Source organism: Phodopus roborovskii, unplaced genomic scaffold (assembly GCF_943737965.1).
Source record: "Phodopus roborovskii unplaced genomic scaffold, PHOROB, whole genome shotgun sequence".
Taxonomy (NCBI): domain Eukaryota; kingdom Metazoa; phylum Chordata; class Mammalia; order Rodentia; family Cricetidae; genus Phodopus; species Phodopus roborovskii.
In genome coordinates, this window is record NW_026126547.1 from 375,111 (window position 1) to 514,525 (window position 139,415).

General features: G+C 47.4%; 7 protein-coding genes across 19 annotated transcripts; 3 read left to right on the forward strand and 4 right to left on the reverse strand.

Moving 5' to 3' along the window:
- Positions 1–713: 713 nt before the first annotated feature.
- Positions 714–40,460, reverse strand: Urgcp (upregulator of cell proliferation). 4 transcript variants are annotated; one of them, XM_051200558.1, is made up of 6 exons: positions 40,386–40,460; positions 11,127–11,148; positions 10,688–10,758; positions 7,985–8,035; positions 7,696–7,734; positions 714–3,993 (listed from the first exon to the last, which is right to left on the reverse strand). In XM_051200558.1, exons 4-6 carry the CDS (start codon positions 8,016–8,018, stop codon positions 1,409–1,411), a joined length of 2,658 nt encoding a protein of 885 aa, XP_051056515.1. In that variant the 5' UTR covers positions 8,019–8,035; positions 10,688–10,758; positions 11,127–11,148; positions 40,386–40,460; the 3' UTR covers positions 714–1,408. The 4 variants fall into 4 exon arrangements, with proteins under 4 accessions (XP_051056515.1, XP_051056514.1, XP_051056516.1 ...); XM_051200557.1 differs by having other exon boundaries at positions 11,127–11,153; XM_051200559.1 differs by lacking the exon at positions 40,386–40,460 and adding an exon at positions 26,399–26,525.
- Positions 40,461–40,624: 164 nt separating this feature from the next.
- On the forward strand, positions 40,625–56,175 carry Ube2d4 (ubiquitin conjugating enzyme E2 D4 (putative)). 6 transcript variants are annotated; one of them, XR_007835530.1, is made up of 7 exons: positions 40,625–40,745; positions 46,887–46,950; positions 50,152–50,183; positions 50,277–50,354; positions 51,345–51,450; positions 53,132–53,616; positions 55,300–56,175. XR_007835530.1 is itself a non-coding variant. In XM_051200560.1 (7 exons), the coding sequence occupies exons 1-7, from the start codon at positions 40,722–40,724 to the stop codon at positions 55,411–55,413; spliced, it is 591 nt and encodes a 196-aa protein (XP_051056517.1). In that variant the 5' UTR covers positions 40,625–40,721; the 3' UTR covers positions 55,414–56,175. The 6 variants fall into 6 exon arrangements, 4 of the variants coding, with proteins under 4 accessions (XP_051056517.1, XP_051056519.1, XP_051056518.1 ...); XR_007835531.1 differs by having other exon boundaries at positions 53,132–53,598; XM_051200560.1 differs by having other exon boundaries at positions 53,132–53,304.
- A 3,565-nt stretch (positions 56,176–59,740) lies between these two features.
- On the forward strand, positions 59,741–73,230 carry Dbnl (drebrin like). Of its 4 annotated transcripts, none has more exons than XM_051200648.1 (13): positions 59,741–59,875; positions 64,451–64,506; positions 66,328–66,440; positions 67,027–67,101; positions 67,963–68,109; positions 69,282–69,359; positions 69,576–69,727; positions 69,844–69,895; positions 70,249–70,342; positions 70,667–70,762; positions 70,849–70,958; positions 71,848–71,953; positions 72,478–73,230. In XM_051200648.1, the coding sequence occupies exons 1-13, from the start codon at positions 59,793–59,795 to the stop codon at positions 72,615–72,617; spliced, it is 1,302 nt and encodes a 433-aa protein (XP_051056605.1). In that variant the 5' UTR covers positions 59,741–59,792; the 3' UTR covers positions 72,618–73,230. The 4 variants fall into 4 exon arrangements, with proteins under 4 accessions (XP_051056605.1, XP_051056607.1, XP_051056608.1 ...); XM_051200650.1 differs by having other exon boundaries at positions 69,847–69,895; XM_051200651.1 differs by lacking the exon at positions 66,328–66,440.
- A 994-nt stretch (positions 73,231–74,224) lies between these two features.
- On the reverse strand, positions 74,225–76,342 carry Pgam2 (phosphoglycerate mutase 2). Its single transcript, XM_051200653.1, has 3 exons — positions 75,867–76,342; positions 75,592–75,772; positions 74,225–74,428 (listed from the first exon to the last, which is right to left on the reverse strand). Exons 1-3 carry the CDS (start codon positions 76,278–76,280, stop codon positions 74,262–74,264), a joined length of 762 nt encoding a protein of 253 aa, XP_051056610.1. The 5' UTR covers positions 76,281–76,342; the 3' UTR covers positions 74,225–74,261.
- An 18,924-nt stretch (positions 76,343–95,266) lies between these two features.
- Polm (DNA polymerase mu) lies at positions 95,267–103,946 on the reverse strand. 2 transcript variants are annotated; one of them, XM_051200585.1, is made up of 11 exons: positions 103,645–103,946; positions 102,418–102,598; positions 101,924–102,022; positions 101,626–101,796; positions 100,927–100,998; positions 98,074–98,194; positions 96,355–96,487; positions 96,104–96,206; positions 95,760–96,002; positions 95,593–95,676; positions 95,267–95,400 (listed from the first exon to the last, which is right to left on the reverse strand). In XM_051200585.1, exons 1-11 carry the CDS (start codon positions 103,836–103,838, stop codon positions 95,314–95,316), a joined length of 1,488 nt encoding a protein of 495 aa, XP_051056542.1. In that variant the 5' UTR covers positions 103,839–103,946; the 3' UTR covers positions 95,267–95,313. The 2 variants fall into 2 exon arrangements, with proteins under 2 accessions (XP_051056542.1, XP_051056543.1); XM_051200586.1 differs by having other exon boundaries at positions 102,418–102,593; positions 103,645–103,756.
- A 19,580-nt stretch (positions 103,947–123,526) lies between these two features.
- Aebp1 (AE binding protein 1) lies at positions 123,527–133,049 on the forward strand. Its single transcript, XM_051200625.1, has 21 exons — positions 123,527–123,972; positions 125,453–125,791; positions 126,223–126,294; positions 126,416–126,487; positions 126,597–126,707; positions 126,782–126,850; positions 127,498–127,575; positions 127,866–127,946; positions 128,029–128,082; positions 128,668–128,777; positions 128,850–128,989; positions 129,313–129,397; positions 129,492–129,636; positions 129,739–129,824; positions 130,023–130,146; positions 130,389–130,585; positions 130,663–130,842; positions 131,047–131,398; positions 131,479–131,618; positions 131,711–131,810; positions 132,233–133,049. Exons 1-21 carry the CDS (start codon positions 123,726–123,728, stop codon positions 132,826–132,828), a joined length of 3,378 nt encoding a protein of 1,125 aa, XP_051056582.1. The 5' UTR covers positions 123,527–123,725; the 3' UTR covers positions 132,829–133,049.
- Positions 133,050–133,139: 90 nt separating this feature from the next.
- Positions 133,140–137,629, reverse strand: Pold2 (DNA polymerase delta 2, accessory subunit). The gene is made up of 10 exons (XM_051200624.1): positions 137,370–137,629; positions 135,792–135,913; positions 135,495–135,618; positions 135,084–135,198; positions 134,794–134,992; positions 134,489–134,569; positions 134,201–134,358; positions 133,851–133,978; positions 133,496–133,597; positions 133,140–133,369 (listed from the first exon to the last, which is right to left on the reverse strand). The coding sequence occupies exons 1-10, from the start codon at positions 137,587–137,589 to the stop codon at positions 133,209–133,211; spliced, it is 1,410 nt and encodes a 469-aa protein (XP_051056581.1). The 5' UTR covers positions 137,590–137,629; the 3' UTR covers positions 133,140–133,208.
- Positions 137,630–139,415: the final 1,786 nt, after the last annotated feature.

Consider the following 139,415-nt stretch of genomic DNA (forward strand, 5'->3'; position numbering starts at 1 on the left):
TTGTGACTTCCAACTGAATCAGCATTTTAATGCTCTAGGCAGATCAGAGTTTCTAGGTCTGAGAGTCAGATCCCCCTTCTCTTAACCTAGTCTAACAGCAGGTTTGCGATGCCAAGGGGTCATCCTGGGACACCCAGGGAGCCAGGCCAGCAGAAGAGCGAGTATAGGGCCTTTGCTTCAAACAAAGCTTCCAGACCAGAGGGTAGGTGAGTCCTCTGGAACCAAGGGCACCTTTGCTGAATCTAGTAAAGGGACAAGACACAGGGGAGGCTCTCAGGCCACTGCCTGACTTCTCTGAAGACAAGAAACAGACAAAAGCAAACCCCAGAGCTTCAGCAGCAAGGCACAGTGAAGCAGAAACCCTAGGTGGAGTGGAGCTCTGAAACTTAATGAAGTGATGGTTGATTCCAGCTGAAGAATCTGCAGTGTCTGCTTCACACGGTGGCTACTTTGCTGTGAGAGACAGCAGCATGCTGGGAAGACTTCAGAGTGCACAGCACAGCAGGTCCTCTCCCCTCATGTCTGCCACGCAGGGACTGCGGTCTGGGGTAGGGACTAAAGTGCTGCAGTTACTGCACCAGCATTGTTTCCCAGTCAACAGCCTGTTCCCAGACCCCTCCCCAGGCAGAGGCTGTTGTCCTAGGCACAGGACAATGAAGGCACAGAGAGGCAAAACCTATACATTACTATCATTTGAACATTCATTCAACTCATTAATTCAACAAACATTTATTAAGCGCCTATGTGTGCCGGGTCCTAGGGACCCAGAGCTGTATGGTGCTTAGGCCCTGCCCTCAAGCAGCTCACAGTCTAGGGGCAGACAGTAAACACACAAGTGATAATGTGCCATGAAGTGTTGAGAAAGTATGACAAAGTGCTGGAGCACGAAAGGGTGACTGATGAACACTTCCTGGCAAGGGTCAGGGAGCGCTCCATACACCTGTATATAAGCTCAGTGCCACGGCAGTGCCTTGTGCTTCAGTGCCACATCACTGAAACCTTGAAGGCTGGACCACAAGGGACCTGTGGACCGGACGGAAGCAAAGCCTCTTTTGCTTCCTCAGAACAACTCGCAACATCCCTGTCTGCCAGCACCTGCGGTGACTAAGGGAGCTGTTCCCTAATTCCAGGGGCCAGTGAAGGAGCAGCTACCCAGAAGGCCAACTTGCAGGAGCCTTGACATGGGTTAGGAACAGAGAACTCACTGCTTGTATCACCCCACCCTGGGCCTCTGTCCTCAATATTTCTGAGCCAGTCTGAGACTGCTTCTTACCACTGTGTCGAGGCCCTCAACTCCTGTCTGTCACTAGGCTTCCTTCTCAGGTGCAGTAAGCACCCAGGTGCCAGATGCTGCCTCGCTGGCGGCTGTTACCACAGGCCACCGCAGGAGGCACCACCCTCAAAACATTCACAGCCTCCGCACCAGCTCAATGAGCTGCTGAATGTTTTTGTTTTGGTTGGACAAGCCATTCCTGATGTTTTCTAGCAGGCATCTCTTCAATTCAAAAATAGCCTCACTGTAGCCCAGGCTCACAGCGGCCATGGGTGGCGCTCCATGCCACAGGGCTGGGATGTGCCAGACATGCTGCCTCTCTGCCAGGCCTGCCAGTGTCCGGAAACTGCCACCCTGTTTCTCCATGTGGGCAGCAGCCCTGCTCAGGTCGCTGGGCGGATCCAGGAGCTGCCTCCTGTCTCTCGGCTTGGGACTGGGGACAGAGAGGTCATGAAGGTTCTGGTATACAAACTGATAGTTGGGCATGTGCCCTGTTTTTTCTAACCTTAGGAAAGCATGAAGAATAGCTGGTGGAATGTCCTTCGTTTCAGCTAAACTGACCACAGTGACATTGCTTAGCCCCATTAGCAGGGTGGCCAAGGAAGCCTCCAGTTCAAACCTGTCTCCAGCAGAGGCTACGGCCCCACTGATCAAACCCCCAGAGTCTATCACCAGGATTTGGTCACAGCCTAGGTCCTGGCTGAAACCCTCAGCTACAGGGAGGAGCTGCATGAAGGAGCCCTGGGGACTACAGCTCCTCCCTGTAGCAAACCGCAGGCCAAACATGGTGTTAAGGAGTGTAGATTTCCCTGTGCCCGGCACCCCCAGAGCTGAGAGAACCACTAGTCGGGATCTCCTGTCTAGGCGGACATGCAGCTCCTTGAGAAGCCCGGTGACCCAGCGGACAGGGATGCTCAGGGTAGCCCCATCGACTAGCTCCAGCGGCAGCCCACCCAGCAGCAGTTCCACAGCCAGGCCTGGGAAGTGGGCGAAGCGCCTCTGGCCAGCAGGCAGCCTCCCTGCCTCCACTAGGCAGCTCTCGGCCTCATAGAACTGCCCCATCTCCCGCAGGAAGTGCTCCACTCCCAAGGGCTCAGGCCAGAGCGGCTCATTCAAGCCTGAGGCTCCGCCAGGTTTCGGTCTCAGGGTGAGAAGGGTCTCTGGAGGCTGTCTTGGCCGTGGAGAGCCTAGTCGAGCTAGCCCCCACTCCATCCACCTCAGGAAGTACTGCCTCTCACCCAGGGAGGGGCTGCTTATCCCCAGAATGAACTCCTGCACCCCTGAGGTGGGCTCCTGGCCATTCTGCTGCACCCGGAGCTCCAGGACCCTCCGTCTCAGCTCCGCCCGGTGCTTCTCTGGGGGCTCCGAAACCCACTGGAGCTGGCAGAACTCCCTTTCCACTTGGGCTGCCTTCCTTGCAGGGTCTCCCTGCAGCCTCAGCTCATCTCTCTTGTAGGCATCCACATCCTTGATCTTTCTGATGATCTTCTCCATCCGGTCCTTGGCCTTCTGACACTCCTCCAAGTCCTCATCAATTCTGAGGCCTAACTTCCGAGCCACATGTGCCATGTCCTCCACAGACACCCTCCTGCAAGGGGAGCGAGCCACACTGCAGATAATCGCTCGGATCCGCCTCACAAAGCTCGCGCTGTCGGTGCTGCTGACCTTCACGAGCACATGAGAGTGGTCTATCTTCAACACGGGGATCAGCCTGTTGAGGAAGCGCAGGTTTGTGTTCCGTTTTCCCCGGTAGGGGCTCAGGATGAAGTAGTACTTTGTGGTTGACTCCTTCATGGAGTAGAGCAGTTTGTATTCCTTCTTACTGATGTTGTCAGTCAAAATAAACACAGCGGAAGAGACTTCTGTCAAGAGCTTGAACTGCAGCCAGTGAGACCCAATGTCACCTCTCAAGTTCAGAAAGGCCACAGGCTCCGGGAAAACATCCAGGTCCTCCTTACCACTGGGGAAAAACCAGGAGATTTCTACTAACCCGTCCGCAATCTCTCGGGGGTTGGTGCCTAGATTGAGGTCCCGATGCCAGAAGCAATCCCACTGCCGGCGAGCTGGGCTGAGGATGGCATTGAGCAGCTGGGACTTGGAGTTGCTGCTGACATCCATGCGCACAAAGGCAAAGGTGGGCACCCTGGGCAGGACCACACTGTCTTCTCGAAAGCTCCCGAGGCCCCGTGGGGCCTGGAAACAGCACGTCCGCATGACACCCCGCAGGGCCCAGAGCAGAAAAGTGTGGTAGTGGTTTTCTGAGTCAGGCAACACAAGCGGGAGTGCAAACTGACAGAGGGACATCTTCAGCAGGACCTCCTGCTGCAGGAAGGGGTCTGAAGACAGCAGGAGGGCACAGAGAAGGTCCAGTGGGTTCACAGGCGTGTCGGGCACGGGCAGCTCAGAGAAGGAGTAGATATCATCAGTGGCGATGTCCTCAGCCGGGTCCCAGTAAATCATCTCCTCCTCCATCTGGCTCTCTTTCTCTGCAGGCCAGGCATCTGGGGGCATGTCCAGCACCATGGTGGTGTTCCTGGCTTCAGCATTAAGGGCCTGCAGCTTCCTGAGGAAATGCCAGGGAAGGTCCTTGGGAACCTGAGGAGCCCAGTTCTTCATGCTGTCAAAACTGATCTGCAGGGAGTCCTGGAGGGTGAGCTTCTGTACCTGGTATGTCTCCAGTCCCAACAGGGACAGCATTTCCTGAAGTCTGCTTCTCTCCACTGTAGGGAAAAACAAAAAACAAAAAAACAAGACAAAAACAAAAAAAAAATAAGGAGACATAAATATTTAGCCCTCATTCTCAAGGCCAAGAGAGAGAGAGAGAGTTAGAGAAAAGCCTAGCAGGGAGGGGTTGGAGAGGACATCCCTCAGAATAGGATGCAGGTCCAAGGGGCCCAGGGTATGCTGGGCTGACCTAAGATCAAATGCACCACCTAACTGACACATATAAGACATCAACTATAGGAAGATAGTTAAATGGACATCCTGCTCTTCTAAAAAACCAGGGTTCATTTCTCAGCACCTTCGTCAGCTAGCTCACACTACTTATAACTCCAACTCCTGGGGTCCTGCAGATTTTCAGACACTGGCATTCACACACACAAACTGACACAGAGACAGACATCCAGACATGTAACTAAAACTCATCTACACCCAGGCATGGCAAGTCATGCCTTTAATTCCAGTACTACAAAAGCAAAAGCAGGTGGATCTCTTACAAATTCAAGGCTAGCCTGGTCTTCACAGAGCATTCCAGGGCAGCCAGGATCACACACTAAGACCTTATCTGAGAAAGAGAGGGAAGGGAGAGGGAGAGAGGGAGGGAGGGGAGAGGGAGAGGCAGAGGAAGGGAGGGAAGGAGGGAGGAGGGAGGAGGGAGGGGAAAAACAGGGAAACCGAGGAGTTACACTTGAGACTCCAGAGAATTCATGTGAATGCAGTGGGTTTTAGTTTTTCTAGCTATCTGCAACATCTAACTCTGAGCTCAAACCTAAGTATCAGAATGAACAGCACATTGGTTGGGTGCTGAACTCCGCTTCTCAGCCCTCAAACTGGCCGCAAGGTTATTTACCCCTCATGTTCTAGCCCAGTCAGGAATCTGGGGGGCACAATGGAACATGCCCACAACTCTAGCACTCAAGAAGTTGAAACAGGAGGACTGATGCAAATTCAAGACCAGCATGGGATACACAGCAAAACCTGCCTCAAAACCTGGAGGAAAAAATGTCACCAGGAAATTCCCACGAGGGTACAATCTCTATTCACACTCTGGGTTATCTGGTAAGTTCATTTTGTTTTGAAGTTTTTTTTTTTAATCTTTGTTAATAAACTAGAGACTATTTTTTAAAGGAAAACAGCAACCATTGTTCAGCACCCTTTTGCAAATCCAAGACCAGCAATGCAGGGCTATGGTTTGTGTTGTGATTTGGGATTTTTGTGGTGCTGAAGATGGGGAGCCTTCTGTATTCCAGGCAAATGTTCTATCATTAATCTACATCTCCAGCTTTATTCATATATAAAGATATATAAGCATATATATGTTTAATTTCTAATTCTTAAAGTTTAAAGTCTTATTTTTGTCCGTTTGTCTTGAGACAGGCTCTCCATCATCTATGTAGACCAGGATGGCCTCAAAATTATAGATGCATCGGAGCACTGGCGTTAAAGGTGTACACCACAACATACATTGAGTTCTTGATATTTTAAGACAGTCTCATTGTGTAGTTCATGCTTACCTCAAAATTGTTAGTAGTATATGTACAAACTATCACTCCCTTGGATTTTATTGACTGTGAAGGATATTCTTGGTTGTCAGCTTGACTACATCTGGAATTAACTAAAAACAAAAATTGGAGGAGGTACACTTGAAGGAATATTTGCTTAATCTGAAGTGGGAGGATCTACTTCTAATCTGGATCTTTGAGGTGGTAAAACACACCTCCAATCTGGACCACTTCTGCTGAAAGCCATGTAAGGACATGGAAAAAGGAAGTTTTTGCTGTTTGCCTGCTTGCTTTTACCCTGCTAGTAAGTCCATTCCTTCACTTGCATTGGAGCCTACTTCTTCAGGGTTCTGGTATATACTGAAGACCAGCTAAGACATCCAGCCTCACTGACTGACCAACTACTGGATCCTTTGGATCTTCTGTTCATAAGCATCCATTGTTGGATTAGCTGGACCACAGCCTGTAAGCCATTCTAATAAATCCCCTTTCTCTCTACAGAGATACATTCTCTAAGTTCTGTTACTCCATAGAACCCCAACAGTGACAATAAACCATCTGGTGTTGGCTGATGCCTGGTAGACACTGAATATTTTAGATATTCAAATGTCACCCTATATAATGCAAACTTTACAAGTTAACACTCAAAAAAGTTCTACCTATACCCGGATCTTGGACTGGCATCTTACCAATGTTCATAACCAACATAAATAAGTGGTTCACTTCTTATTTAGTTATTTATCAGTGCTGAAGTGGAATCTGCATCTGGGCTATATCCCTAGTCCTTTTTTATTATTATTCTTTAAAGATGGGGATGGGGTGGGGTAAGGGAGTTCCCCAGTCTTGTCTCAACCCTATGAGTAGATTCAATCTTTCTGCCTCTACCTTGAACTACAGGCATACAACACCACAAGTGTCCCATAGCATTAATTTTAGGGCTCAGAATTCTAAACTTATTTGCATACATTAGCTATGTCACGCATCTAGAGGTGAGAAAAAAACCTGTAGGAGTCCTGAGATTTGATTTCAGTCATCAGGTTTGGCAGCTAGTGCTTTTCCCTCTGAGCCATCTTGTCAGCTCAAGGCTCTAAGTTCTATAGCAATGTAGCTGAAGGACCACTTGAGAAGTTACTGGGAGCCTGTGAATTTGTTTAAAAAACAGAAAAACTAGCCTGGTAATATGGCCCATCAGGTAAACCTCTTGCCTCCAAACCTGACACCCACATTGCAGAAGGAGAAAACATATCCTCACATTGTTATCTGACCTCTATACACCCGCACATGTACACACAAATACATAAATAGGTAAAAACATTAATTTAAAATAAATTATTTTTATTTTATGTGTATGGGTATTTTGCTTCTCTCTCTCTCTCTCTCTCTCTCTCTCTCTCTCTCTCTCTGTGTGTGTGTATGTGTGTGTGTGTGTGTGTGTGTGTGTGTGTGTTTATCATGTGCATACAGTGCCAGAAGAGGACATTAGATCCTTCTGGAACTGGAGTAACATAGAGCTATTAGCCACCAAGAGAGTGCTGGAAGCCAAACCAAGGTCCTCTACAATAGCAACAGGTGCTCTTAACCGCTGAGTCATCTTTCTAGCCCCAAATAAATATAACTATAAAAATAAATAAAAACAGAAAAACTACACAGGAAGATATGGCAGAAATTTTACATAGCTATTACTCAAGTCTCTCTGCTATGCCCACATGGATTCAGGGATACACAATAACCACTGCTGCTTAAGTAGCATGATCACCAAAGCAACTTGGGAAAAACCACAAAAGTAACCTGATTCTACATATGTGCCCATACCTGGCATTCAGTCCTTAGGAGACCATTCAGCAACTCTGGGTCCAAATTTGCCAATACACAAACAAAGCTATTGCTAGAGTTTCTAAATCTAGATAGCTGGGCATTAGAATCACTTCAGGAACTTGTTAAAAATAAGATACACGGGAAAATCTCCACTCATGAAGACAGTAACTCACAGTGGCCGTGTAGTTAAGTTATAGGAACTAAGTTCCTGAGTGGTTTGGTTTTTAGCAACATTACTAATAGTTCATAAAGGGGTGATAGACAAGAAGGGTCTAGAGTCCAATACCCATGTGACTTGATACAGTTAAGTTTAAGAACTAGTCACTTATAGAGTATTCTCCTCCAACAGAATGGAAAGCTGAAGAAGAAAGAGAAAATGTATACCTGTTGGAAAGTCATTGTCCTGAGCCTCATTTGGGCCATCTATGAGAAAAAGCAAAAGAAAATAAGGGGGAATTAATCTAATAATGTGATAATAATGACAAATAGACTGACAAAAAGTAAATTAAGTGAAACAAACCTAAGTCCTCTTTTTTTAAAAACCAAAATTGCAATACCTTGAAATTTAATAATATAAAAATATGTAAAACCATCCAGTCCTAGTTATTTTTCACTTTGCATTTATACCCTCACCTTCCCCAACCCAGTTTGTCCTAAGTCCCATAGTCTCTACCTCCATAATGGAACCCGCAGTCATCTCCTTCCATTTCTCTCCATTCCAAATCTAGAAAAAAAGAATATAGACATTTCACCTCATTAGCCAGTTAGAGTCTTTCTACAAACAAGTCTGGAGTGGCTTTTGTTGACTGTTGGTACTACAGGTTGAGCATTCCTGAAATACTCAGGACCAGAAGATTTTTGGAATAACCCCAGTTTAAACAAAAACAAACACTCAAAAGATAGCTACAGCTCTAAAATCTTTCTTATCAACCTTATGATCCCCCCATAATCAACAGATAAACCTTTTTGTTTTTTTGTTAGAGACAGGGTTTCTCTACATATCTGGCTGTCCTGGAAGACCAGGCTGCCCTCGAACTCACAGAGATCTACACGCCTTACCTCCCAAGTGCTGGGATAAATCTAACAATTTAAACTGTCTTTTTTGATGGATGGATATAGAGAAAATGGGGTTGGAGTAGGTGACTTTTGGAAGCAGGATGATTTGAGTGAAAACACAAAAGGACTCAAGAATCAAAGCACAATACTTACTCAAAATGAAAGTAAGATACTAGAAAGAAAAATATTTTCCCAAACAATTCAAAATGTGGTATGGTATGAAAAGGAAAAAAATAAGTAGAGTAGGAAATAATAGCCAAGTTTGGGGCTAGAAAGATGGTTCAGAGGTTAAGAGCACTTGATGCTCTTACAGAGAGGACCTGAGTTCAATTCCCAGCACCTACCAGGTGGCCTATAACCCCAGTTCCATGGATAAGATGCCCTCCTCTGGTCACTGTGGATACTGCATACATGTGGTATAAACATAGGCAAAACATACATTATTTTGGTTTTGATGTTTTTGTTTGTTGTTTTAAGGGTTTGGGGTTTTACTGCTGTTGTTTTTGAGACAGGGTCTCTATGTAGTTCTAGCTGTCCTAGAACTTGCTATGTAGGCAAGGTTGGCCTTGAGCTCACAGAGACTTCTCTGCCTCCTGAATGCTAGGATTACAGGCAAGCACTACCACCGCCATCCAGCTTTGAGTTTCATGATTTTTAATTCTTACAATTAGTTTGTTTATCCATTTAAAGTTAATTTGTTGTGTATGGTGTGAGATGGGGGGACCGCCTATGAGCTTTACTCTACCCAGTACTAACAGCCTGGATATGTCACATGGTAGACGTTCATTCACTGCTCAGTAACATATATCCTACATCCTGATGGAAAGCCATCGAGTATGTGCTGGGTACTGTGATAATCAGGAGGGAAAGCTTACTTGGTTTCAGTGAAACTGCTTCAATGCTCCAGTTTTGAATCCCCTGCCTGGGCTTGGCACAGTTCTTACAGGATTCGATTTCCAAGGAAGAACCTGGACCTTACTCTACCCTCGTGCCCATTAAGACCTGATACGTAGGGCCTGTCACTCAGTCACATTCATACCACCCCTTGCCTTTTCATTTTAAGACATTTTGTAAAGTTATGCATATTGGTCTGAAATTCTGTAGTCCAGGCCATTCTTTACCTTCCTGATGGGCAGCCTAGGATTACAGGCATGTGCCAACATGACAGCCTCCTAAAAAAATTATCAGCCAAGCTGGGCATTGGTGACGCACTATAGATGTTTTATAAATACTGACCAAGTAGACTCATAGGAACCTGCACCCAATAGGTGCTTTATAAACAGTGGCTTAGCCTTTAATCCCAGCACTTGGGGGAGAGAGGCAGGTGAATCGCTGAGTTCAAGGCCAGCCTGGTCTACAGAGCAAATTCCTGAATGGTCAGGGCTACACAGAAAAACCCTGTCTCAACCTGGCCCCCACCAAAGAAACCATGAAACTCTTCTAAGAGTTTCATGTGAGCAAATCTTCCTAACTTTTGACATCCTGCTGGATTCTTAGATGTGATACTAAAGACACAGTTGACAAAAGCAAAACTAAGTAAAAACATTATACATCTAAGGAAGATATCAAAGTGAAAACAGGCACGGTGGCCATGTCTTTAGTTCCATATTCAGAAGCAAAAGAAGGTAGATCTCTATATGAGTCTGAACCAGCCTGGTCTACATAGTGAATTCTAAGCCAGCCAGAGCTTTTAGTCAGAGCCTATCTTTAATAACAACAAAAACAACAACGTAAAAAAAAAAAAAGTGTAAGCAAGGCGGTGGGGTAGTGCATGCCTTTACTCCCATTGGGATTAAACTTGGGAGGTAGAAGCAAGAGGATCTCTGTGAGTTTGAGACCAGTCTGACCTACAGAGTGAGTTCCAGGACAGCCAGGGCTACACAGTGAAACCTTGTCTCAAAAAAAGTAAAAGCAGAACTGGGAATGTAGCTCAGTAGTATAGTACTTTATACTCTGAGGCCCTGGGTTTGAGTCCCAGCAACAACAACAAAATACACACACACACACACACACACACACACACACACACACACACACAGTGGGTAGTAAACACAACGGGACAAAAAAGTCACATATCTGTGTCTCTAGTAAGGTCTAGTATTTGTACAATTTATACCTTTATAACAAAGGAAACAGTAATGTCAATAAAAAGTACACAAAGATTTGAACATCTTGGGATGGAATCTTCTAATAGAGAGAAAAAGAAAGCCTTAAGCTTGTTTTAGGTCCACAATCCCAGCCCAGTTAGAGTGCAGACTCCAGAATCCCAATAGACAAAAGAAACCTATCTATTTCAAAATGGGTCCAAGTCTGATTTTACCTGCAATTGCCACGGGTGTCTGACTGTCTGAAGGTTTTACTTCTGGGGCCACTTCTCCCAGAGCTGAATGCCTGAAAAATTTTTCAGAAGAAAATTATCACCAAAATAATTTACTACCACTTTCACCTAATCAAATTGGATGCATATAAAACTCTCCTGGCAGCTTTTAAAACCTATAAACTCAGGCTGTTGGAATGGCTCAGTGGTAAAGAGCACATACTGCTCTTCTACAGGATCTGAATTCAGTTCCCACCACCCACACATATACATAAACTTATAAGAATAAAATCTTTTAAAATTATAAACTCTGGGTACATCCCAGATCCATGAAATCAGACTTCTGGGAGCTGGTCCTGGGCATCTCTATGACTCCAATGTACTAGCCTGGAAATACCACCATAGCTGTTGGCCACTCTGAAAGTCATAAAAACATACATACCCTTTGACCAGTAATTCCACTTCTACCCTAAGGGAAAAATGAAGACTTAGTTACAAGTGTGAGCTTGACACTCAATAGCAAATCTGTCAAAGTCCAGTGACAGGAAATTACAGCTCTCTCTGCAAGCAGAACGCAATGTTCTCTGGGCTTCTTTTTGTGAGCAGAGCAATTTTAGGTGAACTATTATGGAAAGACACTAAAGGCATGCAAATTAGTAGGGAGTAAGTTACAGAATAATGTAATAATATATGATTAAATTATGTACATTTAGAGAGAGATCTAGAAATGCATTCATCAAAGGCTAGGGGGCACAGAACAAAAATGTCTATAATGTAGAATGATGTGTGGTAGCACACACCTGTAACCCCAGCACTGAAGAGACTGAGGCAGGAGTAGCTCAATTTCAAGGCCAACCTGGTCAACATAGCAAGATCCTGTCTCAAACAAACCAACAGTGTAGACAAGAAGGGGTGATCTTGTTTGTTTGTTTTAATTTTGTGTGTGGGTGCACTGCTGAGGTACAAATCCAGGGCCACCCACATGGTTAATGCTCTACCACTAATCTATAACACCCCAATCCAACACCTCAAGCTAAGATAACAGAATTACAAGTTCCAAGCCCAAACAAAGCTACAAAGATAGACCCTGTATATAAAATAAAATATTTTTTAATTATTTTAGGTGTCTCATAGAAACAACAAACATGAGCCAGAGAGATGGTTCTGCAGGTAAAACCTGATACTTGAGTTCCATCCTCACAACCCATGTAAGAAGCCAGATGCAGGGGCATTCCTATACCCCAGAATTCCTATGGCAAGATGGGAGAATAGGCCAGCCAGTCTATGAGGACCACAACAGGAGAGGAGAGACCCCATCTCAAAAGCAAAATGGAATAAGAAAGCAGACTCCTGAAAAGCTGTCCTCTGACCTCCATGTGGGTACAAGCATTAGAGTGTCTATACATGCATAACGCATACACACACACACACACACACACACACACACACACACACACGTACTCATGCATGCCCACCCACATGAGCACACATGCAAATATTTTGACATGCACACGTACACATAAACACAAGTGCATATATGCAAGCACACACAACTTTTTAAAAATGAGAGCAAGCAGAGAGTGGTGGTGATACACACCTTTCATCCTAGCACCCATGGGGGGCCCGGGGGGGGGGGCGGGGATGGACACAGAAGCAAGTGGGTCTCTGAGTTTGAGGCCAGCCTGGTCTACAGAGTGAGTTTCAGGACAGCCAGAGCTACACAGAGAAACCTAGAAAAGAGGAAGGGAGGGAGGGAGGGAGGGAGAGAGGGAGGGAGGGAGGGGAAAAAAAAGTGGGAACAAGCAAACCCTAGGGTGAAGATTTTGACTGAAGATAAACTCACAAATAGTAGACAGAATCTATAAAACTTGCAAGGATGCTGGGTTGAACTGTGACCTCTACATTCATATTCATGTGTGTGCACATGCCTATGTCCATATACATCTGTTTATACATGTCTATTTCCTAACTGTGTCTGCTCAAACAGCCATCAAGCAAAGACAGAGCAGAGAAATTGACCATGTCACCCTTTAATGTCATTTTACACAAGAGAAGTAAGAACTCCTTGGAGATCTTGGCTATCATCTTAACTTAGAAACAAAACAGAAACTCTGCAAAGTTTGAGGGATGTCTCTGGATTCATGCAGCAGCTCAAGGGACTCCCACTGGCCAAAGCTAGAATAACATGAGCAGAAAAAGAATGAAATATGGTAATTAAAATGACAAGGCTGAAGAGATGGCTCAGTGTCTAGGAGCACTTGTAGAGGACTTTGGCTGCTCTTGTGGAGGACCTGGTTTGGTTCTATTCCCAGCACCAACATGGTAGTTTACAACCACCCACAGCACTAGCTCCAGGGCCTCTTCTAACAGCTAACAGGCATATGGTGCACATAATACACATATGCAGGAAAAACATTCATATGTACAAATAAATCTAAAATAGGAAACACTGAAAACCAATTCAGTAGTGGTGATGCATGACTTTAATCCCAGCACACAGGAAGACAGAGGCAGGTGGATCTCTGTGAGTTCACCTAGGGTTTCAAAGTAAGACCCTATCTCAAAACAAACAAGGAAGAAAAAACATTGAAAAATAAATGAATTTGTCCTATAAGCAATAAATAGCTCAAGCACTCTTGCTCACAACAGAATGGTAAAAGCAGAGGAATTTCAAAATGAACTGTGCCATTAAGTCCACTGGTGCCAGTGGTGGCACATCCCTTTAATCCCAGCACTCGAGAGGCAGAGTTAGACAGATCTCTGTAAGTTTGAGGCCAGCCTGGTGTACAGAGTGAGTTCCAGGACAGCCAGGACTACACAGAGAAAAGCCTGTCTCTAAAACAAACAAACAAACAAATAAACAAAGAATAGCGCCATCCTTGTTGAAATCAGAGTGGATTCAAGTCAAAGTGAATGGTCAACAGGGCTAACAAGGAGTAAGCTGCTCGCTCAGTCTTAGTGTCCCTAAGAAGTACAGGGAGGAAAAGCCAACAGTAATTATAACAGAGCTCAAGTGACACTTCCTGAGTTGATCCAAACTAATCTTAATAATTAAGTCAGGCCTTAGCGTGTATCACTGTGGCCTCCAAAGGAAGGACTAATACCCTTGCAGTGTTCTGTCCAAGAAGACAAAACCAGGCCATCATAACAAACTGAAAACAAATGATATTATACCAGAGGGTGAGACATAAAGTATCTCAGATGTGCATGTCAAAAGACAAAGGAAACATTCTAGAAGACCAAGCACAACAGCTGATCCTAGATTATACCCTGAAGAAGAAACTCTGGGGTGAAATAAAAATGAAACACGCGTCCAATCAATGTGAACTATGCTGTGGTTATATAATAGAGTATCTTTCTTCTTAGGAAACAGTCAAACTGAAGGGCTTAGGAGGAAAGCACCATGAAGAAAGCAACTGACTGACTCTACAGACTGAATGTACTTGGGACCTCGAAGTTCATTATGCCGAAAGCCTAAAGCCAATGTGATAATATTTGGAGTTGGGGTTTTAGAAGGTGAATAGAAAAGCTCTCCTGAATGGGATTATTAAATTACAAAAGAGGCCCTCAACTAGGAGGAGAGTCTGGCTAGGGATGTAGGTCAGTGGTAGAGCACTTGAATAACATGTACAAGGCCCTGGTTTGAGGTCCTGCCTCAAAGACAAAGAGGAATAGAGTAAAATGATGCTGTAAGTAGGTCAGTGAGATGCTCAGCAGGTTAAAGTACCTGCTGCCAGGCCTTGAAGACTTGAGTTCAATCACTTCAATCTACATGATGGAAGGGGAGAACAAGTCGTTCCCTGACCTCTACATGCTTGCATGCACACAGGTGTACACACAGGTATACATGCACTCATTCACGTGCACACACACACCCCCTAAATAACTAAAACATAAAGAAGTGTATCTGGTTAAACACAGTTCCTCAGAACCGAAGCTGCAGGCCTGGCTCAGAGGTCCAAAGACACTGCCAGAGGATCCCAGGGAGGGTTAAGCCAGACAGCAGGTTTCCATAGCACAGGACTTTGATCCAGCCATGTTCCAAGGCCAGACACTTATCCCTAGGACATATATTCTGGCCAGTACTCAGGACAGAATTTGACTTCATCTCTTTCTGTTCCACACAAGAAAACAGACAGCAGGTAGCAGACAAGGCTGACCTTGCAACCATGCTCATAGAAAAGTGTATGTGTGGGCTTCATTTTTACTGGCAAACCATGTCACAAATGAGCTGTGCAAACCATGACTTGAGGGTCCATCACTGCTCCCCGAATATCAGGTTTAACTGGAGGCAAAGCCAGGCTTGTGGCTAATGCCTTTTAATCTACAGCTTCACTAACACATGATGCCTTCTAACAGTGTAACAGACTGATTGTGTCATTCAAAATTCTTATATTGAAGTCTTTACCCAATGTGATTATATTTAGACTTGAGATCTTACTTAAAATCAAAGAAGGCTACAAGGTGAGGCCTTCCTGTGATGACACTAGTGACCTCTAAGAGAAGGGCCACTCTTTCCCGCAGACACTGACTAGAAACCAAACCTCATGAACCTAATCTGCTATCTCAAGATCTTGGAGAAAAGTTAACAGCTGTGATTGATGCCTACAGTTTATGCTATCTTACAGCATCTCGAAAATTCACACTAATGTGACTCCCAAATTCACACTAATGTGGCTCCCAAATTCACACTACAAGGTGGAAGCTGGGCTCCGAGCAATGTGGCAAAGGCTGCCCATATCATCAAATATGGCTGGGACCCAAACATGAGCTGGTTCCTTTCTAGTACACTCTTTGTTATTGGTGATTTTGCAAAGTTTTTCAGATATTCTTTTTTCATCTTTTTTTTCTTCCCTGTACGGTGCTGAGTTGACAAGCATATGTAAGCACAGGCACACCACTCAACCTACAGTGAGCATATATACCAATCAGCCTACAGTGAGAACAAATGAACAAAGTAGCTTTACTTAGAGTAAGCACAGGTAACCATTCATAAACTGTAAACATCAACAGGTACTACCTGCTTTGGATAATAAAGAACCTCTATTGTTGAAGTTCCCTTCCCCTCATGCCCTACATTTCCAGAAAGTGGCAAGTCACTTTTGGTGTTAATTAGGGACCCCATCCTAAACCAAAACAATATCCCAAGACATTCGTTCTGCCTCCAAAGCCTCACTTTTATGAGACATAAATGTTTAAAACCCCTCTGGATGTGTGTTGCGAGTTGAACTATGTATGACCCTAGTAGGAAACAGGATCCTTGCAAGCCTAATTAGCTAAATTAAAATAAGGTCACCGTCAGGTAAGGTGGTTCGTGCCTGTAATCTAAGATCTTAGAACACTGAGGCAGGAGGTTTATGGCTAGTTTGATGCCAGCCTGAACTATCTAGTGAGTTCAAGTCCAGTCTGAGCTATAGAGTATAATCCTGACATGAAAAACAAAAGAAGAGTAAGTCATGATGGGGTAGGATGGGCCCTTAATACAATGAGCAGTTAGTTCTCTATGAAAAGAAGGAAACTTGGACACACATGAAGGACAACATATGTCAAGAGGGTAGAGACCGCAGTGACACATGTACAATTCAAGAAAAGCCAAGCACTGTCTGCAGCCATCATAACTTTGGGGTTTGAAGGCCTCCAGCTTGGTGAGAGAATAAACATGTTGTCAGGACCTCTTCAGTGTATATAGATTGAGACCTCCCATCTTGGAGGGAAACTTCTTAAGACATGGTTGTAAAGGTGAAGTGAAAGGAGAATATTCTGGAACTAAGTGGAACACCCCATACTTCAGAGAAGCTCCATTAAGACAGTAAGTAAACAACTCAAAATAGATTCAGGAAGTCTCTGAAACTGACCAGAATCACTTGGCCCCTGCCTCCTAAGAATAAACAGTAAAGACTGATAAGAACTACTCTCTGAGGAGCCAAGCTGCACAGAATACTCTGAGACAAACCAGGCTGCCTGGAAGAAGCAGGGAGCAAACCCAGATTCCTGGAAGAGGGTCAGATCAGCTAAGCCACCTTGGAAAGGAAACTCCTATCTGCTGAGCCTCCTACAGCTGTGCAGTGTGCTCAGGTTCCAAGCTTTGTGAGCTGTCACTCAGGCTGGGATAGGCTTTGGTAATGCAGCTGCTGTCTTTGAGTCGTTTCTGCTCTTGTAAATGAACCCAATAAAACGGATTGGTTCATCAATTTGGCTTCCATGGTATCAGTACTTGGTCTGTCATGGGTTGCATGATCTGGTATGAGTAGATGTGTGTTGCATCTCCACAGGAAAAGTCTATCACACCACAATAGTACCTTGTGACACCAGCCACAAGGAACTAGCATAGTGTATGTGTGACTCAACAGCTGTGTCACCTCAATCCTCATAGCTTTCATTCTCAGTGCTTGATTCTTCTCTGCTTCATATAAAAACAATGGTCATACTATCCAGAGTCCACCCTAATCCTGTATAAGCCTCATCTTAACTAATCACATCTACAAGGATCCAGTTTCCAAAGTCACATTCACAGGGGCTCTAGCTTCAGCATGACTCAGCATACAATAGCACCTACACTGGGTCTGGGGTGAAGCCATCTGTTGTGTGTATTTCCTCCAAACTGAAACAGGCATTCCCCCATCACAGTCCCTCCTAGAGGGAAGGGCCACTAACAAGGCTCAGGAAGTCCAGATAGTTACAAGCTACAAAAGCAATAAATAAACTGCAGCCCCAAGATGGTTCAGCAAGTAAAGTGCCTGCCACATAAGCACAGCAGTGCACATCTGTAACCCCTGTGCTATGAGGGCACAAGACAGGCACATCCCTAGGGGGCTTATTGGCCAACCAGCCTAGCTGAATCATTGTGCTCCAGCTCAGTTTGAGATCCTGACTTAATAAAATAAAATGTAAAGTGATTAAGAAGGCTAGAAAGATGGCTCAGAGGTTAAAGGCACATACTGCTCTTCCAGAAGACCTGGGTTAGGTTCCCAGTGCCACATGGGATGGCTCACAACTATCTTTAACTTCAGAACCAGGGGACCCTGGTTTTCTAGCACTTATGTACAAACCCACACCCTGCCATCCATATATACACAATTAAAAATTAAAATAAAATTTAATTTATTGGGTGCTGGAGAGATGGCTCCGTGGTTAAGAGCACTGACTGCTCTTTCAGAGGAAACTGAGTTCAATTCTCAGCACCCACATGGTAGCTCACAACTGTTTGTTATTCCAGTTCCAGGGGATCTGACACCCATGGCAAAGCACCAATGCATATAAAATAAAATTTAATACATTTTAAAAAATTAATTATCACTAATTAATTTTTAACATGCACCTTTAGTCTCCACATACATGTGTATACACCACACAAACATGTATACCGTGTGTGGTGTGTGTGTGTGTGTGTGTGTGTGTGTGTGTGTGTGTGTAATAATAAGGGACAATTAAAATAGATGATGCAGCAAGCATGGTGACCTGAGTTGATCCCTGGGACTCACACAGTGGAAGGAGAGAGGCAACTTCCACAAGTTGTCCTCTGACCTCTACATGTGCCCTGAGGCATGCCCCCCACTACCACCATACACATACATGCAAAACATACACATACAAAACAAAATACAAAATAAAGAATAAAGCAGTGACTAGGAGACTGCCAGGTGGTGCTGCCTGCAAACTCCAGGGGTGCAGCTTCATGAGTCACCACCCATGCTGCGTTTGAATCACCCTGTTCCTCTAAGTAAACTCCCAACCATGTTCCTATAATTAACCCAATAAACCTGAATGGATCGTCTCTTTGGTCTGTCCAACAGGCACAAGCCAATAACTCCAGCCTTGGAAGGAAATAGGGGGCTGAGATAGGCAGATCCCTGAAGTCCACTGGCGAGCCAGCCTAGATGAATGCATGAATTTCAGGTTCAGTGAGACTCTTTCTCAAAACATAAAAGTAAAAAGCAACTGAAGAAAGGCATTCAACATCAACCACGGGTCTGCACAGAACACAGGCACATACGCGCACGCGCAGATTAATATTGGATCAAGTTTTATCTTAAAGCTTTGTTAGGCTTGATTTCCCTGTCTGTAGGAAGGGGTGACAGTAATAGCACACTGCACAGGCTTGCTATGAAGATGAAACAGTCAAGAGTCAGAACAGGGCCTGACAGCACACTTGCTAGAAGTGGGCAGGATCTAGATGGAGGAGCACTCTCTGGCCTGGAAAGTCCCTGACTCAGAGATTCCGGTTTGTTTCTAGGCACAAAGAGGTCAACAGCAGGGCTGATGATGAAGAGCTACCCCACAGAGCCAGAACACTCCAGCCTACACTACTTCTGTTAGATTGCCTGGTGCACCCATATGAGGATCCCGGGTTCATGGAGCCACTGCATAGCCTGAATGCTCACCCATCCATGTCCCTTATGCAGAGGTCGTGGCAGCATCTATGCAACAAAAGCGTTCCTGTTAGATTTTCCCTCAAAGCGTGACAGTGTGGCAAGTCAGTCTCCCTCCTCTTTCCCCACCCACCAATATCTAGTCCACTCAGTCCAGACAAGCCCTTCCACTCTCACAGATGTGTATGAAGTATCTTCAGGAAGTGCAAGAGACTAAATGTTAATGGAATTGTTTTTAACCACTCCAAGGAGCAGTGGGATGTCCTGGGGTGGGGGGGTTAGTGAGCAAAGTGGACACAAGGTCTGAAGCTGAGATTACAAAGACCAAGGGAGTAAGATCAGAAACCGAGAAGACGGTAAAGTAAGGATGAGAGAGAGAGGGAGACGAGAGAGGAAGAAGGAAGAGATAAAAGGAGGCAGAGAGAAAGAGCTGGAGAGACGGCTCAGTGATTAAAAGTACCCACATGGCAGCTTGCAACCATTTAACTCCAGTTCCAGGGAACCTAACACCCTCATCTGACCCATGGTGCGCATGCAGACAAACATATAGTTAAGTAAGTAAACATATATAAAGAAATAAGTAAATAAATTTTTTTTTAAAAAATAGGCAGAGAGCTGGGCAGTGGTGGCACACACCTTTAGTTCCAGCGCTCAAGAGGCAGAGGCAGGTGGATCTCTGTGAGTTTGAGGACAGCCTGGTCTACAAGAGCTGGAAGTTCCAGGACAGCTAGAGCTACACTGGGAAACCAAGTCTCAACAAACAAAACAAATAGGCAGAGAGAAAAGACTGAAAGGAAAGGAAGAAAGGAGGAGGGGCTGAAGGAGGAAGCCCTACTTGGGCTCCTTCCTGCTCAGGCACCAGCCTTGGGTTCCTGTCCACTGCTCAGTTCCCTCACCCTGAGCATCACACTCCTGCCTTCGCTAAGTTTCCTCACCACAGCCCCACTCAGCCTCCTGTCTGAGTCCTCCTGCCAAACTTGGCACTCCTGACGTCTACACCCTCTTCTTTTTCCTCAGCCTGAACATCTTCCTTTCTGTGTGTGTGATGATCTCAGCCCAAACCAAACACTGAGGAGTATAAGTTCACTTTCATACAAATCAAGTGTTACTTGTGGAATGTGAGTGTTTAGAATTCAATGTTGCCAATCAAGTGTTACTTGTGGAATGTGAGTGTTTAGAATTCAATGTTGCCAATCAGGTCAAATAAACTGGGATTGAATATTACCGAGGAAATACAAGGGGCCAAGGAGGAAGCTCTCTACTTCTTAGAAGGCTATTACATGTGCAGAGGTCTAAAGAACTCTTAAAATCAATAGCAAAGAGCAAAATAGTGCCATTTATAGGAAACTTAATGGCCAAGATCTCCAGCCAGGAAAACCAACTCTTTTTTGAGGGGTGAGGTAGGGATGAAGATGTGAGATGAAGTCTCAATATGTAGCCCTGGCTGCCCTAGAACTCACTATGTAGACCAAGCTGGCCTCAGATATCTGCCTGCCTCTGCATCCAGAGCGCAGGGGTTAAGGATGTTGTGTTACCACAGTTGGGCAGAACTTGCATCTGTGTTTAAATTGTCTAAGGGTTCAGATGGGCAGCATTACCTCAGAAAAAAATTAATCATTCTTCACAGAATAGTATAACCATGCCACAGACTAGTATACAACTGTCAAATTGTAGGTATCTGTTTCTTTTGTCACAGAAAAAATTCCAAGACGTATTGTTAGCCGGGTGTGGTGGGTCATGCCTTTAATCCCAGCAGAGGCAAAGACGACTCTCTGAGATTGAGGCTAGCCTGGTCTACAGAGAGAGTTCCAGGATAGCCAGAGGCACACAGAGAAAACCCTGTCTTTAAAAAAAACAAAAACAAAACAAAAGATATTGCTGGCCAAATAAAATGAACACAGAACAATATGACAATATGACCACTCTCTTTCGCTCTCATGTACAGACAGATTAAAAGGCAGGCCTTGACAGCATAAATTTATAATCCCAGCTATTCCAGAGTTGATATAGGAGGCTCACAAATTCAAGGCCTGCCTAAGCTACAGAGTGAGTTCAAGGCTAGTCTGAACATGTAGCAAGATCCTGTCTCAAAATAAAAAGTAAAAAGAGACCAAAGTAAGATGTAGTTCAGACACAGAAGGATTTCTTAGTTTGCATGTGTTCAGTTCTCCAGAACCTCTCTCAAAAAACAAACAAAAGCAATGAATGGAAAAGAAAATTTGGAGGGTACTTCCCCAACTCAGATGTTGTACAGGGAGATGTCTACTTTCATCTGCAAGGCTGTGTAACTGTAACAGACTATATAAACTAACACACACACACACACACACACACACACACACACACCCTGTAGTTTCACTTTCCAGAGTTTTAGTTACTAGAGGCCAACTGTAGGCTAGAAATATACTAAACTGAAAAATAAAGAGATAAAGAATTCCTAATTTTCAAAGCTCATACTGTTCTGAATAGCATGAATAGCCTCCAGCCCTGTCACACCCAGGACATGAATCATCCCTTTTGCCAGCATATCTTGATATATGTCATCAACCTGTTAGTCACTTAAAAATCTTCCTGATTACCAGGTCAACTGTCACTGCTTGTGTTCAAGTGACTCTTATTTTATTTACTAATGGCTCTAATTGCAAATTGTTATTATAGTTTATTGTTATGAATGTTCTATTTTTATTACTAGTTATTAATTTACAAATTAAACTTTCATAGGGATGTTTGTGTATAAGAAGAACTGGCATACAAAAAATTTTCTAGGAGCAGGGGAGATGGTTCAGGGGTTAAGAGCATTTATTGCTCTTGCAGAAGACCTGGGTTCAAGTCCCAGCCCCCACACAGTGACTCACACCACCCATGACTCCAGTTCCAAGGGATCTCTCTTCTGACTTCCTTAGGTGCCAGGCATGCATGTGGTGTACATAATATATGCAGGCAAAACATTTATAGACATAAATAAATCTAAAAAGATTTAAAGATTTGCTATATCAGCTGGGTGTGGTAGTGCATGTCTGTGATCCTAGTATTTGGGAGGCTAGAGGCAAGAGAATCAGGACATCAAGGCCATCCTCAGGTATACAGTGACTTTGAAGCATGAGACTCTGTCATCTCAAATAGTTTCATATTAGTCACAGTTTCAGAGATTTGCTGGGTATCTTCGAAGAAATCCTCTCAAGATAATGGGGAAACTGACACTAGTATTTTATAATTTATTTCTATTTTATGTGCATTGGTGTTCTGCCTTCAGTGTATGTCTGTGTCAGGGTGTCAGATCTTGGAGTTACAGACAGCTGTGAGCTGCCATGTGGGTGCTGAGAATTGAACCCAGGTCCTCTGGAAGAACAGCAACCAGTGCTCCTAACCACTGGGCAGTCTCTCTAACCCCTACATTATTATTTTAAGAGAGACAGTCTTACAAAAAATTGAAAGGGTGCTCGTGTGCAAACTTGGCACCCTGAGTTCAATTCCAGAACTTATGCAAAGGTGGAGAGAAAGAATAGACTCTAAAAAATTCTCCTCTGACTCCTATGAAAACCATGACATAGACACCTCACACACAAATAAAAAGAAATTATTAAGAACCAGGGAATTCAGGATGGATGGCTGTAACACTGTTAAGAGTAAGATGCTTTTAAAAACAGGGTGGGTAGAGCACAGGGTGAAGACTGGTGGTCCCAGCACCAGAGACTGCCTGGGCTACACAGTCATACCTTGTTTGAACCCCACAACAGCCAGATTTTGATCCCAGTAAAATACACACCACACCAATAGTGCACACAATTTCAAGGAACATGGAGACTCCTAGAAACTTACCTGTGAATTGTGAATCAACAGTTAAACCCACAGAAACAGACATGACAATGCAGAATGTGTGTTGAGATTAGCAGAGATGACTACAAAGCCTGAGGACACCCCAACCATCAAAGGGAAGACACCCCTGACTAGACAGCAAGACGGAGGTAGGTGGAAAATCCACACGAGATGGAAAGAGTGTGACTGGCAGAGATCCAGCTACCTTTCCTTTGGGCAGTGGACAAATGCAAGCTCTGTTAAGATCACTACTAATATTCTAAAGCTCATTTTTATTTTAAGACAGGTTCCCATGGATTCCAGGCTCTCTTCTAATTAGGATGGCCTTGAAATTTTGATCCTCCTGTCTCTACTTCCAGGGTGCTAGAATTACAGGCATGAGCCACCAGGCCCAGTTTATGCAGTGCTGAGGACTGAACCCAGGACTTTGTACATGTCAGGGAAGCTTTCTACCAACCAAACTGTATCTCTAGCCCTAATCAAAAGCACTTAAAGTTCGTGTAAACACACCTTCATTTTCAAGGACATAAAGACATTGGGAGATGGGGAAATGTGATTCTTTAAGTAGTAGTTTCTAGTCTCTTCCTTAAGCAGGCTACTCAGGCTCACTTAGTGGTCAGAGACACTCTCCAGTGCTGCCTCCCTGCTTTTGTGACATTAAGCTCAATAAAATGTTTCTCTTGAGTAGTTTTCTTTTCTTACTCACTTTCAATGGTCAGAGAAATGGAAACATGGACAGTGTAACAACAGCAGGGATAGAGACACCTCAACAGTCAGCAGGGCACTAGGAGAGCAAGGCAGCAGGCTGCCCAGCAGACAAAAGAGCAGGTTGAGCAGGAAGAAGGGTGGTGGGGGTAAAGAAGAAAGCACAGAACGAAGGCTCAGCAAAAAGGCTTAAGAAGACAGGAGAGAAACAGCAGGCTCTGGGTACCAGCAGAGGTCCAGGGAGCTGTCTTTAGCAGCAATGATATCAGAACCTAGGCCTAAGTGGTTCTAAGCACAAGAACCCTAATTTCTGAAGCCTACATATCATAACCTTGTGGGGACAATGGCCCCTACACTTAAAGCTTGCCCAGGTACGTCCTGCAGCTGCTCCCCTGTCATAACCACTGTCATGTGCTCTGACCAAGCAGAGAGAAATCAAAGTTGCCAAAGACTAGCCTTTGAAGAGATTCTAGTCACTGCCTGTGATTTTTATTCCCGTAGAGCAAAAGACCCCTAGCCAGATGATTAGAAATAGGAGTGAGACCAGTCCAGAAATGGGCAAGATGGCAGCAGACGGGTGAGCTCTGTGTCGTGTCTCCTGCCCCTCTTCCCCTCTACATTGCTGTTTCAATGATTCTCCCAGAGCTGCGATGATGCTGACTAGGCATGCCTTTCAGTGGCAGGCAGAGAGCCCATGGTCCCCCACCTTTTCTACTGCTCTGGAGTCTACTTAATTCAAGACACAGTGGGTTATAGGTCATTTCTCAAACACATCTTCTCTTTTAACACCACACCTAGCACATATGTAAGGTCCTCAAAACAGGTTTAGATTTTTTTTTTCTTTCCTCAATAGCTCTATCATGTTATCACTGAGATTGCCACTTATCAAAGTACAACCGATTTAGAACCACCCCACCCCCATGACTAGCTCCTTCCATCTCTGCCATGTATTGCTCTGCATTTGCTGTCTAAAACAGCCAATGTAGTAAGGAGGTTTAACGGTAACAGTCAGAGACAGGGAAATCTCTGTGAGCTTGAGGCCCTAGACTAGCCATGGCTACATTAGCCAGATCCCAGTTTAAAAAAAAAAAAAAAAAAATTACAGGCAGCTAGCCCAGGAGACATTCTCTCACCTACCAGAGATGCCTATTAAAGAGGATACTTGGATGTAAAATCTAGAGATATGAACTGTAGTCAATAAGTGTATGCATATCAAACTAAGCAGTTTTTAAGTCTATTAAAAGTTTTGTGACCTGTTTTAATAGACACCCCTTAGGGAATTACAAATTACTATACACCCCAAATACACTGGGTCACTCACAATAACTAGAACCACAAACATTAAATATCGCCCACTATACAGGCAGTCCATGGTTCAGGCATAACTGGTCCATAGAATTATTGATCCAACAGTAGATCCTCCTCTGACTCATGTCTACAAAGCAGAGTGCTTAAACACAAAATGTTCTGTGACTTCTTACAAGCCTTACCCCCCAAAAGGCTCAAACATTTTCATGCTGCTTCTAAGAGGCCCGTCTTACACTTTCCTAACAGGCAGGGCAAGAATGCAGAGGGACCTTGAACCTCTGGGTCCTTCAGCCTTGCCTTCCCAGGATGGGTCACTGTTACTCTTCTTATGAGCTCAAAGTACTAGCCTTCCCAGGATGGGTCACTGTTATTCTTCTTATGAGCTCAAAGTACTAGATACTCAGCTGGCAATGAAAAGGCCGGCTCCCAGAATCTGTTGGCCCTCAAGCCTAGAAAGGCATTAGGCAGGTGGAAATTGCCCATGATCTGGCTGGCGCCTGCAGGCCTGGATCAAGTTCAGATTGCTTCATTCACCTTCATTCAGACCACTGTGCTGAGCCAAATAACTCCACTGCACAGCGCAGACCTCTTTTGTAGAGGTTTAACTTCTACATGCTCCACCCCAAAAGTCCTCTGCACCTGTAAGCCCTCTGAACTGCAAAGATACACTGCTTGAATTACTACCAGTACTACTGGGTCTAAGATCCTCCGAATGATGGGGTAAAGTCAAAAAGATGTTTACCATCTTTAGCAATGTTTACCACATTTAGTTATCAACTAAAGCTATGACCTTGAGTCCCATTTTCCTTTCTGTGACATAAAAGCATTAGTCTAATTATGTCATTTCTGATCTCATAACTAGTAAAACGGTTCAGATAGTTTTTCACCAAATAAATACGAACTATGTGTTACTGAATTTCCTAAGAACGAACATTATTTTAAAAAGAAGGAAGAAAAAGCACTAGAAAAGAGGTAATACCAGAACAAGTGTAGCCATCCCATAGAAGCCCCCACCCCCACTCAAACACAGGCAGGGCCTTAGATCCCAGATCCGCTTTCCGACTCTGCACAAGGGTCCAGCTGGGAACCCCTTATCCTGACATTGACAGTGAACCCAAGCATCAACTTCGAACGCAAGCAAGTACAAACGCCAGAAACACACGTCAGGCCTGCTAAGCCTCTCTGCGGCCTCAACCGAGACCTAGGACCCCGAGTCCCCTCCCTCAGCCTCCCCGCTGCGCTGATCCAGGATCCGTCTCTCGGACTCCCGGGCCCTGACCGGCGCTGTCCTGACTGGTCCCGACCGCGATCCTGCAGGGAGACCCTGGCCCGGGCCGCGACCGCCCAAGGTCGGCGGGGGAGGCCGCGGGTCGCGCGGACAGGCACCTGACGGGACAGGGTCACCTGGGGTCCGGCCGAGGCTGAGGCAGAGTGGGCGCCGGGTCGCGGGCACGCACCGCTCGGCCCGCCCCTCGCCCAAGAAGCGCCCCCTGCGCAGCCGGAGCGCCTCACTCACCCCGGCGACGCCATGAGCGCAGCGGCCTGGGCGCTCCCGCCTCCTCCGCTGCTTGCGCGGCTGCCGCTGGGCGCCGGGGAGGGGCCTGCAGGCTGCCCCCGCCCGCTCCGCTAGGGCGTCGGGCGCCGTGGGCCGAGCTCCGGGTGGAGGGCAGGCCGGCGCCTGGGGCGAAGGCGAGGACGCCCAGGGCCCGAAGAACTTGCGACAGCAGCGTCTAGCCCAGCCCGCTGCCCGGAGGCCGGGATTCACCTGCAGATCCAGCCCTGCCCCGGGGCCACTGACTGGCTGCCAGACAGAGGGACGTCACCCCCCCCCCAACCCCCACATTCTGATGTTAATTTCTGTAAGAAAAGCACTTTCTCTAGCTCTGGGGTGTAAAGTGTTATTACTATTATTAAGGAAAACACTGCTACTAGTTGGCAGTGGTGTTTTGGTGTACAGGCTGGCTTCTGAACCCGCTACCCCTTTTAAAAACTGTTTACTCAGGACCAGAATGAATGTTAAGTTTTATATAGTATAGAATTTGGAACTAGAGTAGTGGGATTTCCTAGCGTCACCTACAAGCTATGAATACTTGGGCACTTAAAATTTTGAGCCTTCGTTCCAGTCCCTGCCAAATTAGTTTCCGAAACTAGTATCTACGAGAAAATACCTAATAATAATTAAAAAAAAAAAAAAAAAAAAAAAAAAAAAAGAGCTTTGGACCATACAGTGCAAACCATTGCTGGTGGCATTTTTGTGTTATCGCATTAAGCTTTTTAATTAAAAAATTTTTCAGACAATATATTTTGGTCATATTCTTTCTCCTCCCAGATCCTCCCCACCTTCCTAATTTCATGTTCTTTCTCTCCTTTTATTGAGACAGGTTCTCACCGTGTATCATCGACCTGCCAAGAACTCTGTGTGTAGACCAGGAGACCAGGAGTTCCATCTGCTTGCTTCTACCTCCAGACTGTTGAGATTAAAAGTGTAGTGAAGGGCCCAAAATTAATGTTCTTTTCGCCACTAAGAATGTCAGACACTAAAGAGATCAACCCTTTGTTCAGCTGTCAGAATGTCTAGGCTGAAAATGGGCTCCACCAACTCAACTAGTTGCCCAAGTAAAAGGGAACCTGTCCAGGGCCACGGTTCCTTATTCCCTTATTCTCTGTGAATATTCTCTAAATGAATATTCAATTGCTACAGAGCCTCTTTCCATCCTAGAAGAACCCATGCAGTGCTTTGGAGCCTTGTCCTCTTCAGGAAAATGAAGCCCACAATTACTGCCTGAGTTCAGAAGATCTACAAAGGAAAGCTAATAATTCTCCCTTCCTAGATTCTTTAGCAAGGATGGTCAAAACAAGACTTCAGTTATGTTTACTTAGGACCAGAATGTATGTTATCTTGGGTTTAGCCAAATAGCACTCCTCCCTCAACTGTGCTAGGACTAAAGGAATGTACCACCACTCCCAGTTTTTGTTTTAAGATTTTCTTTTTTAAAACTGCTTTTAATTAAGTGTATGTGTATCTGTATGTGGGCACATGATTGCAGGTGGCTGTGGAGGCAAGACATACGTGCCCCCCATGACCTAGAGTCATGGGCAACTGGTTGAGAGCTGCTGAGCATGGATGCTGGGAACACAACTGGGATGCTCTGCAAGTAGAGTATATGTTTTTAACTGCTAGGTCATCTCATCTTTCAAGCCCTTTTGTTGAATTCCTTTTTTTTTTTTTTTTTTTTTCTGATTTATTTTTCTGGGCATATGAATGTTTTGTCTGCACATATGTCTGTGTTACCATTTGTGTGCAGTGACCACAGAGGCCAAAAGAAAGTATAGATTCCCCTGGAACTAGAGTTAGAACTGCAAGACATCCTGAAGGTGCTGGGAACCTAACCCAAGTCCTCTGGGAAAGCAGCCAGTGCTCTAAATTGCTGAGCTAGCTCTCCAGTTTCCAGTGTTTGTTGCATTCTTAAAGGTGACAGAGCTAAAGTATCCCGTTTTATACATTTCATGTAGAATAAAATGAAAAAAATGCCTTGTTATTTGGTAAAGTGTAATATTCATTTTAATTGACAAATAGTATTATTTACAAATATATTAGTTATCTATTCCCAGTCTCATATTCACATGATTTCTTTTTTGACATTTCATTTCACTTGAAGTCTTCATATATGAATTGTGTTAAATTACAATAAGTAATTTCTGAGTAAGTATAACATCTTAAGTGAGTATACATAATCTGTAATTAAATCAATTAAAAAATACTTTTACCCACTCCTTACCATGCTAACCCAAGTGTGCTATGAAATAAATTAACATAATTAACTATCACCATTTTCATTTTTAGAACTTTTTTTACCATCTGGAACAGAAACTTACTCTTTAGAAAAATAACTCTACATTCCCACTTTCCCTACCTTACAAGCTCTATTCCGATGTGGCTATTTGAATGTTCTCTCTCTAGGAATCTGTTTAATAGGATCATATCTGTGCTTCATGACTAGGTAATTTCACTTAGCACAATGTATTCAAGGTTCATTTTGTTTGTTTGTCTGCTCAAACTATCAAAACTATCAACAGACTGGGTGCCTGAAACAACAGGAATTTTTTTCCTTGAGGTTAGGATGGTGATTGTTTTCTGGTTAGACAGTTGATCCTTGTGTCTGTAGAGCCTCCTCTCTGCGCATGCATGAAAGGATGAGAACAGGCATCCTGTATGGTGTCTTCTTGTCTTTTTGTTTGGTTTTGTTTTTTTAGCCTCTCACATCATTAAATTTTCTTATGCGTATGGATGTTTTACCTATACATATGTAATTGTATCACATGTGTGAAGTACCTGTGGAAGCCAGACGAGGCATCAGATTCCCTGGAACTGGAGTCATACCATTGTGATATGCCATAGAATGCTGGGGAACAAACCCTGATCCTCTACAAGAGCAATGTCAGTCTCCAAAATTTGCTGTTACTTTTTAGGAGCAAAAAAAAAAAAAAAAAAAAAAAAAAAAAAAAAGAAAGAAAGAAAGAAAGAAGAAAATCCTCAGGCATTTTCACAAGTTTCAAGCTTAGTTGGGTAGGGTCTTGCCCTATGGGCACCACTCCTAACCATTTCACAGCAGGCCTTTCTTTAAACCTCATCTCTTTCAGGACAAGCCTTGGCTCCAACATTAAATTTCCAAGCATTCCTTTTTACTTATACTGTACATTTTGTATGTCTTTTTGTCCCATTTGTTCTTTTTCACTGTATTCCTGTATAAGAACAATTGCAAATAACTACAAGACAAAATCAGTATTAGGCTGTCTAGAAATCTCTACCAAAAAAGAAAAAAAAAAAATTGAGTTCATTACTTTCAATTTAGTCTAAGGCAGATTCTTAGGACATAGGCAAAAATGAGCCATATTCTTTGCCAAAATAGCATAAGAATGATCTCTAGAAGATGCTAATTGTTCCCCCTCTGAAATATTGTTAGTGGGTCTCCATAATCCACATGGCTCTTAACTGTTGCCTTCTAAACTTCTACGAGGCCTGTTAAGCCCTGTTACAGCTCCAGCCACTCTCCCAGTACAATATCTTCCATGTTCCTCCAAAAAAATTGCATGGTCAGGCCTGTCACGTTAATAGCCCACCCCTGGTAGTAGCTTCTGTCTTCATTTCCTATTGTTGTGATAAAACACCATAACCAACACAAATTATAGGAAAAAAATGTTTCTTTGAGGCTTATAGCTTCAAAGGGTTAGAGTATATGACCCTCCTAGCAGGGGACATGGCACTGGAGCAGTAGCTGACAGCTCACATCTTGAGGGATAACCATGGGCAGAGAAGGACTGGGAATGGTCTATTGAACCCCTCTTTTAACACGGCCAACAAGTTCTAATAACTGGAGACCAGGCACTAAAACATGAGAGCCTATGGGGCCATTCTCATTCAAACCACAAGTGCTTTTAACTATCTCCAGCTATCTTCTTTTCTCATAAGGTCATCTATCCTATAAGACTAGATAGAATCTTACTCTTACAGTCTTATTTAATACTTGTTTCTTCTCTAAAGGGAAGTCATAGAGGCCTGTTTAAAGTTAGGAATCTAGTCTAGAACATTTTAGGGTTTCCTCTCTGCCTCTGCCTCTGCCTTCGCCTCCCAGAGTGCTGGGACTAAAGGTGTGCTGGGAATTGAACTCAGGACCTCTGGAAGAAGTCAGTGCTCTTAACCTCTGAGCCATCTCTCCAGCCCCACCTCTTTTCTTTTTTAACCCAAGCCGGACTATTCAAACTCATTATCTTCCTGCCTCAACCGCCAAGAATGCATAAGGAAGAAAAAAAGAAAATGTTTTTGGTGTTTTCAGACAGGGTCATTTATAACCTAGGTTAAACTCACTAAATGAAACTCGCCCCTACCTCCCAAGTACTAGAATCACAGAGTGTTGTGCCACCATGCTTGACTAAAAGAATATTTATTGACATCACTCTGAATAAAAAATAAAATACTGACAGTAACATTTATTCCCAGAAAACAATAACTTGTCAAACACATGACAATTCACAGTGTAGTAGACGCGTTAAATTTATGGTAAGACTGAACTGGGCACACATATATAATCCCAGCACCTCTTGGGAGATAGAGGCAGGAGAATTGGGGATTCAAGGCCAGCTTCTGCTATATAAGGAGTCTGATGTTAGCATGAAGTACATGATAACCAGATTCTCTCAAAAAATAGCTGGTGAGATGGTTCAGTGGGTAAAAAGGCACCTGCTGCCACGCCTAACAACCAGAGTTTAATCCCTAGGACCCATGTGATAGTATAAGAGAACATACTGCTACAAGATGTCCTCTGACACATGGACCCTGACACACATGGTTCCTGCTCCAACCCCAACTAAACAACAAAAAGCAAAACCTTACAATGAGAAATAATTTCAGATAACTTGAATTACTATTTTAAAAGCCAACAAAGTTTATTTATTTAATTTGTATAGCTAAAATTGAACTCAAGACCTTCCATATGCTAAGCAAATAGTCTGCTACTGTACAACTCAATGCTTTATTAAACCTTTTAAAAAGATTATTTTATGTGTATGAGTGTTTTACCTGCATGTATGTCTGTACACCACATGGATACCTTGGGACTGGAATTACAAGCAGTTGTGAGCTGCTATGTGGATGCTGGGAATTGGACCTGAGTCCTCTGCAAATGCAAAAGAGCTCTTAACCACAGAGCCAACCCTTTAAACCCTATTTTTTTTTTAGTTTTTCAAGGCAGGGTTTCTCTTTGTAATAGCCCTAGCTTAGCTGTCCTAGAACTTGCTCTGTAGACCAGGCTGGCCTTGAACTCACAGATCCATCTGCCTCTGCCTCCAGAGTGCTGTGATTAAAGGTGTGCACCACCACTGCCCAACTATTAGGCCTTTCCCCCCCCCCCAAATAATCTGGCTCAAGGAAGACTTTGAACTTCTGATTCTCGTGCCTCCACCTCTCCAGTGGGGTTACAAGCAAGTGCCACCACACAGATGTAGTGTTACTAGGGATTGAAGCTAGGGCCTTATGTGTCCCAGGTCAAGATTCTACCAATTGAACTGCATCACCAGCCCCCAAAGTTGTTTCTCGTGGCTACAGATGACTCAGATAAGTGCATATACTGCTCTTCCAGAGGACCCAAGTCCAATTCCCAACACCAATGTCAGGTAGCTTACAGCAGCCTGAAACAACTCTAGCTCTTAGAAGAGCTAATGCCTCTGGCTTCTTTGGGCACCCAAATGTATGTGCATATAGCCTCCTTCCCCCACACATATACACACACACAATTAAAAAACAGGGTTTGTTTCTTGAAGAAAAAAGTTGATATTTCGCTAAACTAACAAAGGGGGGACATATACAACTAAATTCAAAAATATTAATAGAGACAATGCTATTAATCTTATGAAAAAAAGAATCAAAAGAAGAATTGAACACCAACAAATAGATAATCAAGATGAAATGAACAAATTCCTAGACATAAAGTGAGTTCCAGGATAGCCAGGAATGTTACACAGAGAAACGTGTCTTGAAAAACCAACAACAAAAAAATTTTTTGTGTGTAATAATCAATAGATATGCCTTTGCACAATTGTTCGGGGTTCAGTTCATAGAAACTGTCCCTCCCTGCTGTCAAAAAGCTTTAACTACTTTCTGGAGTGACCCTCTTTCTTCAACCAATCCTCAAAAGACAGAACACCAACACTGCCTGCCTGGGTTAGGTCTCTAGAACTAAATGGTGGTTCACATCAGTAATCCCAGCACTCAGGGGGTTGAAGCAGGAGAACTGTGAGTTCACAGCCAGCCAAGGCAATACTTAGTGAGTTTGAGGCAAATCTGGACTTCCTAGTGAGACCCTGTCACAAAAAAAGAAAAGGAAGGGAAATATGGGGAGGAAGGAAAAGGGGAAGAGGAAAGAAGGAAGAGAGAAGGGGGGATAAAGAAGGAAGGAGAGAGGGGTAAGAAAAACCTATTTTAATCACTTCTATAGGAGTTTAGTACTATAGGACTAAAAATTCTATCAAGGCAATTAGACACACATATAAAAACCATTTACAGAAAAATAAAAAGCTTACAAATGGGGAAAACTGGATGTGGTAGCAAAGCCATGTAATCATAACACTCAGAGGTAGGAGCAGGAGAATAAAAAGTTCATGGTCATCCTAAACTACACAGTGTGTGCCGTAAGCATACTATGCCAGAGACAGAAAATCATGTATCTTTCTATGATGTCAGAATTGATCAAGTATCGGCAAATTCACAAGATTCAACAGTTTCACAGACGGCCAGTAAACAGCAAAATCCTGTTTACTTTGGTAATCTGTTAAAGGCAAATGCAGGTCCTTTCATTACAATGCCTTTTTTTTTTTTTTTTTTTTTTCTTATGTGAGATGGATGAGGAGGTGTGGCCTTGTTAGAGGAAGTGTGTTACAAGGGGTGGATTTGGGGGTTTCAAAAGACCAAGCCAAACCCAATCAGTATGTCTTTCTTCCTGCTGCCAGCAGATCAGGACACAGACTTCCCAGCCACTTATTCAGAACCACATCTGCCTTCCTGCCACCATGCTCCCTACCATGATAATGGATTAAATGTCTGAAATTGTAAGCAAGTCCCAATTAAATGCTCTTTCTCTTATAAGAGTTGCTTTGGTCATGATGTCTCTCTACAGCAGTAGAACACTGACTTAAGACATTGGAAGAAGCTGTTGTTGACAGGGCTGAAAGTAAAGCTGCGGAGTTCCAGCTCTAAGGTCAAAGGCAGAGAACTAGTCTAAAAACAAGAAACGCCAAGTTCAGGTACACACAAAGAAAGCAGCTGGCTGGATGCCTGGCAAGCAGATAGACCATGACAACAGAAGTGGACGGAGACTGAGGCCCCAGGGATAGTCCAGCGTTCTCTATCTGCCATACCCCAAGGATCAGATGATAGGGCAGGTGGGGCCATTGCTACTAGGGTATCCACCACTTTTTGAGGTCCACGTTGAGGGAATTACACTCTTTCCCCAGGCTAGCATGTCAGATAAGTCAGATAAATCTTGGGTCTGATTTGTTTGATATGATTTTAATCTGCCCACATACCCCAATATCTCCACTCACCCCAGTAAATTTACAGGATCACTCTGTCTCTTTTTCCAGGAGTAAGTCGTTAACCAGTCTGTGCTGCATGGGTGGTACCCACCCCTGTTGTTGGCAGCTGGTGGTGTTTATTTGTACATCCAGAGCAAGATCCTCCAACTTCAAAATTGAGTCAAAAGCTGCTTATAAAATGCTCTCAGGGCAACCCCCAGGCCGCCACTGTTTCACATTATATGGAGTGACTGAAGCCATCTCTCTAGCCTCTAGAATGTGTTTCTTGAGGGAATGAGTTAGCTACCATGGGAGTTTAGCACCTTTGTCATTTTTGTACTACTGCCTGCCTTCCCAGCTTTTCACCATGGAGCACTGTGGGGCAGAACTTGAGCAGTTACAGCTGTCCAACCTCATGTGTCTAACTGCCAGAATTGTGAATTAAAGGAAAGCTACACTGAAAAACAAAAACTGTGCTGGGCATTGGTGGTGCACATCTTTAATCCCAGAGACAAAGTCAGGCAGATCTCTGAGTTTCAAGCCAGCGTGGTCTACAGAGTAACTTCCAGGGCTACACAGAGAAACCCTGTCTCAACAAAACAAAACAAAAACTGGGTCTCATATAGTCTAAGCTGAACTCATATTTAAGATCCCTATACTTCACTTCCTAAACACAAGGATTCCAAGCATTGCTGTAATTTCATTTCTATGATAAAACACTCAGACCAAAAGCAATTAAAGAAAAGGTTCACTGACTTAAAATTCCAGGTCATAGTTTATCACTGAAGGAAGTCAAGGCAGATCTTGAAGGCAGGCCTGCTTGCTCTTCTACACAACATTATCTCCAACTCACTTCATAAAGAAATAAGGCAGGGACCAAGGAGGTTGCTGCTTGTTGGTTGCCACACTTAAACTTTCTTACATACTTGAAGATCACCTGGATAGAGAATGGAGCTGCCCACAGTGGACTGGGCCCTCCTATAACAATTATCAGGACAATATCCACAGGCCAAATTGATCTACGTAACTTCTCAACTGAAGCTCTTCTCAAGTGAATGTAGCTGGCATCAAGTTGATAGTCAAAACCACCCAGGATAAGCATGCCCAACACCCTACCTCTTTCAGCATCTTCAGCTCTTCAGCTGCTGTGGTATCTTATGCACACATATTTTTCTTTCATTTTTCCATGTTATCTATCAATTCTCCGAACATCTAAGAATTTATCTTTGAGAGGGCTAATGAGATGGCTCCATAGGTAAAGGAACTTGTCACCAACCAAATTCAAGCCTGATGACCCAAATTCAATCAGTGAGATGGAAGGAGAGAACTGACTCACATACCTACCCATATACCCATCCACAAATAAATAAATGTAACTTTTAAAATGTATCTTTTTAGCAGCTAGGAGATGGCTCAGCAGTTAATAGCACTGGCTACTCCAGCAGAGGAGCTGGGTTATACTCCCAGCACCCATACAGTAACTCACAACCATCTATAATCCAGTTCCAGGAAATCCAGCATCCTCTTCTGGTTTCCTCAGGCACCAGGCACACACGTGGTACACAAATATAATATACACACAATTAACTGTTAATCATGTGTCTTAGGTTGCTGTGAAGAGACACCATGACCATGGCAACAACTGTCAAGGAAAACACCTTTTGTTTGTTTGTTTATATTTAATTGAAGTGGATCACTTACAGTTTCAAAGGTTCAGACCATTATCATCATGGCAGGAAGCATGGTGTTGTGAAAACAGACATGGTGCTAGCTACATCTTGAACAGAAAGCAACAGGAAATTGACTGTGATACTGAGTGTGACTTGGGCATATATGAAACCTCAAAGCCCACCCTCACAGTGGCTCACTTCCTCCAACAAAGCCACACCTCCTAGCAGCGCCACTCCCTATGAGTTTGTGGGAGGCCAATTACCCCCAAACAAACTACCACATCATGTATTTTTCAAAAAAACGTAATGGGTGCACGTTTGCCTGCATGTATGTATGTGCATGCCTGATGCCCGTGGAAGCCAGAAGAAAGCATAGGGATCCCCTGGAACTGGAGATGAGTATGGTTGTAAGCCTCTGTATAGGTGCTGAGAACCAAACCTGGGTCCTCTGCAAGAGTAACAAGTGCCCTTAATTACTAAACCATCTTTCTAGCCACCAAAACTATATATCTTTGAGCTTGTTACTGTTTGAGACGTGGTCTCATATGGCCTTGACTAACTTGTCATACAGCAAAGAGTGACCTTGGGGTTTCTGCTTCTCCTGCCTCCACTTCCCTCCTCAGTGCTGAGGTTTCAACTGTGCACAATGCCAGTTTTTGCTTCAAGTTATGTTATGCAGAGCTGCCATGGGGCTTTTTTCAGGAATATACTTTTTTTCCCCTTTTTGAACAGCCATATTTTTCTCTTTGTATGCGTTCTGATTTCTTTATATGGGTATATTAAATCTAATAAAGTAGTAACTCTCCCCTTCCCACAGATGTTTTGCTGTTGTTACTGGATTTTGTTTGAAATAGAGTCTCATATAGCCCAGGCTGGCCTTGAATTTGCTATGTAGCCAAGAATGATCTTGAATAGCCCAGGCTGGCCTTGAATTTGCTATGTAGCCAAGAATGATCTTGAATAGCCCAGGCTGGCCTTGAATTTGCTATGTAGCCAAGAATGATCTTGAACTTCCAATGCTTACCTCTACCTCCTAAGTGCTAGGACTACTGGTGTGAGCCCTCATGCCTGGCTTCTCATTTATCTGTTTATTTATTTTTGCATTATTTTATGTGTTTTGCCTGCATGCAGGTATGTGCACTATGTGTATGTCTGGTGCCAGGAGGACAGAAAGAGGGCATGGATCCCCTGGAACCGGAGTTACATATGGTTGTGAGCCACATGAGAGTCCTGGGAATGAACCTAGGTCCTCTGCAAGGGCAACTAGTGCTCTTAACCACTGATTCATCTCTCTAGGCCCATGCCTAGACTTTTGCATTATTTCTGCAATCCATACCTAATATTATTTCAGAGGGCAAAACATCAAATAATAAAAGGGTTAGAATGCTATGGGCTAAGTCACCAACAGAAAGTAAAAAATCTAAGTTTTCCTTTTTTATTCTGTGGGGGTCTGGTTTAGGGTTTTCTCCTTGGATTATGAAAATAATCAAATTCACTGTAGAAGATTTTGAAAATCAATTAATAAAGCCATTACCCAGGAATAACTATCATTACCATTTGGGTTCACTAGGCTTCTATTCTTAGACAAATACATCAACTGTTACAAAAATTTGGGGTCAGTTGTTCCCAGGTGTGTGCAGGGGTTTAAATGATATGGGATAGGCAGCCCCTGAACTAATATTTCCTTATTTATTTTTATTCCAGGGTTTTGTTTTATTAGGTAGGGTCTTACTATGTAGCTGTTTTTGGCCTCTGCCTCCCACGTACTTAAGATTACAAAACATGAGCTGATATGTTTATCTTTTATTTAATGATTTTTAGTTATCTTTTTGAGAATTTCATACACTGTATTTTGATCATATCTTCCCCCTCCCCTAACTCCCCACCTCCCTACATATCCAACTTCACAGTCTTTTTTCCTAAAGATTTATTTATGTATATGAGTGATCTGTCTTCCTATACTTCTGCATGACAGAAGGCATCAGACCCCATCATCCCATTATACATGATTCTGAGCCACCACATGGTTGCTGGGAATTGAACTTAGAACCTCTGGAAGAGCAACCAATGCTCTGAACCACCGAGCCATCTCTTTAGCCTTTTTTCTTAAAACAAACAAACAAACAAAAAACTCACAAATACATGAAGTCCAAAATTGTGATGACTGACTGGAATGTGACTGATATACCAATTTCACTCCATTGAAGGGAATTGATTTTTCCTCTCCCAGCAGCTAACACTTGCAAAAAGCTTCTTGTCTAGGTGTGGGTGGGATTTGTGTCCACTTCCCCTCTAGGTGCTGGGATTTTGTCTGATTTGAGCTTGTGGCAAGTCTTCTCCTCTATTCAAGACAAGATTTTTCTATGTAGCTGTGGCTAGCCTGGAACTCAGAAATCTCCCTGCCCCTGACTCCTTGTGCAAGTCTTATGCATGCTGCCAATATGTGAATTCATTTATGCACCTGCCCTGATGTGTCTGGAAAAAGCTCTTTCCTTAATGTTATCCAACACTTCTGGCTTTGACCATCTTTCTGCCCCCTTATACACACAGATCTCTGAGCTTTGAGGATATGACACTGATGTCCTATTTAGGGCTGAGTGTCCCAAAGTCTCTTATTCTCTGCAAGGTAACTTACCTTGGGGGAAGGGTTGTTTTATTGTTTTTGATTGCTTGCTTGCTTTTTTTGGGAGACAAAAATCTCACTATGTAGCCCTGGTTGATGCTATATAGACCTGGCTGGCCTCAAACTCAGAGAGACTTGCTTCTGCCTCCTAAATGCTAGGACTAAAGAAAGATGTGTGCCATGCCTGGTTCTTTTTTGTTTTTTGAGACAAGATCTTACTTTGTAGCCTAGTCTCACCTTGAACTAAGAGCAACCCTCTTGTCTCAGCCTCCCAAGTGCTGGGATTACAGTCACAAGATACCAGCCACAGTTATATTTCTTTACATTTTTTTAAATGGTAGACTCTTACATATCGCCCACATTGGCCCCCAACTCACAATATTCCTGTCTCAGCTTCCAAAGATGCTAGAGTACAAGTGAGAGCCACTGCACCCAGCTGGAAATGTGTGCTGTGAAAATACATCTCCAAAAGGAAGGCTTTTTAGCCAAGCAGTGGTGGCACACACTTTAATCCCAGCACCTGGGAGGCAGAGGCTGGCAGATCTCAGTGAGTTCTAGGCCAGCCTGTCTCAAACACACACACACACACACACACACACACACACACACACACACAGAAGACCTTTTACCTAAGCCATTTGAGTGATGCTCAAATTGGCTATGGAAGATTATTCAAGAAAATCAAAGGGAGCTTTCCAGATGAAAGCAGGCCAAGGTGCTAAGAAGATGGTTTGGTAGTTTAGAGTATTTTGTTCTTGCAAAGGACCCAGGACCACATGGTGGCTCACAACCATCTTTAACTCCAGTTCTAGAAATCCAACCCTTCTTCTGCCCTCTTTGAACCTCTGTGAACAAATACATACAAGCATACGGGCAAAACATTCACATATATAAAATAAATCTTAAAAAAAAAAAAAAAGAAACTAAGCCAAGATTTAAAATGCAGAACATGGTGGCACATGCCTTTAATTCCAGAACTCAAGCCACAGGTGGGTGGATGTCTGTGAGTGAGGTCAGTATGGTCTATATAACAAGTTACAGGATAGCCAGGGATATATAGAGACCCTGTCTCCAAATAAATAAGTAAAGCAAAAGAAGTACCCACCATCTGGCTGGCTGTCCTGGAATTCCTCTGTAGATCAGAAGTTTGGAAGAGGGTGAAGTTTGGTAAGGCTTACATTTGGAGGACAGTTCATGACAGGTGTGTTTAGGACAGCTTAGGGGAATAGAAGAACGAAATACAGAAGAACTGGCTGGGAAAGCATGTACCAAGGAATTGCTTTTTTGGGGGGCAGAGTTCGTATGTGGTACAGGAACAAGACAGGAGGCCAGAGTGGAATGTCGGATGTCTCTGTATTCTCTATGTCACTGGAAGTTCACTGTGTAGATTAAGATAGTTCTGGGGAACTGCCTGTCACCACCACCTCCAATGCTGGGGTCAAAGGCATGAACAGCCATGCTCCACTTTTTATGTGGGTGCTCATGAACTCAGGTCTTCATGACTGCACAGCAAGCACTCTTATTCACTAAGCCATCTCAACTCCTCCAATGTGTTTTAAACATTCCTTTTGGGATTTTTCCCCCTTTATGGTTTTTGAGACAGGGTTTCTTCTGTGTAGCCTTGGCTGTCCTGGGATTCACTCTGTAGACCAGGTTGGCCTCGAACTGGGATTAAGTGCTGGGATTAAGGCATGGGCTTTCCCTCCCCCCTTTTTAAAAACATACTCTTACTCTGCAACCTAGACTGGCCTAAAAATCACTATGTTGCCCAGGCTGACCTTGGAATACCTTTGATCCTGGAGTTACTCTATTGGCACACCCTATAAGTATATGTGGATAGATAAATGTTATTTATAGATGCCCTCTTTACTGATAGTGTATTTTATTGTATCCGTATCCTACCGATTTTATGACAAATTGATTAGTTCGTAACTAATGTTACAGATGTCTTGGGGAAAGGAAAGCAGAGTTTTTGGGGTGTGCGCTTTCAGTCTCGACTTCAGCAGTGCATCAAAACTACCTGAGTACTACTGGAAAATGCAGCTCTCCAGACATGTTTATGTTTCTGTACTCAGCACCTACGCGTATTCGGAAATATCTAACACTTCTGCCCAGAAAGCATATAAAAGCGAATGAATACTTACAGAGCTGAGAACCACTAAGCTCAGGAGTTATGTGACAGCCTGGGGAGGAGCCCAGGAGGGGGCAGAGAGCATTGCGCGTGTGTCAGACACGTCCCGGTGCCTGGGCCCTCGCCTAGCAGAAACCAGCGCCACACAGCCTGGCGACAGTGGCCAACTAACTGACTTTGCGCGACCCGGTTCGCAGGCGCGGGCCCGCGGCGCGTACGACAAACGCCCCACAGTGCCCCGCGGCGCGCACGCGCACGCGCAGACCGCCGCTCTCGGCGTGCAGCGCTGCGGCCCAGCCGGCCGCCTCAGGCAGCCCCGCGGGGCCTGCTGGGCCTGAGCAGCTGGAGCATGGCGCTGAAACGGATCCAGAAGGTAAGAGTGGTGGAAACGGGGTCCTCCCGCCCGCTCCCTCCGCAGGCTGCCCCAGCGACTAGAAACCCGAGCTGAGGCGCGGCGGGGCGCGCTGACACCTGCCCCGCGCGAGGCGTTGCCGCTGCCCGCGCGGATTCAGGAGGTGGGTGCGCGCGCCCCGCGGGAGGCTCGCGGGGGCGGGGTCACGCGACCGTGTCACGTGCACGCGCAGCTGCGGGAATGGGAATGGCGAACGGGGTAACTAGCAAGATAGGATGAGCCAGCCGCTCGAGTATTTCCTCCTATAGGCAACAGCCTTGTATTGATCCATTAACCTAGAATTTGGGAAGTGCATCGGAGAAAAACAAAATAAAACCCACCCGGTACCATCTTGTAAACATTTTAGCATATTGTAAACATTTTAGCATATCTACTTTTCGTTCTTTTCCTGTTCCTGAAAAAAATGCTTGCTGTAAAGAATTTTGGTTTGTTTTTCTTTGTTTCATGAGTCAGGGTCTCTTTGCAGCTTAACTGACTTGGAACTCGCTGTATTGATCAGGCCAACCTTGAACTCACAATAACGGGGAATAAAGGCGTGCCCCGAATTATGCTGTACTTTGTGATCTACATTTTCACATAGCATTAAAAGTTCAAATTTTCTCTGCTGAAGAATAATATTTATAACCTTTTAAAACATACTTATTTACTTTGCCTGGCGGTGGTGGTGCAAGTATTTAATCCCAGCACTCAAGAGGCAAAACTGAGTTCGAGGTCAGCCTGGTCTACAGAGGGAGTTCCAGAACAGCCAGGGCTACACAGAAACCCGGTCCCGAAAAACAGCAATAACAACAAAAAACCCCAAAACTTTAAAAAGAGATATATATGTATGTATGTATGTTTGTATTTGTATCTGGGGGCTGGAGAGATGGCTTGGAGGTTAAGAGCACTGACTGCTTTTCCAGAGGTCCTGAGTTCAATTCCCAGCAACCATTTCTAATGAGAGCTGGTGCCCTCTTCTGGTATGCAGACAGAACACTGTATACATAGTAAATAAGTAAATCTTTTTTTTAAACGTTATAATACATAAATAAATCTTTTTTTAAAATATGTATTTATTTTTATTTAAGTATATGGGTGTTTTGCTTGCATAGATGAAAGTGCCCTCAAAAGCCAGAAGAGGGCATCTGTTTCTCAGGACAGATTACTTGTGTTTGTAAGGCACTTGTGGGTGCTGGAACTCTGGAAGAGCAGTATATGCTTTAACCACTTAGCCATCTCTCCAACCCTACAATCCTAGCATTTAACATTACTGTCACACAGGGATTCTTTCCACCAAGTGGATCCAGGGGATGTGTCTTAGTCAGATTTCTGTTGCTGTGATAAACACAGTAACCGAAAGCAACTTGGGGAGGACAGGGTTTGTGTGACTTACAGGTTACATGGTTCATCGTCACAGGAAACCAGGGCAGGAATTTTGAGGCTGGTGGAACAGTGCTGCTTACTGGTGTGTGCCTTCTGGCTTGCTCAGTTTGCTTGATAACACACCCCAGGACCATGTGCCCAGATACAGCACCACTCACAATGGGCTGGCCTCTCCTACATCAATCATCAGTCAAGTAGATGACCCACGGGTTTGTCTACAGGACAGTCTGATGGAGGAATTTTGCTTTATTGAGGTTCCCTCTTCTGAAATGGCCCTATCTTGTATCAACTTGACAAAAAACTAACCAAAACAGTTGATCCCTTGTCAGCTTAATACACTAATACATTACCATTCAACCATAATCTTTTCTTTTTTATCTCCAAGATCTCATATTTCTATATTCTATATCACAACATGCCAACTTGTTTTTGTTTTTTTTTTTTTTTTGTTTTGGTTTTAGTGTTTTGTTTTTTCGAGACAGGGTTTCTCTGTGTAGCTTTGAAGCCTGTCCTAGAGCTCACTCACTCTGTAGACCAGGATGGCCTTGAACTTGCAGGGATCCATTCGTCTCTGCTTTCCGAGTACTGGAATTAAAGGTGTGCACCACCACTGCCCAGCTCCAACTTGTTTTTTGTTTGTTTGTTTGTTTGTTTTGTCTTGTTTTATGTTTTATTTGTTTTGTGTGTATGGGTTGTGTCTGCATGTACGTCTGTGCATCACATACATGTGTGGTACTCTTGTGGAGACCAGAAGAAAGTATCAGATCCCCTGGAACTGAAGTTACAGATGTTTGTGAGTGATCATGTGGGTGCTGGGAATCAAACCCCTGTTCTCTGCAAGAGCAGCAAGTGCTCTTAATTGCTAAGCCAACTCTTCAGCTCCTATACCAAGTTTTAAAAAAAGTCCCACAGTCATTAAAAATTCAAACACTTTAAAAGTTCACAGGCTAAAAATTTGGCTTAGCAATTAAGAACACTTTTTACTCTTACAGAGTACACAAGTTTGAATCCCAGCACCCATTTGATGGTTCATAATTGCTTCTGGAGATCAGATGCCTTTTTTTTTTTTTTTTAAGATTCTGCCTGCATGTATGTCTGCATGCCTGAAGAGGGCACCAGATTTCATTATAGATGATTGTGAGCTACCATGTAGTTGCTAAGAATTGAACAGCCTGTGCTCTTAACCTCTGAGCCATCTCTCCAACTCCCAAATGCTCTCTTCTGAGCTTCATGGTCACCTGGCACACATGTGATGCACATACATACATGGAGGCAAAACATTTATTTATAAAATATAATGAAAAAATCTAATTTTAAAAAGTTTTAAAATATCCAAAATCAAAGCCACATGGTGGCATATGACTTTAATGGCAGCTCTCAAGAGGCAAAGACAGGAGGATCCCTGAGTTCAAGGGTGGTGTGATCTACAGAGGGAGCTTGAGGACAGCTAGGGCTATACAGGGAAACTTTGTCCCAAAAAAAACAAAATAAATAACTATCTAAATTCTCTTAACTGTAAGTTCCTATAAAATCAAAATGTTACAAAGATTCTATTCCAAAGGGAAGAAACAAGACACAGTTACAATCAAATCCAAATGAAAACCAAATCCTCTCTGAAGTGTAAGTAGCTCAGTGTGTGGCTTCTGGGGCTCATGGGGTTCCAAAGGGCTTGGGTAGCTGGTCTCTGCCTTTCACAGCACACATAGTTAGTCTCATAGGCTGATGCCAGGAGAAAGGAGATGGAGAATCATACCTTTGAGTTAGGCTTGGAGCTCAGCCAGCAAGCAGCTATGTGGCAGACAAGATGCTTCATGGAGTAGGGGATAGAGCTTCAGAGAAAGAGTGAGGGTACCCAGAGTGTTAGGAGAGCATGCCCAGACTTAGGCCCATATAGGGGCTACTTATTACCCCTTCTCTTTAGCATGGCCTTTGGTTAATCCTCTTCCTAAAATATGGTCTGAGCCAGGTGATTGACCACCCAGCTGGATTAACTATTATGTTTTGGGTAACTTGTAATGTCAGGTTTCCATCCAAACCTAAAATTGATTCCACTGTCTTGATCAGGAGATAGCTTTCCCTTAATGGGACTCCAATGCACTCATACCTCTGGAGAGGTAATCCTAAAGCCATTTAAGAGATGAGCTAAGTAAGATTGAGGACTAAATAAAACCTATAACTATTGTGCACATCCAGAGATACAGTTCCACAGTTGTTCACTAGAAGGGATTAATGTCTGGACTGAAGTCTCACTGTGTCCAACGGGGATGCTCAATCAGGAAGAGTTAGGAAGAAACCACAGCTCCTTACTGGCATTCTTAGCCAAGGAACCAAGGCCATTCCTACAACTGGTGCTTTTGCCATCCCTGCCCCTGTCGAGCCAGTCTTACCTCCTGTTCTCTCATTCTCCTCCTGAAAACTAACCCCAACTACCATTAGGGAATTAGGATGACAGTCTATCTGCTGCTTTCAGCTGATTGGGGTTATCAGGCATAGCAGTTACCTTACCCACTGGGAAAGTAACCCTTCCCTATTTAAGGGACCCTGAAAGTCAATGGTCCCATTTGTACAACAGCCAGATGTAGTGAGGAAAGGAAGTTCTTGACTGATACCTGGAAAGAAACACCAGGGAGAGGTAAAACAGGAGCCCTTTGAGCTGAAAAGTTGATTCCATTCCCCATATGAACTATAATAAAATCTTAGGATTATACACTCTAGACAGACAACCAAGAAGACAAACAGATCATTTTAAAATGTTCAAAGTCTATTAGAATCCCTTGGTAGGCTCACAAGAACTTGTATTCATTAGGCTCCTCCTTGGCTGTTTTTTTTGTTTGTTTGTTTGTTTGTTTGTTTTTGTTTTTTTCTCTCTGGTCTCTAAGGCTTTGCTCTACAGTGATGATACCAGGATGTATTATTAGGCAGTTTGATAGCTGTTGAACTGGCTAGGCTCATAGTGCAAAGTCCCTTTCAGATGGTGTAATAGCCTGGGTTTTATAGATGCATGGTTCCTTGTCCTGACCATCCAGTCCCAAATAAATACACAGAAGATTATATTAATTACAAATGTTTACCCCATAGCTCAGGCTTATTACTAGCTAACTCTTATATTTAAACAAACCCATTTCTATTAATCTATGTATTGCCAAGTGGCTCCTGTCTTTACCTGTCCTCTAGCATGTCTTACTTCCTTGGTGGCAGCTGGCTGACAACTCCCCTGACTCTGTCCTTCATTCTATTTGGCTTCATTCTATTTGGCTGTCACACCTAACTTCCTGTCCAGCTACTAGCCTTGTCAGTTTTTTATTAACCAATGAGAGTAATACATATTCACAATGTACTGAAGGATTATTCCACAACATTTTCCTCTTTTTTGGCTAATTAAAAAGGAAGAAGAAAGGCTTTAACATAGCCATATAATCATAGTAAGATTATATACAACAAAAATAGTTAGTTACTAAGAATTACAGTTAATGCCAGGTGGTGGTGGCACACACCTTTAATCCCAGCACTCATGAGGCCGAAGCAGATGGATCTCTAAGTTTGAGGCGAGCCTGGTCTACAGAGCCAAGACAGGCTACACAGAGAAACTCTGTCTGGAAAAAAAAAAAAAAAAAAGAGTTACAGTTACAATATCCACTCTATTTGTATTTGACCAAACTAGAGAATATACTCAGTTATCTATCCTATCTTGATGAGTCTAAAATTTCACATCTAATTTATCTTTTATCATAACTAAGAAAAACTGTAGCTATGACTATCTAGTCTTCAACTCTTGTCAAAGACCCCAGAAGGGCAAAATGTTACCTAATGGTTTTCTAGAGAAAAAGAACTGATAGAATTAGAATGGGAAAATATATACTGGACTTGGTAAAGTAGACAGGCAGTCTGGCTAGTCTAACAGTGACTGTCTCTATGTGGAAAAGTGCGGAATTTGGTGGTTGTTTTGATCACCAGGCTGGATGTCTCAGTTGGTCTTCAGTCTCTTGGAATCCCAAAGAAGTAGGTTTTACCACCAGCAAAAGATTGCAGGGTAGATGAACTTGCCAGTAAGAGTGAGGGCAAGCAGGCAAACAGCAAAAGCCTCCTTTTCCCGTGTCCTTTTATATGGCTGCCACCAGATGGTGTGGCACAGGGTTAGCATGGGTCTTCCCACCTCACATCATCTAATCAAGATAATCTCTCACAGGTGTGCCCAGCTTCTTGCATTTTAATTGATTCCAGATATAGTCAAGTTGACAACCAAGATTAGCGTCATAGGACGCTTTACAAGTTGTAACCAGGAGCCCAGAAAGATGCCATCTGGGTCTCATTTTGAACTTCCTTTGGTTCCTAGATACAAACTATTGCTCACCTTGAACTCTCTATTTTTATTTTGTCCATACTCCTGTGTGTCTTTGTGTATGTCTGTGTCACATGTGTAAAAATGCCCTTGGAGGCCAGAAGAGGGTGTTGAATCCCCTGGAGCTGGAGTTAAGGTAGTTATAAGCCCTATGAAATGGGTGCTGGGTCTGAACTCAGGTCCTCTGGAAGAGCAGCAAATGCTCGTTTAACTGCTGAGCTATCTCTCTAGTCTGTTGTCATGACCATTTTGTATTCACCTCTGTAAGTAGCTTCCTGTCTGGCCTTCTCTCTAACCATCTCCAAAGGTCTTTTGCCAGAAGACTTAGTCATGGCTATATGACAGTATATAAAGGCAGCTCCCTAGGCATATAGCAACCTAACTCCTGTCTTGTATTCTAGGAACTGACTGACTTACAGAGGGATCCTCCTGCTCAGTGTTCTGCAGGACCTGTAGGTGATGACTGTAAGTATTTCCCCAGAAGATTTCAGAGGGTTTGCAACCAAGACCTCCAGTGTTATCAGGGACCAGACCTCATTCCTACTCTCCTCAGTTGAGAAGATCTAATTGTTTTCTTTCACATACTTATAAATTGCTTTTTATGTGTTTGTTTTTGCTTTGTTTTGAGACAGCTGAGGCTGGCCTGGTATAATTAGTTGTACCCCGGTTGACCTCAAATTCTTTATTTTCCTGTCTTATCTTCTGGATTGCTGGAATTATAAGTGTGTTCCACCTGGTCCAGTGTGGATTGCTTTTTCTCCCCCTCCCCTTTTTTTTTGTTTGTTTTGTTGTTTTTGAAGCTCAACAACACTTTCCATTGTATTAGAATTTTAGAACAATAACGATAGGACAGGTGAGCTGTAAATACCATCAATTGCCAAGAGGATGGAGATGGAGAAGAGGAGAAATAGTTGCCTGTTAGGTTAGAGTTCATGAAAGCTGTGTTCAGCAATGGAGTCCAGCTTCTGTGTGAAGTTGAGAACTGGCTTCTTCAGAGGCATAGAGAAGAGGCAGTTCCAGCATGTTTAAGTTTTTGGCCAATATCCAAAAGGATAGAAGGGAGGAAGGGGAAAGTTTTAGAACTCAGCAAGTGGGCAGGCTAAACACTGAAGATCTGTGACTGGTCAGGTCACATTCCAAAAGGAGCCTGCACTGTCAGAAATCATTCTTTCTCTACTGAGTCATAAGGAAAACAGGTTATCCCAGATCAGACATGGGATACTAGTACAAATGGTACAGCTAGTTGAGGAGGACTGTGCCTGTGAGCCACGCTGGCAGGAGGACTGACAAGGGTGTGGTGGCAGCTAGATGCCTCTACCAAGAGGAGAAGATAGCATGAGTAACTGTTCTCCCACCTCTGCTCTTCTCCACGGGGAGACTAGAAAAACAGCTCTGCTAGATCCCTGGCTGCCACTCTCACAGCAGACTGGTTGGAAGCTGAGTCACCTACCACTAGGGCTTACCAGGTCCTTGTCCTGCTCACCATCTCCCTTCAACTTGTGGACTGTTGGGCTCTGGACAGTCCTCTTCACTGCACAGCGACTATACAATGACAGGAAAACTGCAAGAAAGGGTGGAATCTTCCACACGACAAAGAATTGAAGAGTGCGGTCTAATCCAATGGAAACAACCTCTGATAACTAATCTGGATTGAATCACTATAGAAACAAACCTCAGCCTTGCCTGTAAGAAATTCTAGTTTAGGTTGAGGTGAGAAGATCTACCCTAAACATACATGGTACCATTCCATGGGTGGGAGTCCCAGAATAAATTCGAAGAGAGCTAAGCATCAGCATTTGTCTCTCTGTGCTTCCTGTCTGTGAAGGCTGTGGTAAGCTGTCTGGAGTTCCTGCTGCTGTGACTTCTCCGCCATGATGGACTGTGAGCTAGAGTAAACCCCTCCCTCTTTAGGTTGCTTTTGTCAAGGGTTCTGTTGTAGCTAGTACAGTCACAGGGCCTGTCAGGTGAATGGATAGCTAAAACGTGGACACAGATTGATTCCCAGCACTCACACGATGGCTCATAACCCTACCTAACTCCAAGGCCAGTCCTTCGGGACTCTGCAGGCACCAGGCATGCATATGGTACTTATACATTCATGTAGGCAAAACATTCACACAGAAAATAAATCTTACAAAAAGAATATTAATACATATAATGCCACTAGATTTTTATTTACTTATTTATTTTTGTTTTGTTTTGTATTTCGAGACAGGTTTCTGTATAGCCTTGGAGCCTGTCCAGGAACTCACTCTGTAGACCAGGCTGGCCTTGAACTCACAGAAATCCACCTGATTCTGCCTCCCAAGTGCTGGGATTCAAGGTGTGCATTACCACCACCCAGCTGGATTGTACACTTAAAAGCTGTATATATGGTCAGGCATAGTGATATATACCAGTAATTCCAGCACTTGGAGGTTGACTAAGAGCTTCACAAATTCAAGACCAGCCTGGGTTATATAGTAGACTTTGTTTCAAAACATAAAACACAAAGCTGGGTAGTGGTGGCGCCCACCTTTAATCCCAGCACTCAGGAGGCAGATCTCTGAGTTTAAGATGAAGACCTCTAGAAACTCAGAAGCCCACCGCATGAGTGAAAAGACAGCTTAAACAGAGGCTCTAGAGTCCATTGCTCTGAGGTACTCTGGAGCCTTGGTTAATGTAGCTATTTGGAGCATTCAGAGCAGCCTTGATAAACACACAGGAGCTGCTTTGGGCACAGGCAGAGCAGTAAAGACAGCCCAAGACTCTGAAGAGAACAGGTTAGATGAGAAAGTCTGGCTGCCAAAGGGCAGGAAGTTGAGAAGAACAGGAAGACTTCATCATGCTCAGAACACTGCCTGGGTCGCTGGGTGAGATGATGTGAGTGGCGGAGAGGCCTCACAGCCCGAGACAGACTATGAAAAGGGCTTCAAATGAAATCAAGGGGATAACTGGGAAACAGAAAACGCTTGTCAACAGCAACATGTAAAGTGGCAGAAGACTAGCTAAGGTGCAATTTTATGCAAAGAGAACGCTAGATTATAGTTATGCCTTTGCAGTAAATTTGTTATGAAGCTGAAGAAAAGTCTCCTCGGGTAAGAGCGCTTGCTGCTCTTTCAGAGAGCCTGATTTCAGTTCCCAGCACCCATGTGGCATGTACAACTGTCTTCAACTCCAGTTCCAGGGGATCCAACACTGTCCTAGCCTTCTCAGTACCAGGCACATATGTGGTACACATACATACAGGCAAAATACTCATACACATCAAATAAAAATAAATGTTGAAAAAATCAAGAGAGTTGGCCTTAACCAAAAAAGATGTGAGAGATCTCTGAGAGATGCTCATCGGTCACTGCACAGTGGAGTCTTGCTAACTAACATCTCAACACTGCTGCATAGGTGAGCATTGCTGATGGGCAGAGCTGTGTCTAGGAAATATAATTTGGATCTGTGTCACTCTAATAACTATAACCCTGGTTGCTGTAGTTTCCCAGGACCCCTGGGAGTCCTGGTGAGTTATGGAGCTTGAGAGTGCTTTTCAAAGCCCCAAGCTTGTAGTCAGTTGTCAGAAATGAGGCAGTTCTGTGTGGACCTAGTGCCCAGAGCTTAGTGGCGCCTTCTCAGCAGAACAGACACCCTTCACTGAGGAGCCCCTCACATACCCATCTTTCTTTTGTCTTGCAGTGTTCCACTGGCAGGCCACCATCATGGGCCCGGTAGGTAGTGCTACTGCATCCTCAGCTCTGGTTTGTTTCTCGTACTTCATGCTTCCTTCAAGCTTGGTTTCTTCCTCTGTCTTGTCCTTCCAGAATGACAGTCCTTACCAAGGAGGTGTTTTCTTCCTGACCATCCACTTCCCAACAGATTATCCTTTCAAACCCCCAAAGGTGAGGCTGCCCCCTACTCCCATAATGTTTTGATAAAAGGCATACGATGACCTTCTATGTCACGAGTAAAGTGCTGTGTATGTACCTTCTCCCAGTGTTCTGCCATTCCAGATCAATGGTTGCAACCTGCTGGGACCTTAAACTGCAGATACTCATAATTAGTCCTTGTCTTATGCTTCTCTTGCTGTGATAAAATGTCATGACTAATCACCTTGGAGAAAAAAGGGTTTATTTCATCTTATGACTCTTAGGTAACACTCCATCTCTCGGGCTGTCAGGGTAGCAACTCATACAGGAACTTGGAGACAGCACATGTGCAGAGACTATGGAGGGGAGCTGCTTACTGGCCTGGATTCTCATGGCTTGCTCAGACTGCTTTCTTATACAACCCAGAATGGCACCACCCACAGTGAGCTGGGTCTTCCTACACCAATCATTGATCAAGAAAATGCCCTACAGCCAGGTGGTGATGCATAGTCTTTAATTCTAGCACAAAGACAGGCAGATCTTCGAGTTCAAGGCCAGCCTGATCTACAGAGTGAATTCCAGGACAGCCAGAGATACATAGTAACACCCTTTCTTGATTTAAAAAGAAAAAAATTCTTTTTCATCCCAGCCACCCAGACTAAAGCAGCTAAGCAAAGAGTGAGGGTGAACTTTCTCTGACTGTTTCCTATGGTGACTCTGCTTACTCATTTAACCATATTTAGAATTGGTTTTTGCAGATATTGGCCTTTGAGGTTTTTTTCTACCACCCTGCATGTTATTCTTTACAGCACAGTGCATAGGGAAGTTGGCTTCAGTCCCCCATATTCAAAATGAGAATCCAGCAAGAAATGGGTCTGGTTACTTCTCTTAGTTACCTGCCTGTGTCCTCTGGAGCTGGGGTGGGTGTGTCTGCCAACACAGCTCAGCAGAAACTGCTTCTTCACTGGGATTCTTTTCCAGATTTCCTTGTGGCTTACCTGACTTGATGTCTTGTTTTTACAGGTTGCTTTCACTACCAAAATCTATCACCCTAATATCAACAACAATGGCAGCATCTGCCTGGACATCCTGAGGTCCCAGTGGTCCCCAGCATTAACTGTGTCCAAAGGTAGAAACCCTGACATGTACTCAGCACGCCTGTCTCATGTACTTTTACCTCTTTGCTGGCTAGTGTTAATGAAAGCTCAGGAAGAGCAGGCGACTTCTCCAGATCACAGAGCCCTGCCCTGCCACCTCATTCTCCACACTGTGAGAAGATGGCATGTAAAGCTCAATCCCTATGCCCTAATACTTCTCAGCAGCCAGTTGCTGTGTGATGCTCAAAACTACCAATTGGGTACAAGAAGACAGTGTCAACTCTACTTCTTCACCTAAAAGTCAAAAGGTACAAGCTGGGCACTGGTGGCTCACGCCTTCAATCCCAGCACTCAGGAGGCAGAGGCAGGCAGTTCAAGCCAGCCTGATCTACAGGACAGCTGGGACTACACAGTGAAACCCTGTCTCAAAAACAACAGAATCCAGCGTAAAGCATGCTATAGAACTATAGGTGCTCCTGAACTAAGACTGAGCATAGGTGTGTGGGGGGGGGGGTAGAATAACAAAAGCTACCCCTGCTCCAAATAAGTGGGGCATGAGGCAAGCAAATGGCAGAGTGTCGGGCATTGGGAGAGGCTGGCAAGACAGGCTTTGGAATGCTAGAAAAGGCCTGCAGAAGTAGGTATGGAGAGTTCAGGACAAAGCCACTACCTCTGTACTGTGCAAGGTACTGTGCATTCTTAGGTCGACGTTCTGCCAAAATGACTCTTCTCTGAGGTGTACCTCAGCTAGGCAGCCTTATTCCACTGCCCAGGAAAGTCAGGGGCAGCCACCAGAGTCTGCCAGCTCTCAGGGCCAATGGTGTCTTAGGTAAGCAGTCAGAGAAGAGGGAGGTCTTAGGTAAGCAGTCAGGGAAGAGGGAGGTCTTAGGTAAGCAGTCAGGGAAGAGGGAGGTCTTAGGTAAGCAGTCAGGGAAGAGGGAGGTCTTAGGTAAGCAGTCAGGGAAGAGGGAGGTCTTAGGTAAGCAGTCAGGGAAGAGGGAGGAAGGGAGAGTAGTGGCGAGGGCGCTTGAGAAAGGACAGGCAATCCTGAGTGGTGGGGAAGCAAGGGGCAGGCTTCCGGAACCTTAGCAGAATTTAGTCTCTTCACTCAAAGAGACCCACCCTTCCCATAGGCAGCTTTAACTGTTGTCAGGACTTTGGACTTACTGAAGTTTGATAGATTTAGGGCAAAGCACAAATACAGTTTTCAAAGTTTCATCTGCTCCTTAGCAAGCCCTGGTAAATGACTTTATTTGTTCAAGGTCTTTGGCACTGTCCCCCACACAGGAGAACACAAAAGGAGGAAGATGCATTGGTTTGCAGTCCTGGTTCAGAGTCTCACTCTAACTTTAGTATTCTGAATTCCCGTTTTCTTATCAGTAAACAAAGACTTGTGGGGCACTAGAGATGTGTGGTGTGGGCACAGACTGGGGGTTATGGACGAGTGTGAGAGCTAAGATGTCAGAGGCCTCCGTGAAGTAGGAAGGTAAATGCCCAGACCACACAGAGGAGGGAGGTGCCCTACAACAGTGTGCTAGAACTGCACTGTGATGTGCATCTTGCTGGTATTTTATCAGCAAATACCGTGACTTGAACAGAATCATTAAATTGCAGTGTTGAGGGAAGCAGACGATACACTTCAGGAGGTTCGCTGGACACAAGTAATGCACAGGCTCATGGTCTCCGCTGACTGACTCTTTCTTTTCTTCCTAGTTCTCTTATCCATCTGCTCTCTGCTCTGCGACCCCAACCCTGATGACCCACTGGTGCCAGAAATAGCCCACACCTACAAGGCCGACAGAGAGAAGTATGCGTCCTCTTTGGGTTGGCTTTGTGTGCAGCTGCCCAGGTTCCCACGGACATCTTCCTGCCCAAGCCAAGCCCATGTATGCAGTGGGTGTGCCCTGGGCTTAGCCTCCTGTTTCTTCCTAACACGTCCTTTGACTCAGAGGAGGGAAAAAGGATAAAAGTACTTTGCCCTCCTGGATAGCTCACCAACTACCACTGCTGAATCCTAAAATATTGTCAAGCCCTGACCTGAGGACAGCTAAGTCAGTGGTCAGCCAACAAAGGACTCAGAAGAATATGACAAGAAAATTCTGGATTAAATTAGAAGGTTTATGACAAAATAAGGGGGTAATCTGCTTGGACATCCCCAGAATGAGGCTGAAACCAGCAAGGTGGGCAGCACTGCCAAGGTTAGTTTGCTGGTAAAAGTTAGAAGTCCAAAGTGTGTGGCTGTATGATCAGCACACCCAGCCCTCACTGCCAGCTGTTTACACCCTAGTTTCCAGACCCAGAATTGTAGAACTCCCTCCCTTGGCCAGATGTAACCTGATTCTGAAGCTTGGCTGCTAAAGCACACGCAGGAGTCACTAGCATGTGTCAGTTTCTGAGCAGGGTCCAGTGTGGCAGAGCCTGAGCAGCAGACTTACTGATTGCACAGTCCACTTTTTTCCCTTGTAGATTTTTAATTTTATGTGTGTAGGTGTTTTGTTTGTATGCATGTCTGTGTACCATGTGCATATATGGTACCCACAGAGGTAAGAAGGGGCCATTGGCTCCCCTGGAACTAGAGTTATAGAAAGTTGATAGCTCCCATGTAGGTGCTGGGGATTGAACCCAGATTCTCTAGAAAGAGCAGCTGGTGCTCTTTGTTGTTGTCATTTGGTTGGTTTTGGTAATTCCAAAAACACGGACATTCGGCAAAACATCAACACATAAATTAATTTTTAAAAATAGCAAAAAGAAAAATCTAGTCAATGGTGGCACACACCTTTGATTTCAGCACTCTGCAGGCAGAGGCAGGCGGATCTCTTGTGTTCAAGGCCAGCCTGGTCTACAGAGCTGGTCTAGTACAACCTGGTCTAGTACAGCTACGGCTACATAGGGAAACCCTCAAAAAAACAAAACAAACAAAAGATTGGTGTTTTAGTTCATCGGTTACTTTTGTCTGATGAGATTAGGAAAGAATTTTTTTTTTTTATTATTTTAAGCTTCTTTTAGCCTTTATAAATCTGATTTCCTTGATGAAGCTTCTTAGTACCAGTTGAAGTGAGTTTGAACTGACAGGAATTTAAGATTTTTGCTTGTTTGTTTTGGTGGTGGTAGTATTTGAGACAGGGTCTCACTGAGTAACTTGAACTCACAGAGATCAACCTACTTCTGCCTCTTGAGTGCTGGGACTGTAATGTACCACCATGCCCACCTTAATCTGTAATTAATATTTAGAGTGAGTTGTTTTAGGTAGAACAAAATTATTTTTTCAGTGTCCTCTAATTATACATTTTAAATTTACTATTATGTGTATGCCATCAGTTCTCATTACAGTATGAAGCTAAAGGCACATACGTACAGAATCACCAGCAGGTGTCAGGTGTGGCCCATGAGTTTTACAGAAGCTCGTCCAGTCCTCCCCACAGCCCCAACAAAGCAGATGGTGTTTCATGTTTCACGGTAAACAGTCAATGTGATAAGCCATTCACAGAGAGGTGACCCAGCTACAGAGGATCACGTGGATTCACAGACTATGCCAGTGTTCTAGAGTTTGTGTGCCAGACAGCCTGGAATATTCCAAGCTGAACTCCTTCCACATCTTGCGTTTATACTGAAGGGCATGGGCGAGAAAAGATGAGGTTTGCATTATTGCATTAATGCATGTTCTACCACAGGCAGTTATGGAGGAGCAACAGGAAACACCAAGCTAATGGGCTACACCCATGATTGAAGTGCTTCCATTCCAAAGAAAGCCTCTATTTCACTTACCCATCAGTCCCAGATGCCTGACAAGCAGCAGCCTGACCCCCTCATGTTCTCTACTCCACATTGAAAGAATAGCATTTCAAGTGAGGGTGTCGCTCCCTCTGCTTTTTTTCTTCCAGATACAACAGACTAGCAAGAGAATGGACACAGAAATATGCTATGTAAGTGCCTCGAAGGTTCCATGGGAGACACTGTCCAAGAGACGCTTGCCAGGCAGAGTGGCCTTCCTGTGAAGCTCTGAGCCATTGGCTAAGGCACTCACAGAACATCCTACGTTCACACACGTGTTGACCACTCACTTTCTCTGGCTGCAGCACGTTGGTGCCACTTTCAGCCATTGTGGCCTTGACAGTGTCACACCTTTGATGCCAAATCAGCAACCATCATTATGATCTGCAGTCTTCCTGGTTACACTAGAATTGGTCTCTGCCCCAGCTTGTCTGCTTGTCTCTGGAGAATCAAGCCATGCATGCCTCCCCTACTTGTCCTCAAATGATGCCACTAGTCACCATGGCACTATACAGGGGCCCAGTCTGCTCCCTAGCCACATGCCCTTTGCCTTTAGAACACAGTGCTATCCTGAGGGCCCAGGGCAGAGTGGGCTCTCTCCATACTCTTGTCTGCCACAGAACCGTGTCCTCAGGAGTCCAAGTGCATCCTGGGGCTCCTGGAGTTAGAACAGCATCAAGTGAAAGTGCTTCCGCTGTCTTCTGCCACCGTCCTCTGCAGTGCTATGTGCTGCATTTCTCTCCTCATACCAAACAGCAAGTGGGAACCATCAAGATATAACAAGCATGTAACCCCCCAAGAAAGAGGATGGCATTATCAGACATGAAGGGATCAGGGTTATGCTTTTGTGTGTGGTGAGACTTTTCCCCCACTCTTCTCCCACTGGGAACTTAACATGGAGTTCAAGCATAAGCCATTCACAGACTGGAACACAGTGAGGGAGAGGGACTTTAAATGCAAATAAAAATGAAATTCCCTCAAAACTATGAGTGACAATTGACATTCTTTTCTCCTTTCAGACAGTATAAACTTAACAGGTTCTCCAGAGATTTGAGTAAGCCTTGAGTGCTTGGCTTCCTCTGTAGGCTTTCTCATGGAGCAAGGTTTGCTGTCAAGAGTTCAGAGCTTTTAAGACTCATTACCTAGGAAAAAGCAAGAGTGAGTGTATCTGTGTGGGGGAAATGTGTTTTCTGAAGACAGTTTTGTTATGTAGCCCAAGCTGGCCTTGAATTCTGTTCCTTCTGTCTCAGTCTTCTGAAAGTTGGGCTGACTAGCATGTGCCACCACATTTGGCTAGGAAAGAAAGTTCTAGAAAGGACTGCAAAGAATGAGGAGAGCTGAGGAGTTTCTCTAGAGCTCATGTTTTTGTTTTTTTAGATAAGCTTTTTCAATATAATCCAGACATCTGAGAGATAACAGGTGTATCCATGACACCTAGCCTTAATTAACTTAGTCTTCTGAATTGGTTATAAAGCCAGTCTATTCCCAGGGATTAATGGTTGGTGAATCAGAACCAGGAGAGGAGAAAAAAACTGCCACCCAAAGACTGGGTGAGGCCTTTGAGGGCAAGGAAGAAGATATGTACTGATCTAACACTTGAGAACCAGCCAAAGGAGATTGGTTTGCTCTGAAAACAAGCAGCCAGGCATGGTTGTGCACATGTATAATCCCAGCATACAGGGAAAATGGAGGAAAGATTCAAGACCAGCCTCAGACACATAAGACTAAAACAGAAAAGTTAGCCAGTGTCAGTGAGAATACAGTTCTGAGCCCATTCACACCACTTTGGCAAAGTCCTGTGTTTGCCCTCATTTAGGGTCTCATTACACAGTCTTTAAGGCTCTTATTAGTCTTTGTTCCTTGTTCCTCACCCTGTGGAGAGTTGCTCTTTAAATTTCTGTGAAATGTCCTGCAAGACTGTTATGCATTCTCTCCCAAGCTGCAACACCATGTGCTGTATGAAGTTGTGCACTTCAGCTTAGCATAATACAACATTTTGTAGATGATAACCCAGTCAGGAAAGGGACATAGTTTCACATCAGAGGCAAGCAGACAGGAAAGTCCTGGCCCAACATGGTGTTAGGACTATGAGCATGTATGTTTTAGTCTTTCAAGCTTAGTAGTTTATAACTCCAAGCACCATCCCCTTTCTAGTTCTAGAGTATCCCCAAGCCAGTTCTCTCTGCTAGAGAATGAGTAGTAGAAAAAGTAAAAATAGCCCTTTGATGTTCCTAGCGCAAATTACGAATGGATTGCAAACCTAAAATGAGCTTCATACCTACCTGCCAGAGCACTTGAACAGTCTTGTGCTCAGGCAAATCCCTTGGATACTCTGCTGCTGAGAAGGGGGCCCACTTTTTCTCATGCTCCCAGGGATATAGGCTCTTGGGTCAAAAGCCTTATTTTGAAGATGACCATAGTGTGGTTGGTCCTGTGTTATATCTGTAATTACTATACTCCCCCCTCCCCAGAAAGGATTTCTCTGTGTAACAGTCCTGGCTGCTCTGGAACTCAACTCTGTAGACCAGGCTGGCCTCAAACTCACAGAGATCAGCCTGCCTCTGCCTCTCGAGTACTGGGATTAAAGGTGTGCTCTACCACCACCCAGCTAATACTATACTTCTAAATACAGTCCTAGATCAGTAACTGAACAGCAGATCTGTAAAGTCGACTGTAATGTGATCTGCCCCTGGGGACCATAGAGATCAGAGAGATGCATGGGTTTAAGTCAGTGGTTCTCAGCTTGTGAGTGGAGACCCCTTTGGGGGTTGCATATCAGATGTTTACATTACCATTCATAAAAGTAGCAAAATTACAGACATGAAGTAACAACAAAATAATTTCATGGTTGGGAGGGGGGTCACCACAACATAAGGGCTGCCGCATTAGGAAGGTTGAGAACCACTGGTTTAAGTGATCTGTGAAAAATAAATGACTACTGGACCTGAGGGGCTGGCCTAGTGGGAAAGAGCACTTTTTCACAAATTGGAAGACCTGTGCTCAGACACCCAGTACCTGCTTAAGAAGCTGGGTTTGACTCTATATCTAACCAGTAGTATGGGGAGGCAGAGACAGGAAGATCACTTATAACTTACTGGCCACCAGTTTGGCTCCAAGTTCAGGAAGAGACCTCCCTCTAACGAGTGCATGCCCACTCCCCACCACCACACAACCATGTGCATGTTACCTCTCTTGGAAGATTTGGATTTGCTGAATGGAGCTGGTTGTGTTTTTTGTTGTTGTTGTGTTTTTTGTTTGCATTTTGTTGTTATTGTTTGTTTGTTTGTTTGTTTTGGGGGGATTGAGACAGGTCTCACTTGTAGCCAGGATCTCACTGTGTAGACCTGGCTGGCCTCAAACTCATAGAGATCTCTACCTACCTCTTGCCTCCCAGGTTCAGGGATTAAAGTCATGTGCCATTGTGCCCATCTTTTATATATTTGTGTGATAGTTTAAGTGCACCATGTCCATGCCTGGTGTCAGCAGGTGTCAGAAGAGGGCATTAGGTGCCCTAGGATTGGAGTTATAGAGGGAACCTTGGCCCCTGAAAAAGTAGCCAGTGCTCCTAACTGCCAAGCTATTGCAGCAGCAACAGCTCTTTTGTTTATTGTTGTTGTTTTGTCTTTGAGGCAGGGTGTCTTTGTAGCTCTGACTGTCCCGTAACTCATTATGACAGCCTAACTCTGCCTTCCCAGTGCTGGGGTTAAAGGCATGCACCACTACACCTGGCTTTCCAGACCCATTCTTACAGCATTTTAAACGTGGTAACTTCTAGTATCATTTCTCTTGCTGTAATAAAGTACCCTGACAAAAGGTAATTTATAGAAGAAAGGTTTATTTTAGTTTATTGTGGTCCATCATAAGGAAATCCAATTGTTTTTGAAGTAGAGGTGAAGTGCAAAGCAGGTTCTCTTCATTATCGAGCCTTTTATTTTATTTTTTAAAAATCATCTAGATGATGCCCAGAACGACCAGAACTCAAACTTCTGCCTCTATCTCCTGAGTGCTAAGATCACAGGTGCGTACCACCACGCAGGATACCACTGATTTAATTTCTTTTTATTTTTTCTTTCTCTTTCTTTTTTCCCCCAGTCAGGGTTTCTCAATGTACACTTGGCTGTTCTGGAACTTGCTCTGTATAGACACCAAGCTAGCCTTAATTTAGAGATCCGCCTGCCTCTGCTTCCCAAGTGCTGGGAAGCACCGCGCCCAACTATCAGATTAAATTTCTGAATTCAGATTAATTCGGATCTTCTGTGCATACACAGCAGAGTACTCGGCTGGAAAGAGATTTGGGCATCTAAGCTTGCTCTCAAACAAAATAACTAAGACAAGAACAAGAACAGAACGCTCAAGATGTTCTGACTGCAGGCCACGCCCTAAGGGTTGCAAACCAGCACACAATGCCCCTCTGCTTCTCTCGGATTCCAATTCACCCACACCTCAATTCTACCCGCAAATTCTCTACTTCCGCTTCCGACTTCGTGGGCGCGGCTTCCCCACCTCCAGGCGAGCTTCCGGTCTCTGGGGCGGAGCTTCCGGTCGCCAGTGGAGGCCGGCGGATAGCTGAGGCTGCGGTATTGCTGGGACCGTGGGGCGTGCCATGGCGGTGAACCTGAGCCGGAATGGGCCGGCGCTGCAGGAGGCCTACGTTCGCGTGGTCAACGAGAAATCCCCGACTGACTGGTAAGCAGCGGGGCGGGTCCAGGGGGGCGCTGGAGCTGGAAGGTGTGGCCGAGGTGTTGCTGGACCACCTGCCCCCTTCCCTGCACCCTAACGAAGTGCTACCCCGCCCTCGCCGCCGCTGTCCCCAGCGGGACCCAGCGAGTTCCCCCAGACCTTTTCCCAGCCTCCTAGTGGTCGGTTCTGCCCTGGGGGTCTCTTGAAGGTTTCTGCCTGGTTGGAATTGCTGTCCATCAAGCTCTTGTCTTTTCTGGGACTTTGCTGGACAAAAGGGTCCCTCCCGCGCAGCTCCCTAATTCCTTAGAAGGCGGAAGCCGCGCCTTGGTCCTTTAAGCCCTGATTCAGGAATAGGCCTTGTCAGTGGTGTGACGGTGGGGTTGAGGTCATGAGCTCACACTGAAGGTGTAGCCAGGAATGTCAGTGATCTGGGTCCCTGGTGCTCTGCGATCACATTTCTGAATTATAGGAAGGGGACTGGAAACGGGATGCTGTCACCTGTTTGGGAAAAGCTCCGTCTTTCCTCCACCACCCTAGGACATCCTCTGCTGGGCTATCAGTGTTTAGGTTTCGTTCTGCAATTTATTCGGGCTTTACAGTACTGTGATCTTGGATCTGAAGTTTCAGGAGTGACCCTGCTGAGCCCCTCCGCTTCAGCTTTGTGCATTCCTGTATATAGTCATTCTCTTTCACTTTCCCATGTACTTACGTTGTTTCCATTAGCCCGTTTTTATAGCGCTTCTATTTCTGAGAAACATGTTGTATGGCAGGTTAAGGTGAACAAATTCTGGGGAGTACAAACTGCACTTGATGGGTCACCAGTGCCCTGTGGTCATCACTGAGGGGCCTCATACTGATTCTGGCCATGTTGAGTCTTCCATGCAGACTTCCCCTCTTGCATCGTCCTGTGATCTCTTCTACAGCTTTGTATTCTCAGTCTTTATAGGAACCATCACCGGGACTGATACCCCACAGCCTAGCGAGCAGTGCCCCTCCCCCGTGCTTCGTTGAGCTAGCTGTATACTTGCTTTTGAGACAATGCCTCACTCTGTAGCTCTGGCTCGCCTGGAACTCACCTGCCTCTGTCTCCCAAGTGCTCGTTGAGCCCTTCCTGGAATCATCTGCTCTACTTTGGTTTGACATTGTCCTGCCTCATTCATTCCTTGTCCCTTCTGAAGATGTGGAGCCTTCCTTTGCCTCATACAGTATTCATCTGCCCAGGCAGCCATGTTACTACCCAGGTTCCTGCAGCACTGCAGACTGCCACTCCAGTTGAACGAGGCCTCCACCCTCACTGCCATAGCCATTTTAGTAGTTACTCAGCAAGATTGTGTGGCAGGTCCCCACTCGCTAGCTGAGAAAATATCTGAGCCATCTCACTTCCCTGCCCATAGCTGCAGTAGCTTCCTGTTGCACTTTGCAGGAAGCCCAGGCTCTTGGCCTGCCTGACCTGGTTCCTCTTGTTCCTCCTGCTCACTACACTGGCCACACCTGTTGACCACCCTTGTACCAAAGCCTTTCTCTTCCTCAAAATCTCAAGCTACTTCCTCATCACAGCCTTCGTTCCATCTTGCTGCTTCCCCTGCATGGAACATACTTGTACATCATCTCGTCCTTCACACCTCTACACTGAGGTTGTCTTCTCAGAGAGGCCCCCAGGACTCCTAATATGTGGACCATGTGTATGCCTGGTGCCTTCAGAATCTGGAAGTTATAGTCACCTTTCCATCTCCCCCAGTTTCACTTCACCTCCTTGTGATATAAATAACACACATGCTAGAAACCTTCATGGAGGGAAGGTGTCCTCTCTCTCTCTCTCTCTCTCTCTCTCTCTCTCTCTGTGTGTGTGTGTGTGTGTGTGTGTGTGTGTGTGTGTGTGTGTCTGTGTTCTTTATCTCTTCCCCTAAAGTGATGGGGTAGGCCTTTTTCTGTCCCTAGTGCCTGGTTGTTAAATTTTTGATGGATGCTTGAAGCCATGTAGAAAGAAATAGACTGTCAAAAAGAGGCGGTCCTCAATTTAGTGGTCACGCAGACTACACGAGGGCTGGTCGGCCAGAGCCTTGGCTTTGGTTCCCTAGTGTCGTCTAGCTTCACCTCCCCCCAAAGAGCTTGGTGTGGCCTGTGCTCATTTGTCTCCTATTGCACACTGTGCACGCTTCACTCCCTGGCAGTACATTAGCTTTAGGGATGTGTTAGTCTCTGTTAGGGGTTTGTCCCGGGGGAGCAGCTTTCAGGGATCGTTCATAGCTGCCGCCTGCCAGCGTTTCACATACTCAAAAAGTGACTGGATGCTAAGGTGCTTTCTTGCTGTTCAAAGCCCAGTGTACCGTGCTTTCTTCACACTGATTTCAGAAAAGGGTGGAACATTGTTGTTGGTGAGAAAAGGCCTCTGAACTAGAGAATTTATTTTGGGCTGTGTGTGTGCGTGTGTGTGTGTGTGTGCGTGTGTGTGTGTGTGTGTGTGCGTGTGTGTGTGTGTGTGTGTGTGTGTGCGTGAGCAGATGCATTCACAGGTACAGATGGATGTGAATATGTGTGGAGGCCAGAGATCAATGTCAGTCTTCTTCAGTTACTCTCTGCCTTGCCTTAATTTTTTTAAGATTTCTTTTGTGTGTACATAAATATTTGTCTGCATGTATGTGTACTTGTGCCTGCGGAAGCCATAATAGGGCATGGGTCCCCAAAACTGAATTTACAGATAGTTGTGAGTCACATGTAGGTGATGCGAACCAAACCTGGTACTCTGCAAGAGCAGAAAGGGCTCATAGCCACTAAGCCATTTCTCCATCTCTACTTTTTTTTTGGGGGGGGGGATGAGAGAGAGGGTCTTTCAACCTTATTCTCACTTATTTTGCTAGACTGGGTTGCCAGGAAGCTCCAGGTTCCTTCTATCTGCCTCTCCAGCACAGGGGTTATAAGCACTGTGCCTGGCTTTTTCATGGGGCCTAGGAATGAACCTCGGGTTACTTGCTCAGTCTTGATAGGGTTTTGTTTTGTTTTATTTGAGCCACAATCCAGGCTGGCCTTGAACCTGTGATCTACCTGCCTCTGCCTCCATCCCTGCCTTCTGGTGCTGGGACCACTAAGCATATGCCACTATGCCTAGCTTGAACTGAAAAACATTCCTGAAGGTAGTTTGGATAGAACACAAGAGAAAGTGAGGTGAGATTGGAGGTCTAGAGCCCAGACACCAAGCAGGTTTGCTTTGCTGCTAGATCCCTTCTGTCTTCTGCTGCTTGTAGTGCAGTCCTCCTGCCCTGACAGCCAAGGCTCATCACTAAGAAGGGACTTGTTGCTTCCAGTTCAGGCTAAATAGCAAATGTGCCTCCCAAGTCATTGTCCTTGTTGGCTGGGGCCTTTGCTCTGGGGAGTCCTCTGTTCTAGGAAGCAGCACCTCCTTCCTGGTAACCTCTGTCTGCAGCCCTGCCTCCTGGGTCTGTCTCACTGACTTCCAGGACATGCGCTTGTGGCACTGACAACCTCTTAGAACTTAGCCTGGAGCTTCTGTCTACCTGCCTCTCTGGCTGAGTGACAACATACAGATTTGCTGTCACTGGATTAGTTCCTGTACCTCATGACTGTTGCCTTGGCTGCGGTTGTTAGTGTTGGTGCAAGATTTGTGCTAATGGGAGGGCCCCATGTTGTGACCCTCAGGTTGCCTGTGGGAGACCACCTCTTCGGGATTGTTCTCCTTCAGTAACCTTCATTCTGGTCAATTGACTTCCATAGTCCAGACTAAACACACTTAACATATTTCCTCACAGCTTCTAGAGAGCAAGTTTATAAGTTAAAATAATCTACAGAGTCTTATGCATAGTTCTACACACCCATCTTGGTCAACTTCAGGCTCTGCTAGATGGAAAACATGCCTACGGGCAACTGTTCATTAGATGCCTTTTGTTTGTTTTTGAGACTGTTCTCTGTGTACTGGAACTGTCCTGGAACTCACTCTGTAGACCAGACTAGCTTTGAACTCACAGAGATCCATCTGTCCCTACCTCCTGATTGCTGGGATTAAAGGTGTGTGCTACCATCACCCAGCTTTGATTGGTGGTCTTAACTGGGACTCATTATTTCATTGTCTATTTTCTGTTGCTGTATATGCCTGGGAAAGTGCATATTTGCCAGGAGAGTCTCAAGACAGAAGACTTTCTGCCCCACCCACAGGCTATAGAAGCAGGTCTGATACACTCGGGAGTACCCAATGCATCTTCCTCCTTCCTGCTTCTCCTTTAGATGTTTGGATTCAGGAATATTTAGACATATTTTGCCTTTTGCAATTTATGTGCCTACAAGCCAGCTAGATGTTTCATGAGTATGTAGAAAGAGCACACAACTCTGCAGCTTCTGTCTTCCTCTAACTAGATGGATAATATATATATGTATGTACGTGTGTATGTCCTTCCCCAATCTCCATGGCTCTCTCTCATAGTGAGTGCCATGGCTAGCTTGCCTCAGAGTAGCCTGTTGAGCTCCTACCAGGTATGGCAGAGCAGGAGCCTGTGCCTGCCATGGTAGGCACAATAAAGGCACCTAGAGCCCTGGCTTCTGGCCACTTAGCCTCCTTGTGTTTCCTTTCAGGGCTCTTTTTACCTATGAAGGCAACAGCAATGATATCCGTGTGGCTGGCACAGGGGGTGAGTATGAACCCAAACCGTCTTTCAGCACCAGAATAGAATAGAGTGTGATACACAAAGGGGAGAGGATGTGACTAGCCCTGGGCCACCGTCACCGGAGCAGAAAGGGGACCCAAGCACACAGGCTTCTCCTTTCTCCAGCTCAGCTACGATGGCTCTTCTAGTTGAGCTTTCCTGCAGACCTTTTACCAAGTTAGCTCCATTAAGGGCTATTTCTGATCTGATTGTGGACCAGCATCGGTAGGACCAGGGCCAGAGTCATGTCAGCCATGACACACTGATGCATTCCATATGTTTGTTAATGAAAACACTCTTCTTTGGCTGTCCTTGGCTGGGCCAGGACAGTGCTGCTGTCTTAAGAAGCAGCCCGCCCTCCAGCTCATGGGCAGCACTTGCCAGGGCTCTGTCAATCTTCAGCCTGGTGCAGGTGAAGACCCACCTATATGCTCTCTGATTCTGTCCTGCCCTGCTCTTGGGCAACTACATGCAAGGGCCTTAGGGAATGGCAGTGTTGCAGAAAGTGGCCACGAGGACCTTGATTTGATTTGGTGTCCAATTGTCTGCAGAAATAGCAGCTTTTGGCCACTGCTGGGAGAACCAGACAAGTCAGCTGAGCCAGAGATGCCTGAGGTGTAAGACAGACCTGTCAGCTGAAACCCTTGACTCTCCCACACTTGAGGCTAGCATGACTGTCCTTGGGGCCTAGCTGGCCACTCTCTACTCCCAGCTCTGCTCTGACAAATGGGAGTGTGGTTCTAGTCGCTATTGATAGAAAAGTCCCTTTCCACTGTGAGCTGTTCTTGCTGATGCACCCTCTTTCTAGAATGGCCACTGATTGGTCGTCTCACGTGACGCTGTAGGTGCTGAGAGTTGCAGATGTCAGCAGTCGGAGCTTCCTGATGGCACAAAGCAGGACTCTGTTGTCCATCAGGATGCTTACTGCCCTAGCTTCTGTGGAGCTCTGTAGCTGAAATGCCTGTACCAGCTCCTGTGAGCTGGGGAGTTTAGAGGTTGAAGCACCATGTCAGGGAGAATGGCTTGGGGCAGCTCATCTTGTCGCCAAGCAAGACTGTGAGAGTTTTAACTAATTGTTTATCTTTGGAATGCTCCAAAAGGTCTGAATCTGATGGCCCTGAAGTCTGAGTGGACATGTAGTTTATGACAAGGGAACATTAGCAGGCCTATTGCCCCAGGCCTTCCTTGGTAAAATTGTCATAGAGATCTTCCATTCAGAAGTCTGGTGATGTGCAGGCATGTGACACACACCTATAACCCCAGCACTCAGGAGACAGGCAGGCGGGTGGATCTCTGTGAGTATGAGGTCCAGCCTGGTCTCCAGTTCCAGGACAACAGGGCCTATATAGAGACCTGTCTCAAAAACAAAAAAGAAGAAAAGGTAAATATGGTAAAAAAAAAAAAAAAAAAAAAAAAAAAGGCTTTTTAAAAATTTCTAATTTCCTTCTCAGTTTTAGAGAAGTTGTTTTTTAAAAATCAAAAAAAAAAAAAAAAAAAAAAAAAACCCAAAAACAAAAAAACTATTGTGGATTTAAAGGGGGGAGGGAGGTGAAGGGCACCTAACATACCTGTTAGAAATGCACTTTCTTGGGTTCACCAGCTCCTCTACGTCAGCTGAGTGGGTTTGGGGCCCAAGAACTTGATTATTTGTTGGTTTACTTACTTGCTTATTGTTTTGTGGTGCTGGAGGTTGAACCCAGGACCTGATATATGCTAGCTAGGCAGGTGGGCATTCTGATGTGGATGTGGACTGTGCACTGCTGGGCAGGGTGTAGGCTACCTCTGAGCCTTCCTGTGACTCTGCAGAGGGAGGCCTGGAGGAGCTGGTGGAGGAGCTCAACAGCGGGAAGGTGATGTATGCCTTCTGCAGGGTGAAGGATCCCAACTCTGGCCTGCCCAAGTTTGTCCTCATCAATTGGGTATGTGGATCGATCTCCCTAATTTCATTGGAGAAGTCTTTTGTCCCCTTTCCATTGACTTAACCTTGGCAACAGAGTATTTTACCACACCACTCATTAGCTCAACAGACCCTTAGTTTAAAATGGATGAATAACCAAAGTAGACCATGGAATAAATGGCTTTGCTTGGGAACTCCCCAACCCCCTAGTGATTCCTGCAGAGTGGAGTAGAAATTATTACATGAAAATCCCTGCCCTGTGATGGCTCTGATGGAGCAGAGGGCCTGCAGTAGTGTTCAGGAGCCTTGGGAGTATAGAGATAGGAGCACCAACAGAATAGGTTCTCCTAGTCGGGAACCAGGGATGTTTGAGAATGCCCCCTCTCGGGAAGCCAGCATCCATGCTTCTCAAAGAATATCCTGAGCTTCCTGGAAAGTATGAGGACTGAGCTCATCTGTGTGACTCATTGGGAGAATGGCTTTGGCTGGGAGGGGGGAGGAGGCAGTGTCTTTTAGGAGAGATAGGGAAACTGTTGGGTTCCTGAGAATTGTGGGCCAGGAAGTGGCTTTGGAAGAGGCCTGGGTCATGCTATCTGCTTGTGTTTCAGACAGGCGAGGGTGTGAATGATGTGCGGAAGGGAGCATGCGCCAACCATGTCAGCACCATGGCCAACTTCCTGAAGGTGAGGCTGAGCCAAGTCTTGCAAGATCCAGTACTCTAGATTCCTGAGCCCAGGTGAACTGAAAGGGAGCTGGAATTTGGAGCACGACCGTGACTAATATTTTGGCTGCCTACAGGATGTGGGCAGAGTGGCCTCTGCCTGTCTTCAGTGGGGTACGATAAGGACCACTCCAGCACTGATCCAGTGGGCAGGGCTGAGCCCTGGTATAATGATTCCCAGCACTCAGGAGGCTGAGCCAGGCATCTAGGGCTACGAAGTGAGACCTTGTCTTATAAAACTAAAAAAGAGGGAAAAATTAAGCAGCAGCCCCATGTATCTCTCTGATGCATTCCATTCCTGCCCATTTATACAAGTAACCGTATCACTCATCCTACCTCCATAGTTTTTCTCTAGTTTCAGAGACCTTTCTATCATAATATGTAATTCAGTTGCCAGCTGACTTTTGCATGTCCTTGGTTCCTGGCAAGGATTTGTTTCTGCCAGCATGTATTTAGACATACCTTAGTTCTTCCATCTGGTGTGAAATCTTTTAATTGAATTTTAAAAAAAGTTTGCAGTGCTGAGATCAAACCCAGACTCTCACATGCTAGGTGCATACTCTGCTCCCCAGTACTCTGTGAGCTCCCAGGCTTATCAGTGAGTTTTCATTGAATAGATGGAAGGTGCCTGAGCATCTATTCAACTGCAATGGGAACTGTGTAGCATCCATGGCTTAGGGTGAGCTGGGCCTTGGTGTCTCCTGACATTAGTCTCGTGTGCAGTGGTGGCCTTTGCTACATTGGGCAAATAGGAGTTTGGCCTGTCCTCTTCTACTCTCCTAAGCTTGCAAAGCTTATATTTGAAGTGCTGTTTCTGTTCTAGGGTGCTCATGTGACCATCAATGCACGGGCTGAGGAGGATGTGGAACCTGAGTGCATCATGGAGAAGGTTGCCAAGGCCTCTGGGGCCAACTACAGCTTCCATAGGGAAAGCAGCTGCTTCCAGGATACCGGACCTCAGGCCCCAGTGGTGAGTGCTGTTCTGATGTGGACCTTTTTCCATGCGTGAGAGCAGGGGACCAGAAACGTAGTTTCTAATGTCTGGGTAACTAATTCCTTCTGCTTGGCATCTTTAGATGGTAATCCTAAGCCCTGATATACACCAACTCCACTGGTTTGGCTAGTCTAGAGCCAGCTTATGGCAGAGGCTCTTTAGCAACTGTCTACAGCTGTGATAGTCTAATAACCCCAAGAGCTACAGTGTCAGTGTGACTTAGATGGTCCCTGATAGTAGCCATTGTGGAGAACTTCTGGTGGCTGTATTGCTGAGCCTGAAACCACACAGGCCTGTGGCTCTGGCATCATGTGGAGCTCATGGCTGTATACCACTTATTAGTCATACAATTGGGATCCATGGTAATTCTTTGGGATGCTCTTAGCAGTCCATCATCTGAGGAGCAGCTTACTTTAGAACTGCCAGGAGTCTGGGATAAAAATCCTTTCCCATCCCCATCAGTGAGGACCAGTTGCTACCATAGACACGCATGTACATGGACATATACCCTGTGTTCTCAGAATGCCATATCCTTGCTGGGGTGGTCTCCCTGGGCTTTTGTTGTTCTTTTGTTTTAAAGATATATTTTATCCTTTTTTTTTTTTTTAATGTGTAATGTGTGTGGGTGTTTTGCCTGTATTTATGTCTGTGTACTATGTGTATACTGTGCCTGCAGAGGCCAGAAAGGGGCACCAAATCCTCTGGAACTTGAGTTACAGAACAAGCTGTTCCATGTAGATGCTGGTCCTCTGCAAGAGCAGTAAGTGCTCTTAGCAGCTGAGCTGTCTTTCTAGCCCTTATGTTTTGTTTCGTTTTTAAGACAGGGCCTAGCTTTGTAGGCCAAGCTGGCCTGGAACTCAAGATCCTTCTGCCTCAGCCTCCAGGGTCCTGGGATTAGAGGTGTATACTACCACACCCAGCTCCTAGATTTTTTGTTTGTTTGTTTGTTTGTTTTTTGGGTTTTTTTTGTTTGTTTGTTTGTTTTAACATCTTGGTTTATCTCCTTGTGGGTGTTAGGCCAGGCTCCCCTGAGCCTATCAGGTGCAGTCCTCGTAGGTTTCACCTGCTTTCTAGAGCTGGCACATTCCCTTTGCCCTGCCCCATGCCACATGGGGCCAGACCTCTACTGTGTGCTATGTCCTCTCTAGGGCTCTGTGTACCAGAAGACCAACGCCATATCTGAGATCAAGAGGGTTGGCAAAGATAGCTTCTGGGCCAAAGCTGAGGTGAGTGCTGTGGTAATAGTTATGGACACACTGACAGGTCCCTTCTGGGCGTTATCCTTTACGGCTAGTTGAACTGAAGACAAATGTGAGTTAAGTCACAGTGCATGATGGGCTGTAGTGTCCCTTCTTTGACCATGGCTCTTTAAGGACCCAGCCCTTAGAAGGGTTTGAGGCCAACGGGGCTGTACATGGCTGAGTGCACAGCTCCCTCTGCAGAAGGAAGAGGAGAACCGCAGACTGGAAGAGAAGCGACGGGCTGAAGAGGAGCGGCAGCGGCTGGAGGAGGAGCGGCGTGAGCGAGAGCTGCAGGAGGCTGCCCGCCGAGAGCAGCTCTACCAGGAGCAGCACAGACCATCCGGACCCCCAAGGTTAGCCCACCATGCACTGTCCGCAAATGCTCACCTCTTCTGAGAGGCAGAGACCCTGAGGGAACAGCTTGAGGAGCTGCTAACGAGCCTCAGCTCTCCAATCTTGGCCCTTCCAGCAGAACGTGTGAACAGGAGCAAGAAGTGGTTTCGAGGAGCAGACAGGAATGGGTGAGTTTTGGGAATCGATTCACCGAACTGGGAACTTGCTGGATTGGCTCTGTCTTGGCCACTTGGTGAAATCCTTGTTCCAGGATTGAGGCTTAGCCCAGACCTCTACAGTCGACCTGAGGTGCACCCATGCCATTAGAGGACCAGTGGGGGGAAAGCCAGGGCAGCAGCATTTGGCATGGCTCGAAGCCCTATCTTGGGGGAGGCCCTGTCAGCTCTTAACGCATCCCACGCCCCTTTACCACTTCTTTGAGACCCTGCCTCTGAAGCGGGCGTAGACAGGTGAGAAGCCTTTGGGTTCTCAGTCACCACTGGGGTCAAAGGGTCAAAGCATGCTTCTGTGCTTCTCCCAGGAGTCTGCTGGGCAGCAGGCCCCACACCCACGAGAGATTTTCAAGCAGAAGGAAAGGGCTATGTCCACCACCTCTGTCTCCAGCTCTCAGCCAGGTGAGACCTCCTCTGGGCCTGGCCACAAGACAGGGTGGACTAAGGGGAATCCTAGAGTCCCATGCAGGAGCCTCCAAGGCATGTATTAAAGGGTGAGTAAGGAGAGCCACCCAGAATCCAGGTGACCCTTTTGTCCTATACCATTGTGGTCCTTAAAGGACGACAGGATTCTACTGCCCACAGATTTACCACACAGCCCAAAACTCTGGAGTCTTTACCTGTGCTAGCCACAGATCTACTTCAGATATCCCTAGGCAGGTCTGTAGACGGCAGGTGTTTTATCTGAAGTAATATAACTCACATGGTATTTTCTGGGTTGTTCAGGCAAGCTGAGGAGCCCCTTCCTGCAGAAGCAACTCACTCAACCAGAAGTCTCCTATGGCAGAGAGCCAACTCCCACTGTCTCAAGACCAGGAGCAGGCAAGACCCTTGTAACGTATAGCCCTGGAAGGGAAAGGGGACTCCTGTAGGAAGAATGTCACATCCTGTTGTGTCCTTTGCTGCAGGTGTGTGTGATGAGCCAGCACCTAGCACTCTGTCATCAGCCCAGACAGAAGAAGAACCCACATATGAAGAACCCCCAGAGCAGGACACCCTCTACGAGGAACCTCCACTGGTGGGTTCCTGATGGAGGGGTTGTTCATAGGCCTAAGTTTTCTGTGGCACATTTTAGCTACTGGGGGTATTTTATTTTTTTCTGTTTGTTTTTATTTTATGTTTATAAAATAAATGTGTGTGTAATGCCCGTGGAGGCCATAAGAAAGCATCAGGTCCCTCTGGGGCTGGAGTTACAGTTGTAAGCTGCCATGTGGGTTCTGAGAGCCCAAACCTGGGTCCTCTGCAAGAGCAGCCAGTACTCTTAACCACTGAACCATCTCTCCAGCGTCCCTTCCCTTTTTGGGGGTGGGGGGTGGCAGGGTTTGAGACTGGGTTCCTCTGTGTAGCTTTGGCTGTCCTGGAACTAGCTCTATAGACCAGGCTGACTTCAAACTCACAGAAATCTGCCTGCCTCTGCCTCCCAAGGGCTGGGATTAAAGGTGTGCATCACCACTGCCTGGCTTCCCATTGCTGCTTTTCAAAAACAGGATCTCACTGTGTGTAGCCTTCAACCGGAGATCTCTTGACAAGGCCTTCCTAAGTACAGGGATTGCCACCATGCACAGCATAGCTTTGTTTTCTAGTGTGAATAATAAACTCCAAGGCCTTGAGCATGGTAGGCAAGAAGCCTACTAGTGATTATACTCGTTTGCCTTGGAACCATGCTGTGCTTTAGGTTGTGTGGACCAGTGCTCCTGTGTGATTGATGGTAGATGCTGAGAGCTCCTTGTAATCCAAGGCTGGAGGGATTTGTGTGCTCCCTTTGAAATGAGAGTCATGCTGCAAGTGTACCAGGCAGCAGTAGCCCCTGTCGCCAAAAGGCCTTCCTGTATTCTGTGCTCCCAGCTTAATCTGAGCCTCGGGTGAAGGCTGAGTCTGGGGTAATGCCATCTTTCTCCTTCTTACAGGTACAGCAGCAAGGGGCTGGCTCTGTTCACATTGACAACTACATGCAGGGCCAGGGCCTCAGTGGGCAAGGGCTGTGTGCCCGGGCCTTGTATGACTACCAGGCAGGTAAGATTTCCCCCCGCTGACTGAAACCGTTCTCACATCCTGAGATTAGGGAACAAGAATGTGATAGGGGCCCTCTGGGGGTTAGCCCCAGAGGGTGTCTGAAAGATGTGAGAAGGAAGGCCCTCTGGAGTGGGAATGCCCATGGCCTTGGACTGTCTGTCCTAAGGAGCATGTGCCTCCAGTTAGCTGCCCACCATCCACTGGCAGGAACCCTTGTAGCCGTCCTTACTGTAGACCTCCCCAGTCTGAGCTGAGAAGTGAGGCCTGGATATTGGCTCCCAGCCTTTGGGGTGGGGGTGGGGGTTGGGAGCTACCTTTTACCAGAGTGCTCTGTAAGAGGCTGTTCCTTGACAGGTAGCCACTGAAGTTACAGTCACTGGTGCCATCAGTCTGGATGGCAGTGGCTGTTTTTGAGGAGGAAGCAGGCCTCTGAGCTTTAGAGCAGGAAAGGCTAGGCTCCCTGGGGACAGGTGAGGGGTGCAACAGGCAACCAAGATGTCATCCCTCGGCTTCCCTTCCTGCAGCTGACGACACAGAGATCTCCTTTGACCCTGAGAACCTAATCACGGGCATCGAGGTGATCGATGAAGGCTGGTGGCGTGGCTATGGGCCTGATGGCCATTTTGGCATGTTTCCTGCCAACTACGTGGAGCTCATAGAGTGAGACTGAGGCCTGACTTCCTTCTCCACTGAAGTGTCTTCCTTGTTCCAAACAGAGGCCTAAGAGTTAAATTTTGGCACTCTTCCGGGAATGTAACTTCAATGAGGACAAGGCCCCCTCTGCCTTGAGTACTCTGTTACCCCTGATGTAGCAGAAACCCATTGCTCCCCCAAATGCTTACCACAGCCTCCAGAACCTCCTACCAGACTCACACTTGACCCCAGTGGGAATGGCGTATTGAGCCAAGCTTAATCTGTGGCCAGCTTCCGGGTGACCTCTGTCCAAGGACAGCAGCCCTGAGAGAAGCTAAGGTCAAAGCAGGGGCCAGAGTCTTGTCTTTCTTTCTCTGTGTGGCTCCTATGGGGTGCTTGCTGCATCTATTTAGAAAGGCCCTTGGGAATCATGAACTTTAGAGAATTGCTTTTAGCGAAATCTTGACCAAAGTCAGAATAGACCATGATGGTTTTGACAGCAGGGAGGTTTTCTTACTAGGGGCTTCCCTACCTCACTCCGTTTCTGTCCCCATGTCTGTGCTGTGGGAAGAAGGATGGGATGGCCAAGCTCCCATCTCTGGGAATGTGAAAAATCAAAGACATGACCTGAATGGTGTGACTAACTCAGTGTCTGCTGCCTCCACCCATCTGTGTGTGATAAACAGTGTAGGAATTGCAATGAGGTTCACAGCTCACCTCCCTACTTCTGATCTGAACGCTCGCTCCCATGTGGGAGAAACCCCAACCAGGGAGGGGTCTCTATCTTCATTATACCTGAGAATGAACATGAGTGTTTACACATATGTGCCTTCAGACAGACTCTGGCTGTTTAGCCTCCTATAGGAAGTATAAATGATCCAGGCATGGTGGTGTATGCACTCAGGCAGGGGCAGGCGGATCTCCATGAGTTGAAGGCCATAAGGCCAGCCTGGTCTTTACAGTTCTTGGACAGCCAGAGCTACAGAGACTTGGTCTCAAAAAAGAGGGGACATGGTGTATAAATGGTAAGATGTAACTGATGTTGGAGCCTTCCTGCATTTCAGTTCAAGAAGAGTCCATTCCTGCACAGTTGCCTCCAGTAGTCTCTGCAACATTGCCCGGAGATGCTGGGTGGACATACTTGATGCCCAGACTTGCCCACTGGCAGCCTGGAGCGGAAGTGCACAGGGGAAACCACTAACCTCAGGCTGTGGTCAAGCCTACTTCCTCCCCGTTTCTGCCTGTCCTTTCAGCTCTGTGGAGTCCCTGTGAGCTTAAGCTCTTGCAGGCTTAGTTTGGTAGGCTTGTCCCAGCTGGGAGAAGGTCACAAGGATAGCAGAAAGCCACTCTGAAGGAAGCTGGTCAAGAGTCACACTTTCTGTTTCTCACGGAGACCAGGTCACATGCTGTTCTCCCTAATATAACCAAGTGACTCTAGAGCTGCAGGACCACTACAGGGGATTGGTCACACTACAGAGGTTGTGCACAGTCCTGGTTTAGCCCCCAATAGCCAGAAATTGGTACTGGATTTGTACCTGCATCCCTGTTGGCTTAGGGATAGCTGCAACCCTGAACCTAGGAGCGCTCATGACAGATGAGTTGAGTTGGGCAGACCAAGCCTGGCCATGCTAAAAATGGTACTGTGCAGAAGTAACTTTATTGCTGTTGTCCACCCTTACTTTGCCTTGCCCTGGGCAGCAACAGCTTCCATGGCCTTCCGAACTGTCTCTTCATCTCCCAGGAACCTCATGGGCTTGGTAGGCTTCAGCGCCTGGTCCAGCTCATACACGATGGGAATTCCTGTGGGCAGGTTCAGGTCCATGATGGCTTGATCTGACATTCCTGGAGGAGAGGAACAATGTTCTTAGCCCCTTCCACTCAATTCATACAGTGTGCCCTTTGGTACTGTGGTGCTTCCAGTTAAGCCATCCGTGAGAGCAAGGCCACAGAAGTGTGCCTAAAGGTCAAGGCACACCTGCTTACAGAAATAGTCCAGCAACAAGACAAGAACATCCCCTATGGCTAGCTGATCTGGGTGGTGCCTCCCATGCTCAACCCTGGGTAGTTAGCCAGACTAAAGAAGGTTGGGAAGAGTGTCATTTGGTTTCTGGAGGTTCTAAATTGTGAGCAGGGGAGGAACAGGAAACCTGACCCTGTCTGCTCCTGCAGGCCTGGAATAGCAGTTCAACCTTTACTGTTGCCATCACCCCAACCCCAGCAAGCAGGACTTGGGAATGTTCCCTGGGGCTTCCCCATGTACCTCTTCCCCAGAACCCAGCCCAGAGGAGGGGCATGGATGTCACCCTCACGTTGCACATATGTCCATTAGTACCCAGGAGCTGGAGAAATGGGCCACACCCCACTGCCTTTTTAGGATCCCAGCAAACCTAAAGGTCATCCATAATCTTAATATAGACTGCTGGGACCTCCCTATGCCCACATGGCCCCCCAAGGCCTCTTTGTCAGCCCTTGCTCTCGAATAGGAGCCCCCTGCAAGCCAGCCCTGTCAAGGACCTCCATAGCTCTGTGCTCGGCTGCTTTTTGCCTAAAGCTGTTGGGAGACAACAGTGGTTCAGCTTTGTGAAGGTGGGTGGGCTGCTCATTGTAGCCTACGTCTGAAGCCAAAGGACCTCAAATTCCAGGCTTTGTGAAAAGACTGTTGAGAAGAAAAGGAAGGAAGGGAGAGTGAGCGGAGAGAAAGGGAAGGCAGGCAGGCAGCACTAGGAGAGTTGCCAGCAAGAGTTCTGTAGCAACCTAAGTGGCTTGTCCAGGGTCCAGCAGCAAGCCAGCATTTGGGGCTGAATGCACAGAGCTCTGGCCTTTGTCTCCTGTGGGGCAGCTCAGCTCACCACCTTCACCATAGCCCAGTGCATGCTGGAAATGGGAAAACAAAGTATTTCTCAATCTACTTTTGAAACCCTCGCCTATGTAAAATACCTGAAGCAAGTCATGACTGTCACCCTTACTAGTTTTTGTCTCATGTCTTTCCTTAGGGTGGGCCTCACCTTCTAGATGCTTCACAATGCCTCGAAGACTGTTTCCATGGGCAGCAATAAGCACTCTTTTGCCAGACTTAATGTTAGGTGCAATCTCCTCATTCCAGAAGGGCAGGGCCCGGGCAATGGTGTCCTTGAGGCTCTCACAAGCAGGCAGCTCTCCAGGCTTTAAGTCTGCATAACGCCGGTCCTGGGGACAGAGGCATGGGGACACTTGTGAGTGTTCGCTGGGGAGCCCTCCCACCCAGGCTCCCAGCCTTACAGTTTCTTAGCATCTGGCCCACCTTGCTGATGGAAGTGTAGTGAGGGTGTTTCTCATCCATAGGGGGTGGCGGGGTGTCAAAGGAACGCCTCCAGATCTTCACCTGCTCCTCCCCATGCTTTGCAGCTGTCTCAGCCTTGTTGAGGCCTGTGAGGCCCCCATAGTGCCTCTCATTGAGGCGCCAGGTACGCACCACAGGCAGCCACATTTGGTCCGTAACATCCAGGATGGTCCAAAGGGTGCGGATAGCCCGCTTCAGCACCGATGTATAGCAGATGTCAAACTCCATTTTGGCGTCTTTGATGGCAGTGCCCCCACGCTTGGCCTCCCCAATCCCTTTCTCACTCAGTTCTGCATCAAACCAGCCACAGAAACGGTTCTCTTGGTTCCATGCGCTCTCCCCATGGCGGACTATTACTAGACGGTGGGTGGCCATGGTGGCAGGGGACACAGGCGCTCCAGGTGACAGCTGCTAGCTTAGCTTTTGCAGCTTTATAACAGTTTCCCCAGCCCCCACCCCAGCCCTAACTGCCAATCAGCATTCCAAGAGGAGCAGGCAGAGGCAGACAACCAGTAGTGGAGCAGGGGGTGGGGTACAGTCCAAAGAGCTGGACTTAAAAATAGCCCCTAAAGCCATCGCCTATGCCTGGGCTCAGATGACAAGTCCGTAACCAGCGGGCACCTGGGGCCGGCTGGGTGGGGCTGCTGACCTGGGCCAGGGTGAAGGGTAGAAGTCAAACCTGGGGTGGTTCTCCATGAAAATATTCTTTGACACCAGAGGTTTCCAGTGTCTCTACCAGCCCTCTCCTGCTCAGGCAGAAACAAAACTGTTCTGGGTCCACTTCTGATATTTAAGATAGGGTTTAGCTATGTGGCCCAAGCTGCAACTGTCCCACCGTAGCCTCTTAACACAATAAGGCAAGCCCAAGCCTGTCTCAGGAAGGAATCTAGCCTAGAGTCAAAGTAAGTCAAGCAGTATGTGTGTAGTCATCCACCTGAAGAGGTCAGTGCATGCATTAATGTGTGTGTGCAGCAGACGACTTTTCTTTGCCCAGGCGCCTGTCTTAGCACACATGCTTTGCCCGTGTTGGTGTGTCGCAGGCACATGCTTGTTGCAAGGAGAACACACACACACACACACACACACTCCACCCTTATGGCTTTGCCGCACTCAGCTTAGTAGAGAATTACTTGGGCTGGAGGCCTTCCTCGGGCTCCTGATCACCTCTCCCTGGCAGGGTCCTCTTCTGCCTTCCACAGGCACCCAAGCTGGGAGGACCCTTTGGTAGACGGAGGAGGAGGAAATGTCATAGAAACAGCAGGCACAAGCCATTGCTCTAGGGAGGTCCAGCCTTGTAGAGGGCAACAGCAGACAGCAGCACGGGCTGAGAACCCCCCTTGATTTGGTTTCCAGAACAATCAGAGGAAAAGGACTCTGCTCTCTGGGTTCCCTTGTTGAGTCTGAGTTGCCATCCAAGCCAGGCTTACCCCTCCAAGCTGAGACCAACTTGGAAAAGAAAATAGGATTCATGGCACCTGCAAGCCCACACCTAGGGACAGGACTACACGGAGTTCTAGGGGGGTTAGTTGTGGGATATGTTCATCCGTTCTCAGGGCAGGGCACCCAGGGATAAGCTGAGACAGGGAATGGGCAGCACAGAGTCTAGAACATCTGGAAATTTGCATTTGAGCATGGAGAACACAGTCCCCACATCTCATCCTATCTCTCCCATCTGGAAATGAGGACAGGGAGCCTAGGCCTTGTATTCAGGTCCCAATCCACACAGAGGCCATGCAGACCAAAGCTGACCCAGGAATCCTGACAGCTATAGTTAGGAGAACTGCAGATCTCAGGGCTTGCAGGTGGGCCCTGTTCCTCCTTGTGACAGCACACTTAGGTCTCTCTTTAGCTTTCCTAACCCAAGTCTGGTCTCGCTATCCTTGGCCACACTAGGAAACCCACTGGATTATCTAACTATGACTGTGGCCCTGAAGGGCAGCAGGATACCACAGCTTGACAAGCCTCTACTGTGACTAGTGCTGGGTACTAAGAAGGAAGGGGTATGATGGGATCGGGAAGGAAGGGAGGAATGGCTGTTTTGAGGGGTGCATCAGGAAGAAGCTCTCAGATAATACTCAGATGAACCCAAAGGACTCAGCTGTGAGCTCTACAGGGAAAGTATACTAGGCCGAAGTGCCGATAAAAACCAGAAAGTCCTAGGGGCCTGGAGAGACGACTCTGCAGTTAAAGAGTGCTTCCAGAGGACCTAGGTTCAATCTCCAGCACCCACTTCACAGCTCACAACTACGTGTAGCTCCAGTGGAGTCCAACAGGTCTGGTCTCCGTGGGTACGTGCACTAGTGTGCACATCTCACACACACACAGACACACAATTAAAAATAACAAAAATAAAAACATTTTAGAACTGGGTGTAGTTGTGCCGCCTTTACTCCTGGAACAGGTAAGGCTGTTCCACCAAGACTAGATGAAGGAATGGTAGAGCCATTTGTTTTCCTTTCTTTAATGTGGGGTCTCACTATGTAGCCCTGGCTGTCCTGAAATTCACTCTGTAAACCAGGCTGGCCTAGAACTCACAGAGATCTGCCTGCCTCTGCCTCCCATGTGCTGGGATTATACTGTCTGGCCCACACAAAGCTGCTTGAAACCTCTGGAGCAAATGGAAAGGACTCCGAAAGAATCTGCATCTAGTGAGAAATAGAGTCTTACAGGTCAGAGTTCAGAGAATGCCCCCCACTCTGTCTCTCCCACGGAGTGGCTGCCTGCAGTGGCAGCGATGATACCATCTGAAACCTGAGATAGGAACTAAGGCCTTGAGAGCACCAAGATGCTGACTGCTGTGTACCTTCCCCCTACACTGAGCCTCAGGCTGTGGGGAAAGCCTACTATAAGCTTGGAAATTAAAACCTCATGTTAATATTAGTAGGGTTTCTGCCCGCCCCCAACACACATACCCACCATGATACGTTTCTCCACCAGCTCAGTAAGCCAGATCAAACACCGAAAAAGCATAACAGCTTTATTTGAGCAAATCATCTCCCGGATGGGTTCTCCAGTCCCAGAGATCCAGGCTGAAGAAGCCACATGCCCCAATTAAAACAGGGAGCTTATATAGGTTGTAGGTGAGAGGCGATAATGTGTCCACCACACGCTGGGTTTGTGCCCAGATATGGTCAAAAGCTGAACACTGTAGACAGGGACTTGGGTGGCTGGCACCTTCAGGAGAGGAAGCTGCAGCAGCCAAGAATGCAGAACTGGGCTTTTTGGTGTCCTCCCTTTGTCCGGAGACTCAAGTGGGTGGGGCCTGAAGAGACAAGGATGGGGTTTTCCAGATCACGGAGGGGTGAGCTGGAGGTTCCAAACAAACAAACAACCTTACCAAACCTCCAAGTTTAATATTCCCCCCCCCACTTTCATCTACCCCTGTGCCTGGCCTGTAGACTTGAAGCTTTGTTTATATTTTTCAGTTAAAACATGTGCTCACTCATTTTTGGTTGTTGCTGTTTTTGGTTTGTTGTTTTTTTGGTTTTTTTTTTTTGTTGTTGTTGTTTTTTTTTTTTTTTTTTTTTTTTGAGACAGGGTTTCTCTGTGAAAACATCCTTAGCTGTCCTGGAACTAGTTCTGTAGATCAGGTTAGCTTCAAACTCACAGATATCTGCCTGCCTCTGCCTCCGGAGTGCTGGGATTAAAGGTGAACTACCCAGCTTTAAAAAAAAAAGAGTGTTCACTCTTATAGCTTGCTTCTTACCTGGCAATTTTTATCTTTCCATCCATTTTAAGACTATTTACCTCTTTTTTTTTTCTTTTCCTGACAGAGCTTAACTATGTAGCCCAGGCTGGCCTGAAACTCTCTATGTAGACCAGAGTGCCCTCAGACTCTTCCTCCTGCCTCTCTGGTGTTAATATTAAAAATATGCACCACCGTGCCAACACTAATGTAATTTTTAAGGACAGGACCTCATGTAATCCGCACTGGTCTAGGGTTTACCTTTAGCCTAGTATAACCATGAACTTTGTTTTGTTTTGTCGTTTTGTTTGAGACAGAATCTCATAGCCCAGGCTGGCCTGGAACTTGCTATATAGATCAGGCTGACATGGTACTCACAGAGAATCATCTTACCAGTGTATTTTGAAGGCTGGTTAAAAACGGTGGCTAAAGCAAGGCTTGGTGGTTAAGAGCCTATACTGCTTTTGCAGAGAACTCAAGTTCAATTCCTACCACCCAGGCCAGACAGCTCACAACTACTTATAAATAAGTTCTCATGCCTTCTTTTGGTCTCCGTGGCCACTGCACTCATGTGCACAGACCCACACTCACACACACACACATACACATAATTTAAAAATTCAAAACCACAGCATCTATTAAAACCTTTGTTATTTAACAGAAAAATAGATAATATAGGCAGAAAATATATTTTACAGATCTAACAATTTTGGGGGTTTTTCATATCTATTTTATGTGCATTAGGGTTTTGTGCTATGGGATAATCTTTTGTACACTATGAATATATATTACTCTCATTGGTTGATAATAAAGCTGATGTGGCCTACAGCAAGGCAGAATAAGACAACTCAGGAAAGCCAACTGAAAATATAGAGAGGAAGAAGGGTAGAGTTAAGAGATGCCAGCTAGCCTCCAGAGGAACAAGACATGCTAGAGGACAGGTAAAACCATGTGTAGATTAATAGAAATGTTGGTTGATTTAAATGTAAGAGTTAGTAATAATCCTGAGCTATTGGCTGACATTTTGTAATTAATATAAGCTTCTGTGTGAGGGTGTCAGAACCCCTGGAACTGGAGTTACAGTTTTGAGCTGCCGTGTGGATGGTAGGAATTGAACCCAGGTCTTCTGGAAGAGCAGCCAGTGTTCTTAACCACTGAGCCACCTCTCTAGCCCCCTAACATTTTTTATAATAAAAGCAGATACAGGCGAGGGATAGAAGGAAGCACTGACCTATTCTGTGCTTTGGATGCCGTGGAGGAAGGTTATAACAGGCAAGAGCCTCACCTCACATCCTTAACCAAACCGGTCCAATTGACTCTCTCTGTCATTTCTAGTAATGGCTATCCACGACAAACCATGACAGCTGCCATCAGAGGTAACAGTGAAAGCCTAAAATGAGAAACAAGTCCTCACACTGCCTCCTTGTAGACAACCCTGCACTGAGGTGTAAGCCAGGACAATCAAAAGACATAGACTGAAAGGAGGAAGTAAAATTGTTTCTGTGTGTATTTATAAACAGAAATCAAACACACATAACAATAGGTGAAGCAATTAGTTGTATTGTTCTATTTAAAAAAAAAAACCCTCAGGATTCAGATATCAAGGTAAAAACCTGATTGATCAGAGGAGCATTGGAGAAGCAACCACAGACCTCCTCTCTCTCCTTCTTCAATCCAAAAGGGCATGAGGATCTTTTTCTAAGCCCCTCCCTACCACTTCCTGTGTCTCTCCCTATGTCCTGGGTTCTCCCAAACCTCTATGGCGAATTCTGATTAGCTAGTACCTAGTGTTGTGTGATATTTTTATTCTTTTGGCTTTTTAGTCTTTTTTGGGGGGGGTCCTTCTACCCAGGTCCCAAATAAATCACACATGGAGGCTTACTCTTAGTATGAGTGTCTGGCCTTAGCTTGGCATTATTCAGACTAAGAGATACAGGATCCAAGAAACATACCACCTCACCAACAAGAAAGGACATCACCTCAGGGTAAAAAGATGAAAAAAGGTATTGCTAGTAAATGGACCCAAGAAACAAGCAGGTGAAGCCATTTTAGTATCTGACAAAATAGACATGGACCACACCAAAAGTAGTCAGAAGAGAGAGAGGACACTACATACTCATGAAAAGAGTATGTGTGCACACCATATATACATGGGTGTGCACACACACACACACACACACACACACACACACACGCACGCACGCACGCACGCGCGCGCGCGCTGTTTTAAATATGCTGACTGTAAGCATTGCAGCTGGGATGGAAATGGATCCTGGCAGTGGGGAGTCAGGGAATACCATTAAAGTCACTGTAAGTGTAGCAGCTTACTGCACTGGTCCAGGGAAAGGTTTCCCTGATGTAATAACTCCACTGTGATAGGGGAGGGTTTCCCCAGTGAAGTTGTTACACTTCTTCTCAGCCCACCCCCGCACCCCACCCCACCCACCAGTGTAACAACTCTCTTCCTCTTAGGGAAGATTTCCCCACTGAAAGTATTACAGTTCTGCTCCGCTCAGGCAAAGATCCTGAGAAAGGTCTCGCCCAAACCTCATTCAAGTGATTTATTGGGAGGGAGGAATCCTGAAAGATGGCTGCCTCTGCCAGGGTGGTAAAGGCAGCCACAAATTGAACAGGCACAGGGCTTATATAGGGATTTTTGGGGGCGGAGTTATTCCAGGGTAAAGATTTTCAGGATGGACATTGGTCAGATTTCAATCGTTGAGCTTGGACAAGCTCAGAGATTGGCTCGATTTCCTGCTCAGGGATAGGTTGGTACTGCAGAGTGCGATTCTTTCACTGGTCCTTTTGAACGTCTTGGCTCTGGTTTCAGGACCAGGGTGTGTTTCTTTTACCCTACACTGACAATGAACAGCCTGGCATCAGACACCCAACTTTGATTCAGCTTTAATGAAGTCAATATGAACCAAAGTTTCATCCTCACCTCTTCTGAGGTTTGCTTTCCCGCCTTCAGGGTCCCCCTCAATAAACACTTTCAGCAAACTAGCAGGATAAAAAATTAACAGGCAAAATGCCACAGACACTGCATCACAGCACCTAAGAAGCACACCTGGATGGAGCGTTTCCCATCTTGACAAGCCAAAAAGTTGAAATTATACAGACTGTTTTTCAGATCCTGAAGGAACTAAACCTAGAATTCTGAAAGATTCGTGGGAAAATCTAACCGTGGGAAACAGAACAAGCAGCTCCCTTCTAAATGATCAAAGACGAAACCTCCAGGGAAACAAAATGTTTTGAGCTGAATAAAAATAAAAATACAGAGTATGGCTGGCCATTGGTGGTGCATGCTTTTCCTTTAGTCCCAGCACTGAGGGGGCAGAGGCTGGTGAGCCTCTGTGAGTTCGAGGCCAGCCTGGTCTACAAGAGCTAGTTCCAGGACAGCCTCCAAAGCCACAGAGAAACCCTGTCTTGAAAAAACAATCAAAATATACAGAGTATGATGGCACATGCCTGTAGTTCCAGCAGTAAGGAAGCTGATGTAGAAGAACTGCGAGTTCAAGGCCAGCCTAGATTATAGAATGAGACACAGTCTAAACAAGCAGACCATAAAACAAAAGCAGAATAACAGGGCTGGAGATAAGGCTCAACGTTAAGGACACTTGTTCTTGCAGAGGATCTGGGTTCAGTTCCTAGCACCTGCATGCTGGTTTCCAATCATCCTTAACTCAGGTTGCAGGGGATCTGACATCCTCTTTCAACCTTAGAATGTACCAGGCAGGCATGTGGTGCACATACATACGTAAAGGCAAAACACTCATACATATACAGTAAAACCCAAATATCAAAAACAAAAAGAGTACCAAAGAGAACACCCTGATTTTCCCTACAACACAACATAGTACAATTGTGAGATAGTAAAATCATGATCAGAGGTAAATTTAGAATGTCGCATACTTAGGAGGGAAGGCATGCCTCAACCTAGGCTTCCCCTACACAGGATGGAGCAGAGAAGCTGATGAACAAAGGGGAAGTAAAACAGTGAAGGGAGAAGAAGAAGAAACCAGGACAGGAAGAAGATACTTATCAATGTGAGGAAGGAGAGGAGGGGCAGCGAGGCAACAGACACTAAAGACTAAGAACACACTATTGACAGCTCTATGAGCATTCAGCCATTTTGATGAAATAGACCTCTGGTTTCAAAGGTCACAGACTACCAATACTTAGCCAAGAAGATAGAACAAGAACCATCCTATCTCTCATAAGAAAATTAGATTCATAACTTAAGACCTTTTGTAGAAGAATCCTCTTCCTGGATGCAGTGGCACATGCCTCTAATCTCTAATCTCAGTGGATCTCTGTGAATTTGAGGTCAGACTGGTCTACACAGCAAGTTACAGGTCAGTCTCAAAGAATTCTCTAGACCCTGTCAGTTTCCTTAGTGAGTCCTAAACATTTAGAGGATAATAATTTTTTAAATTTATTTATTTATTTATTTTATGTATATGAGTGCTCTAATGTTTTATGCCAGAAGAGGGCATCAGATCCCACTATAGATGACTGTGAGCCGCCATGTGGTTGCTGAGAATTGAACTCAGGACCTCTGAAAGAGCAGCCAGTGCTCTTAACTGCTGAGCCATCTCTCCAGCCCGAGAATAATAATTTTTATAATCTCTTCCAGAAAACAAGAAAATCATAACTTAAGCAACAACTTGATAACCAGGCACCCAATAGTGAAATCGGGTACTACTACAAACCAGTGTCCTTCATGAAGACAAACATAAAAATCCTGAGATGGCTAGAGGTTAAGAGAGCACTGATTGCTCTTCCAGAGGCCTTGCGTTTAATTCCCAGCAACCACATGGTGGCTCACAACCATCTGTAATGAGATCTGGTGCCCTCTTCTGGTGTGCAGGCAAAATACTGTATACAAAATAAATAAATCTTTAAGCAAAACAATCCCAACCACATGAGAGAACATGCCCAAAACAAGGGAGCTTATTCCAGGAAATGAAAAGTAATTCAGTATTCAAAATGCTAAATGCTGTCAGGCTGAAAACAGAACACTAGACAGTGGTGGCGCTCACCTCTAATCCCAGCACTCAGGAGGCAGAGGCAGGCGGATAGAGCTCTGTGAGTTTGAGACCAGCCTGGTAGACAGAGTGAGTTCCAGAACAGTCAGGGCTACAAAGAGAAACCTTGTCCTGAAAAACCAAAACCAATCAACTAAACAAACAAAACAAAATAAAAACAGAGCATTCATACCGTCAAACAGTAATAAAGGGTGTTTATCTTAACTTGAATCTACAAAAAGCCCAATCTGTGGAGCTGGATAGATGGCTCAGTGGTTAAGAGCACTGGCTGCTGTTGCAGAGGATTCGGGTTTGGTTCCCAACTCCCACATTGCAGCTTACAACCATCCGTAACTCCAGTTCTAGGGGATCCAATACATTCTCCCAGCCCCCACAAGTACCACATGCAAGTGTATGAGTGTTTGCAGGGCTGGTTATGGTACAATGGCCAGAAAACATGAGGACATCATATATCAAGGCAAGACCCCAGAAACATACTTCCTCCGATGAGGCCCCTCCTCTAGCTTCCGTGCCTCTCTCCAAGTAACACCTTCAAAGTATTAATCCATCAGTGGATTAAATCACGATTATATCAGGCACTTCATGATTAATCAAACTTTCCCAAAGGCCCATCTCTGAGCTCCTGTATTAGGGATCAAACCTTCAGCACATGAGTTTTTGAGGGTTACATTGTTTACATGACAATAAACTACTGCTTCAGCCCCATCCCCATCAGAACAGCTAAAATGAGCAGGGGAATATCCAGAGCAACAGTCTCCTAGGAGACTGTTAACTTACAGAGTGGCTCACACTGTGACAGAGCCATCTTGTGTCTGCCTAAAGCAGCTATCTAAGATCTGACTCAGAGCTGACCACCCTTCCCCTCCACTGTGGGAAATCCCTTAGAAAATAAACCAACCATGACTCAGGGACCTGAGGTTAAGATGCCCCAGCTAACTGCTTGCTTGTACTTTCCCCTGCAACTGCCAATCAGGATATGAGTTTTGCTTTTAAAATTCCTTGCAGGCAGCAGTCAAGGTTGCTCAGGGAAAACTGTTTCTCTCCATGTAGGTGCTGGCCAGCTTAATAAAGATTCTCAAATTCACACTCTGGTCCTTGGAGTCTTTGTCCAAGCACAACACTGCCACTGAACTACAACATGGCACAATCAAGCTGGACAATAGGTTGCTCTTATAAAATGTTAACATGAACTTGCCACTTATGATGGCTATTCTTGGTTGTAAACTTGACTACATTTGGAATTAACTAAAACTCAGTTGGGTACACCTGTGAGAGATTTTTTTTTCCTTAAATAATTGATCTTTGAGGTGGAGGATTCATCTTTAATCCATATCTTTTGAGGTGGGAAAACCCAACTATAATCTGGGCCACACCTTCTGCTGGCAGCCTATATGAAGGACATGGAAGAAGATTGTATTCTCTTTGCCTGCTTGCTCTTGCTCTCGCTGGCAAGTCCATTCCTTCACTGTCATAGAGCCACTTCTTCAGAATTCTGCTGAATACTGAAGACCAACTGAGACATCCAGCCCCACAGACTGAACAACTACTGGATTCTTGGACCTTTTGTTAGTAGATAGCCATTGTTGGACCAGCTGGGCCACAGCTTGTAAGCTATTCTAATCCCCTTTCTCTCTATAATAAGATTGATGATGATGATAGATAGATAGATAGAAAGAAGACAGATGGATAGATGATAGATAGATAGATAGATGATATAGAGAGAAATGGATGCATGGATGGATGGATGGATGGATGGATGATAGATTCTAGAGCAACAGATGCATAAGAATGAATTTTTAAAGTATCTGGAATAGGCTTTCCAGTTTACCAATGCCTACAATCACTGAAGCCTCTCCATCACTGAAGTCTTTTCAGTCACTGAAGCATCTCCTAGAAGCTCAGAGAGTACTGAAAGCTCATGGTGTGAACTATTTTATAACTGTAAGGAGACAAATGCATTTGATTATCCTGATTCACCAACTGTGAAAGGCAACTTTTGACCATTTGAGGAAAAATAAGGAAAATGATGATGGTGGTTGGTTGCTCCTAGCATTTTTTGGTAAATTGGCAAAGGGAAAGCATGAACTCCATGATAAAATTAATCAATGTGGTGGTGTGAATGAGAATGGCCACTATAAGCTCATAGATTTGAATACTTGGTCACCAGAGAGTGGCCCTGTTTGAAAGTATTAAAAGGTGTGGTCTTGTTGGAGAAAACGTGTCACTGGGGGCCAGGCTTTAAGGTAATCAAAAAGACCATTCCAAGCCCATAGTCTCTCTCTTCTTTCTGCCTGTGGATTTGGGATGTAGAACTCTCAGCTGCTCTCCAATCCCATGTCGGCCTGTGTGTTGCCATGGTGATAATTGCCTAAGCCTCTGAAACTTTAAGCAAGTCCCAAATTAAATGTGTTTCTTTATGAGAGTTGCCATGGTCATGGTGTCTCTTCACAGCAACACAACACTGACTAAGACAACCAACTTCTAGCATCTCAGAATATGTGAAAGACAACAGTAAGCTCAGTGATAAAACTGACCATCTCCAGACACACATAAAAGGTCCAAAGATTTCTAAGTATGCCCTGGAAGAGCAATCTCAGCAGCCACAGGGCCCAAGTTCAGAAAATCAAACCGAAGCCTACATTATAAGGTTGGCTACATTACAAAGAAAACCAAGTCACAGACTCAGAGGGGATTGGCAGGTAAAATGTGGGCATTAATTGGTAAGGAAGGGGATCCTGTAACTTGTGGGGCTTGGGGGGACCCTGTTGAGGCTGAGAACTTTGAAATCTCAGATTCTCAATGGTTTATTTCACCTGGGCAAGTAGTCTCTACACCCACAGCAGATGTACGCCATCCTCTGAAATACCTCCTTTTCCTTTTACTGAGAAAAACAATCCTTCATTGTATGCTAAAACAACAGTGGTTTTCCCTGAAGGAGAAACTATACCAGGTTTTTTTCTTTTGGGCTGCCAACCAGCTACTAAATCATGACATGGATACTTTTTATTAGTTGTGAATGCTTGGCCTTAGCTTAGCTCATTTCAGGTTAGCTCTTTTAACTTAAATTAACGTGTTTCACTTTATCTACCATTTACCTCAGGGCTTTTTACCCTTTCCTTTCTTTCTGTACATCTTACCTTCACTGTTTCTCGTGTCTGCTGGCTGCATCTGCCTGGCTTCTGGCCCTGGGTGTTCTTTCCTCCTCCTTCTCTCCTCTCTTCCTTCTCCAGCCTAGATTTCTCCTCCTATTTATTCTCTTGGCCCACCAACTCTGCCTAGCTATTGGCCATTCTGCTCTTTATTAGACCAACCAGGTGCTTAAGGCAGGCAAGGTGAAACAGATGCAACACATCTTTACATAGTTAAACGCACATTCTTACATCATTAAACAAATGCAGTATAAACAAAAGAAGCACACCTTTACAAAGTTAAAGTAAAATTCTGCAGCAGAAGCAAATGAAACACATCTTTGCCAGTTAAAATAATATTCCATGGCAAGACAATACAGATGTCTCTCGGGACTCAACAATTGTTGGCTCTAGACCTATAACCAGACCTAAAACAGGCTTCTAGCTAAAAAGTGTAGTCCATGATACACTACTAATGAGCATAATGAGTTTGCTAATTCATTGAAGCAGAGTCTGGGGAATGTGTGTGGGAATGGACTTTAAGGGCATGGGATAACCGTGGAAGAAACATAAAACCAGATCAGGCTGAGTTTATTGATACAGGTCCTCTGACTGGAGATTCTAGGTTTGACAGAAGCTTACTCAGTTAAAAAAAAAAAAAAGTATCAAAAGTTTGTTTGAATGGTTGGCTGAAAGATGGCCTAGTGAAAAGGAGTTGGAGATGCCTGATATCCCTCGGCTTAGTGTTTGATGAAAGGGTGCTGTGTGAAACCTAATCTTCCACAATGGGAGGCCCAGAAGACATGCCCTTCACTGATCCTGTAAGACACAATGGTGAGAGAGGCACCCACACATTTGAAGAGCTTTGTTGGGTTCCAGATGCTGCTGCTTAATTAGACGAAATAAATACAGTGGGTTTAACTGAGTAGCAGGGCCCAAGTGGCAGCACTGAATATTTAAATCCAAGGTGATCGTAGTTATCATAATGGGCAGAGCAGTGTCTATAATGGCCTGACCCATAATGGACAGTGCAGGTAAAGTCATGGTGGCATGACTTGTATGGACCTTTGATTCTGGCTGATTAACAATGGTGTTTCCAGGATGAAACAGATTTGAGCCAGTTTCCAGACCTAGGACCCCTGGAATGAAGGGACAGCTAAGTTTCTCTGAGGAAGAGCCTTGATAAAACTAGATAAGAGTTTTGTTGTTAGTTTTTCTCCAGTTCTTCCCCAGAGGGACCTATGACTTTTTGCAAGGGTAACTGTACACTGGGGGAGAGGAAACAATCGTTCTTTCTAGTGTCTATCGGTGTGGAGGTTTGAATAAAATGGCCCCTATAGGTCCATGGGGAGAGGCACTATTACAAGGTGTGGCCTTGTCGGAGTAGGTGTGGTCTTGTCGGAGGAGGTGTGTCACTAGGGGGTGGGCTTTGAGGTCTCAGAGGCTCAAGGGCAGCCAGGGTGTTGTCGTCACTTCCTGCTACCTGCAGGTCCTGGTGCAGAAATCTTAGCAGCTACCTCTCCAGCACCATGACTTCCTGCATGCCACCATGTTTCACTCCATGATAGTAATGGACTAAACTTCTGAACTGTAAGGCAGCCCCAATTAAATAAATGTTTTCCTTTATAAGAGTTGCTGTGGTCATGATGTCTCTTCACAGCAATAAAACCCTAACTAAAACAGTTAGATACTGGTTCTGAATGGTTCTGAATTGATACTGATTCCAGGAGATCCTCCAATTAAGGTAAGGGTTTATGGAGTTTGGCTGAAGACCAACTCATAGAGTTGCCCCTGCCAGGGAAAATAGTGAATTAAAAGCGGTATCACATCCCTGCAAGAATTGCAGAAACTAGTGCCACCACCGAGGACTTGAAAGATGCAGGAGTGGTGGTCCCACCACATCCCTTTAACTCTCCTATCCAATGCAGAAGAGAGATGGATTGTGGAGAATGACAGTTTACTATTGAAACCAATCAAGCAGTGACTCCAATTTCAGCTGCTGTACCAGGTGTGGTGTCCTTTCTTGAGCAGATTAACACGTCTCTTGGTACATGGTATGTAGATATTAATCTAGCAAATGCCTTTTTCTTGGTACCTGTCCATAAGGACCACCAGAAGCAATTTGCTTTCAGTGGGAAAGCCAGCACTATACCTTTACAGTTTCACCTCTAAGATATATTAACTCTCCTGCCCCATGTCACACCTTAGTTACAAGGGATCTCAATCATTTGTCTCTTCCACAAAACATCACACTGGTTCATTATACTGATGACATTATGCTGATTGAACCAAGTGAGCAGGAGGCAGCACTCACTTTGCACTAGTTGGTAACATATATATGCATTAAAGAATGGGAAATAAATCCAACCAAAATTCAGGGGCCTTCTATCTCAGTGAAATTCTTAGGAGTCCAGTGTGTGGAAATGCAGAGATATTCCTTCTAAGATGAAGGATAAGTTATTGAACTGGCCCCTCCCACAAGGAAGAAACACAATATTTAGTGGGCCTATTTGGATTCTGGACACAGCACATTCCCCACTTGGGTGTTACTCTGGCCCATATACCAAGTGATTGGGAAAGCTGCTAGCTTTGTGTGGGCTCTGGAACAGAAGGCTCTTCAACAGGTCCAGGCTGCTCTGCAGGCTGCTCTGCCACTTGAACCATGTGATCCAGCAGCCCCAATGATACTTGAGGTGTGGGTGGCAGACAGGGATGCTGTTCAGAGCCTTTGGCAGGTCCCTATAGGTGAATCACAGAAGAGACCTCTGGGATTTTGGAGCAAGGCTCTACCATCATCCGCAGACAACTATTCTCCCTTTGAGAGAAAGCTCTTGGCCTGCTCTTAGGCCTTAGTGGAAGCTGAATGTTTGACAACAGGCCTACCAAGATACCATGTGACCTGAGCTGCCCATTATGAGCTGGTGTTGTGTGACCCATCAAGCCATGCACAGCAACAATCTGTTATTAAATGGAAGTGTGGTGTGTGTGTGCCCGCAAGCGTGCGTGCGTGCGTGCGTGTGTTAGGGCCCAAGCAGGTCCTGAAGGCGCCTGTTATAAGAAAGTTACATGAAGAAATTACCCAAATGCCTATGGTTTCTACTCCCAATATAGTGCTGTCTGCTGCTAAGCATGCACCTATAACCCGGACCGGGTGTGTGCCAGACCAGTTGACCAGGGAAGAGAAGAATAGGGCCTGTGTTCTCCACCATCATGGTATTCCACACAGTATTGCTTCTGACCAACGAGCTCACTTCACAGCCAGAGAAGTGTGACAGTTGACCCGCAACCATGGAATCCACTGGTCTTACCATGTTCCCCACCATCCTGAAGCAGTTGGCCTGATAGATAGATAGGTGGAATGGCCTTTTGAAGACACAGTTACAGGACCAGTTAGGTGGCAGCAGCCTGGAGAGGTGGACAGGGTTCTCCAGGAGGCAGTGTATGCTTTGAGTCAATGTCCCATATATGGTATGGCTTCTCCCATAGCCATGATCCAAGGGTCCAGAGTCAAGGGGTGGAAAGGGTGACAGCTCCACTCACGATTACCCTTAGTGAACTACTAGGAAAAAATAGTCTTCTTGTTCCCATGACCTTACATTCTGCTGGCCTAGAAGTTTTGGTTTCAGAGCAGGGAGCATTCCTGCCAGGAGACATAACAAACATCCCATTGAACTGGAAGCCCAGACTTCCCCTGTCCACTTTAGGCTTCTAGTGCCTTTAAGCCAACAGCTCAGAAAGGAGTAAGTGTTAGGAGATATGATTGATCCAGATTACCATGGGGAAATTGGATTGCTTCACCACACTTGAGTTAAGAAAGATTGTGTCTGGAGTCTCTTGGTGCTAACATGTCCAGTGATTAATGTTACAGGGAAACTACAACCTAATCCAAGCAGGAATTAGACCTGCCTTCACGAATGAGGTTATGGGTCACTCTTCCAGAAAGAGTGAAGACCCACTGAGGTGCTTGGTGAAGGTGGAGGAAATACAGAATGGGTAGTAGAGGAAAGTAGTTATAAATATCAGTTAATACCACGTGACCCATTGCAGAAACAACTCTGTGTACTTGACATGCGTGTTTCTGTTATAGTTTGTTAATGGTATGTTTGTACAGATATTTGTGTTTCCTTTATCACATAATATAGCATCAATTGAGAGATGCAATTTTACTTGTGAGATTCCCAAAGAATGTTTCTCAAGGGACTTTGACACTTATTCTAAAATTTGAGTTGTGTGAGGGATAGTTGTATCATGTTAGGTGTAGTTAGGACCTGGCTAAATATACAATGAATTTGCAATTGTACATGGGATAGTTAGACTATGTTAGATGGAATTATGACCTGCTTGTTGTTTTCACTTGGAAATTAATCATGACATAAGGCTGGGGATACCTGTGAGGAACTCTTTCTCTTAATTTCATCATTTGAAGTGGGAAGACCCTTTTTGTTACTGGTCAAGACAGGGTTTCTCTCTGTAGTTTTGGAGCCTCTCCTGACACTCACTCTGTGTGCCAGGCTGGCCTCGAACTCATGGAGCTCTACCTGCCTCTGCCTCCTAAGTGTTAGCACTAACCGCATGTGCCACTATCACCAGGCTGGGAAGACCCATTTTTTAATACTGAATCTTTTGAGGTAGAAAGATCCAGCTTTAGTCTGGGTCCCTCCTTTTCATGGCAGCCTTTCCCCCTCTCTCTCTGCCTTCTTGCTCTCCCTCTTGTTGGCAAGTTACTTATTCATTGGCATTATGGCCTACTTCTGGCATATACTGAAGACAGCTGAAACATTCAGCCTTGTGGACTGAACAACTACTGGATTCTTGGATCTTCCGTTGGTAGATAGACATTGCTGGACTAGCTGGATCACAGCCTATAAACCATTCTAATAAATCCTCTTTTTAAAATTTGTTTTAATTTAAACTAAAAACAATCTTATTTTACATGCCAATCCCAGTTCCCTCTCCATCCTGTCCTCCCATTCCCCCCACCATCCACTCCTCAGAGAGGGTGAGTCAAAGTCTGTCATATCATTTGGGGCAGGACCAAGCCCCCCTCCTCATGTCTAGCCCGAGAGAGTATCCCTCCATAGGGAATGGGCTCCAAAAGCCAATTCATGTACTAGGGATTAATACTGGTTTCACTGCCAGTGGCACCATAGACTGCCCAAGCCCCTCAACTGACACCCATATTCAGGGTGCCTGGTTCAGTCTTAATGCTAGTTCCCCAGCTGTCAGTCTAGGGACTGTGAGCTCCTACTTGCTCAGGTCAGCAGTTTCTGTGCATTTTCCCGGCATGGTCTTGACCCCTTTGCTCATCACTCCTCCCTCTCTATAACTGGACTCCAGGAGTTTGTTGGCTCAGTGCTTAGCTGTAGGTCTCTGCTTCTGCTTCCATTAGCTACTGGATGAAGTCTCTAGGATGGCATATAAGGTAGTCATCAATCTCATTAGAGGGTCTACCTCCAAAATATACAAAGAACTCAAGAAGCTAGTCACCAAAACACCAAATAACCCAATTAAAAATTGGGTGCATCTAAATAGAGACTTCTTAATAGAGAAATAGAGGCAAAAGTGTGTGTGTGTGTGTGTGTGTGTGTGTGTGTGTGTGTGTGTGTGTGTGTGTTTGTTCTGTAAGTTTAGAGAACCCTGACTACTACACATGACCCAATAATCTGATGCCTGGCTATTTACCCAAAAGAAATAAAAATGTATTTGTGATTTGAATATTAACTTGATAGACTTAACATTACATAGAAGAAAAGCTGCCTCCAGACACACCTGTGAGGGATTATCTATATTAGGTTAACTAAGGTGGGCAGACCCACCCTGAATGTGATGACATTCTTCAGCTTGCTAGTGCATAAAGACTAGCTAAGCATGCACACTCATCTCTGCTTCCTGGCCAAGGAGTCACCATGACCAGCTCCCTCAGGCTTCATGCCTTCCAGGCCATGATGGACTGAACTGTGAGCCATAATAAACATTTTCTCCCTTAAGTTGCTTTCGTCCCAGCAACAAGAAATGCTTGCATGTATGCCCATAGCAGCTCTAGTCACAATCACAAAGCCTGTGAAAATCTTCAGGAGCTGAGCAGAGGGTGGAACTCTCACAGTGTGTAGCAACAGGAGAAACAAGCTTGATAAGTGTAACAATTGCAGGAACCTCCAGAGCATTTGCTAACAGAGGCCAACAACAGCTTACATAAAGTGTAGCTGCACGTCTACAATGAATTTCAGGGGCAAAGCCCGTCATATATACCAGTGTGCTTTAAGGCGAGTTTCTGGTGGACAGAGCTGTTGCATACTTGATAGTAGTGGCAGAAGTGTCCATTCTGTGTGTGTGTGTGTGTGTGTGCGCGCGCGCTCGTGCGCGCTCGTGCTACAACTCACAAAAACTATACTAAGACTCCACTTTATTGAATGTTAATCTTTAAAATACTTGTTAATATGGTGACTGATCTAGGAGGCTCTCCTCCACCAGTGCTGAGGAAAGCAGGGAGAGTGGCAGTAGGTGGGCAGTAGGCATGAGGGTGCCTGGGGATGTGAGGGAGCAGAGGACGCTGTGATGAGCCCAGTTCAGTGCTTGTGCGGCAGAGGTGAAGGGGTTGGTCACCCAGGGTCCGGAAGCAGGGACAGGAGGTGAACTGGGAAAGTGGGGGGAGGTGTAACTGGAGGGGGACAGCTGAGACTGGGAGAGGTGACCGAAATGCTAGAGCCACAGGACCTGTGGGGACCGCAGGTTTGGAACTGCTGCAGGGGCATCAGAAGCAGCAGAGCGATGTGTCTTCAAGAGACAGGACCAGCGGCGGACAACTCAGGACAGCAAGCGTTCTCAGCTGCTGCCCAATGATCCTGCTGGGTTTCAGTACTGCTGCCAGACTGGGCTGTATAGTGTCTGTCCTAGGAACCAGCCCTCCCAGAACTCACTGCTGGGGCGTGGATGGATGCACAGGGGATTGAGGGAGGGCAGGCCAGGCTCGGCCAGGCTGGTGGGGGGGGGAGAAGCCAACAGCTAAGAGTGGAAGAGGAGGCATGTGGAGCTCTGACCCTGGGGCTGTGCTGCTTATGGAGTCTGGTGCCCGGCTCTGTGGGTGGTGGTGCCCAACAGCCCCAGCACTGGAGGCTTCTAATCGGGCCACTTCCTTCTCTGGGGGTAGAACAGCCCTCAGTCAGGCTTCTTGCTTCTGTGCAATACCTCACAGCCAGAATTATATTTCCATGTCAGCTCAGCACATGGCAGGGTCTCTTTTCTAGGGTACCCTGCAGCAGACAGCAACTACAGCTGGACAGCAAATGGGCACACCAGGACTACAAGACTCCAAACTCTGCCACAGTTCCGTGATGGACAAACTGCTCCGAGCCCCTCGCCGGAGGAGTGTGGAGGTTGAAATCTAATTCAGGGTCATATCTTGCCAATGTTCCAGCAGCTGAAAATTCCATCTGTGTACATGAGGCCATGGGGTGGAAGCCCACTTTCTGTCCAGAAACATCCCTGCTCAAACGTGAGGTAACCCCTCATTTTTTGTGGATGGTGGATGTGGTAGCCAGCAGGCAGGATCAGGCATTTCTCTGCTCTGGAGGAAGGTACTTGAGGCCCAGGAATCTGAAAATGTCTTCCTCAGAAGTTGCATGGAAAAATGTCTTCTGCAAGGAACAAGAGGGTAATGCTGGAGCCCAGGCCATGCTTCCATGCAATGTAGCTGGGGGCAAGGCATGTTACTGTGCAGTGTAGCTGGGACCATGTCATACTACCTGGCAGTGTGCGTTATATTTGAGATTGTGGACCAGGATTCAGGTTATGGCAACTTTTTTTTACCCTAGTTCCTGGCAACTTACCCGCTCAGGATCAAAAAGACTATGGCTGTTCAGCCACAGCCCTTTCTCCTGCCGACTGAAACGCCGTAGCTCCCGCTCAAAAAGCTGGGAAGAGACGGGGACAACAATTACTTTTAGCAGGGTTGACCCATCCTAGGTCCAGGCCCCCCAAGGAACACATGACCTACCTGGGAGCCAGTCCAGCCAAGAAGAGCAAAGGGGAACTGGCTATTGGGAGTGACCACAAGATCTACTCTCACGGCTTTCCGTGTTGGACAGGGATGCAGGGCCCCCGCTGAAGCTGCATGTGGGGATTGGGGCAAGCCCAAGATGCAGAAACTCCTTTCAAAAGCATCCATGGTGTAGTTCTGCCGCAGGAGGTGGGTAGAGTCTAAGTGGCTGCGATGGTACTGGTGATACAGGACAAGTCCCTGCGAGAAGGGAGGCAGGTGTGGCCACGTGTGACCACCGTTCTGGGCGGGTAGAAGGCTGGTCGGTGGTCAGTCCTGGGCAGGGCACTGGAGGCCCTCACCTGGCTCTGTAGGTGGCTCATCACTTTGGGCAGCAGCCCCACTTCTTGGCCCTCCTCAGGGTGAGTGATAAGGAAATCCACATCATGACCTTGTAACTTCCCCCTGAAAGAGAAACTTTGATTCTCAGTCCTCGGCATGGAGTCACGTTCCTTTCAGTGAGTGGAAAAGGCCACCTCCGTGTCCACAACTCAAGTCCCTACCTCCGGGAAGAGCCTAGCATACACTTGCAAGGCATGGTGGGCCCTCTTACCTCCGGAAACCGCCAGTCAGTGTGACAGTGGCTCCAGGCAAGGTTTGTCTCACGGCTGCCTCCACCAGTTGCTGCAGAGCCTCAGCATCAGCTCGACCAACTGGGGTGCTCAGGTCCTGGTAGTACTGAAGCCCTGTGGGCAGCACAACTCATCTTCCTCATGGAGCCTCCCCCCCCCCAGCACACAGCAGCCACCACAGCCCTGCGGCTGGAGGAAAGGCAGAGGGAAAGGTTGGAGCCATGCAGATGGAGTTTCTGTCCCACCTGGTCCCACAGGTGTTTAGCCCCAAATAAACACACAGAGGCTTATATTAATTATAAGCTGTTTGGCCAATGGCTTAGGCTTTTTACTGGCTAGCGCTCTTTTATTTATTAACCCATTTCTATTCATCTAAGTATTTCCACATGGTGCTGACTTACTGGAGAATGCCCGGACCTGTTACTCCTCCAGTGGCTACATGGTGTCTTTCTGGCAGCTTTGCTATCCTCCTCCTTCCCAGCATTTCTAGTTTTGTAACCCTGCCTATACTTCCTGCCTGGCTACTGGCCAATCAGCATCTACTTACGAACCAATACAGAAGGACATCCCCCACCGGGGCTGGAGCAGAGATCCTATACATGATCCACTTCTCCTTTTAAACTTACATTCTTATTTTGGGATAACTAGATTCACATGCAATTGAAATGAACAAGATCCTTTGTGCCCTTTACCCAAATCCCCCACAAACATAGTATCTTATAAAACTCCAGTAAATTAGTTTGAGACAGGCAGTCTATATATAGAGTTCCAGGCCAACCAGGACTACATACCAGAGAGCTGGGGCAGAGAGTTTGTTTAACATATGCCTTATAAGGCCCAAAGTTCAATCCTCAACACCACAACAAAGCAAACAAACGAAAAAATTTTTCAGAGTTACATGGGACAATGAAGCTAGCAATGGCAAGATGCAGGCAGCCCTTTTAAAGTTTTAGATTCTCCATGAATCAAAGGCAACCAAAAGGTGGTAGAAGTTGTGATGAAGATGGGTCTGCGACTAGCCTCCTCTCCTTTGGCCTGTTCTGTCTTCTTGCCAGGCAAAGGGGCACTGCTGTACCCTCCATGCTCAGTTAGGGAGGTTTAGGCATGAGGAATTATAATGCCTAGCACACACCTGCCCTGGGGAGAGAAACCAAAGCAGGCAGCACCCCAGAGAGGCCACTGGCAGGCCATGGCGCCCTTCAGCAGAGTCTCCAGCCAAGACCACTAGAACGACCAGGCAGGCTACACAGACCAAGTGTCTGCTCACCACCTACTGGCTTCCAGAAGCACTTCCATTTTCTCTGTGTTTTCCAGAGGAGCTAACCAAGACTCAGAGAGGTTAGTCTTGAAGTCATGGTTACATACCTAGCAAATAGAGGAGAGAACTCAAACTAGGTGCAACAAATCTAAGGTTTCTACTATTTCCACTCGTGGAGGCACCCATACCACAAACCGTACACACCTGGTAGCACACTGGACAGGTTGGCCCAGACCAAGGCTGTCCCCAACACAATTGAAATCAAGCAAGAGGAAACATGAGGCCTGGGCTGTGGCAATGCTATGACAACAATCACTGAGAGGGAGGCAGAACCCTCTGCCCCAGCTGCTCCCCAGCACCCAGGAAGTCCGCATGCTGCGCAGCAGAGCTAAAGGGTTCACTGTGTAGAGCTCTCAGATCCAGGCAGCCCTGGGACGTTTACCTGCTTTCTGCTGCTGGGTCAGTCTCTGCGGCTGCTCTCTGAGCTCCTCCAGGGTTCGCAGTCCTTCCAGGTACCACCGGTTGGCAGTCTTCACACCGACCCCAAAGACTTGGGTGAAGAGCTATGTGGAAAAAGGGATGGATAGGTCAGAAGCAAAGTCCATGGAAGAGTTCCCTGAGAGTGTGGCTTCATGCCCAGTGACACAGGACCAGGGCCCAATCCTAGAGTCTGGCTTACCTAAACCACGCTCTCAGGAGCCTGAACCCACATACCCTGAGAATAGCCCTCATAGGGACAGCAGATTTCAGCTGCCCAACTACCAGAAAACTTCAGGAAACTTCACCCCTTCTAAAATGTCTGTCCCCTTAACGCACAGGCCCAGCCTAAGCTTACAATAGACCGAAAGAGTTATCCAGACATACAGGCTCACCAGGTTTTTAGTTCACTGGGAGGACACCTCCGCTTACTGCTGCTGGGTCTTACCATGTGTTCCCTTCAGCAGCAAAACCAAGGAGGAGTGAACAGAGAGGGTGGTTTCAACAGAGGCACTGGAGGCCTGACTAGCTTCTCCCACAGCAGGTATGGAGAATTTGCTCTCAAAGATTCAAATACCGCATCACCCATGGAGCCTTTGCCTGCTTTGGGCCAATCACTGAGACTCTCCCCAGGAATTTTAGAATGAGAGTAAGGGCAGCCTGCACGGTAGTGGAGGGCAGACACATGGTCCAAACCCCTCTGTAGCTATGTCTCCTAACAGTGGAGGGTACCCATCTGTGTGAGGAGGATGGAGGCCAGCTGTGGCCATGCATGCCTGTCACCCAGCACTCAGGAGACAGATAGATGCAGGAAGATCTAGAATGCTAGGGCAGCCTTGAATTATAAGCAAGACCCTGATCACAAACAAACAAAATGGAGCTGCCTTGTAGAAGAGCAGTCTTGGCCCTGTCTTTACTGGGCTTTCCTCAGTCCTGTTTTCCCTGACTCTCTGCACTCACAGTGTTAGGCAGACCACTGTCATTGCAATGGACAGAACCTGCTTTCAAAAATCTGGTACTAGCTGGGCAGTGGTGGTGCACGCCTTTAACCCCAGAACTCAGGAGGCAGAGGCATATGGATCTGAGTTCAGGGCCAGCCTGGCCTACAGAGCAAGGACAACCAGGGCTGCACAGAGAAATTCTGTCTCAAGAAAACAAAACCCAAACCAAAAAGATCAAGAACTACTCTTGCAAAGGACCTGAGTTCAATCCCATGTCAGGCATCTACATCTCCAGGGTATGTGTTACCTCTGTCCACCTCACTCAAATGTATATGTACATAAACACACAGATGCACATATTCCTACATGTGCACGCATATATGTAAGTTAAAGAATGAACCTACAAAAAAATAATCTGAATATGGCAGTGCATTGTTATCTCAGCATTTGGGAGATGAGGGTAGGAGGAAAGTGGGCCCAGCTAGAGTGTGTTCCAGCTCAGCTTGGGCTGTGTGAGACATAGTCCACCAAGACCAAGACCAAATGAACAAAAAGTCTAGCACTTAGGAGACTTAGGTCAGCCCGCACTACAAAGCAAAACTACCTCAAAACAGGTAGGCAGGCAGTGAAGTTTTGAGTTCCATCCCTGGACCTCTAACCGCCACGTGAGCCATTGTGTGGGCCTTCCCACAAATAAATAAGCAACATTTTTAAAAATTAAAACTAAGTGGTGGTCATACACCTTTAATCCCAACACTCGGAGGCGGGTGGATCTCTGTGAGTTCAAGGTCAGCCAGGCCTACAGAGCAAATTCCAGAATAGCCAAGGCTTCACCTTGCCTTGAAAAATCAAACAACAAAAATAACACAAAACAAAACAAAATAAAAACAAAAAAAGTAAAATACCTAGCTAACAACTACATTATTTATTTTTACAAGTGGGAGGTCCTCAGGCATATAATCTCAGCACTTGGGAAGCAGAGGCAGGAGGATTGCTTTGAGTTTGGGGCCAGCCTCAGCTTCAGTATGATGAAGTCTCAATCAAGCCCCTATCCTGGAAAAAAATTCTAATTACTAATACAATTTTCTGCTGGTATGGACATTTTCTTGGACATTGGGGTGCCCAGGAGGCAGAATGGAGAAGGACCCCTCTGACATCTTTCAGGGTTTCTCTTTCTCTTTTGCTCAGGAAACCTCACCGTGGCTGGGACTAAGACTGATGGAGAAACAATTCACTTACCTATGTCAACATCAACATCACTTCAGCTCAGACTCTATCCCTGATCTCCGCAGAATAGCCAGACCCAGGTCCCTTGGCTAGAGGATACTTCCAGGCCCTCCCCGATACTTTTGACAGTTTTCTGTGCAGTGTTCCATGAGCCTCACCATGAGCCTCACCCTCTGGGGAGGCCACAAATCTCAGGCCACTGATCTGACAATCTCCAACTACAAAAGGAGAGGCAGAGGGTGCCAGAGCAGATAAAGCAAAGGACCCAGGTGGCTTCCATATCAGGTTAGCAGTGAGCAGGCACAGGTACAAGAGCCCCATACAAACAGGCACCAAGAGCCTGCGGCCACAGAGGCAGCCCCCTCCACGTCCTAGCGCACATATTTTGTTCAGTGTGCTCTTTAATACATCTGAGAATATTCCATCAAAAAAAGGTGATGCAAAAAATTCCCAATGCTCAAAACAGCCTCTGCCTGCTCTCCACGTGGCAGCCTGGTGCCCATCAGGTGTCAGGTTAGCTGCCATTTCTTAGTGACCTACTATCACCCCAGGGCTGGGTGAAAAGGCCTTTGCTGGCTGCTTGCTTATGCTGTGGAATGTGCTGTGCACACCTGCCAGGGTCCTAAGCCGCTCCCTCCCCCAACACACACCTTCATGGTCTGGTGCCTTTCTGAGCAGCGAACCTGTTCCACCTCCTCACATGTTCCATGTTCCAGCAGCTCCTGGGACAGGAGACAAACAAAACTCTGAGCCTGAGAGTGAGGCTGTTCCCTCCATACTCTGCAGAGAGACTCTGTGGCGTCAGGAACCAGTAGTACTTGGAAATGGAGACTGTACCCAGGGAGGTAACCAAAATGCAAGGCCCAGCTGGAGTGGCGGCTTCTCCCGCCACAAAAGCTCTTCAGGGCTGGAGTTATAACAGTCAATGGGACCTGTGCTAAGGCTCACTCCTCATGAGTTCCAATGTCTACCTTTAGAAGCATGTGTGACTTCATCTAAAAGCAGCTTTTGCTACTACAGGTTCTTGAAGGAAAAGTATCCAAAAGTCTGGTTCAATGTTGGGTCCTCAAAAAACATTTCAGCGAGCTTTCTTACACTCCCCAGACATCCTGGGACTGTGAACCGGGACTGCTAACAATGACACCAATGCCAGCAACAAGCACCGAGTCTACTCATCTACACTAGGGACGGGGAACAACTCACACGCCAGGAATCTGTGCTGGTGTGTTTATTGTGGCCTCGAAGCAGCATCCGTGTGTATGCCCATCCTTCCAGACTGGGCTATGAACCACCAGGCCCAGGACTCCCCATTCCACACACTCGAACCACTCAGTATGACAAGCACATACCTGGATTACTCTAGAGGAATGCTCTCCAAAGTGGGGCAGCCCCTGCAGCTGGCTCAGGGATGTGACAGGGCAGGGAAGGGACTTGAGCACCGAGGCTGCTCTGTAGAAGGAGAGAAGGCGGCCCTCATTGCCTTCAAAACCTGCAGCCTCTGCCAGGATCTCCAGAGCCTCCTGCGGGGAGGGCCCTTGGTTAAGATACAAGGTGGACATGAGACCTTGCCTCAACATTTTAGCTACCAACCAGCTACACCCACATCCCCTCTCTCTGGGTGGGCATCTGCTCATAGATGCAGCTTACTGAGAGGGTAACGTTGTGGTGTGTGAGTGGGGTGGGTCGCTGACAGGCATAAGCTGGCATCATCACTGAGCTTGGGGGCTCCTTCTTGGGTTGAGTTACCTGCAAAAGGGTAAGGCACAGGTCATCATGAAGCTGCAGGACTGGCATGTACTCTATGTAGGTGGGCTGGGGACTGAGGTCTCAAAAGGGAGGGAGCTTGCCTCCTGTCTCCTAGCAGCCTGGCTCTGGAGCATCTCAAGGACGGGCCCCTGACAACTCAGTCCATCCCAAGTACTAAGGAAGAAACACCTAAATATACTAGAAGTAAGCAGGTCCCACGTGGTTAGGACAGAGGTAGGATGGTTTAGCCCCAAAATCCCTGCTGAGGCCTCTCCTGGCTTCTCAGGGTCCTCTACAGTCCTGGGAGAACCCTCACTCCCCACCTCCTCCTAAGGACACTGAGGCACTGCTATTGTGTTATCTGTCCCAGCTGAGCTAGTCCTTCACTAGCTCACCTCCAAGCGGTGCCGGGGCTCCTCAGGGACAGGCTGCCCAGCGGCCATGCTCTCTGTAAACCAGCTGATGTCCAGCAGAACTGGCTGGGGGCAACCTGGGAGATGAGCATCCATGTTCTTCTGCCAGCAGATGGCCTCCTTGGCTGAAGTCTGCTCCATGACCACATGTGTCACCTCTGAGCTGGGGTGGGGGGGAGGAGGAGAATGAAACCCAGGGCCCCTGCTGTTCTACCCCACCAAAACCTTTGCTCTTGCAGGGCCCTCTGCATGGTGACTGCCCTGCATTCTTCAAATGTCCCTTCTTCTGGAAAGCCTTGCCAGCCCCTCCTAATGGAGGGACAGCTCTCCACTCTTCCACCTGACCCTTGGTGCAGCCACTCTCACAAGCCAGGCTGACTTGTTGTCTGCCACCCTCTGCCACAGGGCAAGGGGTGCAGCAGGGGCCAGGGTCAGGTGGTTCTGATCTCAGTGCTAACTGTTGTTTGGAGACTTGCTATGTAGGACATGCCGGCCTGAACTCTAGCACCCTTGCACTAGGATGCCAGGCAGGCATCCCACTCTGCTAAGATTTAAATCCAGACGCAAGAGTCTTTGCTTATTTGTTCAAACCTCAGTAGGCAACCTCTTGCTACATGCCCCATGTTCTCTGTGTATCCTTTACATTGGAGGAATTCAATGCAAACTATCTTGTAAAAAATGTAGAGTCGCGTGCAATCTTAAATTGTTTTCTCCACTCGTGAGTCTGGGGCACTACTAGTCTCTTAGGAATGTTTCATTATGGGGGAGGGGGATGCAAACAAGCTAGCCAGCCAGAGGACACAGGCTCCAAGTTCCATTATCCTCAATCACAAAGTTACTCTATTGCCCTGGGCATGTTCTCTCTCTACGGGAGCTGGTTGGTTACTCGGCAAACTCAGGACATCCTAGCACCACTGGCTCACTGGGAGGGAGAGCAGCTATCAAATATGGCTAACTATTTTTCCTTGTATGGCTCTTTAAGAAGCCTCTGGCTTGATGGCACCCTTTCAAAGTGAGGAACTCGAGTTGGAGGAAGGTACCCGCAACCGCGAAGTGCCAGGGTTGGCTTAGAATGCAAAGCCGCAAGTGCTTAGAACCATCTCCCGCTTTGGGCCACGGCGGGTCCATACGCTGGGGTGACCGGCTTACACCAGCACCCCCGCAAGCCTGGCATCCCACCAACACCGGGCTCTCGCAGGAGCTGCACACCTGTAGGTATCTAGGATGCGGAAGCCTTTGGACCGCGCTAGGCGCGTGAGGAAGGCCCGGCGGCTGCGGCCCATGCGCGGTTCCGCCAGGTAAATGGCCACCCCCGGGAAGCGCGCCGGCGGCGGCGGCGGCGCGGAGGAAGCAACAATGCAGCGTGGTGACTCAGCCCGCACTCGCCGCCGCTTGGGAAGCATCTGGACACGGAACTCTGGAGACACGGAAGGCCGCAGAGGAAGCCAAAGTCAGGAAAGAAGGCGGAAGGACCGCGAGGAAGCTTGCAGCGAGAGGAAGTGCTATCTGCTCCACTGAGGCGAGTGGGGTGGGTGGAGGGCTCTATGCAAATGAGGCGCGCTCTGGGAAGGTTGGGGCTCCCTCCTGAGGCCCCACCTCTATGCAAATAATGACTCCTCGGCTACTGGACCCACTCTCGGGGAAAGCACCCTTGAATCTGCAGATCTTAGAGGCGAGGGCGTGGGTCCGTGGGCGGAGCTTCGCCTTGGACTGGGCCGACCTTGTTCTTCCCTCGGGGACCGGGTCTTCGCCAACCCTTTCCTTTACACCCCCGCTCCCCAAAGGAGGTGTTTCGGCTTACCCTGGTCCAGCTGCCAATGCTGATGACGCGGCGCCTGTGCCGCAAAGGAGAGCAGATGTGTAGTCTGCGAGTGAGCTGCTGGAGTGTGAAAGTTCCAATCTAACGGCATTGAGACAGCTGGCCCTTCATTTGGGAAGACAGAAATTGCTCCCTCCCCCACTGCTTTACAGCAAGTAAATCCCAAATGGATCAAACATTTAAATCTGAAAAGAAACCAAAACTGTACTGGCAGAAACTCCACTTTTCTATTTTCAAAAAAAAATTTATTAATTTTATCTTTATTTTATGTGTATACGTGTTTTGCTTACATGTGTGGCTGGCTATACTCCGCGTGGATGCCTGGTGCGTGCTGAGTTAGAAGTGTCAAATCCCTGGAACCGATGAGCAATGGCCCCCATGAATGCTGGGAACCTAACTGGGGTCCTCTGCAAGAGCAACAAGTGGTTCTTAACCGCTAAGCTGTTTCTCTGGTCCCTTAACATTTTTTTTTTTTAAAGAAAAGATTTATGTCCTTGGCTGTTTTGCCTGAATGCATGTATGTGTACCACATGTATGCCTGTAAAAAACCAGCCTTCCTCCATCTTAGGTTTAAAAGCCATCTTATAGTAAAAAGACAAACTAGGTCCATTCCTGTTCATGATTAAACCTCTGTTCCTCAAGGATTGAGTTATGCCCCACTTGTAATCTTAACTACAAATTGCTCTGTACTTGCCTGCTCCAGGAATGGCAATGATGTCTTTGTTTCAAAAAGTTGTTTATAACATCTTACAGCTCCACCTTGGTTTCAAAAGGTTAAATGACCACCTGTCGTGATGATCTTGTTTTGACCACCTGTTATGTTCTGCTCCTATAAGCCCACCTGTTTTGCCTATCAAACCCCCCATTTGGAAAACCCTTACCCATGAGCCATAAAAGCCTTGTCTTCCTCACATCCCATGCTGACCTCTGGAACCCCACCTTAGAGGGAGGCAACCTCCCTCATGAGTAAAAATGCTTGCTTTAATTAATTTGGCCATGATGGTCGGTGGTGGTTGGGATTAACACCTGGTACCGGTGGAAATTTGAAGAGAGTGCCAGATGGAGTTAGGGAGTGGTTGGGAACTGAACTCAGGCCCTCTGCAAGACCAGCAAGTGATCTCTAACTACTGAGCTGTCTTTCCAGCCCCACTGGGATATTTTTGTGATCTAAGTAGCACAACCAACTTGGTAATACTGTAGGGAAAGAATGGCAAGTGGAACCAAATATAAATTTAAAATTTGGCCTGGCAAGGTGACATTTCCAGTTCAAGAGTAGTTTGACTTAGCGGTGGGTTGTGAATACTGAGTGTGCTATATGTAACTGTGTGCCTATTTGAGTCCCAGAGCAGACTAAAGAACAGGTTTGTAATCCTCCTAGGACAGGTGGAGAGGGGAAGAGATCTCTCCTGGAATGCCATTTGAGACTACTCAGGTACTGGAAGTAGCTTTTGCAGGAGGGCTAGCAGTAGGAAACATAGTTATGGGATAGGTCTTGGACCCAGTGTGACTGAGATGTGCTTGAATGGAGTTACCTTTGTTGGAGAGTAGTCCTTGAACTATAGTAAAGAATCCACCGAACAGAGACTTAAGATTTATTGTGTGTGTGTGTGTGTGTGTGTGTGTGTGTGTGTTGAGAGATGGCTCAGTGGTTAAGAGCACTAGTCATTCTTCCAGAGGTCCTGAGTTCAATTCTCAGCAATGTGGAGGTTCACAAGCATCTGTAATGAGATCTGGTGCCCTCTTCTGGCCTGCAGGCACGTGTACAGACAATGTAAGGATTCAGAGATTATGCTGGTCTGCCCCTGTCACCTGGCAAAATGCGCTCAGGTAGGACCCTGGTCAGCCCAGGGTTCCATGGCTAAGTAGTCTGCATGCAGGTGCAAAGGACCTCTTTAAAAGAAAGACCCTGCTCATTTACGCCCTTTCTGCTCTCTGTTTCCCTCTGTGCCCCTGGGGCAGACAGGACTTTTCCTGTCTCTTCTCTTCTGTCCTCTCTGTCTCTGTGTCTCTTTACCTTTCTTCTCTTTCCTTCCCCTTTCTAATAAAACTTCTCACTTAAGCTCTGTCTGCCTGGCATGTTTGTCCCTCCACCTCGATCACCCTTGTGCCATAGAATCTGCCAAGGTCCTCCTCTCAATTTATCAGACAGAACACACAAGTGTGTGTGTGTGTGTGTGTGTGTGTGTGTGTGTTTTAAAAGATTCATATATGGAAATGGCATTAGGTTTCATTCCTCAATTGACTTAGTCACCACACACAATTCCACTGTAGGAAGGCGGTGAAGAGTGGGTCTGAGAAGGGAAGACCTGCCTTAGGGACACTAGGGAGGCATGTCACCTCCTCTGTATATATCCAGTACTAGGTGGCCTTAAGATAAAAGGGATGTGTAGTATAATAGCCTGAACGAGTCTAAAGAACATTAAATGCTAAGTAGAAAAATCATGCCATGTAGTCTCCCTCTGCCTACATATATAATCTACCCCAGGAACCTGGCCCATAGAAGTTCTGTAACTGGAGAGCAGTGGCTCTCAGGAGGCAAGCCTAGGCAGACAGCAGAGACCTGACATGGGTGTGGAGAGTTTCAGGCCTTCCTTTCCTTGAACCCCCAGGCTTCTCTTGTGCCTCTCTGGAAACAGTGACATCTGACTGGTTTTGGTGGTCTGTTCCAGTAAAGTTATAGTCCAGGGGTTCCCATCTATGTCTCAAGCCTCCTACTCCCCTCTCTGGGACCTCTACAAAGTCAGAGAGCCTCGTAGACTACCTCATGGCTGAGCTCTTCAGGGCCCTGAGGCTTGTTATCCCCTCCCCCCAGGCGCTCTAGCCTGGCTATTCCTGCCCATCTCAAACTCATGTTTGGATTACTTTTGCCCAGATGTATGAACTTGTGTTTTTCCAAGATGAATATCCTGCTCCAACCTCTAGCTCTGGAAGACCTTGGCGGTGTTGGGGGAGGGGGGCACAAACTCTCTGTCCTCACAGCCTTTCCTAAGCGGCACAACTCTCACTACAACTCAGCCCCTCACTGACACACCAGCAAATGTCTTCAGGTTCACCTTGGTGTCTTTTACACCTGTGTGTGGCTTGTTAGTTTGAGATTTGAGGGGCCGGTAGTCAGCCGTGCTCCGGTACTTGCCCTTTCTATCTTAAGCCCTTTGCCAGCTGTACTTGGAAGTCCTGTAGTTAAACTCCTAATGCTGCTGGCCCCGGGCGCCCGGGAATTGTTGGTTCTTGGTGAACACTGGCCTGGACCTGCAAGTGCTCTGACACATTGTAGTCATTAATCTCTGGTGTGCCTGACCCATGACTGCTATAAAAAATTGTCACAAGTCGGGCAGCTTGCACCAATGGAAGCATACTCTCTCCTAATTCTCAAGGCCAGAAGTAAAACCAAACAAAACAAAAACCCCCAGGTGTCAGCAGGGTAGCTGAGGTCCCTGCCGTGGTGGCTGAACTGGTCTCTCCTGAGCTTGTCTGACTGTGTGTCTTCTTTCCTTAGAGTGGCACTGGTTAAGAGACGTCGCTCTAATTTAGGAGCACATTATCCCAAGGTTCTTATCCTAATTATATCAGCAAAGGGCTCTTATTCCAAAAATGGTCTGGAAGGACATGGATTGAGGGGGATGGGGGACTTCCTGGGTCTAGCTTCATCACCTTCTCTGACTTTTGTAGACCTGTCAGAATCTCAAGACTTGGGAAATTTTAGTTTTTGAGGCAGGTTTCACAATGTAGCTCACACTGTCCTCAGACTTCTAATACCTCTGCCTCAGCTCCCTCCTTGCTGGGATTATGGGTGTGTGCCACCATGTCTGGCTTAGATTTGGATTTTTGGCATTAAATGTACTAGTCCTGGGGCTCTGGCTAGGGCTTGCCAGGATTTTGCTGATTGTGTAACAAATATAGAGGCTTTATTTTTGAGAAACAGTTGCTGCCTTTTAAGGAAGGGCTGTGTCTCCACGTCTGGTCAGTCACCACACACAAGAACCGGTGGACAACAGGAGGTCCAGGATGGGATCCCATTGGAATATAGGGGCTGGGGAGAAATCAAGAAACACTGGGACCCCGATCTCCTTTCTGCATGGGACTTGGACAGAGGATTGTAGCAAAGGGATTATCCTTCAAATGAAGGCACACTGGGGTTATTTGTCTAACCAACTCAGGCATAACTGCCAATGAGGGAGTGCCTTGGCGGGGGAGGGGGTGGGGGTGAGCGGGGGGTGGGGGAGGGGGGCAGAAGGAGAAAAAAACAGGGTGCTTGCAGTTACACTGTAAATTAAAAATCCAAAGGTGGCCAGGTGTGGTGGCAGATGGCTTTAATCCTAACACTCAGGAGGCAGAGGTATGTGTGTGTCTCTATGAGTTTGAGGATAACCAGGTCTATGTAGAGAGTTCCAGTCTAGCCAAGGCTGCACAGTGAGACTGCCTCAAACAAAGAAAATCCAAAGATGATTTCATCCTGCTACTGCAGGAGCTATCACCATTACATTTTTTAGTTATTTTCTCATTTACTGTGATTACTATGAAATAAAACACAGATACAAATAGTGAGGAAGGTCCCTGCTTTATTGACATGGAGCTAGAAAATCTTGCTATCTTTCCTGGTTTCTGACTTATGGTGTGGATAAATAGAAAGTCCCGAGAGGCTGAGAGGGAGTCAACAAGCAACCCCTGAGTAACATCAAGCCAAGATCAAGGGAAAGGGGGAGACAGTGGCCAGGAAGGTTTGTGAAAAGACCCTGGAGTCCTTGTTGAAGCTGAGGATAGATAGGGTGGGAAGTAACAACTATTAACATGAATGGGAGGCTCGGAGGCAGCTACATACTATGCTAATGACTTGTGTTTTTATTTTCTTTCTGAATATGTTAAATTGATTGTTGAGGTTCCTTGACCTGTGTTGGGCCTATGCACCATAAGCCATGGCAACTTGGAAATCTTACAGGTAGAGAATTATTTGATACCCCAATCCTACATAGCACCAAAGCTGAGTGGTACAGCATGCTGGAGGTTAGTGGCTGTTTCACCTTCTGATCCAGTGGTCATCATTGCTTTAATCAAGTATGCATATGATTTATCTGAGAAAGGATACACATCTAATGTGTAATTTCTAGCCAGGCAGTGGTGGCGCACGCCTTTAATCCTAGCACTTGAGAGGCGGAGGCAGGTGGATCTCCTTGAGTTTGAGATTAGACTGGTCTACAAGAGCTAGTTCCAGGACAGCCTCCAAAACCACAGAGAAACCCTGTCTCAAAACAAACAAACAAACAAACAAAAGTGTAGTTTCTACTGAACACAGTTGCTTTCACAACACTGTAAACTTGAAAATTTGTAAGCCAGACCACCACCGTAAGCTGAGACCTTTTGCATTTTGTTAGTGGTGCTATTTATTTATTTATTTGACTATCTATCTATCTATCCACCTATCTATCTTCTATCAGTTTTTCCAGACAGGGTTTCTCTGTGTAACCCTGGCTGTCCTGGAACTCACTCTATAGACCAGGCTGGCCTGGAACTCAGAGGTCTGCCTGTCTCTGTCTCCCTAGTGCTGGATTTAAATGTGTGTGCTACCATGCCTAGTTTGATTTCACTTTTATAGTTTGTTATGTGTATCAGTGTTTTATCTGCCCATGTTCACCACATGCATGTAGTGCCTTCAGAGATCAAAAGAACTATAGTTACAGCCACCTATGCCATGGGTACTGGGATCCAAACAGATTCTCTGCAAGAGCAGTAAATGCTTTTCTTTCTTTCTTCCTTTCTTCCTTTCTTCCTTCCTTCCTTCCTTTCTTTCTTTCTTTCTTTCTTTCTTTTTCTTTGAGACAGGGTTTCTCTGTATAGCATTGGAGCCTGTTCTGGAACTCACTCTGTAGACCAGGCTGGCCTCAAACTCATAAATCTGCCTGCCTCTGCCTCCCGAGTGCTGGAGTTAGAGGCTTGTGTCACCGCCGACTGGCCGCAGTAAGTGCTCTTAACCACTGAACCATCTCGTTGGCTCCTGCTGTTGGTGTTTTGACAAAGTCTTGGCTATGTGGCTTTTTCCTAGGTTGCTGCAGCCATAAAGGCAGAAACAAGATTTAAACACCCAAACACACATATACACTGTAACTTAAACTCAGTGTTAGAGCACTTGTCATGCTTGAGGCCCAGTCACAGCAAAACCCCAATCCCCAGCAAAATAAACAAATATATACTAACTAGCTAGCTAGTTAACTTTAGAGCCACCCTTCCAATCATTCACTCGACAAACACACAGCCTGTTGTGTAAGCACATGGACTATAGTGGACATGTAGAAGCCATGGCCCACATGGTGCAAGACAGACAGGGAGAGTGTGAGAATGTACATTGGACCAGCAGGTTAGCCAGTGACAGTGAAGGTGGCTTGTAGTGAGATATTCACTTTGTCTGCACCTGTGGCATTGACCACGCCCATTGGGGGTGGGGACAGGGGCTGATATCACCTGGGGGAACTAGGTTTCTTGCAGCAAGGGGACAGAAGAGCATCCGGAGGCATCCTTGGGACCAGGAACCTGCTGGTGTTCATCTGTCTCTGTCGTAAGTTATTTCTCCCTCAATAAACATCCATCTAGCCTATTTGTTTCTCCTGAACCTTATTAAACCACGATAGTGGCCCTAGGAATTCTTCCCACCTATTGCTTTTCTGTAATGACATTGATGTCCACCCCTCCTAGAGTAGGGTCTCACCTCTTTGTGTGTGTGTGTGAGTGTGTGTTCTCTCTTTTTACCGTATGGGACCCAGGTAGCTAACCCAGGTGCTTGGTGGAAAGTGTCTTTACTATCTGAGTCATCTCATTGGCCCCTTTTGATTATAAGATGGTCTTAAAACTTGCTTGGCCAACAGAGTGCAGCAGAAGTAACTTTGTAGCCCTGTGTGCTTACACTTACAAGGGCTTACTTACATACAACAGCCCTTGTCAAGAGGCTTGTCCATAAACAGGTGGCCAGAAACCTTATAGACAAGAATCACAGCTCCCACACAGACTTGGGCTCCTGCTGACCATGAACAGAACAGGAACTCACAAAGCTGTGTGTTATCAGTAGAGTTTAAAATCAAAACCAGGGGAGGGGCTGGAGAGATGGCTCAGTGGTTAAGAGCAGTGGCTGCTCTTCCAGAGGACCTGGGTTCAATTCCCAGCACCCACATGGCAGCTCACAACTGTCTGTACTCCAGTTCCAGGGGATCCAACACTGTGACATAGACATAAATAGAGGCAAGACACCAATGCACATAAAAATAAACAAATAAACCGAAACCAGGGGAGAACACAAGTCTAGGGCCAGAAGATGAAGGCTGAGCAGTGCTCACACAGGCAAACAGACCTTCTCTTGAAAGGGAACTAGCAAGGTGAGGTAAGAAGGGCAAGAATGTGCAGGTCATGTGACCCTGTTGGTCACTCGAGGGTCTTTAGCTTTCACCTTGCAGGAAAGGTGTCAAGCAGAGGCTAAAAGTAGGACTTGACCCTTGTTAGCTTTAACATGAAGGGGTAAGTAACAGTAGGAGCAGGGTGGCTCCTCCAGCAGGCGGCTACCCTGCCCCAGGAGAGGAAGGCAGGCTTCTGGCTGGGATCTGAATGGATCCGCGATGCCTGTGAGAGACAGAGCCAATGGATCCCCTCTGGCTGTGAGAGCCACAGGTAAGGATCTGCTCCAGCAACAGCGAGACTGGGACTGGCATTGCCTGAGAGCAGAGAGCTGAGTGTGGAGCCCAACAGCTGTGAATGAGGGCACTGTCAGGGGCAAGGACACCTGCAAGAAGGCACAGGCACAGAGGATGTGGGAGGAAACTGAGCAGCGCAGCTTCCCACTGAGATAAGAAGGGACACACAGGGCGAGGCGTGGGGGCGCCTCCTGACCAGTAGCTGTCCCTGGAAGAGTGGGCTTCATCTTCCATCCCCTTGAAGGTGTCACTTTGCCTGTCATTTAAATTAAATGACAGCTCAAGCTCTGGTTTCCTCATTCAGGAAACAAAATCCTGAGAGTCCTGTAGAAGCTGAAATGCAAACTGTAGACTGACAGATAGGAATTACACTTTCCAGCCGGACGTCCCTTGATTACTCATGGTGGCACTGAGGTGAGAGCTGGATGGCTGGACCCATGCCTGTGGACGAAGGACCGAATTCTTTAGCTTGACTTTGTTTCCTGGTACCCTGGAGGCCGGGGTAAAAGGGGACAGAGGCGCCTTTGCAAGTCTGCAGCATTGTCGGGTGCTAAAATCAGCACGGAGCTACTCAGGGGAAAGTCAAATTGAGTTTTCGGCATTCTGAAATTTTGGGCTGAATATACAACAAATATCACTGCATTTGTTTCAGAAGTTTGGTGTAGAAAGAAGTTAGCAAGATCCAGGCCCTGGGAAACATCTGGAGAAGCAACCTAGATGCAGTTAAATGTTCCAGAAGAAAAGAAAGATGAGAGGAGCCCAAGGAGGCAATCCCAGCCCACGGGTTTTATGCAAATCGTGACTCAAATAAACTGTAAATGTGAAATGAACAGAGCACTTCGGGACGTTTGTGCTCTGACTGAGTAGTGGATGTTAATGAACTGTGATTGTGTTTTCAAGAGTGCTAACAGATGGAAAGGGAGGGGCGGAGTGTGTTCACTCCCTAGTGGAATCACAGGATGCCTTCAGGAGAGAGTGAAGCACATTAGAGCAGGTGGGCTACCAGTCCAATTGCAGGAGCAGGCAGCAGGGCAGGCAGCCTGTGCAGATGACCGAAGCTTCCACAGTAAAGTGTTTCTAAGGGAGTGCACGTCTACATGATGAGGTCAGCCTGGCTAGTGCTCGCTGCCAGACTGCTCTAAGCACTCTGCACATGGCAACTCTTTCTTGTCCTGTCAGTGGGGCATTAGTGCCCGGATTTTGCCAGGGAGGGCTTGTAGACAGAGAGGGCAAACAGTGATGGAACATGAACCCCACTGCTTGGCCCCCTCGGGGTCTCCAGGTCTAAACACAAACCTCTGCAGGAGTGTAGTTGCTCTCTCTGGTGGGGGAAGAGCAGCCTGTACTTTGATAACACTTATCAATAGTTTTGTTATTTGGCCTGACATGTTTTCTAATTTTTCCAGAATGAGAGCACAGTCCTTACGCAACTGAAGTCTTTTGAAAGAACTGTCTCCTGCAGAGCCATAGTCAGCACTGACCTGGAAGGGTGTAGAGGGGCAGTAAGGCTCCCACCCCACACAGACACACTGCATGGCACTCACATTTGGACAGGGGAGAGGGAATCAAACACTAGAGGTTCCCTGCCCCCATCCCTGCTCCCCATCAGGGAAGCCCCGAGCACGTGACCATAGCCCTTCTCTGACCACAACTGGCAGGGATCCAGACCCTACAGGAAGGTAGGGAGGGCCACCCAAGGTCCCAGTGGCACTCATATCCAGAAGCATTCAGGGTGTGGGCACCAGTGGCATTTCAGTACCCCTAGGCAGGAGCCCATTTTAGGAAAGGGGCAACCTGCCATACATGAATTCTTCCTTCACACTGGCTGGGGTTGGCTCATTGCCTCCTATCAACAGGCGGCTGCTCCCCCTCTCTGGACAGGATTTTGCCATGTGGCAGCTGTCTAGGAGACACAATGGGGGTGAGGCACCTCTCCCTTCCCCCCTCTCTCTGGGATTCCCACTCACTGCCTCCAAGCTTTGCTGGCTCTGTCAACTCTTTGGCCATTTCTTGTGGTTGTATGTCTGTTTCACCCCCATCCCTCTGCTCTGTGCAGGCCATTCCGGTGAATTTTATCCCAATTTGGTGAAGATCCAAGCACAGGCTGACTTCTCTCCACTTCCACCCTCCCCCAAGCTTCTCTGACCTGAGGTCTCCGGACACACCAGCCCTTCTCTGCAGGCCCCACTCAGCCCTTCCTTCCAGGGTGTCTGTCTGCCTTGGTCTCCAATGTCAGGCTGTAACCATTGTCTCCTCTGCTGGAGAGAAACTTCAGGGACAGTGCTCCCACATGGTGGGTTAATTAGGGTTTTATTGCTGTGAAAAGACACCATGACCACAGCAACTCTTATAAAAGAATAAAGGAAACCATTTTTATTTTTTCTTTTCTTTTTTTCTTTTTTTATTTCTTTTGGTTTTTTGGGACAGGGTCTCTCTGTGTAGCTTTGGAACCTGTCCTGGAACTCACTCTGTGGACCAGGCTGGCCTCGAACTCACAGAGATCCGCCTGCCTCTGTCTCCCAAGTGCTGGGATTAAAGGCCTGCGCCACCAACACCTGGCAAAGGAAAACATTTAATTGGGGTGACTCACTTACAGTTTCAGAGGTTCAGTCCATTATCGTCATGGCAGGGGGCATGGCAGCAGGCAGGCAGACATAGTGCTGGCTACATCTTGATCAGAAGGCAACAGGAAGTGGACTCGGACATTGGGTGGTATCTTGAGCAAAAAAACCCCAAAGCCTAACCCCACAGTGACACACTTCTCCAACAAGGCCACACCTCCTAATAGTGCTCTCTTTGGGATTATGGGGGCCAATTGCATTCAAACCAACACAGGAGGTCATCAAATCTTATTTCCTCACCCTGTAGAAAGGGGACTGACTAGAGGACTGTGAGTAGGTGATTCATCAAAGCAGGCAAGGTACTAGTCCTTGAGGTTTCAGACACACTCCAGAGATAAAGGGAAGGGACAAGGAGGCAGGGCTGTTTCACAGGCCATTACCGTAGGCCTTCTTCCGCTGTGTGGAGGGCCTCAAGTCTTAGAAACGGCCTGAGGGTGGTACATGGGGATGGAAGGAGACAAGTGAGTCAGCCATGATGCACAGACACCAAATTCCCAGGTCAGTGGGAGGCAAAGGGGCCAGGGAGACAGTAGACATTGGGAATAGTAAGCCAGATGCAGCGGTGCCAAGGGAGAGGGCAGCTGGACCTGATGGGAGTTCAGGATGCAGTCCAAGCTAGACATGGAGGAGAAGAGCTGTCTGCGGTGAAGGTGGGGTGGTCATCTCTGCAGCAGGAGTGCTCCCACAGGGAGGAGGCAGAAGAAACAATGGGGACTTGTGAAAAGTTGGGCAAAGTGTTTGCCTAGTGTGTACCAGGCCCTGGGTTTGACCCTCAGAACTGAAAGAGAAAGAAGAAAAACTAAATAAAGGGCAGACCAAATGATACTTTTGGGACTCCTTGCCTCAAAGGGAAGGAGAAGAAAGTGGAGACACTTGGGAACTTGGGACAACTCAAACTCTGCCCAAGGAAGATGCAGTGACTGAGCTATGACCGCTTGGGGCTGAGGAAATGGACATTTGTGTGTGAACAATGCCTTCTTGGTGGGGGGTGAGGTTAGGAGTAGCATTAGAGATGGCAACTAGGCAGCTATAGGTCCTGGCATCAGACCCTGGGCACCTGGCAAGCATTCTCTCTCTTGATGCTGGCAGGAGCTGGGGAGCTAGGCTGGGTACCTGCAGGGTGTCTCCCAGGCTGAAGCTGGCTGCTCACTTCATGTTTTCCTTGGCTGGGCTTCTGGCTGAGTCTGCAAATGGCAGAAATATGAGTACCTCACCCCCCAACACGCTTTCATGCGCACACACATATACATTACAACTGCTAATGCCGCTGCCTCTGACTTCTCATGCTTCCTGAGATTATAGGTCATACCCCCCCCCATCCAGGCACGGACTTTATATATATGTCATCCTTAGATTTCAGGGATCTTACTAGACACAAGAGCAAGAAGAATACCACGTGTAGAAGAGGCTGTTGATGTCACCAACTTTAGTTACAGCCTCCCTTTGTAGCTAGCTGCCCATGGTCTGTGATGTAGTTGTGATTAAAGGCCAGTGGAGTCGATGGAATGGATGTGGAGCTTTCTGGGAGCTTCTAGGGCGTGTCAGAAGTTTTTGTTGTTAGCTGGTTGGTTGGCTGGTTTGGGGAGGCAGGCGCTTCTAGACGGTTTTGCTCTGTAGTACAGACTAGCCTCAGACTCTTGCTTCCTTTGCCTCTACCTACAGAATGCTGATGCCAGCTACCACACCTGGCTACAAAATGCCCTTTCATTTATTTATTTATTATTTATTTACATTCCAATCCCAGTTCTCCCTCCCTCTGCTCCTCCCACCCCCTCCACTTCCCCTCAGGCCCCCACCTCCCATCTGCTCCTCAGAGAGGGTAGGGCCTCCCCAAGGAAGTCCACTAAGTCTATCCCATCATCTCGTTGAGGCAGGACCAGGCACCTCTCCACCCCCACACCCCTGTGTCTAGGCTGGGCAAGGTATCTCTCCATATAGAATGGGCTCCACTAAGTCAGTTTGTGCATTCATGTTAGGTCTAGGACCCACTGCCAATGGCCTTATATATTGCCACCTATATTAAGGGAGTCTAGTTTAGTTTTATACAAAGTGTTCTTAAAGAAAATGTCTGCAGGCTTAGATGTTGTGAAAATGGCTGGATTGTAAGCATTCATTTGCACTGTGAGAGAGGTTATATGTCCAGGCTAAAGGAACAGGTAGGAGGGGCCGCTGACAGTTGTTAACAGTTACTAGATTGCTGTACTCAGAACTCCTTGCCTAGATTTAGTTTATAAGAGTAAGAATTACATTTTCCTCATATTTTCCCTACTACAACATTGTTTGTTATCACAGCAGGGTGCTTGTTGGAGTTAAGCTGCTTGCAGAAGAAGGATTCTTCTATTCTCTGTTGCCAAGTGGTCTTAAAAAGAGGGCCTCCAGAGGTGATCCTGTTACCAGAGTTCACACAGCGCCCCCCACCCAGTACTTCTTACATGGAAAGGGTGTGTGTGTGTGTGTGTGTGTGTGTGTGTGTGTGTGTGTGTGTGTGTGCCATGTCATACCTGTGGAGATCAGAAGACAACTGTTCCTCGCAGAGGTCAGAAGAGGGTATTATTCCTGAGGCTTGAGTTATAGCTGACTGTGAGCTGCCATGTGGGTGCTGAATCGTGAATCCAGGTCATCCATAATAGCTGTCAGTGCTCTTAACCACAGAGCCATTTCTCCTGTGCCCTTGGTTTGGATTTTTTTTTTTCCTTTCTTGAGACAGGGTTTCTTTTATGTAGCTTTTTGGAGGCTGCCCTGGAACTCGCTTTGTAGACCAGGTTGGCCTCGAACTCACAGAGATCCAACTGCTTCTGCCTCCCTAGTGGGATTTTTTATAACCTTTGGTGAGATCAAACATTTAAATACATTTGGTGGCTACCTATGTTTATATCTCTTAGCTCACTCTGAAAAATGTGTTTTTTTTCCCTATATGGATGTTTTGTCTGCGTTTATGTCTGTGTACTACGTGCACCCCTAATGTTCATGGAGGCTAGAAGACAGTATTGAAGCCCTTGGGACTGGTGTTACAGATAGCTGTGAGCCACCATGTGAGTACTGGGAATGGAACTCATGTTCTCTGAAAGAGCAGACAGTGCTGTTAACCTCTGACTCATTCCTCCAATCCCTTTAGCTGAGTTTTATTCTTTGGGTTTTGTTTGTTTTTGTTTTCTTAATGGTAGGACTAGATCCCAGGGCATCATGAATGCTGGGTAAATGCTCCCTCAATAAGCAAAATGTTTAAAAGGGAAATAAATCAAATCAACATAAAAAATGCAGCTTCCCTTACTAAGCTGTGGTGGCACGTCTTTAATCCCAGCACTCTGGAGGCAGAGTCAGGCAGACCTCTATGAGTTCAAGGATAGTCAGACCTATAATGAGAAACCCTGTCTCAAAAAACAATTAAAGAAAAAACACTGAAGAAAGTAAAATAAAAAAAAGTAATTAAATTTAATATGTTTTTCAGATACAAGTATGCAGCTGTGTCTCTATGAAACCTTGAACCATGCTATAGAGATTTAATAGAGTGGTTTCGTTCCATTTCACAGAAGAGAGAAACTGAGACTCAAAGGGGAAGTCATAGCCTCATCTATAATCTGCACTCAGGAGGCTGAGGTTGGACGTTCATGAGTTCTAGGCTAGCCTGGATTACATAGCAACACCCTGTCCCAAACAAACAAAAAAAGAATACAATGTTGCAGGGTTTTACTTCCCAGCAGGTTGGTCTGAGGCCACAGCTGGTCCCTCAAACTACAGGAGGCTGAGGACGTTTATGCTCTTTTCCTAATATTCTGTTTCGTTTGAAATTTCATCCCCAGTGACCTTTGTTGTACGCGGGGCCGAAGTTTTCATGTAACAAAGTTTTCTGTCCAGGGTGAAAAATGTTGACATCTTAATTTCATTAATTTTGATAAAGGTGTGCCCGGCCAGCAAACCGTTTTTGTCCACAGATCCCCTTTTGAAGGGCTTAACACTGGGCTGATTGTTACATTCAGTTGTCACATGTCCTCTTCCCAGACCAGCAGGCTGCAGAATTACTCATCATTGCTGGAGGCCTGCCCTGCCTGGATGTGGTGACCCCCCATTCCAGAGAGTCTCCCCACAGCTGGGCCCACTGTCTGCCCTGTGGTGAGTGGAAGGAATTCAGTACGAACTCTGCTCGCTCAGCAGCCAGGCCCGGGGAGCCTGGACTATGGAAAATCACATGTGGTTTTCAAGTTGTTGGAAACTGAGAGGATTGTTCTGCCAGTTGTTGAGATGGCCAGCCACTGCCTGGAAGACCCAGGTTCACACAGTACAGGGAAACACCTCACTTGGTGAGCTCGAGCACCGGGCCTCACCAGTGAAGTCCAGGCTGTGGGGGGGGGAGTGCAGAGAAGGAGGTGTCTCTAGGGACTTCTTCCAGAGCAGGGGAGAGGCTGATTCTTCTCTCTTTGGTCTCTGGGAAGACCCAGTGTCCAGGAGAAGACACTATCTAAGGTCCCAGAGGCCTGGTGGTAAAAGCCAATTTTCTTGGACCTCTATTTCAAAACTGCTTTTCCCCAAATGCTCATGGTGGAATTAACCAGTAGACTAAAAGGGCTCATAGGGCCATTGGTACACATGGCTTTACTCTCTTCAGACCTTCCATATTGGAGCTGTTGCCACAGAGAGTTCATAGGCTTCAGGTTCAGGTTGGGGAGGTCTGTCTGCTGACAGTTCCCAGGTTCTTGCAGCCTCCTGCCCCAATAGGGCTCAGGGCTGATCCGGCCTTCTGGCAGATACGTCTTGATCCCTGATCAAGTTTAGGACCCAGCATCATCAGAATGGTGCTCAGGAGCTTCCAGGAAGGAAGCTGGCCCCGACATCCCCACCGGTGGTGCTGTCAGGGACCTGTTGGCTCTGTTTGTGTGTGTGTGTGTGTGTGTGTGTGTGTGTGTGTGAGAGAGAGAGAGAGAGAGAGAGAGAGAGAGAGAGAGAGGGAGGGAGGGAGCTTGTGGACACCAGATCTGAATATAAGAGATGGCAGAGTCACCAGTAAGCAGGAGTAGGTCTGATCCTTGTGATCCCAAGTCCTTCCAGCATTATCTGGATGCATGAATGGTATCTGAAACAATGACATATGCTAACCAGAACTTTGCCTGTATGTTAGGTTGATTCAAAGGGACAGACCCTTCTTCTCAGAGTCAAGCCACTCCTTCCCAATGAAGCACAGGAAAACAAAGACCTTCCTTAAGGTCTGAGGAAACAGGAAATGCCTTCCATCTCCAGCTTCTTTTTAGCTCCCTCCCTCCTGCTTCTGACCCACCAGTCAGCATTAACTGACTAAACTCAGTTCATTTATTATTTTGGTTGGTTGAGACATGGTTTCTCTGTGCATTTCTGGCTATCCAGAAAACCACTCTGTAGATCAGGCTGAACTTGAACTCAGAGACCTGCCTGCCTCTGCCTCCTAAGTGCTGGGACTAGAGGTGTGCAAAACTACAAACCAGTCATTTCTTTGTTACTTTTAAATATTATTTTTTTGGGGCTGGAGAGATGGCTCAGCAGTTGGGAGCACTAACTGCTCTTCCAGAGGACCCAGGTTCAATTCCCAGCACACACATGGCAGCTCACACCTGTCTGTAACTCCAGTTCCATGGCATCTGGCATCCTCACACATATATGCAGGCAAAATATCGTGTATGTTAAAAAAACAAAGCTAAAAAAGAAAGAAGTGGGTGCTAGTTTGGCCTTGCTTTAAAAAAAAATACTCATTTTTAATTGTGTACTAGTGTTTGTCTACAAGTATGTCTATGCACCATGTGCCTGCAATGACCATGGAGGCCAGAGGAGAGCATCAGATCCCCAGAACTGGAGTTACAGATGGTGTTAGCTGCCATTGTGGGCACTGGGAACCGAACTTGAGTCCTCTGCAAAAGTAGTAAGTGCTCTCAACCAATGAGCCATCTTTCCAGCCCTTACTTATTTTTGAGCCTCAAAACTGCTATCTTCTTACCTTGATCTTCTAAATGCTAGGGTGGCAGGTGTGCTCTACCTGACTGGGCCTCTTTCTTCCTTCCTTCCTCTCTCTCTCTCTCCTCTTTTCTTTCTTTCTTTTTTTTTTTTATTTATTTAACTGGGTCTTATGTGCATTGGTGTGAATGTATCAGATCCCCCAGAACTGGAGCTACAAATAGCTGTGAGCTGCTATGTGGGTGCTGGGAATAGAACCTGGGTCCTCTGGAAGAACAGCTCAACTGCTGAACAATCTTTCTTACCATGCTTGTAGTATCTCTTCTTCCCCCACCCCACGAGCCTGACCCCAAGGTCTCTCATAAGAAGGGGGAGGGGAACTCATCCCTCCATGAGGAGACCTGATACTGTGAAGGGGAAAGAGGTCTTTGATCCTTTCCCATGTGACAACTTTGCTCATATTGTATGACACCACAGAGCATCAGCCTTCTTTGCCCCTGACCTAACCTTAGCTTCTCTCTTCTGGTCCCTCTCCTAGGGCTTCCCTCTGGCAGGTGGCCCTCTTGGCAGAATGCTTCTTCTGAGGCCTCAGAGATGCAAACTCCACAGATCCACTGAAGGACCAGAGGCTCAGGTCTCCACCCTCAAACTGCTCTGTTCTCCCAGCTCTGCAGCCCTGAGGGACACCACCCTCCACTCAGGCTGTTCTGTTGTGTGGTCCCTTGGGAAGACCATGCTAGATTCACAAGGAAGCCTGGAGTCAGGAGGAGAGAGGAGTTACCAAACTGCCTGTCAGGGCCCCCAGAGCACTTGGGCATGGATAAAGACTGCTCCTGGTCATGGAAACCACTGGCCTCCTACTTCCTCAGCTGGCCTTGCCTATCCCCGCTGGATGTTTGACTTAGATGTCGTGTCCTTTGGCAAAATGGAGTGCTCCCCTCACAGGCTCTGACTGCTGGTTATGCCCCAGCTCAGGGGCTGTGGGTCCAGGTCAACAGGGCTTTCTGAGAGTGGATGGGCTCCTTAGGGCAGAAACAGCAACCTGTCCACCTTCCTGAACTCCCAGTGTGGAGCCCCTCAGACCTCCTGGGCCCAGCTTCTCACAGGAACTTCTGCTCATACTCCTGTCAGTGACTCACTGAGGTCAAGGAAAAGGCTATCTAGACCTTGGGTTTCCCCCCCCCCCCCCAGTTTTGAAATGGCTTCTGATTTCCCTGGCAGAGAATATCCAGCCCAAATTCAGTCCAAGTATAAGCCATTCCTAGGGCAGTGACATCCCATGGCCCCTCACGCACCCTGTGGCCTCCCCAGCATGACACATTGGACCAGGCCGGGCACATGGAAGCAAATTCCCAGAACTGATTTTGAGCATAATGATTCAGAGGAAGACTATGGGTGAGACTTGCTTCATTCATCCTGGTTGCTACCACCAAGCTGAAGCCACTTATAGGAAGGCCCAGATGTGAGAGTTGTCCTGGGATGGGGGTTGGGGACGAAGCTGATGAGGGCCAACAGCCTGTGAGATGCAACAGCTGACCATGTGTGCTAGGCACAACACAACATGATCCATTCAATATGCACATGGTAAGTTTCAGGCATTGAGGTCACTTGCCAAAATCAGGTGGCTAGGAGGGCAGGGATGGGATAGACCTCGGGGACCGGTTCTTGATGTAGTATCCCTGCTTGCTTAAGGAGATCCAGAAAGGGGACTTCCTGTTGTCACCAACTCCCAGGGAGCAGCAGGGTGCAGAGCCCAGCCTCTGAAAGTCTCCCCAGTTCTTTAACTGCTCAGGCTGGCCCTGGGAGGTAGGGGTTGTGCTGGGATGTCCTGATCTGCATTTTCCTTTTTCTCCATGTTAATCATCCTAGGGTCCCTATTCTGCTTTATCAGGGTGACTCCCCACCTTGGTTGAAAGCTGCCTCCCAGTCCAGGGGGCCTGTCCGGGCAAGCCTTTAATTCCAGCACTCAGGAGGCAGAGGTAGGAGGGAGGATCTCTGTGAGTTCAAGGCCAGCCTGGTCGACAGAGCTACACAGAGAAACCCTGTCTCGAAAAAACAGGAAGAAAGAAAGAAAGGAAGGAAGGAAGGAAGGAAGGAAGGAAGGAAGGAAGGAAGGAAGAAATAAAGAAAGAAAGAAAAGAAAGAGGGAGGAAGGGAGGGAGAGACGGGGGAGGGGGGAGGGAGGAAGTAGGCAGCCACTGAACTGGACCTATGCCTACAGGCCCACTTTTACATCCTTAGTCTTCAATGGTTAATGCTCTGGCAGTTCTAGGCTTAGCTGGAATGGCTATTGGTGCCAAACAACATTTGTCTTCTGGAAGCCAATGGCACACACCGTGGAACTTCGACTGATGTATTCTAGGATGCTCTGAGGCTCTAGGTGCCCTCCGGGCCTGTGTGGTAGCCTAAGCTATCGTAAACAATTTGTTGTTGTTTTAACTGACTCCGGTTAGAGAAAGGAAAGAAATAACTATTTGTCCACATTGGAACCTGAGATCTGAGGTCTAAAGTGGGACTCCTATCTCCAGGACAGCTGCTGGGTTGCTGAAGGCAGCTTTTCATAGCCTCCTTTGAAAAAGTGAATCCCCACAAGGCTGTCTTTTCTGTTGCAGCAAGGGTTGACTCCAAAGACTTGGGATGTAGGTGGTAACCCCTCAAAAGTGACATCTGTATTTGCAAGCAGCAGGTGACTTTGAAGAACCAACTCCAGAGAGTGGGTTGCCAGTACCCTGGGGGTACTTTTTTACCCTCCCTCTCCTACTAAGCTGGAGGTCACAACAGGTAGAGCATAGGCCTCCTTAGACCCTGCACACCCTTTCCCCCCAAATTTCTACCCTGCTCTCCTCTCAGGCCTTCCTTCTCTGGGGCACCCTGCACCCTGACCCTCTAAGCGGGGCACAGATGCTGCTAGTAGTCGGGGATCCATGCTGCTCCGCCTCCCTCCCCCGCAGCCCCCGGTCCAAGGCCGGCTCCTCCTCCTCCCCCTCCGGAAACCCGAAGCCCCCGCCCTGGCCAGGCCGTCGCAAGCTCTCTGGAGGGCGGTCCGCCGCGTGAGAGCTAGCTAGCAGCGCCCAGCACCTCCAGAACCTCTCCCGGAGCCCCTTGTCCTCCCTGAATCTCCCTCTCCTACCCCTTTCTGGATACCCTCGACGCCCACGTTGCTCCTCAGGGTCCCTCACGCCCTTTCCCGCCCCCACGCGGGGCACCGCCCTGCCACCCAAGTCCCTGCTTGAGCCCACCCAGCTCCCTCGCGTGCCCAAAGCCATGGCTGCGGTGCGCACCGCACCTCTGTTCTGCGTCCTCCTGGCACTGCTAGCGCTGTGCCCCTGGGGTAGCCCACAGACGGTGCTGACCGACGATGAGATCGAGGAGTTCCTCGAAGGCTTCCTTTCGGAGTTGGAGACCCAGTCCCCGCCCAGGGAGGACGACGTGGAAGCCCAGCCACTTCCCGAGCCCACCCAGCGTGCCCGCAAAGCCAAGGCAGGGGACAAGCTTCGGACAGATGCAGAAGGTGAGTACATGGAGGCGTGGGTGGCCATGGCCTCAGGTCAGCATACAGGGGCTCTGGAGGGTCTGGCCACTTCCCATGCTGCCCAGTGAAGAATGGCTCTCCAGTGCAATACAAGGCAACACCGTGCCAGGCGGGAGTTTGGAGACCTGGAGTCCAGCACAGGGTGGCACTGGGGTTTGCGGTTCAAAGGTCCAGTTGTCCAAGGCTCACGAGGATGTTGGCTTGGGCCAGAGGGGGATTGTGTTTCGCCTCCCTGCGGTTCAAACTGGCCCTAGTTGGTTAGTGGCAAGCTTCTGCCTCCTCTCCTCCCACAGGAACACACAGGCTGGGGAGGGGGTGCGGAAGACCTCTGTTCTCCAAACTTCCAGGTGAAAAGTGGGCAGTCTGAGATACTCAGAACTAGCCGAGGTGATAGCATCACCAAGGCATGTAACCCAGAGCCTCTTATGTAACCAGTTGTCAATAAATCTTAGCTGTTTTTCATGGCCCGCTGGAGGGTGGCAGAGGATCTTGTGATCTCTCTCCCAGGAGACCGTAAGGCACCATTCATCATTCCTGAGGTCAGCAGCTCCTCCCCCTCCCCCCAGTGCTGTAGGTCTGTCCTGCTCTCCCCATCCCTTACCTCCCTGCACACTCTGCCTCTAGCAGTCAAGGCTTACCCGCATCTGCTACAAGTTTTGTAATTAATGTTTCCTTTTCAGCCAACAGCCATCCACTATTAAACTCTCTGCAGCATTTTGCAGCTGCTAGGGTATGGTAGGGTGGCCCCTGCTACCAGACTTCTCTGAGATGAGCTAGGAGCTATCTACCCCTCCCTCTGTCCTTGAAATGGTCCCCAGGGCCTTCTGTTGGTTCTAGCTTTCAACCTACCTTATACCTTCCTTTTAGACTTTGAGACCTACTGAGTGCCTGCCTTCCTCCCTTGATGCAGTGCTAGGGAACCAAACCCGGGCCTTGCACAGACCAGGGGACTGCTCAAGTATTGAACTACATACACCCTCAGTCTGACTTTAGAGTCTCTTTGAAGTTTGTCCTATCCCTGTTAGGAGGTTCTAGAAGTTTTCGGCTGAGTCATGCTCTTTAATTTGCCTGGCAGTTTGACGGGGGAGCCTTGCTCCTTCGGCATTTTCCAGTGCCTTCCGTGTCTGGCACATGTGCTCCAAGACTAAACAGATATTGAAAAAGTGGGTTGTGAGGGACCCCCATGGAAGTTTTGGCTTATGGAGATGTCACCCCAGACATTGCGCCGCATGCTCAGCCTTCAGAGCAGCTGAAAGTGGGTGCGGATTGCTCGAGATGTGCAGATAGGAAGCCGGGGCACAGATCTCATTCTACCACTTGAGCAAGTGGCTAACCTGTTCCCTGATGAATAGCAGGGGCTGATGGGTGCCCCACACCCAGGCTGTAGGCACCCTGAGGGACCACAAGGGCACACAGCGTGGGCTCTGGTTGTTTGAACCTACATCTTCATCCTTGGCAGCCCCAGAAAAGAGCAAAGACAGAGCGAAGAAAGGAAAGAAGGACAAAGGCCCCAAGGTTACAAAACAGCCCCTGGAGGGATCGACCAGGCCTCCCAAGAAAGGAAAGGAGAAGCCACCCAAAGCCACCAAGAAGCCTAAGGAGAAGCCACCCAAAGCCACCAAGAAGCCCAAGGAGAAGCCACCTAAAGCAACCAAGAAGCCCAAGGAGAAGCCACCTAAGGCCACTAAGAGGCCCTTGGCAGGAAAGAGACTCTCAACTGTAGCCCCCTTAGAAACGCTGGAGTGGCCATTACCCCCACCCTCCAACCCCAGCCCCAAGGAGCTACCACAGGAGAGAGGTTTGTAACAGGCTCCTTGGGGTTCTGACCTTTTTGAGGACATGGAGAAATGAGGAGAGATTCCTGGGACCCTAAGATAGGAAAGCTTTGAACCCTTATCATGAACTTGGTAGCTTTATCAGTAAGTTCTCTTAAGGCCGCCACTTGGGCAGGGAGAGAGCTTGGGAGGTTACAGGGGGAAAACCCTGCCCCTGGTCCCACTTGCTTCCCTCTGCTAGCATCTGCTTCATAGCAAGCTTTCCCCAACCCCCAGGGGGCAGTGTAGCGCTCTAGCCCCAGGGTAAACCAGCACAGTGGCTCACTTCCTTGGTGAGCTGTGACCTTAGGAGGGCACCCACGGGCCTGTGGGCTCTGAGGCACTGCTGCTTTAAGTTCTCAAGGTGGTTCCTGTAGGCACCTGTTTATCTGTTCCTGGGTCTTCTGTGTTATAGGAAGAACCTCCCCAAATACCTGGCAGGGTCAAGGAGAAGGGACTCAGGTAGAGGCCAAAGAGCACCAGCCAGGTGAGTAGATGTCATCCTCTTGGTCTTTGGGTAACCAGACACTCAGCCCTACTAGACTCAGGGGCCTTCCAGACTGGGCCTGGGTATGGTTGTCAGGAGGCCACTGGTATCTTCCCTTCAGAGCCAGAGGAGGAGACCGAGGCGCCCACACTGGACTACAATGACCAGATAGAGAGGGAGGATTATGAGGACTGTGAGTAGACTCCCCCTCAAGTATGGGCTAGAATCTGGCCTGAGCAAGCATTGGTGGTCCTACCTGAGGTCCACCCAGCATGGCTGCTTAGGATCTGCCTCCCCCTTAGTTGAATACATCCGGCGCCAGAAGCAACCCAGACCTACACCCAGCAGAAAGAAACTCTGGCCAGAGCGCCCTAAGGAGAAGGCTGAAGAGCCAGAAGAAAGGAAAGAAATTGGTAAGATGGGAGGCAGTAGAGGGGAATCGGGGTCAGGGGAGAGGCCCTAGTTTACCTCCACCTTACCCCCACAGATCCACCTCTGAAGCCCCTGCTGCCCCCTGACTATGGGGATGGCTACTTGATTCCCAACTATGACGACAGTGAGTATCTGGTATTCTGGAGACCAAGGGATGCAAGCGAGTGGACATCTGGGGCCAAGAGTGAAGTCAGGACATGGCTTTCTCTGCCTACCTTCCTGGCTCCCAACTTTGCTCTTGCCTCCAAAGGGGGTGTGCCTGGACTCACCCTCAGCCCTGTTACCCTATGTGGGCCTGTCCCTCCCTACCCTGGGCTCCAGCAGGCTTTAGGGCAGCTCACTGCACTTGCCTTCTCCAATGGCTGGACGGTTGCCCTCGGCATAGTCCTTTACCAGATTCCAGTGGAGCCCTCGGATCTCCTTTCTGGACTCTTTGACTTGCACTGGTCCTTACCATTTCCCTACCGTGTGTTACTGTTAATGCCTCCACCCCTTGGCCTCAGCCCATATCTCAAGGCCTGTCCCCTCCTGGCCACATGTGCTAGCTGCCACCCAGGCATATCTCTTGCCCTGGTACCACTCTTGTTCATCTTTGATTCTTACTTCCCATTGGCAGACCTTGCAACAGCCTTGCGACCTGAGCCTTGGCCTGTCCCCTACCTTCTTGCCTCCCTCCCCTATTGTTCAGGCTGCCTTATGGGCTCCCATGAAGTCGGAAGCCAAGGCCAGCACAGGGTCAGGGGCAGCTAAACCTTGCTTTCTCTCCTACAGTGGACTATTACTTCCCCCATCCTCCACCACAGAAGCCAGATGTTGGGCAAGAGGTGGACGAAGAAAAGGAGGAAATGAGTGAGTGAGACCAGCAGATGTCATAGCACGCCACCATCAGAGGCTGCTTGTGTCTGCTAGATGTGCCTCCAGCTCAGCCTGATTCTTATCTGCATGCTACAGGCTCAGCCTGACCCCTCCCCACACTCTCAGGTCAGCCTGACCCTCATGTATCCCCAGCTCAGCCTGAGCCCCATCACATGCCTCAGTTCAACCTGACACACCTCCCATGTGTCCCCAGCTCAGCCTGGCCTCCCCTACTCCAGGCCCAGGGCCAACCTGACTGGCCTCTCTTATCTTGCATGCCCCAGAGAAACCCAAAAAGGAGGGCAGTAGCCCAAAGGAGGAGACAGAGGACAAATGGGCTGCGGAGAAAAACAAGGACCACAAAGGTATGTGGCCAGTCCCCATGGGGCAACATTTGGCTTTTTGCTGCTGTAGACCCTTGGCTCCAGCCCCTCCCTTTGCTAACAGGGTCTCGGAAGGGCGAGGACCTGGAAGAGGAATGGGCTCCAGTGGAGAAAATCAGTGAGTAGGGCTAGGTGTAGGGTGATGATCCACTCAGACCCATACGCGGAACCAGATTTCTTGGTGCAGCTTTGACCCCCAGAAGCCCACCCAACCATAGGTTCTTATAGCGCGGGGAGAGCCCCATGAGCTGAAGACAGCCTTACTCAGGTGCACCTGTGCTCTGACCTGAGGTTGGCCTGCTTCGGGGGAGGTGGTGGGGTGGGATGGGGGCAGGGCCTTGGGGAGGGAGAGAGGGAGGTCTCTAGCTACCTTTATAGATTTCATTTTGAAGCCATTGTGCAAATGGCCTCATCTGGGTGAAGTCCCTGGGGAACCTGAGGTTTATCACAAGTGTTGGGTACCATCTGCTCATTCTTGGGATGGCAGCTAATGCAGGGGAAGCAGGCTTGGGTCACACTGGCTCCTGGCCCCATTTGTGTCCACTTGAGATGGTGGAACCTGCAGTCTTCAGAGCCACAAGCTACACAGCTGCCCTCTGACTGGCACACACGTGTAAGGGACATGGGCTGTAGGCCCGCTGACTCCCGATTAATAAAGGGAGGTTGAGTCTGTGAGTCGCTAGCTCAGGGTGTGCATCTGCAGAGTGCCCACCCATTGGGATGGAGTCACACCGAATTGAAGACAACCAGATCCGTGCCTCCTCCATGCTGCGCCACGGCCTGGGAGCTCAGCGGGGCCGGCTCAACATGCAGGTGGGTGAGTGGACGGTCCATCCTGCAGTGGGTGAGGACTCCCCTGCCCATGCTCAGCCTCCCTTTTAACAGGCTGGTGCTAATGAAGATGACTACTACGATGGGGCATGGTGTGCTGAGGACGAGTCACAGGCCCAGTGGATCGAGGTGGACACCAGAAGGACGACTCGGTTCACAGGCGTCATTACACAGGGCCGAGATTCCAGCATCCAGTATGTAAATGTTCTCTTAGGCAGTGGGCAGGGGCTCCCGCACAGCTCTGAGTCCTGTTTGGGACATTCCAGACAGCCCTTGACCTGAACTGGGAAGGCCAGAAAACTCTATGAGGGGCCAGTACCTGCCCCTCAGCCTTGGCTAGTCAGTCTGCATGTTCAGATGGACAGGCAAGCATTGCCACAGCCACTGCCCATGGCCAGACGCAGAATCTGGCTCCAGAGGTCCAGGCCATGCCCCACAGCCCTGCTGGCCCAGAAGTTGGTTTCAGGGCCTTGGAGGCTTGGATGAGAGAGTTTTGCCTACTTTGTCTGCTCCACAGTGACGACTTTGTGACTACCTTCTTCGTGGGCTTCAGCAATGACAGCCAGACCTGGGTGATGTACACCAATGGCTATGAGGAAATGGTGGGTGCTCAAATCTTCTGCTTTGCTCTCATTGTCTGGGCTAGGGTGGGCTCTTGGGAGAGCGGGCTACTACAGAGAGGCCCTGCTTCTCTAGACCTTCCATGGGAATGTGGACAAGGACACACCTGTGTTGAGTGAGCTCCCTGAGCCAGTTGTAGCCCGTTTCATCCGCATCTATCCACTCACCTGGAACGGTAGCCTGTGCATGCGCCTGGAGGTGCTAGGCTGCCCTGTGACCCGTGAGTGGACGGGGGTTGCCTGTGGCTTCAGATGGCTGCGTGTGATTTGGGTGTGGAGCAAAGGGCAGCTGATTCAGGCCTTGTATACTTGTTCTTTTGCAGCTGTCCACAGCTTCTATGCACAGAATGAGGTGGTAATCACTGACAACCTGGACTTCCGGCACCACAGTTATAAGGATATGCGCCAGGTTAGGAGCCTGATGGGCCCTGTGCTCGGGGACCAGAGAGCTTATACTCAGCTACTACTATTCCAAAGGCATAGTCTCCCTTCAAGGAATGTTGGCCACCTCTTGCCCTAGGGAAGGAACTAGTACCTGGGGCCTTCCCATAGAACCCACCAGGGGAGCAGGAGGATGCTCAGTGACGCCGTATCTCCTCCCTGCCAGCTGATGAAGGTGGTGAATGAAGAGTGCCCCACAATTACCCGCACATACAGCCTGGGCAAGAGTTCACGGGGGCTCAAGATCTATGCGATGGAGATCTCGGACAACCCTGGGGATCATGAGCTGGGTGAGGGCCTGGGGATATTGTTTTGCCAGTGCCTAGGGTTCCAGGGTCCCTGCACTACCTCCCTCCCGCTGGGCCTGTACAGTGGATATACAGCATTCGCCATCCCCTCCCTGGCCTGCAGACTCCAGGGGACCCAGGCCTGCCTTGCTGAGCACCATAAGCAGCGTCAGCTGCCCCCAAACTTTTTAGGCATATCTGGGCCTTGCTAGGCTAGGCGCTTGCTATGGCTCCTGTCTTTGTAGGGGAGCCTGAGTTCCGCTATACAGCTGGGATCCATGGCAATGAGGTGCTAGGCCGAGAGCTCCTGTTACTGCTCATGCAGTACCTGTGCCGCGAGTACCGTGACGGGAACCCCAGAGTGCGCAGCCTGGTACAGGACACGCGGATCCACCTGGTGCCTTCACTGAACCCTGATGGCTACGAGGTGGCCGCGCAGATGGTGGGTTGTGGAGCTAGCAGTGGGTGGGTAGAGAATGGAGGCTTCCTACTCCATAGTCACCTACGTTTTCCTTGTAGGGCTCAGAGTTTGGGAACTGGGCACTGGGGCTGTGGACTGAGGAGGGCTTTGACATCTTTGAGGACTTCCCAGACCTCAACTCTGTGCTCTGGGCAGCTGAGGAGAAGAAATGGGTCCCCTATAGGGTCCCCAACAATAACCTGCCAATCCCTGAACGCTACCTGTCCCCAGATGCCACGGTGAGGAGCGGGTCCTGGCATGCTGAGTGGTGGCAGCCGGGGCGAGGGGAAGGTTGCTGACAGCGAGTTGAGGTGTTGGCATTGAGAGCCTGGAGGGCAAGAGGAAGAAATCTAAGGGACATGGATAGGATGTGGGAAGTATATCACTAGTGTGGGGCCCCACAGATGGGAGAGGACATGGCTTCTTATGCCACATGTCCCTAGGTATCCACAGAAGTCCGGGCCATCATTGCCTGGATGGAGAAGAACCCCTTCGTGCTGGGTGCAAATCTGAATGGCGGTGAGAGGCTTGTGTCTTACCCTTATGACATGGCTCGGGCACCTAGCCAGGAGCAGCTGTTGGCAGCAGCAATGGCAGCTGCCCGTGGAGAAGATGATGATGAGGCATCAGAAGCCCAGGAGACTCCAGATCATGCTATTTTCCGCTGGCTGGCCATCTCTTTTGCCTCTGCCCATCTCACCATGACTGAGCCCTACCGGGGAGGGTGCCAGGCCCAGGACTACACCAGCGGCATGGGCATTGTCAATGGGGCCAAGTGGAATCCTCGGTCTGGGAGTAAGTCAGCTTGGGAAGAGCTTGGGAAAGGCATGTGACCTGGGGAGGGAATGACCGCCGGTCTGTTTTTGTCTGTCTAGCTATCAATGACTTTAGCTACCTGCATACTAACTGCCTGGAGCTCTCTATTTACCTGGGCTGTGACAAGTTCCCTCATGAGAGTGAGCTGCCCCGTGAGTGGGAAAACAACAAGGAGGCACTGCTTACCTTCATGGAGCAGGTGGGACAGCCTGGGCTACACAGGAGCAGGGCGAAGCTTGGGAGGAGCGCGGACATGGAATCTTGATGCGGGCCCACACCTCCCTTTTGCAGGTGCACCGTGGCATTAAGGGTGTGGTGACAGATGAAGAAGGCATTCCCATTGCCAATGCTACCATCTCAGTGAATGGCATCAACCATGGTGTTAAGACAGGTATTCTGCATGTATCCACACCCCATTTTTTTTTTTTTTTTTTTTGAAGGGTCTTGACATGTACTTCTGGTTGGCTTAGAACTTCTGTATAGCCCCAGGCTGGCCTTGGATTCACAGCCCTGCCTAGAGTACTGAGATTACAGAGCTAGTATCATGAAACCTGGCTCATGTGTACAGCTTTGTCTTCCCAGGTGGGACTCACCTTGCTCTCCCAAAGTAGTAGCAAGTCTCCCCAAGTAACAAGGCAAACCTGGTTTGTATAGCAAATCTCTGGTCCCTTGAACCTTGCCAGAGATGTTAGGCCTGCCCAGGGCTTGGGAGGGCGGCTCCCGGGGAGATCTCTGAGGACTGGGCCTGGGGGAATCTTGAGAAGTCAGAGCTGGGGAGGCCCTGGGACAATTGGGCCTATCTTCTTTATACAGCAAGTGGAGGTGACTATTGGCGCATCCTCAACCCGGGTGAGTACCGTGTGACAGCCCATGCAGAGGGCTACACCTCAAGCGCCAAGACCTGCAACGTGGACTATGATATTGGGGCCACCCAGTGCAACTTCATCTTGGCTCGCTCCAACTGGAAGCGTATTCGGGAGATCTTGGCTATGAACGGGAACCGGCCCATTCTCCGCATCGACCCCTCACGACCCATGACCCCCCAGCAGCGGCGCATGCAGCAGCGCCGCCTACAGTACCGGCTCCGGATGAGGGAACAGATGAGGCTGCGCCGCCTCAATGCTACCGCAGGCTCTGCCACAAGCCCCACCCCTTCCCCTACTCCTCCTCCTCCCCCCACACCAGGCATTACCAGGAGGCCCTGGGAAATTCTGCCTACAACCACTACAGGCTGGGAGGAGTCAGAAACTGAGACCTACACAGAAATAGTGACAGAGTTTGGGACAGAGTATGGAACTGAGCTGGAGGAGGAGGAAATGGAAGAGGAGGAGGAAGAGGAGATGGTCACAGGCCCAACATTTCCATTCACAACCGTGGAGACGTATACCGTGAACTTTGGGGATTTCTAAAACCCGGATCCCAACACCCTGGCCCAATTCAAACTAAGACAGCACTTCCCAAGCCTGTGCTGGCTGACATAGCCATCAGAGGCCCCGCCCTCCCTAGTATGGGACATCGAGGTCACCAGGACTCCAAAGCCAGAGTCTATGAGAGTTCCAGTCCTACCTGCCAGCCTTTGGGGAGAGACAGGCAAGGGAGCCAGTCACACCAATAAAACAAGCTCATGGCACCACCTGTACTGTTCTGCCCAGCAGGAGGAGGCTGGCTTGCTGGGGGCCCTCCCGACAGTCCCATCCCACACATGCCCAGATGCTCAAGGTTCAGACCTGTAAAAATTCATGTTTTATTTACAGGGCTCACATGGCAAGGGTGGACGGCCCAGCTGCCATCAGGGACCCAGCCCCAGGTCTCCCAGGTCGTCATGTTCTGCTCCAAAGCCTGCAAAGCTGATGGGCTGGCAGGCCAGGCTGCGCAGGTTCACCAGGCAGGCAGTCTGTGTGGCACTAAAGTCAGGAACGGCTACCAACAGTACCACCTGGTCCTCAGGCCCTGCAAGACAATCAGATGGGGCCCACTTTAGGTTCTGGGTAGGATCTGCCTTACAGGCAAGTACCCCGGAGAGGCAAAACTGTTCCCGATGACTCAGGCCTAGAGGCCCCCGATGATAAGACTTACCTCTGATGATTTTGGAGCCAAAGCTGGGGGTGTTGCCACAGAAGTAGACATGGGGGCACTCCAGGAAGATGAACGGGTCGGTTTTGTAGAAGGGGTAACACCCTGGAGAAAGGCCTGCTCTTGAGCTGTCCCACCAAAGTGTCCCCCCTTCTCACTGAATGCAACAGCACCCCAAATGGCAAAAGTGCCCTGTTGTCACATGGCCCAGTGGTGCCAGGGGCTATATGCCTCTAGTCTGTAACTGTACAGGCCCTGGCCGTGGACAGAAGGGTGATTCCACAGTGGCTTCCAGAACAGCATCTCTGAATACGAGGCTATGCTGGGAATGCACCCCAAAGTGTAACCAAGCAGATACCTAGGGTGTCCGGCGCTGTGGGGCTGATGTGACGGACCCGCAGGGTCCACTCTAGGATCTCTAAGTGGTCTTCCATGCTGCTGTACCGGAAGATATCACTCACGTTCTGTCCAGACGTCCCCAGGAACCTGAAAGGGAAAGGAAGGATCGTTTGACTGGCGGGGGGGAGAGAGGGGGGGACGGGGACGGGACGGGGGACTGCCACCCAGCCACAAAGGCTATCTCAGCTCCTACCCAATGGCCTCATGGGGGTGCTCAAACGAACCTTGCAGGGTAGACAATGCCAGGAGGGCCTTCTGCATCCCCTCCCAGACTTACTTAGTCCCCATGTCACGTGCCATGCAGACTACCTTACTCCATCAATGGTGGCTTGGTACGGGTTGGTGACCAGCTGCAGTGTGGCATAGGCAGTGGCCAGCGGGAACATGCAGGGGTGCAGAGGCTGCTGTGGGAGTGTATAGTTGGTTGGATCAAATTCACCTGGCATCACATCCACAGGTACCGAGGCCTGGAGGGCACAAGGCAGGGAGAGCTCGTAGGCCCCACCCCTACTCTGCCCACCCTACCTTCTCATCCCCATCCACCAGCAGCTTCAGCAGCTGGATTTCCATAGCCCTGCCGGTCCCTAAGAAGCTCACACTCAGCTGCAGTAGGATCTCATCCAGCATTTTGACTGCCTCCACGCTGGCTGCCTGGGTTTTCTTGGTGAGGTACTTGGCCTGGAAGAGACCCAGGATGTGGTTGGGCCCTCAGTGAGGCTCTGAGAAAGGGAGAGGCCAGCAGCAGGTATGTCTACCTGCTGAAGGGTAGATGGCTGGCTGTACAGGCCCTGAACTGCACCCTGGCCTCCACACCTGCAGGGGGTTGGGCCTTACGGAGACAGCTCCGGAACAGGCCCAGTCAGGTTAACGGGCCAGGCAGAGTAGCTAGGCGGACTCCGTACCTTGTTGATAGAATCTCTGCTCTGGGTATTGTGGCTGAGAAGGTTGCCTGCAAGGATGACTCGAGAGACATGGGCAGCACTACACTGTTCTCCTTCGTCCCCGAGCTGTCCTGTCACCACATCCACCAGCAGCTGGGTGCCCAGGAGGCTCTCACCGCCACCTCCGCCCAGGCCCAGCCCGGACACCAGCAACACAAACCTGCAGGAGATGGTGAGGTCTTGCAGGTTGCTGTTAAGAGGAGGCGATCGCTCCCAACAGAGACACTGGGATAACTGCATGGGCTCCTCACCTGTCTGTGTCAAGTGGGGGTACAGGCTTCTGTGGAGCCAAATCAGCAAAGCAGTGGTCCTCAACCTGAAACCTGCCATCATCTCTCACGGAGCCAAACACAGCCAAGACCGTTCCTGAGGGAAGGTGACGTCAGAACCCCAGGTAGCCTTTGGGGGTTTCCTACCTCCTGGCTACCCTGTCAGATACTCCGGTGAAGCCTCGATTAACTGTCTACTTCTCAGGCCCACTACTCTTGCACGGAGACGGGAAGATTCATCTCTCAGACAAGCAGCCTCTGACCACGTGAACCTCTACCTACTTCCCAAGACTCGGGTGCAGCAGCCTTTACTGCACGGGCGTCCACACACACTCTTGCCCACAGCCACCCTCCTTTCAGGGTCCCAACCCACCACTCCCCCTGGGCTCCCACCTGTGACCAACTTCGACACATCGATGGTGCCCTTCAGTTTGATACGTTGCAATTCATCTTCTAAGACCAGCTCATCATCTGGGTGGATGTATTTGCTCCGAGGCGGCTGGGGGATCAGGTTGTGCTGGGAGGCAGATGGAAGAAGGCAGTCTCAGAGCCCAGGTTGCCATAGCTCCTGGTTATTGAGTGGCATCACAAGCCCTGCTTGCCTGGATTGTCTTTCTTACCCCCTAGAGACAGAGGCCCAGCCTCAATCCACCAGGACAAGGTTGGCACATCAAGGGTGATAGGGCTCACCTCTTCGCTGATCTCCCGCAGGATGGAGGGCTGGAGTGGCATGGCTTTGAATAGTGTGCCCACCACACAGCACTGTTCCCCAGGCTGCAGCTCACATAACTTCTTCACTACGACTCCACTGCCTGGGTGTGAGGGCACAGAGTCAGACTATGAAATCCCACCCTGATGACACCCTCAGAGGACCCACAGGACACTTACTGGGGCTCACAGGGCAGCTGCTCTCCTGTCCTTTGCGAACAGAGACAGCATGTTAAGCGAAGGATCCCTGGACCTCAATATGATGGTGAAGGGGTCCACCAGAGGGGAAAGGGCTTGTGGGTAGAGTTGGGACCTTGATGCCAAACTTCTACAGAGGGAGAGGGAAGGCCAGGGCAAGGCCATGTGAGGACAGGGAAGAGACTGGAGTGCTACATGCACAATCCCAGGGACTCCTGGAGATACCAGAAACTGGAAGAATCTACTCTATAGCCTCTAGAAAGAACTGGCCCTGCTGAAACCCAATTTCAGACTTTAAGCCTTCAGAACAATGGGAGAATAATTGCTGTCCTAAGCCCCGTTTACAACACTTCATTATCATGGCCACAAGAAGCAACTGTGAAACATATTACCTACATCTCAGTCACATGCTATGTCCTGACAACTACCATGTCCTAAGACTTCTGATTCTTTTTTTCAAGACAGTGTCTCACTACATAGTTCTGGCTGTCCTCAAACTCGCTCTGCAGACCAGGTTGGTTTCAAACTCACAAAGATCTACCTGCCTCTGCTTGCCAAGTACTCCCATACCCAACTAAGACTTTGTATTCTTAAGTGGCAGCCCCTGCTCTACCCAATGCTTCATCCTCTGAAAATATACCTTAAATTTCCCACTTCATGTCCCCTCCACCTTGGTCCATTTTATTCCCTGTGGAGTCAGCAGCCTTGTTCATTCAATGCTACCAGGAGGCAAACCAGAACACATGTGAAGGCCCCTTATGCTCAGCAGGAAAGATGTGGAAAGCCAAGCTGGGCAGGAAGAAGAAATGCAAGTTCCAGAAAGTTCCAGGGATTCATCAGCACAGACCTAACCCTAGAGCAAATTGCTGAGGAGGCAGGGTCAAATGGAGGCTCGGCCAGAACCATACTCATGCTCTGGAGCAGCCAAGAACATTCCACAGAGCTCCACCCAGAGGAGCAGATTCCACAGAAGGAAGGGGAGTCTAGCACCACACAGAAGTATCAGATGCTAACAGAAACAACAGATTGCAAATCCCCACCTATGGCTCTGCCTTGGTTTGGGTGTGGTCTATCCCTCAAAAACCAAGGCTTTTGGTGCCCAACCTACCATGATGAGGGGCCTGCTTTCTAGCTAGGGTGGGCAAAGAGTGCCTAGTTTGCATTGAGGATAGAAAATAGCTGCCCTCACTGCCAGAACTCAGTTCTTACCTCAGACCAGCCTCTGAGCCAAACCTAACTTTAACCCCACAGGTTGCTTTAACCCTCCTTACTAACTTAAGAAGCAACAGAGAGCTAATGAGACTAAGTTTCCATGGTAACTGGAAAGTGTTAACAGGTTAGAACAGTATACCCCAAGCTTACCCCAGTGCTGCTGGGCCCGGCTCACCAGGAAGGGTCTCATCTGGATAAGGCGGGTGGCATAAATGTGAGCATACTGTCGGCTAAAGCTGCGCTCTCCCAGTCGAAAGGGCTGTGAGGAGTTGGTGTAAGTTGCGACAGGCACCCGGGCAAAGGTGGCATTGCTGGCCGATGGTGGGGAAAGCAGGGTGTGAGCCCTCTGTGCAGCCTGCTCTGAAAACATCCCAGTGCTCCTGGCTGTCCAGGCAGCGGTGTCCAGGCTAAGGAGCGTCACTGTAAAGACATGAAGTCATCCCTGCAACTGCTGTTTGAACCCACAGCAACAGCTCCCCTGGTGTGTCAACCAAGCTGCCCACGCTGCATCCGATGGACACTGAGATGTGTCTGGAGATGGCCCCCTGTAGCCTTCATCAGATGGAACCTGGAACTCCCTCCAAACCCTGTGCATCTCCTCCATACTTCTACCCAGTTACCAGGGTCTCAAATTCAGCATACCCTCTCACAGAGAATTATTGATCTGCCTTCACTCACTTTCCTGGAAACTACTCTACTTCTGGGGATGCTGCCAGGCATCATCAAAGAAGCTCACCACAATATAATCTGGCTTACACTTCCACAGCACAGTCCATCACAGAGGGAGGTCAGGACAGAAACTCAAACAGAGCAGGAGCCTGGAGTCAGGAGCTGATGCAGAAGCCATGGAGAGATGCTGTTTACTAACTTGCTCCTCATGGCTTACTCAGCCTTTTTTTTTTTTTTTTTTTTTTTTTTTTTTCCAAGTTTTATTTTATATGCATTGGTGTTTTGCCTGCATGCATGTCTGTCTGAGGATGCCATGTGGGTGCTGGGAATTGAACCTGGGTCCTATGGAAGAACAGCCAGTGATCTTAACTATTGAGTGCTAGCCTACCATAATGCCATTAGTGATAAAAATAAAACATTAAGCTGTTCCTGCTCTGCTAAAGACTCTCCAGTGGCTGCTATTTCAGTAAATAAAGCCCCAAGTTCTTACCACTACTTGTAAAAATCAGCTCTGGGCCTGACTGCCCCCCCCACCTGTTTCTCCTTCCTAGTATCTCGTTCACGGGGGGTGGGGTGGGGGGGTGGGGGGTAGTGGACTCCAGCAGAGGCCTGTTTACTCTCAGTTGCTCTTCCCCTCGAAGTCTTTCCTCAAAACTCACCTCCCCACACCTAATTCACTACATCCGCCTCCACTCCAATTGTTTGCATCCAGGGAGGCAGGTTTTTGTTTTCTTCGTGGAGGTATTGCACAAGTGTCCCACAACGAGTCCAGTTAAGATGTGCTCGGGAGAGCACGGAAGATTTCAGTAAATAGTATCGACTGCTTAAACATATTTTTCATGCGTAGGTTAAATGACAACAGTCTGAATGTAGTAATGTAAGTTTTGAACACAGCCTCCTTTTCATTTTACTATTTTGGTACAGCAATTCTGGCTGGCTCTGCTTTCTTTAATGCACAGCTCTGGCTTAGGAAGCGGACTCAACCAATTTGCCAAAAGGGCGCATGTGAACTCAATGTAAACCGAACACGCAGTTGGGGGCAGCGGCCCACACCGTGCCCGCAGCCAGACACGACCTACGACCCGCCCCGCAGCAGACGCCCCCAGCTCGGGCCCACGCAGCAGTCCGAAGCACCATCGAGACCCCAGCCCGTGGCCCCAGGAGCCCCCAGCCGGGCCCAGCAACCACCCGCTCAGCAGCACACTCACCGCGCCGCGCCGCGCCGCATCCCGCCAATCTCCGCGCGCCCATCCCGCCCATCGGCGCATCCGGCCAATCGCCTCCCGCCCAGCCCCGCCCATCCCGCACGCCTCATCCGGCCAATCCCGTGTGATCCGCCTCTGGAGGCCCAGGGACCGCGAAGCCACGCCTCCGGTTGCCCCGACAACTAGCCTCCCCTGACCCGCAGTAGGCTTCCTGCGCATGCGTGTGATTGCTGCTAGGCCACTCCGACTCATGCTGCACTTACCTGGCTCTGGGAGCCTGGTGGCTCCTGGGTGAATGAAGCTTTTTCTCCCACTCTCTCTC

What these genes read in the sequence shown, in the direction of transcription:
- Urgcp (XM_051200556.1), bottom strand. An exon ending in GTGGAATTACTGGTCAAAGG is followed by an intron (nt 10,759 to 11,126) that starts GTATGTATGTTT and finishes AAAATTTTTCAG; the next exon opens with GCATTCAGCTCTGGGAGAAG. An exon ending in GACACCCGTGGCAATTGCAG is followed by an intron (nt 8,036 to 10,687) that starts GTAAAATCAGAC and finishes CTTTTTTTCTAG; the next exon opens with ATTTGGAATGGAGAGAAATG.
- Ube2d4 (XM_051200560.1), top strand. Translation starts at nt 40,722, where the DNA reads ATGGCGCTGAAACGGATCCAGAAG. An exon ending in CGCTGAAACGGATCCAGAAG is followed by an intron (nt 40,746 to 46,886) that starts GTAAGAGTGGTG and finishes CTTGTATTCTAG; the next exon opens with GAACTGACTGACTTACAGAG. An exon ending in AGGCCACCATCATGGGCCCG is followed by an intron (nt 50,184 to 50,276) that starts GTAGGTAGTGCT and finishes TTGTCCTTCCAG; the next exon opens with AATGACAGTCCTTACCAAGG.
- Dbnl (XM_051200648.1), top strand. Translation starts at nt 59,793, where the DNA reads ATGGCGGTGAACCTGAGCCGGAATGGGCCGGCGCTGCAGGAGGCCTAC. An exon ending in CCGGACCTCAGGCCCCAGTG is followed by an intron (nt 68,110 to 69,281) that starts GTGAGTGCTGTT and finishes TGTCCTCTCTAG; the next exon opens with GGCTCTGTGTACCAGAAGAC. An exon ending in TGTCTCCAGCTCTCAGCCAG is followed by an intron (nt 70,343 to 70,666) that starts GTGAGACCTCCT and finishes TGGGTTGTTCAG; the next exon opens with GCAAGCTGAGGAGCCCCTTC.
- Pgam2 (XM_051200653.1), bottom strand. Translation starts at nt 76,280, where the DNA reads ATGGCCACCCACCGTCTAGTAATAGTCCGCCATGGGGAGAGCGCATGG. An exon ending in ACTACACTTCCATCAGCAAG is followed by an intron (nt 75,773 to 75,866) that starts GTGGGCCAGATG and finishes CTCTGTCCCCAG; the next exon opens with GACCGGCGTTATGCAGACTT. An exon ending in CATTGTGAAGCATCTAGAAG is followed by an intron (nt 74,429 to 75,591) that starts GTGAGGCCCACC and finishes CCTCTCCTCCAG; the next exon opens with GAATGTCAGATCAAGCCATC.
- Polm (XM_051200585.1), bottom strand. Translation starts at nt 103,838, where the DNA reads ATGCTTCCCAAGCGGCGGCGAGTGCGGGCTGAGTCACCACGCTGCATT. An exon ending in CGCATCCTAGATACCTACAG is followed by an intron (nt 102,599 to 103,644) that starts GTGTGCAGCTCC and finishes CCCCCACCCCAG; the next exon opens with CTCAGAGGTGACACATGTGG. An exon ending in TTGGCTGGACTGGCTCCCAG is followed by an intron (nt 95,677 to 95,759) that starts GTAGGTCATGTG and finishes GTCTCTTCCCAG; the next exon opens with CTTTTTGAGCGGGAGCTACG.
- Aebp1 (XM_051200625.1), top strand. Translation starts at nt 123,726, where the DNA reads ATGGCTGCGGTGCGCACCGCACCTCTGTTCTGCGTCCTCCTGGCACTG. An exon ending in GGAGCTACCACAGGAGAGAG is followed by an intron (nt 125,792 to 126,222) that starts GTTTGTAACAGG and finishes TCTGTGTTATAG; the next exon opens with GAAGAACCTCCCCAAATACC. An exon ending in GGCCAAAGAGCACCAGCCAG is followed by an intron (nt 126,295 to 126,415) that starts GTGAGTAGATGT and finishes TCTTCCCTTCAG; the next exon opens with AGCCAGAGGAGGAGACCGAG.
- Pold2 (XM_051200624.1), bottom strand. Translation starts at nt 137,589, where the DNA reads ATGTTTTCAGAGCAGGCTGCACAGAGGGCTCACACCCTGCTTTCCCCA. An exon ending in CCCCCACTTGACACAGACAG is followed by an intron (nt 134,993 to 135,083) that starts GTGAGGAGCCCA and finishes CATCTCCTGCAG; the next exon opens with GTTTGTGTTGCTGGTGTCCG. An exon ending in GCAGAGATTCTATCAACAAG is followed by an intron (nt 134,570 to 134,793) that starts GTACGGAGTCCG and finishes GGTCTCTTCCAG; the next exon opens with GCCAAGTACCTCACCAAGAA.